Here is a 119,644-nt window from a genome sequence, read left to right as displayed (position 1 = left end):
ATTAAACATCAGTTTTACCACCAATCACCTCCAACTAACGGATTCCGTCCAAAAATCCGTTAGTGGGGCCTACCTTGCACACGTGTCACCATATTATTGGGTAAGCTTTAGAAAAAAAATTAAAAAAAACAAAAAAAAAATTAAAAAACCTCATCCATCAATTGGTGGCTGCTGCCACCGTCGAGACCCCACCACCGGACCGACTACGACCAGCCCCACCACCTGACCGCTACGACCAGCCCCCACCACCTAACCGCTACCAGCCACCGTCGGGACCCACAGCCACCACACCGATTTCGACCTCAAAACCCTAGCCACCACCTAACAGCTACGACCAACCCCACCACCTAACCGCTACCACCGCACCGCAGACCACAGCCGCGCCGATTTCGACCCCCTTTCCACCAATTTCCGACCTCAAAACCCTAGTCAACACCTAATAGCTACGACCAACCCACCACCTAACCGCTACCACCGCACCGCACACCACAGCCGCGTCGATTTCGACCCCCTTTCCACCAATTTCCGACCTCAAAACCCTAGTCAACACCTAATAGCTACGACCAACCCACCACCTAATCGCTACCACCGCACCGCACACCACAGCCGCACCGATTTCTACCCCTTTCCACCAAATTCCGACCTCAAAACCCTAGCCACCACCTAACAGCTACGACCAACCCCACCACCATCCAAACCCAGACCAGAAACAACCGCCACCCAGACGCGAAACCACCCCGACTCAAAACCACCACCACCCACCAGAAACCACGCCAGCCAGACGCGAAACCATCGCGACTCGAAACCACCACCACCCAGACGCGAAACCCACACGAAATTCCGACCAACCGAGGTAGTTGATTTCGTTGCTGGTTGGTTGACATGGAAGATCGGGGAAGATGAAGAAGAAACGTCAAAAATGTGGGCCCTACTAACGGATTCATGGACGGAATCTGGTAGTTGGTGGTAAAATCGATTTTTTGGAAATTTTGGTGGTGGTAAAGTAAATCTTTTTTTTTTGGAGGTGGTAAATTCAATTATTTGGTTATTTGAAGGTGGTAAAAATCAAAATACCCTTAATTTTATAGATTGGTAAGCAGAGTACTTTTTCCCATTTTCCAGGCAATTACATATAAATGGAATGATTTAAATTGTTCATTTCAGTTTCCCACTTTGGGCATGAGAGAGTTTATTTAATAAATTACCCTTTTTTATGGCATATATTCAACAAGTTTTTTCCACAAGTTAAAATGTGAGTTTTTTTTTTTTACTCTCCTGTCCCATATGGCCATATTATGTTCTTATTTCTTAACAAGCTTTTTCCACGACTCCACAAGATATAAAATGATATACGTAGTTTTTAGGATTACATATAAGAAACTAAAAAAATACAACGTACATTATTCAAAACGTCTTTATACCTATTGATGTGTAATTTTGTCATAAACTTTTAAAGTTAAATTCACATACACTCAATTTTTTCTATCTATTTATATTTTTCCTAAAATTTATGTTAAACTGGTTTGTGCCTTTTGTGGCAAGTATACGAAAAAAAAAATGGAAGGAATATTTTTTATTAATGTCAGCCACTACTCCATAATTATTAACCATAATTGGCGCCTAGAAGTGTTGCTTGCATACCGGCAAGGTGGGGCGAAGGATAAAGATTATTGGATAGCGACTTGTTATAACTATTTTTGTTCACTCTTGAAGTGTTTTGTTATACAATAAGGTAGGCGAAATTATAATTTTTAATGATCACATATTTGTCAAGATTTGTGTTGAATTATAGTGTGAATTTATCTTTATTCCCTTGTTAAGTGGGATTTTTATTCTAAACATGCCATTCAGTAATTAGATAATCTCCGTAAAAAAAAAAAAAAAAAAAAAAAAAAAAAAAAAAGTAATTAGAAAATCAATTAATCATGACTTCATGAGCAAAAGGAGTAACCATCTTACTAATATTTTTATTTAAACAAAGATAGGGCAATTGCATTAGTATGAAGAATGTCCATCTTATAAACATTTGTAATATAACGCCCTGTCATGTTTTCATTTACATGGACTCTACGATGTGTAAATGACCATATTGAATGGAAATTGTGAGAGAATGTAAAATCATATCCAGAATAATTAACATGACAATATTGTTGAGACTCTTGAGAGTATTGAACACTCTAGTTTTTGTCAAGCTACTTAATAATTTAAACAATACTTGTTTCCGATATATATGTCATTGTTAAAATTTAACTGGGGTAATAACATAAACATAATCAATAATGGTATTTTCATACATGTGGAAAAGAACGACACCCAAGTGGGAAAACACCAACTAGAACCTCAAATACTTATAAAAAATGCAATCAATTGACAAGATTAAATGATTAATCAACTTTTGTTAGCATTAGTTCATACATTACGGACCTACCATCTCAAAAAGACACCATAACCGGATTTATACCTTTATTATTAACGAACATTAGTGCTTATAAACAGTTGATTAACATACCCAAGAATAATTTTTTTAATTGAAAAAAATATTAGGAAAAGCGAATCTTATTTCAGGGATCAATGAAAATTAAATAGATGACAATTTTGTCCACAAGTGGTTGGTTTTTTCTGGGATGGTCAACTTTTATCAACTGAATAAATTTATTAGTCTAATGTAAGACAGGTTTTTTTGCTTATCTTTGTTTTATGTTTTGTCTCTAAACTTGAAAAGTTGAAATTAGTGCAAAAAACACAAAATTCCACAACTTAAAATTTCTACAAAGAAGCTTCTGTTTCTTTTTCAGTTCCACCCTATTCTATATTTCTATGTTGTTGTCTTTCACATCTTCATTCTTAATCACCATAAATAATTCAAAATTTAGACATAATTTTGTTTTAATTACTTGTTCTCGAACATCATTATGGAAATTAATAGTGACCTTCAAGTAGATGTCAATGGCCAACACATTTTTTGGGCGAACAAGGTAATTTTTTTTTTTTTTTAATCATATTACATTATATTTGCATGTTATTACGTATATAAAATATAAGGTTTGCCTATATTATTATCCATTTACTACATAGTTGGTACATTGTCTTACAATTTTGTGGTGTATAAACTTTTTTTTTTTTTTTTTTTTTTTTTTTTTTGGCAGGAAATTTATGCTCAATTTTCTAGTAAGTTGAGCAATATATTTGAGAAAAGGTGCAAAAATGGTGGTAAGGAGATGAAAGTAATATTCCAAGACTTTCCGGGTGGACCGGCCGGATTTGAGCTTATCACAAGGTTCTTCTACAACAATGGTGCCATTGACATAACTCATTCGAACGTATTGTTTCTACACCATGTAGCTAGATACTTGGAAATGAACAAGGTTGTGTTTGGAAGGCCTAGTTTGATGGATCGAACCGAGAAATTTCTCGAGGGAGTCGATTTATGGGATTGGTCCGAGCTCTTACTAGCATTGACTGACGGTCAACGTTTATTGATCGATATCAATCCAGTTTCTTCGGTCCGAATGTTAGTAGGTGAGGTTGTGGAGAGGCTTGCATCGCGTTGTTTAACAACACCTTCCTCTCTTTCTTCTAAGTGCTCGAGTTTTCGATCCTCATGTGATTCTAAGAGCACCCTAAGTAATAAAAGTGGCTATTTTCGTATGTTTTGGTGGTTTGAGGATCTTTCAACGACTCTCAATATCGATTTGATTGAGTTATTGGTAAAGAAAATGGTCCTAGAGAAATTCGATCATCTTACAATAAGCAAGTTCATTTTCTACTATCAAAGGGTGAGAGTTCTTCGTGTTACAAATATAGTTGTAAGGGCTAAAATCGTCGAAAAATTAATCAACCTACTTTCTCTCCTTGATAAGAGGATTATTTCAATCAAAGGATTGTTTGAGACCTTGAGGATTGCTTCAAATTTGAAGCTAACACAACCCCACAAGAGTAAACTCGAGATTTTAATTGGTTTGCAGCTTGATCAAGCGACATTAGATGATTTACTTCTTCCATTTCCACTAAGAAAAACCAAGAAATGTACTATGTACAATGTGAATATTGTACTAAGGTTTTTGAAGAATTTTCTTTTGGATGGAAACATTAGTCATCATAAGCTTTGCTCATATCGATTGAAAAGAGTAGCGCGGTTGGTGGATTCATATGCTAGCGAAATTGCACCGGATCATCGATTGAAGCCCTCCATGTTTGTTGCACTTACCATGGTGATCCCAGATTCTGCTCGCGACTCTTGTGACAAGATATATCAAGCTATTGAAATCTTTCTTGAGGTAACCATGCATTTTATGTCATAAAAATATTATTAATTTTGTTATTAGTACTTGGTCTTTTACTTTGTCATAAAAATATATATGATCTCAATATTTTTTTATTTTTTTTATTTTTATATTAGTACTTAGTCTTTTACTTTGATTATTTTTTGTAGGTTCATCCAAAACTCAATGAAGAACAAAAGACTCAAATATGTGCAGCATTGAACTACAACAAGCTTTCGCCACAAGTACTAAACCGGTTGTCTAGAAACAATAGTTTTCCGTTGTTAGCGATTGTACAAGCCGTAATACATCAAAATCCTACACTAAAACGCTCGGTCAAGGACACCAATCACCTCAAAGTATTTAGGAATTTGAGTTGTAGGGGTCATGAAGCGAAATCGTTCGCAACTAGGGATGAAGTTCTTGTCAAAGAGTTAGCCAATAACGAGAAGTTTAGAGTGCATCTACAAGAAATGGGATGGACAGTTGTAGAATTAGAAAATATTTTTGGTAAGTTACAAAGTCATTATGTCACAAATGCCATGACAACACCAAAAGTGTGTTGTGTACATAATGTTAAACATCTTCCAAAGCTTTGTTCATAATGGTAAGTGTTAGGATTATTTAGGACCTTAGTTATTGTACTACTTCATGCTTCATCATTGTGGTAAACTTTTGGGGCTTAGACATCAGTAAATGAAAATTATGGATAGGAAAACTCTTTTTTTTTTTTTTTTTTTTCCCAATTTCTTTATGTGTTTTTTTTTTTACAAGAAATTTCTTTATGTGTTGGATAAACTAATAATGTTCCTTAATTTTTTTTTATTTTTTTTTTGCATGTCAAGCCTCAAAGCAAGCCCAAAATTTTCTCTAGTTGAAGTTAATTGATTGCCCTTCTTCATTGGGCTAAGAAAACTACACTTTTTGAAATGCAAATAAGTAAAAAGTATTATGGTACAGTAACAATACACATTGATGTGTGTTTTATTTCTTTTGGTGCGTATATAATACGTTTAACTATTTTTAGTTATTATTTTTGAACTATGTAGCACTAAAGTGACTTGAGTTTTGGTAAAATTATAAAAAAAAAAAAAAAAAATAACCATGTCGGAAATGAGAAAACATTAAGTTTTAGTCATTTTTAAGCTTCATTAACATATAATATCATTTCTAAGCTTCATTAACGCAGAAACACCGGGTAGCGAAATACTAGAAATAAATTTCAAGCCTTTTTTTAGCCTAGATTATGAACTTTGTGCGTTACATTAGGTGATGTATGTGTTTGTATTCGTCAATTGACGATGATGGTTAGACAAAGTTGACTATTAGCTAGGGTTGACAACTAATGGAAAACTTTAGGGGGGGGGGGGGGGGTGACAAATTCGTAAGGCTGATTTGGAAGAAAACTTTACCTTTTGGTCAAAAAGTTGGCAAGCTAGCTTAACTCCAAATAGGGTGGTTCAGTTTGTTGAACGAATTATTTGGAGTTCCAAGATTGATAAAATATTGTACTTTGTATATTATATTGTGTCATTATTTAGAAGGTTTTTGAACCAATTAATTAGGATATCTATGTTCATATTGGAAAATGCAAATAATTTGAATTTATAAAGTTACAAGTGGGCACCAAACCTATTTATTTTCCTTTTCTTTTAGTAAAGTACTCCGTAATACTTCCTTCATTTTAATTATAATATTGCAATAACTAGAATTTTACACTATTTATCAAGCTTGTTTGACCACATATTATGATTTATACGTTAAGTAAAATATAGTCATTTGAGATCTTGTTAGATTCATCTTGTAAAATACTTTCACAATATCATCTTTTTATAATTTTTACTCTTATATAATTATAGATATTTAACATATAAAATGTGATTTCAGATGCGTTATTTCATCTTTGTTGTAATATTTGTGGAACAGAGAAGGTAAGTAATTTCTTCTGAAGAACTATGGTTCATGTTGAGTAAATTTTGCATTGGATGCGGCTTTGAATACGCTTATTGTGGACCTAAGTAGACCACAAACACCACATTAACAGTCTGTCTAAAGTTTTAATTCTATATTTAAAGTTGTAGCTAGGATGCATGTAATTACGAGTATTAAGTTTTCATACCATCGAATTACATGAGTTCTAAACAAGTTACATATGTTTCTAAATTTTTTTGTTTTGACTTTTTTTTTTTTTTAAAAAAAAATTTACACAATAATTATAGTTTATACAATAAATAACTTTTAAAGAAGGAGGGAGTAGTATGTATAGTATGTATGAGTTGGAGACTTACTGTTTAGTAAATTCTTTCTTGCATTCTCTACTTGTTTTTTGGGAACTTATATTTGTACTACCTCCATTTCATATTTTTTTGCAACTTTGGAATATTTTATGTCTCACAAATAATACCTCAAAGTTATAAAAAATATGAACGGAGGTAGTAATTATTTTGAACAAAGTTAAATCTAAAAGAAAAAGAAATAAGTGCATTTTACATAGATCAAAATATGAACAAATAATTCTGTTACAACTAGCCATAGCTAATTTACTCAGTAGATTAATTTCAACCCAAATAAGTTTATCTTTTAAAAATAAAATTAAGTTACACGAGGAATAAGCTACTTTAAGCAAGGATTAAACCAAAAAAAATTTATGTTCAATAGAATAAGATGACAAAGCTTCCATTGTCTCTGTTCTTCTCTTCGCGTAACTCTAGATTATGACAGGCAATGGGGAAGATAACCCAAATTATATATACAAATACATAAAAAAATAAAATAAAAAATGATGCATGTTTGTTTGATTAGAATGTCTGCAAGTTTAAGAATAGTTTGAATGAACAAACATCTAAAATTTCACTACGCAATTAATGACACTCTATTCAATACAAACAGACAAACCTTGATTGTAGTAATTGAGAACTTGCTTTTTAGAAATTCCGATTTCTTTTGGGAGTAAGAGACCTCATTAATAATCTCCACTTAAGTCAATTTAGTATTAATGTACAATGCTTTCTTTAAATAAATAAATAAATAAATAAATACAATGCTTTATCTAATGTGTTTTTTTTTTTTTCACCAAAAATTAGTTCTTGGCTAGCCAATAGCCATGCATACATAAGTTTCCTTGCACATCACAGTTAATATTTCCCCTCGACACTCTTTCCATTTTAATATATACCTTGTCTCCTATAACTAATTCCATTTTTGCAAAATAAATATACCATTACATGACTGATTGACTTATTGACCACGTGACTAGTAAGTAATCGAACTTTTGGTAATGAATGGAGGGAGCAATATTTATTGCGTGACAATTGATATACTCAACTAATCAAAAGTCTGTGGGCTACTTCATCACCAATTGGTAATAAAATGGTCCTCGATGGCTTGGATTTTATGCTCAAGAAGCTAATTTAATTTACGTTAAATCTCGGTTCCTTGGTCGATCTTTAGCTAATGTACTTCCTTTTTTCAGTCTTACACTTTTTTTTTTGTTAAACTGCTTCATTTTAATATAATACACCTTTATGATTCTTAGATCACTCAAAACTTCAACTCCATAATATACAAAGTATAATATATCTCTCCTTTAAAGGAAATTTATTTATATAGGATATGAGTCACATGATAGAAGAAAAACCCAGTTCATTCATAGCTGAGTTTATATGACTGAAACATCAACATAAAAACCAACAAACAGACTGAAAAAAAAGGCCTTATTTAATCCCAAAGCCTCAAAGATGCATTGAAAGCGCATCTATCAGCAGAGGGTTTACAAACGAATAGGCCCAAAACTAGTTTCGTACAAGATAATACGCCATAGTGTCACACCCGCAATTTACTTGGCTTCAGGCAGAGTCATAATCGCCTCGAATTTGGGTTTATAAGCGTTGCCAATGGAGCCAGTCAAGTATCCCCCTTCTTCCTTGACCTGGTTCACCAATTTCCCTTTACTCAGCTTGTTGTCGAGAATTTGCCAAGTTCCTACACTCAGTGCCTGTTCGTAGTGCCCTGGTTCGCGAATTTCAGTATACTCCTATAATCAAATTTATGAACGTTACAAGAGGATTGATATAGATCATTGTAAAATCACTAGCCAAATAGGTCATTTGGTGTTTATATAATCCATTAAACAGGCCACAAAATGAGGGGAAAAACCGCGGAAACGATGATGATTTCCACTTGCGATTATTAGCCGCTTAAATAGTGTATGATATAGAGTTTAAAATGAGGCTCAAAAGATTTAAAATTTTGCGCATATACTTATCTATTTACTTTTCCTTGCCTCTGAATAATTAACATTTTTGATTTTTTTCACTATCCACATAATAACTTTAACTATAGATTTTTAATAACATACGGACTAATAAAAAACAAATTTTACCATGAAATTTATTGTAAAATAGACACAAATACAAAGTTTCATTATATTACCTTTATATTTTTTAATAAAATTTTCATATTTATATAATGTTTAAATAGTGTATTGACATGTATGTCAAGTTTAACTGTGTCAATTGTTCTACAACGGAGGGATTAACAAACTAACTGGTACTCCTCCATACGTTGCGTATAACTAAATGTTTGCCCGAGTTAATTGTTCACGAATGTACACGCGTACTAATACGGAGGATGAAATTAAAGTAAGATGCCTAGGGGAATAAGTGACAAATACAATAATTAAGTAGTACTCCGTACTAAGTTACCTGGTTGGTGGGGCCTGAAGAAGTGTTAGAAAACCCCATAAACCAGTGTTGTTCCTTGCCTTGATTGTTGAGGGCAGAGTATACAATGCCGGCTCTTGAACTCTTTTCCCGGTTAGAGTATTGACCGTGCAAGAACGCACCCCATTGCCCGTTCACAACGGTCACCGGGTATGCAGCCTGGCCAAGACGTCCCTTCCAGTCACGAGCAATCACGAAAGTCATAGTATCACCCGTTGCATTGTAAATCAGACACATTGTGCTCACAGCGTCATCCCCAAATCGACACTGCAGCTTCTCCACGTAGTTTCGAGCATCCATGGACCATGGCCTTGCCATCGGCGTTCACCTTCTCTAGTGCAACCTTTGCTCGGTCTTGCTAGGTGATCGAGTTCTTGCCTTGATATTCAAGCATCACTCTCAAGGTTGCTGACATCAATAATCCTCAAACTATCTTATGTGTTATTCTCACATTAAAAATTTCCCTCCAATTCTATATGTGATGTTATTAATTATTAATGATTTTTTTTAGTTTTATTTTTTATTTACACTTTTGACTTCAATGCATAAGTGTATGTGTCTATATGAAATTCAATTAACCAACCTTCTCTCCTAAATTATAGTTTTACATACCTAATTTGTTTGATGTTTAATGGTGGTTTCAATTTTTTTTTTTTTTACTTTTCTTAAATGTAAATTATTTTTATATCTAATTCTAATCTTCATATACCGAGTACAATGTAATGCAACTGAACATAAATTACAAGAAAGACTAATTATAATCGTGTATCGCACAGGGATAACCTAATTCGCCATTAAAGAATGTTGTTTTAACTTTCATTTGGTGTAGTACTATGTCATAAATTGTTGTTAAAGCAATTTCCTATTGTAATAGTGACAGTTCTTGCCACCGGAGCATGTGTATCAAATAATTGTTACTACGGGTGCTTGCCTATAAAGCCATAGACCAGGCCACCAATAACCGAGCCTTATATGCTTTATCAAGATTCCCTGTATCTTCTTTTCCATCCATTTACAATATAAAGGTTTGCAATCGGAGGGTAAATCTGATAAAATCTAAGTAGTGTATTACCCATTATTGAATCCATTTCATCATTTATTGCTTCTTTCGGATAGAGGGAGACATATTTTTGCTTGATTTAGCTGTGCACAAATGAAATTATAAGAAAAGTGCGTGAAAGGGTGACTTCCTCAACTAACAGACTAGCAAGCTAAGCTACTTCATCACCAATTGGTGTGGGTCGTCTAAGTGGCATTACTGCCACTAACGTCTTGTGCCTTGATCTACAATTACACACTTGTATATAATGTTAAATTGCAAGTTTGACTGTCTAATCTTTTATTGATTATGTTATTTCATGTTGGTATGATAATTTAACTCTACAATTACACACTTGTATATAATGTTAAATTGCAAATTTGACTGTCTAGTCTTTTATTGATTTTTTTTTTTATTGATTATGTTATTTACCTTTTTGTAAAAACATAAATTACTCCTATCTCATTTTCACTAATTAACCTAACGATAAAAATTGGGTGAGTCGGACTCACGATGAGTTCAATATATCTGACAATAATAATCTAATGTATGACAATAATATTCTAATATATGGCATTAATATTCTAATATATGACATTAATAGTCTAATATCTGACGTTAATAATCTAATATTTGACATTAATAATTAATGTCAGATATTAGACTTCTCATGTTAGATATATATTAGATTATTAATGTCAGATATAAGATTATTAATGTCAAATATTACGTCAGATATTAGAATATTAATGTCATATATTAGAATATTATTGTCAGATATATTAGACTCACAGTGAGTCCGGTCTCACGCAAAAAACTTCTCTTAAATTTTCGTTTATCTAAATTTTATAAATTATAACTTTTAGCACAGTTCGCTATAACTAATTTTACTAAATAAAATTGGAATTTTATTTTAATAAATTATAACTTACTTTGTACTTTTTAGGAATGTAATTTTTTTTTTTTTTGACAGGTTTTAGGAATGTAATTTAAAGAGATAGAAGTATAGAACACACTCTGTAAAATAAAAAATAAAAAAACCAGCTCGTTTGTGTGCGGCTAGCCACACCGTATGGCCGCTTGTAAAATAATAAAATAACCCTTGTTATACTAATCGGGTAATCTTTTTAACATTGATCTGGTAACCCCTATAACACTAAAGAAGTAAACCCCATGATCATTGACCACACCGTGTAACCAGCCACATATAAGAATTTGCGTAAAAAAAGATACGGGAGGTTGTACAATGTAGTGATGTACTAGCTAGTACAACTAGGTTGTATTATTATTTTTTAAAAAAAGGAAAAAGAAAAAGGAAGTTTGGGCTAGTTGGGGCTGTTGTATTGTCAAAGACTCAAAGTATACCCCATGAATCCACGATAAAGCCCACTAATAGCTTTTGTTTCAAATTTTGTGAAACGAGCTGAGTTACCATTGAATACTGTCACCACAATTAGGAAAGTAAACTCTCCATTGACAAAAATTCTCACATTCAACAAAGTGAACATTAGCAGCTCATGAAAAGAGAATTAAATTTTTCTTTCACTAAAAAATAAAAATAAAAAAATAAAAATAAAGGGTAGAGATTAAAATTTGGGAAATCTATATCGATCATGATTATAAATGTTTGCTCAATTTTTTTTGTGACATTTTAGATATAAATTGTTAAATTTCAACTGTTTAATGGACCTAGGCCGCATCCTTTGAGTAATAAAAAGGAGATTATATAGTGCGATAATTTACTAGCTCACGGGAGATTTCATCCTAAAATCATTTGATTATAGGAGAAGTAATTTGTAGCCTTATTTATGTGACATGCGGCAAATTATATGTGGGTTGTTCGTTTAATTTCATTTGATCACGTACTAAGACGACCGGTCATTAGTTTTTACTTTATAGAGCGACGATGAAAGGCGAGGATTGAGGATCACGATTTTATTTTTTTGCATAAACTGTTACATATTGTTGAAAGGTCTAGTCTGTTTACGCTGATGAGCAATCGAACACTGAGGAGGACACTTAGTACAATTCAATAGTTCATTCCTACAAAACGTCAATTCAAGGTGGCGTTGTCAATCGAGCTTTTATTCAACAAAAAACGTTTTTCGGCTGTTTATCAAACAATATTCGACCTTTTTTTTTGGTGCGTTCATATCCACTAAAAATGATACGAGTAATCAGTCACGGATTTTTAAACATTTTCTATTGGGGGTCGAAATTTTTAACAAGCTCTAATATGCATCATAGCATTTCACAAACAATAATTGTTTCGTACACCTGGGTATATCATGCGCATGGTACACCCGGAAGAACATCACTCTATGAATAAAAGAACATTACCTATAAATAGAAGAACATTACATATAAATAAAAGAACATTGCCTATAAATAAAAGAACATTACATATAAATAAAAAAATCGTAGTTATAATAATTTATTATACATTACAAACGAACATAGAGTACATCAAAAAGAACGTTACTTATAAAATAAAGCACATTACATACAATAAAAGAACATAACTTAAAAATAAAAGAACATTACATATAAATATAAAAGAACATTATTTTTCTGAAAAAGAACGTTACATATTAATAATGGAAAAATGCTACTATCCAAACCCATGGAAGAAGATAATGAACAACAATGATAGTGCCAAAAATTCAAACAGTCAAGTAATTTCATGATAATAAAGCTTTATATGAACAACAAACATTATTACAAAACACAAAATATAGGTAAAAATAACGAGCAAAGAGAGAATTCACTATTGAAGCACAACCTAGGGTTTCATATTTATGAAGATGAACAAAGATGAACAAAGAAAGAGAAGTCATACCTCAAATGAGTAGAAAACCCTTGTAAAGTGAATTAATAGTGGAAATCAAGCAAGTTTGAACACTCAATGGCAAGTTTTTTTAGCCAAAATCAAAAATACCCAAAATTCTCAAATCATGCAAATTCGAAAATTTGGTTGTGAAATTCGGATTTTGCATTGGAGTGTAAAATCTAGTATAAATGTGTTTGTGAGTGATGAATTAAGCACGTAAAAGCTATAAAAATCAAGAAATAAAATAGAAGAATTGAAGTTAGAGGGAGAGGAGAGAGAGTATCGAAGAGAGAGAAAATGAATGGGTGAAATGAACATTACATATAAAATAAAGAACATTACATATAAATGAGGCTTCATAAAAAAAGAGCATTACATATAAATAAAAGAACATTAAAATTGTACCAATGTTTTTTTTATATGTAATGTACTTCCGGGTGTACCATGCACATGGTACACCCCCCTCTACCATACTATTATCACTTCACAAATATTAAATAAATTGAATTTAATATTTCGTATCAAGCAATTATCTGATAAACAAGAAAAAAAAATGATAAATTGACTCAATTGCACAATTAATTTATGCGTTTATAATCATTTATGATTTGTAGTGTCTGACCTTATATATGGTATACATAGTTTTCCATACAAAGTTTGATTTAAGTGTTAAAAGGATGGAAAAAATCTTTTTTTTTTACATAACTAAAGAATTTCAATACCATATGTTGAGTTAATTTTGATAACATGAATTGACAATCATTCGCAATTTTTTTTAATCGTATGGAGACATGAAGTAAGCACCTGCAATAGTGTTGCATGCTCATAGGGATATAGAGAGGAGAGTCAGTAATAATAAAACGGTAAAAATGGTTCACTTTATCATTATTAGTTGTCAGATTGTTAAAAAAAACTCTACTTTTAATAATACCTACACTTCTTATTTTATATTAGTATTTAAAGCTTATGTGGTAGTTGGGTTAATTTTCTTGTTTTGGGCTTCTTTGTCATAGGGCCCAATATTTTTTTTCAAAGTGAGAGAAATTAGTGGTTTAATATAGAGAGAGAAACAATGGAAAATTTTAAATTTTGAAGTGATTCAATGTTATTACGAAGTTGTTACGATGAATCTTTTAATAAAATATGTAATTGGCGAATCTGTTTTTGAGAGAAAAAGTATTTTCCTTTTTTGTGTTATTTTTTGAGGTTGAAAAAGATGTTCTTTAAATTACTATAAATGTTCTTTTATCATTTACAGGATCCATATTCATTTTTTTTTAAAATTGGAATAAAATACGTTTTTTGAGTCTAATCAATATGTTCTTTGGCTCTGAATTATATGTTGTTTACATAACAAATTAATTATGTTCTTTAAGGTATGTAGATTAAAAATGTTCTTTGAATAATATGTTCTATATGTTTATTTGAAAATTGAAGTTTTGAAAATAAAGTTTTAAATTTTGATATTTCAAAAAAAAAATATGTTTTAAATTTTGAAAATTGAAATGAAACCTTGAATTATTTTTTGGAAAAAAAAAAAAATTAGAAGAGAAATTCTATAAACTGAATATTTTTTAATGATTTAACTTTTAATAAGTGATAAAAATCAATAGTAATTATCTTTACCTTTTTTGAAAATTCAATCTCAGAAATTATCTTCTTCTTTATATTTCAATGTTGTGTTCTTTTATATACTTGTGATGTTCTTTGTTATAATAAGCGATGTTTTTTTCCGCTTTTATCTGGGTGTACCGGGTGTACAAACCACCGATTATAAATTTAGTACTCCGTAACGATTTTAGCCCCAAGACCCAATAGACCCAGTAGATATGGACACATGCGTACTCATTTATTAAACCGAGTACAAAATCACATTTTAAACCTGGGACCTTTCGTAGAAGCAAAAATCTGGGACCTTAAGTGGTCAACGCTTCAGACTAACGCGGATCAATCAAGGACTGAAGGTCATTTCACGACTCAAATCATTGTAAAAGTATTATTGATGGGAAAAATAGTTATTTTCATTATTTGAATTTAATTTTACTATTTATTATTCCGTACTTCATCAGTTTTTTCATTTTACATGTGATAAAATGAAAAATCACATTTTACATTGTGTCAGACACCGATATTCGTGATACACACGACGATACGTTTCGGATCGTATCTTATTATGATATGGATTGTTTTTAGTGAGAAAATTCAAGTAAAGTAAGATAAATAAGGTAATTGTTAAATAATATGGGTGCCTTCATATATAGCTTATTGTTAATATGATACAATATGATCTAATGAGAGGACGGAATGACAAATATATGGTCAAATTTTACAAAAAAAATATATTATATGAATTTTAGCATCCCGTACCCGTATCCCTTATTTTGAGATAGACGTTTTTCCGTATCCATTTTATACTCGTATCCGTGTTAATACCCGTTCTTGTGCAACCTAGGATAAAACAACCATTTAACAGTCGGACTAGTGAAAGACTAGGATTGTGATAATATCTGCTTCATTACTATAAATAAGGCTGTCTTCTCCTCGTATTTTACAAACTAAAACAGCAAGTGAAAAAAAAAAAAAATTATAATTCCCCTTTAAATAAAAATTTCTATTACTCTTAAAATTCCCAAATTAATTAGCCACTTAATTTTCATAATGACGACCCAAATACAAGAAATTACATCAATTAAGGGAAATTCAGCCCTTGTAAAGCAGAGCTTTTTCGACCAGTCCCATAATATTTCCTTCCCAGTTGAGTAATCTAATCTTATTTAATCTTTATTATTGCATTTTTATTTTTGGTCGAATAAACGGCAATATAAACTACAAATGGGGTTGATTATCTCATCTTTGAAAAACTATGGTTGTACTCCGTAGTTTATTAAGCTTGTATAGCTCTAATTCCGACAAGTTTATTAGATTTAGCTTATTATCATATAAAAGAATACAAGTTATGTAACTGTTATTTTATTATTTCCATTATTTACAGCAAGAGTATCAGTTTCAGCAGCTGGTCAAGAAGATAAAGGAAACAATGGCGAGCAAATCGATTGAAGGCGGTGTTGATCACGTAGAAGAGTTGGTTATGATTGATGCCATACAAAGGTTAGGACTCGAATGTTACTTTCGAGACGATATCCATGGTGTACTGAGAAAATGTAGCGAAACCGGTAGTGAAGGGGGTGGTGATAACCTTCATGTTGTTGCTCTTCGCTTTCGGCTACTGAGACAAGCAGGATACAATGTACAAGCAGGTTAATTGCCTAAAGTTTTATGCTATCTTTTTTTGTGTTTGCAACTTTGATTTGATGATTATACACTAATTAAACATTTTATTTTCATTGACATATTACTAACCATAAAAAATTCAAACCTGCAATACACATATAATAAAAAAGGCAAAAAATGTAACGTATAGTAAAGTTCTTCGTAATTGATTAAAGGGTTACAACTTTCATATTTTCTTATGGGAGACTTAGTGACTCATACTAATGTTTAATTTTTCTTACTTTTTCAAAATAAAAAAAAATGTACTTAAGATTTGATAGTGGGTAGGACAGTGATGGATTATTTATGACTATATTTAAGAATGGACCTTATCACATACAACTAGCTTAGTAAATTATGGAATAGAGAGCATTATAAAACAATTATACAACCAATTTCTTTGCAATAAAGTTGTCATATGTTTTGGTGATTATTTGATTAGTATATAAATCAATTATGGGTTTCAATCACCAGTTTAAATTTTTGGTTGAATTAGTCTATTAAGATGGTATCAGAGCCAACATGATACAAAGGTCATGGATTCAAATCTCATTCACCCCTACTTTGAAGTGGAATATTTCACGTTAGGTGTGAGGGGGCCAATGCCGCATCCAGGGGGCGTAATAGTGTATATAAATCCATCCCGGGGTTTAGCCATGCTCTTAAATTTTTTGTTGATTGGTCCGTTAACAATATTATCTCTTCATTTAGAAATTATGACACCACTGATATGTAAAATTTTGGTATTGTTTTACACAGACACTTTCAAAAAGTTCAAGGACAACAATGGGAGATTCAAACAAGAGCTTGTGAAAGACACGAACGGGCTAATGAGTCTTTTTGAGGCATCGGAGCTGGGCATCCCAGGAGATCAAATACTTGATGAAGCTAGTGAATTTACATGGAATCTCCTAAAGACGTCTGTGGAGCATGTCAAAAGATCTGATGAGACCGTGATAATAAGAAACACGCTTAACAATCCATTTCATAAAAGCCTTCCTAGACTTACTGCAAAGAAACAAATACACAATTTTAAAACTTTGCTAAATTCTTTACATGATGACTGTTATGTTATGAATGAGTGGATCGAAGATATACAAGAACTAGCAAAAATTGATGTCAACATGTCTCAAACCACCCTTAAAAATGAAATGAATCAAGTATCTAGGTACGTAATATAATTTCAAAAAAAATCCCCTAAATAAATAATCATTCATGTAACTTTTTATGTTCATTCTACTTAGGTGGTGGAACAAACTTCACGTGGCTGAGGTGTTAGAGCATGCAAGAAACCAACCAGTAAAATGGCATATGTGGTCCTCGGTCGCCCTCCCTGGCCCGGATAAGGCAGATCTAAGAACAGAACTCACAAAATCGATATCTTTTGTTTATATCATCGACGATATTTTTGATGTGTATGGAAAACTCGAGGAGCTCACTCTCTTTACTGAAGCTGTCAATAGATGGGAATATGCCAACATCAAAGGCTTACCGGACTACATGAAAAATTGCCTTAATGCACTTTTTGACACTACAACGGAGATGAGCCACAAAATTTACATTAAACATGGATGGAACCCTAAAGATTATTTACAAAACGCGGTAAGTTCATGAATCTCTTACTAATCTTCCAATTTGTTAATGGCGGAGTCATTATAAGTCGTACCTCCTTTCAAAATCCTACGTGCATTATTGTTATATAAGGAATGATATTTATGTGTTGTATTTGTTGATATTCAGTGGGCAGAGTTATGCAATGCTTTCTTAGTAGAAGCAAGATGGTTTGCTTCCGAGCATTTGCCAACAATTAAGGAGTATTTGAAGAACGGAGTGGTTAGTTCTGGTGTTTATGTTGTTTTTGCAACCCTTTTCTCACTCTTGGGTGAAGCAAGAAATGTTAAAGACACAAATACTTGGAACAACCATCCTAGAATTGCTTCTATGACGGGTACACTTCTTCGTCTTTGGGATGACCTAGGGAGTGCCAAGGTATGTCATGTATTGCTTTAGTTTTGTAGTACATTATTTGTTAAACTGTCTCATACAAGATTTTGTTTTTCGAACCTTACTAAAATATGTTACTTTAAATTTTAGGATGAGGATCAAGATGGTTATGATGGATCAATTGTAGCGTGTTACATGAATGAGTACCAAGAAAGCACAGAAGAATGTGCGCGTGAACAAGTTCTAGGGATGATTTCGGAAGCATGGAAGTACCTCAATGAAGAGTGCCTATCTCAGTCTCCATTTTCAACAGATATAAAAAACGCTTTGCTTAATTTAGCAAGGATGATTCCGATTATGTACAAATATGATGACAACCATCGTCTGCCAAGCCTTGAGAAACATATGAACTCATTGCTTAATGAGTAAACCAATTAAGATAAAAAAATCTAGTCATCTAATCAATCTTAAACGATTGATCTTTGTAAGTAATTACACCAAATTAATAAGGGTCATTTTCTTTTATTTATTATGGAGCAAATATATATACTACGAAGTACTATGTAAGTGTTATGTTTAGCGATCTATTCTTCGTTAAAAAAAAAACAAAAAAAAAAAAAAAAAGAAAAGTTGGATGAATTGAAGTTTACTTATCTTACCCAGATTCTTGATTCAACATGGTAAGGTTTAGCCCTTTTTGGATTGACAATAAGTAGTGCTCGATCAAATTAAAACTAATTTCATACAGAATCACAAGGTCATATACCCTTATCTGCTTTAGGTTAAATACAACTATTTAAATTGTACGGATAACTTAGCTTAGGTGCATAAGCAGTACGGCACGATCTGGTATGGTGGCATATGACCTTGGACTATGCATATATGTATTGAACAATGAAATTTTCAACACGACGAGATATGTACATCATGAACCGGGCCTAGCTAATCCCATTGTTCATAGCTTTGTTAAGAGACATGATCCATATTTATCTTAAGCATAACCATTAAAACACAAAAATATTACGAAGTAAATTATAAAAAATGACAGGTCAAAAATAATAATATATCACATAATTAATAATATTGATACATGATTTCATTTACACTTCAAAGAAATATCTTTTGAATTTGATAAAATGAATATACTTGTATCTATTAACTGTATACAACATATTTAAATAAATTAATAATAACAACACAAATTACTTATATGTAGTATTAAAAAAAAAGAGAACAATAATAATAATAATAACACAAATTCTAATTTGTGATAAAAAGAATTTATCAATCAATCAATAATCAATAACTATATACTAAAAGACACACCAGCAATGACACGTGTCATTTTTTAGTGAATATACGCAATATATTTTCTTCCAAAATTTAGGAAAAAAATCGTACAAAAATATATTTACCAATTTAGATATCTTATCACATATTTATATAAATTCCTATATAAGTAATTGCTTTTTAATGTATAATGATTATTTATAGAAAAAAATCATGAATATATATCTTTCAACCTAACATAATTGGTGAATGAAAAATTATCAAATGTGAATAAAAAAAATATATACAGTCAGGGTTCAAAATAGAAGAAAGCTCGCAATAAAAAAAATATATTTTAAGTTGCTTGATTTGGGATAAAACAAGAAATAGATTTTGGACCAGAGAAATTATTTTTTATATTTAAATACAGTTTTAAATTAATACTCCATAACAAAGAGTGAAAAACTGTGCATGATACGAGATCTAACCTAGTACATTCATATTAGGAACATTCATAATAATCAATTTATACAACACATTTAAGAAAATAAATTCCCTGGCCTACATACAAGATAAAATTAAACTTTGAATTAAAGGTGTAACTGCCTAAAATAGAAAAACTTCCAAACAATCCAATATGGTAATAATGTATGCCCCATGAAAGTGATATGACCTTATGTCCTGATTGTATATCCGCCCCAGAAGTTTCATTTTCACCATAAAGACCAAACTTGAGAATTTGACAATTATTGGTTGTTTTTTCAGTCCAATTCATTCTCTAAAATAACGTTTTCCTCAACAACAACAACAATAACAACAACAACAACAACAATAATAATAATAATAATAATAATATGGATTTTTTTTTGTGAAAAACTACCTAATAAAGTCCAAAATTTGCGAAAAACTACCTAATAAAAAAAATGTTGTAATTAACTACCTATTAAAGTGTAAAATATTGTAATTGATTACCTCCCACCGAATTCTCAGCCTTGACTTTTTTCCTCCGGCATTGACTCATCATTTCCTCCCCTTTTTATCCCCAAATTTTACCACGACAACCAAAATCAACCGCCATTACCAATCACCAATTCACGCCCCTGCTCCACCGCATACACCAAGCAGCACCCGCAACAAAACCGCAGCCTAGCTATCTCTCTTGTCTCGCCCACAACACGACAACAATAGCTATTGCTGCCACCACTCACCACCATCAATCAACTTCAGCTCACATCACAGCCACAACTCCCACTCATCCGGCCGCAATAATCACACCTCCATTGCAGCAGCCCCATCTCCACCTCTCGCTACCATATGCCACTGTTCACCACCCGCACCACAACTCTCAACACTAACAACCCCAATGGCCACAAAACCACCATTGCCGCCCAACATTAGGCCAAAAATTAGAGCAAAGCAAGAAGTCTAGTGCCGAATTCAGCCCTTATAACCCCCAAAATCCCTAATTGTACTTTTTATCTCCAACCTTTGAGGCAAATTCTTCTTTTCTAGATTCTAATTTAGGTTTATTTTCTCTAACATTACTAGAAATCAGTCGATTTTCAACAGATAGGTTCTGACAGACTTGAAAATCCATCGAAAAATACAAAATTTCTGATGGATTTAATTTTCGTCGAACATCTGTCTGAAATTTTCGAAGGAATTGAAATCCATTGGTAGAAACTTCGGAAATGATGTATTTACCGGCCTTAAATAACATCGAAAATTTCCAACGGAATTTAAACCCCTTTCTGACGAATTTATAGTTAAAAAAAAAACCAAAACCCTAATTTAATTTGTTCGACGCCCCTCCCCCTCTCATTTCCCATTTCTCCTTTCTCTGATCTCATCCCCTCTTCTCTCCCTCTTCTCTTTCTCTCTCCTCTCCTTTTCTTTTCCCTTCTCTTATCTCTTTCTCATGCATGCCCCTTTCCTCTCCTCTCCTCTCATCTCTCTTCCCTTCTATGATCTCACTACTAAAAATGAAGGTTTTTGCGACCGTCGAAATGGTCGGTGATAATAGCAAAAACGGACGTTGAAAATAGTTACGACCGTCAACGGTTGTAACATGACGTTCGTTATACACTTGGTCGCAAAAAAACATTATTACGACTGATTAACGGTCGCAAATTTATTGCGATCGTTTCCTTTATTCTTAACAAACGATTGAAAACGATCGCAAATAATATTAATTGCGACCATTTTTGTGGTGTTCGCAAAATTTCAGATTTGCGGTCGCTAAAAGTTTTAAAAAAATTTAAACGAATGCACCTTACTGTCTGTCGTGCCAGCCCAACCCCACAGCCACTTCTCACCATAAACCACCATCACCAACACCACCGCCCTCTACCTACCACCCTAATAAACTTCTACCCACCACCACCCATACAACCCTTGACCCATAACACCCACAAATTACCAACACACAATGAAACCCATAATAAACAAAATCATGAAAATAAAAATTCAAACAAAAAGCAAGAAAATTCAAACAAAAAATCTTGAAAATTAGAACAAAAAATCAACAAAATTCAAACAAAAAATCAACAAAATTTGAACACAACATCAACAAAATTCAAACAAAAAATCGAAAAAAATTTGTATAAATATAAACATGCATATTCGAACAAAAAACAAAATAAAACCACAAAAATCGAAAATAAAGAAAAACAAACAAAATTTTCAGAAAATTCAACATACCTTTCCCAATAATTATTCCTTTTTGTGTTTATATGGTCACTTTCGACCATGAAACTCCATATTTGGAATTTTTATGGTCGAATTTGACCATGAACACCAAATTCACTTGTTGCTCAAACCCTTAGACCAAAAGATGAAAAGAAAGAGTGAGGAAAATAAGGAGAGAGGAAGCGTGAAGAAGGCAAGCGCCGAGCTCGGCCTTCATAGAACAGAGGGAGAAGGAGAGGCCTAAAAAAGAGAAGAGAAAGGAAAGAGAAGAAGTAAAATTGCTCAAATCTAGAATTTCCTCCATTCCATTTGTTGCAGATCTGAAAGGATTGGAGAGAGAAATTTTGACTTCTTTTGCTTCTCTTGTGTTCACTGGATGAAAATACAATGTAAAATTAGGGTTAGAGAAAGGAAAGATAAAGGAGAGAGAAAAAGAGAAGCGTGAAAAAAGAGAGAAAGGAAAAGAGAGAAAGGGAAAGGAAGAAAGGAAAAGAGAGAAAGGATAGAGGAGCGGTGGATCATGAAAATTAGGGTTTGGGTGAGTTGGGCTCCGTATTGCGACGGCTAAAAGCGGTCGCAAAACTGCGACCGTTTCAAAAATCGGTCACAATTTATACAATTTGCGACCGCTTTTAACAGACGTAATAGGATTATAATTTATTTCAAATTATTTTACACAACTATATTATTAAAAAAATGTTTAAATACCTTTACGACTGTTTAATAGCCCAAAAACGGTCGCAAATCTGCGATCGCTCTAAAAACGGTCGTAATATTGCTACCGCATAAAAATCGATCGCATATTTCATATTTTGCGACCGTTTCCTTGAATGTTATAGAAAAACGGACGCAATTTAACCGAATTTTAGTAGTGTCTCTTTCTCACCCCTCTTTTTCTTGCTCAAGCAAATAATGGTGGTGGTTTAAAACAAATTAATGGTTTTTAAGGTCAAATTCGACCATGATGAAAATTCTAGATCTACAGTTTTCATGGTCGAATTTGGCCTTATTAAACCAAGTTCGAGATGAAATTTGAAGCTAATGATTTTTACGGTATGTTTTCATGTTTTTAATTTTTGTTTTTGAGTTTTTTATTAATTTTTTGGCTGTGGTGGTGGTTTTGGTCGTTTGTGGTCATGGTTTTAGGTGGGTGGGTTTAATTAGATGTGGGTTCGATCAGGGTTAATTAGGGTTTGGGTGTGGGTTCGGTCAAGGTTAGGGTTTGGGTGTAGGAACGGTTAGGGTTAGGGTGGGTTGGGCTTAAGGTTTGGTCAGAGTTAGTTAGGGTTTGGATATGGGTTCGGTCAGGGTTAGGGTGGGTTTGAGTTTGGGTGTGAGTGTAGGTCAAGGTTAGTTAGGGTTTGGGTGTGGGTTCGGTCAGGGTTAGGCTTTGGGTGTAGGTGTGGGTTCGATCAGGGTTAGGGTGAGTTTGGGTAATGGTTTTAGGTGGGTGGATCTGGGTGGCTGGTGGCGTGGCGTATGGGGGTTGGTGGCTGTGAGTTAGTGGGTATGGGGATTGGTGGTGGGTTTTGTGAATGTGTAGCAGTAGGGAGTGAGTGCTTGGTTGTGTGATGAGTGAGGGTTTGAAGGTGCTGGCGTGGGCAGTGGGTATGGTGTGGTGGAGTTTAGGCCTTGAGGTGGTGAAGGATTAGGTGTGTAGGTGAGGTGAAAGGGGGGGCGGCAGAGGATGCAATATGCGTGGGTGGGTGTGGGGTGGTGCGGTGGTTTTTTTTCGGTTGACTTTTCCGACAAAATTGTGTCCATCGTAAATTTTCGTCGGACTTTTTTAGGCCGGAGAAATATGTTCTGACGTCTAAAAAGGTCGTTTTTTCCGACAGATACATTTACGACGACAAGTATTCGATGAAATTCCATCGAAAACACGTGTTCCGACGGAAAACAAGGTGTTTCCGACGGAATAATTCCGTCGAAAATTGCCTGTTTTCTAGCAGTGTAATTAATGTTTTTGCAATGGTTTTTGATTGAAACCCTTTTACAATTGATGATTTTTATCCCAAAAATTAATGATTGAAACCTTTTTTTTTTTTAATGCGTTTACCAAAGCCATTAACCATTTTACTCGAAGAAAATGGCTAATTTTGTCACTTAATGAAAGAGATGAATAGTGCCAATTTTGTACTTGAAAATGAAAGAAAAAAGTCCAAACTTACCAAATCATGTTATTTGATATGCTAAAGTTTTAATGCCTGTTCATCATACTTCTACAATTTTTGTCAAATTAGTGTGGTTGAGGGAGCGATAATGAGGAAAGAGAGGAGTAAATGATGAACAATGGTTTGCAGGAGTTCTTGTGGGAAAATTTGGGGAAAAAAGGGGAATTGAGGCATTAAAGGTCACGTGACACCCACGTGTGAGTACATGAGACACTATAAGAAATAGCTCAAATTCTGACGGACCCGAAAATCCGTCAGAAATTACGGATTTAAACTCCGTCGGAAAATTCCGAAAACTTCAAAAAAAATTCGACGGATTTAAAATCCATCGGAAATTTTTGACGGATTTAAAATCCATCAGAAATTTCCGACGGAATTTAATTCCGTCCGGAAACTATTTAAAAAAAAAACAAAAACCCTAATTAAACTAGTCGCTTCTCTATCACCCTTATTTTCCCCCTCTCTTCTTCTCTTCCCTTTCCCTCTCCTCTTCTCAGTTCTCACTCTACCTCCTATTCTCTTCTAGCTCGAAATCTCCGCCCTTTCTATCTCTCCTCCTCTTCTCTTCTCTTCTCCGCCCTTTCTTTCTCCTCTTTTCCTCTTTCTCTCTTCTTCTCCTCTTTCTCGTGATTCTCCTCGCCACCATCCCGAATCACCATCAACGAATGCCAAATTTGAGGTTTTCATGTCAAACAGCATCAGCTAAAAGTTTTTCATGTCAAATTTTACCATGAAAACTCTAGATCTAGAGTTTTCATGTCGACTTTGACCTTTAAAACCCAAATTCGAGGTTTTTTGTTAGAATTTGAGGTATGTCCTCTTTTTAATTTCTTGCTTTTAATTTGGTCTGAGTTTTTTTTTTTTTTTTTAGTGTTAGATGGAATTGCAATGGTGGTTTTGGGTCGATGTAGGGTTAGGGTTTGGGTGGTGGTGGGTGCACATCTGGGTTAGGGGTTTCAATGGTTTGTGGGTCATTGTGGGTTAGAGTTTGGGTGGTTTGGGGGTCGTTGTGGGTTTGGGTTAGGGTTAGGGTTTGGATGGTTTGTGGGTGTTAGTGGCTGCGGATCTGGGTTTGGAGTTTCGGTGTGGTGGGTTATTTTGTGGGTTGTGGGTGGTTGTGGGTTAGGGCCTTAGGGGTTTCGATGGTGGATTTGGGTTGTGGATGGGGGTTTTGGTGGTGAATTTAGGTGGTGGTGGGGTGAATTTAGAAGGTGGCTTAGGAGGGGAGCTGATGGGTTATGAGTGGTGGTGGGGCTGGTTTTTTTTTTTTTTTTTTTTTTTTATTTATTGACTTTTCCGACGGACTTTTTGGGCCGGAGAAATCTCTTCCGACGCCTCAAATTCCGTTGGAAAACGATTTCTGACCGAAATTCCGTCAGAATATTTTGTTTTCCGACAACCAGTTCCGACGGAATTTCCGTCGGAAACGGGTTTTCTGACGGAAAATGGGGACTTTTTGACGGAATAATTCCGTCAAAAATCAGCTGTTTTTTTGTAGAGACATGGTCAACGCCAGGAAAAAAAGTCAAATATGAGATTCCGATGGGAGATAGTCAATTACAACATTTTATACTTTAAAAGGCCTAATGACAACATTTTTTTATTAGGTTGTTTTTTCGCAAAAATCTGGAGTTTAAAAGGTTGTTTTTCACAAAAAATCCTAATAATAATAATAACACATATTCATATATGTAGTTAGACACACTATGTGGCCAACCATCATGGGGTTACTTCGTTAGTGTTATAGACGTTACTCAGTCAGTGTTACAAAGGTTACTTCGTCAGTGTTATTATAGGGGTTACTTGGTTAGTGTTATAAGGGCTAGTCGATCAGCATTACAAGGGTTACTCGGTCAGTGTTATATGGATTACTTTATTCTTTTACAAGCTATCAAATGGTGTAGTCAGTCGTACACAAAACGCGCTATAATAACAGATATATTCAAAAAAAATTAATAACAGATCGAGCATTTTCTGTGTGACTGGCCACACCAGGCCATGTGGCCGGATGACATACACCAAAACACTAATCAGGTTACCCCTGACTGAACGAGTAACCCCTAAACCTAGTCAATGGCCACACGGTGAGGTCAGGCACATATGAAACTTTGTAATAATAATAATAATAATAATAATAATAATAATAATAATAATAATAATAAATAAACAAATAAAAAAAAATTAACAATAATGACCTACATGTTCCCTCTATTACATTTTTTATAAATAATTTTCTTAAAAAACTAATTTTATTTATTTTTACATCTTCCTTTTCGATGAAGCATAAGAATTGAAGGAAATGGAAGATTTAGAGGAAAATATTGCTTCCATTGTAGTCTGAACTCACACAATATTTTCTCAATATTTTTTATAATAATACATCAAAAAAGCAATATGTGCATATGAAGTGTCCAATTCAATGTTTGGTAGGGGATGTGGATGAATGAATGCCTATTGAATGGTTCTTCTTTTGTAAAATTGACATTTGACAATCCATCTTTTTGTTGCGCAATTTTTAGCCATAAATTATGATATTCCTTGAAATTACATTAGAAATATAGCATAACACTTCTATTACGATGTAGTTTGTAATGTATGAAGTATCCAATTAAATGTTTGGTGGAGATGGGATAATTGTACACAGATTGTGCGGATAACCTTTATATTTAACCATAAAATATAAGATTTTAATTTATACATAGCCCTTAGGGCTACATATAAGTATTAAATTTACACTAAAAAATCGTATAAATTTAGAAAATCATAAAACTATAAACAATAATTACACTGATTTGCTCGTGTTTTTGTCATGAATTCCTAATTCTATACAATTTTTCAGAATGTATTTAATGCTTATATGTATCCCTAAGGGCTACATATAGCATTACCCATTTATTTTTCAATGTGATATAATTACACTCATTTACTTGTTTTCAATAAGGAATGAAATCGATTTTCAAGATAGTTTATTAAGACAAATTGGCGAGATGGGAACAATTGGTTCCCTTACTAAGTTACAAGCTTAGAATTATATATTCACTCATTATCCCTTAGTTTCTGGCAAATTATTCACTCATTATCCCTTAATAATTAGTCCTATGATATCACAAAGTCTTATATGTGGCTGGTCACACACCGTGTGGCCAACCAGTATAAGAGTTATTTCGTTAGTGTAATAGGGGTTACTCGATCAGTATTATAAGGGTAATCAGTATTACAGGGGTTACTCGGTCGGAGTTATAGGGGTTACTTTATTTTTTATGAGTGGCCACACTGTTTGCTAGCCACACACAAGACAGACTACTTTGATATAACATGCTTTGATGGTCATAGAGAAGTCCCTAAATATTCTAATCTTATCCTCTTTACACCTTTGAATCCATTTCGTTCACAAGTAACAACTGCATGATCCCAGTTAATTGCAATAATACCGGTCGTCCCCTTGAACCCTTTATACTCCGTACTTTATAGTGATGAGTAGAGGTGGGCATGGGCCGTGCCGCCCGTGGGCGGCACGGGCCCAGGACGAGATTGGCTTGGCCCGGCAGGAGCCTACCAGCAACATGGCACGGCACGGTGACTGAGGAGTGGGCCGTGGGCTGTGCCGTGAACACAATTTCAAAAATCCGGCACGAACCCACGGCGACACGGTAGTTTGGCCTGCCAGCACGACACGCCAGGCACGGCCATAAAATAACATAAATAATAATAAAGAACTTAATAATAATAATAATAATAATAATAATAATAATAATAATAATAAGAACAATAATAATATAATAATATAAAAAACATAAACATAAATTAATAAAATTATTTAAATAGTATATTAACTTTAAAAGTTGTTCATAAAAAAATTTAAAAAATTATGGGTGGTCTGGTGCCCGACACGACACGACACGTCAGGTACGTGAGCCGTGCCGTGCCGTGGAATGGGGTGTGCTAAATGATGGCCCAGGCACGACACGACACGGCACGGCACGAGCTATCATCAGGCACGGTCTGCGGCAGCCCAGCACGGCTCACTCTTATGACGGAGTTTTGTTTTTTGTCTCAAATATCTTCTACGGGTAAAAGATAACAATAATAAAGAAAGATAGATTGAGAATAACTAAGCAATATTTACATTCATCTATACGTGTGTTTTTGTCATCTACTCATAATTAATTGAAGAACTTGTTAAAATAGGAAATTTATACTTCATGCAGGTGTATATATATAGAGTACATAGTAAGCTATGAAAGCTGACATTGTACTAAATTGAGCATAATCACATGCAAGAAATTAATATACTTGTACTATGTAGTTAGTGAGGTATGACTCAAGTGGCGTTCAAAACGATCGAGGTGGAATAAGATTGTCCCTAAATTGCACTTATTCAGTCCAAAACCAAAGAGAAGTAAGTATATAAGAGGAATTATAATTACATAGAAATGAAAAATTACTGATTATAGTTGTTAAAATCCCAATTTAAATATTAAAATCTTACGATTTTATAATTTATATATAGTTATACGATTCGATTTTTGATTTCACCCGATTTTACATATTTCTCTTAATTAGCGAAAACCTTTCAAGTTTAAATAATGTCTACAAAGTTAATTGTAAATACATATTGTCAATTATTGGTTACTTAGTTGGTAAACAACTATTTTTTGTTAATAATTAGGTTTTTAACTTATATTTTACATATATTCAATGAAATTTGGATATGAAATCCTAATTTATTCAATGATTATGAGAGCCCATTCTGATTCAAAATAGAATGATTACTTTGGTATGGCTTTTCCACCTAGCTCTCATATAAATTTTGATGCATTCCTCTTAAAAAAAAACCGGTAAACATGCATTGTGATTTGGCAATGAGCTTCCATTATTTATTTTCTAACAAAATTAAGTAATGGTATATAGGCAATGTCCACAATAGATGTAGGTCAATGACTCAATGCCATACACATAAACAGATTCACTAAAATTACACTTTAGTTTTACTGATCAAACAAGATCTGCAGAAGGGAAAAAAAAAAAAAAAAAAAACCTCGAGCATTTGGCTTCTTTGATTTGTCCATCATTATCTTCCATAATTCCGACTCATTTTCCATAAATGCCAGCAGCCGCGACCTTGCCCTTCACACTTATGTGAGTTATTCATCAAAACATGGTTGAATTTATGAAGAACAAACCAAGATTTCGAACCCAATTTTTGATAAAATGACCAAAATCAAGAAGAAATTGCACCAAACTAATAGATGATCGAATAGATGAACGATGGTGATCAATTCTGTAAACAAATTACGAATTATGGGGCGTTTATTTTAATTTTATGGTTGAACAATGAAGAACATGGAAGAACAGACTTTTAATTTTGATTTTCTGATTTTAGTTTTTAATTTCAATAATAATCAAATAAATTAATTAGTAAAATAAAAAATGATTTTTGAAAATTATGATTTTTAATGTTCGGAAATTAAAAATGATTTTTTAAAATAAATAAACATTTTTTAAAAATTAATTTAAGCATTTAAAATTAATTAAAAAAAAAAAGCACACTTGAAAATTTCGCCAATCTGAATCTTCCATAGTGCCATGTAGTAAGAGTTATGATTGTCATTTTTCGAAAGACTATGGTAAAATTTTCGGTGTTGAAAACTATACGAATAACAAATGACACAAATTTAAAGAAACTAAAGAAAAACAGTACTAAACAATACGAATACTTTGTATTATTCTATATTTTAAGAGAATACTCAACTGTAGAAGAGATTTGATCATATAGTGCCGGTTAAACTAGGACATTTATTTTAAAACGAAGGGAGTATTCTGTTACTTTTCATAGACATAGCCTAAATTACAATAAAGTGATTGTCAAAACAAAGAAGTTACAATAAAGTCATTATATACTCTCTCATGTGTTTCTTGTTTATATTTCTGTTGTTCGGATTTTTACAATTATTCCCAATTTAAAAGAATCTTCTAACAAATTATTTTCAGTACATAAGAAAAGGTATAGTTAACTAAAGTCTTGTTTGATTAATTTTAATGAGTGTTGTAAGATTATTAATTATTTTAGTAAACATTTCTAATAAATTATTAGAGATAAATAATCAAAATGTGCATTAAAAAATGTGCATAATCAAAACATAAACATCAAAGAGTACATTTTATTAGATAGGCTTACCATCTTACTCTCTTTTACAATTACAACCATCCTGAAAACCCCTAAACGGCTAAACCTAATTTGCATTATTGTTGTTATTGTAAGTGCCAATATTGGATTAGATTATTAGATACGTAAATACATATAGGTCGTTGTTAAGTCCATATTTCAATTAATCTTTAAAGAGTTTGCGTTTAGTTTTATGTTAATGAAAATTGCCTTTCCATTTATGGGAAATTTTCAAGTACATTCGTTAGTAGATTTTTTAGGAGTCTATTAATCAAGTATCTGCTCATCCTATAAGTAGGTCACCCTTGGCCAAGGAATGGAGCAATTTTACTATCACCCTCTAATTCTACTATCATAAAAGAATCATACTAAAACACCATGGCCGCCTCGACTGTCCTTACAGCTGCCATTTTTACCACCAAATCATGCATAAGCAATAAGGCTACGACAAGAGAAACTCGATTGATGGCTAAAACTGCTGCAACCATTTCCGTTGGAGGTAAAAATCATATTGCTGAGAAAAACATTCAGAACGCAGCTCCTTTAAAGCAGAGCTTGGTACTTGTGCATATCCCTTAGTTGAGTTCTAGCTTATACAAGTATAACCTTCCACTATGTTATTTGCATCATTTAACATGTATTCTGTATAAGGTTTACTATTCTTCCATTCGCAGCAGGAATATCAGGCTCAGTACGTGGTGAAAAAGATTAAGAAGATAATAAGAAGCAAATCAAGCAGTTATAGTCAGGTAGAAGAGTTGATCATGATTGATGCCGTCCAGCGACTTGGCCTTGAATATTACTTTCACGACAATATACATGATGTGCTAGAAAGGCATCATGTGCAGTGTAGCACCATGGTTGAAGATGGTTCTAATCTTCATGATGTTGCACTTCGCTTTCGACTGCTGAGACAAGCAGGATACAATGTGTCTGCAGGTAAGCAGATTAATTACATACAGCCAATATACGAAGTATGCATTTCTTAAGTTGATTACCTGTGCTGTAGCAAATCCCCTCTAAGGTTATTTGGCCTCTGATATAGTTATAATTTTGAAATCTCTCTATCATCAATAGAAAGATTATTTTTGTCTCTGTTGTTTTTTGACTCTTGTGAAATACTGTAAGCTTAATTGAATCAATCTCAATTCTCTAAAACAGAAATTTTCAATAGATTCAAAAACAAAGACGGGAAGTTCAGCAAAGAACTTGGCAGGGACATGAAGGGAATGATGAGTCTCTTTGAAGCTTCTCAGCTGAGCACTCCAGGGGAGCATATATTGGATGATGCAGGTGAATTTTGTGAGTGTCTCCTGAAATCCACCTTGATGAATGGAAGTGGACAATCTGATGAGGCAAGAGTAATACGAACAACATTGCACAATCCATATCACAAAAGCCTGTCAGGACTTCTAACACAGAATGAAGTTAACAATTTTGAAATTTTGATGAAAAATCGTCACGATTGCTGTGGTATGATTGACTGGATAAAGGAGGTACAATATCTAGCAAAAATTAATGTCAACGAGGCTCAAACAATTCACAGAGAAGAAATAATTCAGGTTACAAGGTAATATTGAAAAGAAATTTTGCAACATAATCATCCAATTCAGACACTAACTTTCTGCTGTATTCTACATAATCAGATGGTGGAAAGAGCTTTGCTTGGCTGAGAGGCTGAAATTTGCAAGAAACCAACCAGTCAAATGGCATATGTGGTCCTTGGTTATTCTCCCAGGCCCCAATATGACGGAGTTAAGGACAGAACTCACAAAAGCAATATCATTCATTTATATCATTGATGATATCTTTGATGTGTATGGAACACTTGAGGAACTCACTCTCTTCACAGAAGCCGTCAGCACATGGGACCATACAAATACCAAGGGGTTACCAGACTACATGACAATGTGCCTCAAGGCACTCTATGACACTACGGATAACATAAGTGGCAAAGTATACAATAAACATGGATGGAACCCCAGAGATTGTCTTAGAAAAGCGGTATGTCAGCAGAATCTGTTAACGAGTTAGAACTAATTTGTTGACAGCAAGTATGGATAAGAAAATCAATTAATCTATAACTGGATGGTTTATATGTTGTTTCAGTGGGCCGAGTTATGTAATGCTTTCCTACTGGAGGTGAGATGGTTTTCTTTGGGACACTTGCCTACCACTGAGGAGTATTTGGAGAATGGAAAAATTAGTTCAGGAGTCTATGTTGTTTATGCAAACGTCTTCTCTCTCTTAGGTGAAGCTGTAAACCATGGAAGCACAAATCTATTCAACAGCCATCACAACATTGCATCTTCAGTGGCTGAAATTCTTCGACTCTGGGACGATCTAGGGACTTCTAAGGTACGCACTCTGGTTGATGGATTCCTTTTCTGGTTTAGGTGATGAGAATATTTCAAACTGCCTATATAACTAAATAGCAATTTCTACAATTGACACCCTACGTACCATATATCTAGCTCGAATCCTAACTGAACCATAAAACTCAAACGGGAAAAGATAGTGGCAGAAGTCATCATAGTATATGGAATCAAAAGGCTAATTTTCATTACTTCTAATTTTGATCTTATTCTGTAGGACGAGAACCAAGATGGGTATGATGGGTCATTTATAGATTGCTACATGAACCAATATAAAGGCAGCTCAGCTGAAAGTGCACACAAATGTGTTCATTGGATGATTTCAGATGCATGGAAGTGCCTCAATAAGGAATGTCTGTCTCATTCTCCAATTTCAGCAGATTTCAAGGCTGCTTTCCTTAATTTAGCAAGAATGATTCCAATAATGTACAACTATGATGAGAATCAACGTCTTTCAAGCCTAGATAAACACATGAAGTCAGTGCTTCATGTGCAATAGAGCATATATATCCTAATATGACAATGTTGCATAGTGCCACCTCGTTCATTTTCGTGGCCCAGAGCGAAAACTAAATAAGGGCCCCTAAACTATGGAGTCGTATTTCATAAATAATACATCTATCGACGAAAATTTTCATGAATTTTATATTAAAAAGCACATCAAAATAATAAATGCATGATAGTCATTTGAAATTTGACCAACTCTCCTTTCTATTTTCTTATTTTTTTTTCATTTTAATCTTTTCACAACCCGACTTGGCAACTAACCCTTTACCATTATGGTTCATGATTTTAAAAGAAGAACAGAACTTACAAAAGAAAAGTGAAGAAATTTAAGAGACATCATTATAAAATTGGGAGGTGAGAAATTGGAAAGTAAATAAAAAATTGGGATGTGATAATCATTCAAATAAGATACCCAAAAAGTTCTCCAAGGTTGGCAAATAATTCTGGTCTACACGATCAATTCAAATGCTAAACTTCATAGAGAAATGATTATAAAACTACAAAGACTAATAAACTAGAACGTTATGAAGCAATAGAAAATCAAACATTCTAAGCATTATACTACTAGTTCAAGTAAAATATATGGTCACCAAAAGGAAAACTGTAGCACATCAAGCACTGTAAAGAAGATGCAGAATCAGTTTCAGTACTCACAAGATAGCCACGGCAAGGTGCCAACTTCACAGCGAGTTGTTCTGTTCTTGCTTCTCTGTGTTATCTGAAGGTATCACCAAACCATATTGAACAAAGCTATTAGACTTCCCTAGCTCTACAAGTTCCTCGGCTTCTTGAATCTTCGATTCCTTCACCAATCCATTGATAACAAGCTGCAACAGAGCCTCATCAACCACAAACTGCCGCTTGAACATCTTCTTGCACAATTCGAATGCCAATTCATATTCTCCATCATCACAGAACTTCGGAACAAGGTAAGAAAATGTAATGCTATTCGGGGGAACACAACTTTCAAGCAACACATAGTACCACCTTTTAGCTTCTTCTATATCTCCTTCATCACAATATTTCTTTATGAACACATTAAAAGTACCCACATCCGGTTTACACCCTTCACTCTCCAATGATTCAAACAAAGCAACCGCCTTTTCAAGCTCGCCTTCATCAACCAAACCCTGCAACTTCAAATTATAACTTCGAACATCCCGAACCACATCATATTCATCCATTATACCCCAAATCAATTCACCTCCCTCGAAACCCCTCTCCCTATAAAACGCGCCAAGAAGCGTATTAAACGTAACCACACTTGGGCTCACTCCCTTCGCCCTCATCTCATCAATCATCAACAACCCTTCATCAAGCTTCCCCACTTCACAAAGAGCATGAATCAAAGTATTATACGAAACAACATCACAACTAATCCCCAAATCAGCCGGAACCTCTTGAAAAAGAGTGAAAACCTCATCAAATCTCTTAGATTCCACCGCAGCCTTCAAAAGGGCATTAAAAGATTTAACAGTTCTAGGACAACCTAGTTCAGGCAATTCGTCGAACAGCTTAAGTGCATGATCAAACATCCCAGCTTTGGCATACAGCGAAACGAGACGAAGCGCATAGCCTTCGCGGGAAATATCCTGAAAATGTTTATGTGTGTCAAGTATATCTTCGATCAGATTATATCGCTTGGCATTGGCGAGACGAGCAATCGTAAAGTCGTAAATGTTGTGGCGACTACGAAACTTTGAGGATAAAGTTGCATTATGGTTAATCTTTTTCGCAAGCTCGTCGAGGTCGAGTTCCTCGGCGAGAGCCTTGATTGAAATGGGTAGTGCGGAACCTAACTTAGGAGTATTTTGAGGTGAGAGTTTAGCAGTTTTCTGGGTTTTGAGTATCTTGCGAAGGCGAGATGCGGAGTTTGACATTTTTTGGGAGATTTGATTTGCTTTTTTGGCGCTAATGTGTGAAAGAAAAGATAAAATGTGGGGATTGAAATGGGTTATTTATACTTGACCAATTAATTGTTGGGCTGGGCCTATGTAGTCTAACTACTTTTTTACTTCACTTGTTTTGTGGAAATACTTTTTTTTTTTTTTTTCAAAGGTTTAAACTAATTTATACTCCGTAGTCCCTATGTGTTTATTTTTTTATTTATTTTTTTAATAAGTTATTAAGTATTACATCTTCAACGGCACATAATTTTAAACAGTTTAATTAACTTAAATAAATTAAGAGGTAAATGGGGTAGTTTGAATATTAAAAATTGTAAAAGAAATATAAGGGATTAATACTTAATAGTTTAATGAAAAGTAGTGAGCGTGAGAGGAAAGAAATTGCAAAAAAAAAAAAAAAAAAAAATTATTAGTGGGTTTGAGTGGGAAACTGGAACCATGAGAGCTAGCACTGTCAAAACGGTTTAACAGTTCGGTTTCGGTTCGGTTTGAAATCGGGTCGGTTTGGAATCGGTTCAAATGTCTTACGGGTCGGTTTCAGTTTATTCTTGAACGGTTTAAATTCGGTTCAGGTTGTAAACGGTCCGGGTAGTAAACGGTCCGGTGCAGACGGGTTGCGGTTTGTTAATGGTTCGGTGTAAACGGTTTTTATCCCGGTTTAAATTTGGTTCGAGTTGTAAACAGCCCGGGTAGTAAACGGTTCGGTGCAGACGGGTTGTGGTTTGTTAACGGTTCGGTGTAAACGGTTTTTATCCCGGCTTAAATACGGTTCGGGTTGTAAACAATCCGGGTAGTAAACGGTTCGGTGCAGACGGGTTGCGGTTTGTTAACGGTTCGGTGTAAACGGTTTTATCTCGGTTTCAATTCGGTTCGGGTTGTAAACGGTCCAGGTTGTAAACAGTCCGGGTAGTAAACGGTTCGGTGTAGACGGGTTGCGGTTTGTTAACGGTTCAGTGTAAACGGTTTTTATCCCGGTTCAAACAGTTTCGGGTTAGAAACGGTTCGGTTCTTTTTTAGTTCAGTTTAATTTTAGTTCGGTTTATAACTGGTTCGGTTTGTTAATGGGTTCGATTCTTCTACGATTTAACATTATTTGGATCGGTTTTATTTCAGGTTTACTAAATTACGGTTCGGGTCTGTTTCTGATTTCAAAAAATCGGTTTTTTATCGAGTCATTTGGATTCAGCCAATCAAACAATTTTGGTTTGAAATTTTATACTACTTTCTAACTTTTTGCTAGTTAATAAGTTTTATATCAAGCCGAGACTTCATCACTTCATATTGAGGCATCATATTATATGCAAATTCTCATTAATTTTATAAATACATATCATGTTATGTTTCAAGTTTAGCCATACTGATCTTACTAGTTTATTACGAAGTAGATTATAAAAGTTTAGTGCATTAATGTATTATTGTTTTACTATTAGATTATTATCTGCTTCTTATTTGATCATTTAGTTAATAGAGTCATAATCATGATTTGATTAGTTGGGTATTCGATACTTAATTAGTCAAGAAGACTGATAATTAAGACTCGTTTATCATTATATATTTGCATAAAGTTATATATGAAGATATTATAGAGTAGTTTGATTTGTATAATGAAAGAAAACATTAATGAAAAAGAAGGTAATATTGGTTCTTTCAATCGATTATACAGATACATAACATATAACCATCTCATATTCTCATACTTAAATATTATTAGTATAAAGGGATGAGAATCATAAGATTATTATATTTTTGTATATCCTTTACTGGTTTACCTCTAAGGCTTAAGTCACTAATTAGTAATTAGTAATTACTTAGTTAGACTAACAAGTTAATAAGAAAGAGTAACTTTTAACTTGAGTCTAATAGATCAAATACTGAAATGGTATTAGTATATTACCGAGTAGGATAGTCTAGTACACTGCTAATCTGTTATGCAGCTATGCTAAATTGACAATTGTTCATATAGTCATATTAGTCAATCACTCATGTAGTCATAACTCATATCTAATTAAGTAATTTGTATTTATGTACTAATCTACTAGTTAATTATATCACTTATAAGTTTACACAATTACAAGTGTATTGCTTATAGGTACAGCTAAACTGATATAAATATAACCATATAACAAATCCGTAGTACTTCTAACTCTCTAAGATATGACATCATTATATTATTAAACGGTCTTTGATTTTTTATTAATCGCAACGCTAGACATTTACACGCTAACCGATTCACATTTTATAATTTAAAAAACTTAATATTTTAACGTGTGTGTTAAAAAAAATTATAAAGCTGATATTATGAAGGTGTATATCGTTTTATCAGGATCCGAGAAATGTAATTAGTTTTTTTTTAAGCCATGTAATTAATTAATTGTATAAAAGTTTGTTTAATGTTATTAAAATAAAATTCATCTTGACCCGCAACCGACCCGCCCCGCTAATGACCCGCATCGACCCGCCCAATAACCACTCCTAGTAGTAAGTGGTTTGTTAACGGTTCGATTTATAAGCGGTTCGGTTTATAAACGGTTCGATTTATAAGCGGTTCGGTTTATAAACGGTTCGGTTTATAAACGGTTCGGTGTTAACGGTTTTTATGCCAGTTCAAACGGTTTCGGGTTAGAAACGGTTCGGTTTGATTTCCTTTCAGTTTAGATTTGGTTTGGTTCTTAAACGGTTTAAAGTTACTCGGATCGGTTCGGTTTCGGGTTTACTAAAATGCGGTTCGGGTCGGTTTTCGTTTCAAAAAAGCGATTTTTAATTGGTTCGGATCTCATTCAGATCGGTTTGAATTGTTTCGATTTCCCCGGTTTGGTTCGGTTTTTGACAGTACTAATGAGAGCAGATAGATATAATATTAACATATAAGTTTTTCGCAAATAAAAAAATAATAACACTTGAAAAAACACGGCTGCATTTGGTAAGTGTACGTAACACTTAAAAAAACAGAGAAGGAGAGTAATAACTTTAACATTTTTTTTTCCATTTTTCAATCACAAGCTTTGAAACTTAAGAAATTCAAAATCTAAGCACACTTATCATACTGACCGAGTAACCCCTGGAAGACTGTAACACTAACAAATCAACCCTCAACCACATATAAAAGTTGATGTTTCAAAAATTAATTAGGAAAAATTGATTCTAATAATCCCAAGTTTAGCCGATTTGCTGTTAATAATCCCACATTTTGATTATTATTTGATATTCCCACCTTTATAAGGGATCAACTTCTATTGGTGCTTAACCTCTTGGTAACCAGTTTTGATAAGTTAAGATGTCATGTGTCGTTTTGTAATTGATTGAATAAAAAAAAAATTAATTAAAAACTAAAAAAAAAACAAAAAACCATCAGCCACCCCTCCTCCCACCGTGAAACCCTAACCCTTAACCTAGCCCCACCGTAAACCGGTCGGCCGCCACCCTAAACCCCCAAAAAGGCCGGCCAGAAGCAAAGACCACCTCGTCGATCAAATCCACCGTTGAAATCACCCCCTGACCTAAATCCCACCCTCGAAACCACCATAAACCACCAAAACTCCACCGAAATCCGCCATTAACCCTCGAAACTCCGTCGAAAAAACCGCCATAAACCCACGAAACTCCATCGAAAACCCCCTCTAACCGCTCTTGAAGGTTTTTTTTTTTTAACTTTTTTTAATTGAAAATCGGGGTGGTTTTAGGGGGAGCTGGCCGGTTTTTGCTGGGTGGGGATGAAAATGGATATTTCGGCGATAGGTATGGGGGTTCCAGCGATGGGGATGGGGAGGACGGGCTGCCGGAGGTTGGAGGTTAGGGTGGTCGTTGGGGGAAAAAAAATTAGGTTTTCTTTGTAATTTTTTGACCAAATTTTTTTTTTTAGTTTTTTTCTTTAATTTTTTTTGACCAATTATTTAGTGCCACATGTCAATTAAATTATATAAAAAAAATTTACCAAATGTACAGGTTATCGGTCATAAGGGACCCATAGAAGAAGATCCCTATAAAAGCGGAATTATTAAATAATAATCTAAAGGTGGGATTATTAACAGTAAACTAGCTAAAGGTGGAATTATTAAAATCAATATTTTCAATTAATTATTATAATTTTCGATTTTTTTTTTTTTGACTTTACACTGACGTAAGTCAAATAATTTTATTCCATGACGTATATAAGTCAAATTGTTTTTTACTTTACTTAACGTGTACTAGGATCAATCCATTTGCTATCTCTAGGAAGTCTTATTAATTACTTCGTATTATTTTCTCGGCCTTAATTTACTTTTCCCATCTATTATTTTTTCGAGAACTTTTTGAATCAAGTGGGCATCAGGGCACGCATGTAGGGTAATTTTTATCATGCGACACTAATTTTTGGGTTCCACAATGAATTAATGAAGATGATGACTCTCATCCTGGCTATACATAATGGTAACCATCCTTGCTAAATTAAGGCAGGCTGCCTTGAAGTCATTTGAGAACGGAGATGTAGACGACATGTACTCCTTATTGAGACACTTCCATGCATCTGAAATCTTTCGACTAACATGCTGCCTCGCGATATCATATGAGCTTATTTTATGTTCTTTCATGTACCAATCTACATAGGAACTGTCTTCTCCATTTGGAGTCCTATCCTGCAAAAATCATATTTCAATTAAATTTGCATTTGATCTCAAATAAATGGGGACATAATTTTGAATGTAAGAGAATGTATGTAATCAAATTAAGTTGTTACGTAGTAATAATTGGAAGTATGCTATGATATACGTCAATTAAAAGACAAACAAGGGACAAAAAAACAACGTAAGAATTTTATCGTGTTAAAAAAGGGCAAAGCAAGAAGCTAGTGTGCATACCGTATGATCCCATGCATCATTCCATAGGCGAAGAATGGTAGACGTGGAAGATATAATTGAAGGAAGGCTATTCAACTCCTCAAAACTCTTCTTGTTGATTTCTTTGCCCAGAAGAAAAAATGCGTGTGCCAAAACTACATGAGCTCCACAAGTAACTATCCCGTTGTTTAGATACTCTTCAGGGTTAGGTGAGTACTTGTCAACTCTCCATTTCAAGTCAATAAAGCGCGCGTTGCATTGCTCTGCCCACTGCATCATCAATAATATCGACTTAATAGTGTAGTTTGAACTAATAAATTGGCAATTAAATATGTATGACAATTGTCCTATTAATCTGTTCAAAAATATGCATGTGTAATTAAAGCCTAGGTACAAAATAAATAGTATGGGGCACTTTGTCATGTTGATAATTTAATGAACTAATAAGGTGACAATACGCTATGGGGATTATTGCTCAACTGTACCATCCATTGATAATGTTAGCCAAGCTAATATAGCCGATAGAAGAGTGATATATAAGATGAATGAATATATGAATGATAGAGAGTTATATATGTATGTAGTTGTACCAATTTTTGTAAGCATCGTTTTGGGTTCCATCCATGCTTTGTTTCAATTTTGGAGCTAAATTCATTCGTGGCCTCCTTGAGAGCCTTGAAGCATACTTTCATGCAATTGGGTAATTGTGTAACATCAGCGGATTCCCATCTGTATGCAATGCTAACCCATCATAAATAGTATGATCTCAACAACGACAACAATAATAATAATGCCTTAAATGTTGAATTATATCAAATAATAAGTTCATCATGATGCAAAATTGGATCACCTTGCTTAAGGTAAAGTTTGAAACTGAATTAGAATATTCAAGTCGGGTTAATTTTACATTCATGCATATAGAGTACCTGTTAATGGCGTCTGTGAATAGACAGAGCTCATCGTACGTTCCATAAGCATCAAATATGTCATCAATCATGTAGCTAAATGATACTGCTTTTGCAAGCTCTAATCTCTCTTCGAACATATCTAGCACAGGAAGAATTCCCATTGACCACATACACCACTTAAATGGCTCAATTCTTGCAAAGTGCAATTCCTCGTCCAAATTAAGCTCGTTTACCCATCTAGCAAAATCCACAATTTGTTCTGTAATTAGATAAACATGGTAATCACTAAAAAAGTAATCTACTTTCTTGAATTGGGGCAATTAATAAAAATCTTGCTCGTAATTTATTACTCCACTACACATACCCTCTTCTCTTATCTATCTAAAGTTTTTCTTGTTTAGACATTGATCGTCTCCCAAAAAAAAAAAAAAAAAAAAAAAAAAGGATAAAGTTGCACAAAAATATCATATGATATACTCCCAAATCCCAATATAATCTCCAAAGTCTAAATTAAATTATCGCTTCAACTATTGCACAAAATTTGATTTAAATTTTTTTACCAAATATGATTTTATCTTTATATTTTAAATTTTAAAAATTTGGACATGCACTTGTATTTGTATGATACGTACCTTATAAATATTAGACATACATGTAATGTACATTATGATATGTATCATACTGTATGGTTTAAGAAAAATGATATATATCATCATATACCTCGAAATTTGAGTATTTCCAATTGTTGTGAGATTTGTGCCAAGTTGATGTCGATTCTTGCTAGATCATGTACCTTGATTATCCAATCGTTGATATGATTGGAATCGTGGAGAAACATTATGGACGATTTGAAATAAGGAAGAAACTTTTTGGCCATTACTCTTGGCAAGCTTTTATGATATGGATAACGAAGTGTGTTTCCTATTACCATACCCTCGTATTGTTCAACATTCTTCAACGAGGCCTTCAATAGTTTGCGACTAAATTTATTTGCGTCATCAAGGATGTAGTCACTTATTGTGCTAAATTGAGATGCTTCAAATAGACTCATCAACCCTTTTATGTCTTTTGCAAGTTCTTGATTGAAATTCCCATTTTCGTCCTTGAACTTTGCCAAACCATCTGCATTGGGGATTAAAAAAATGGATAAGACAAGCTAGCGATACAATTTGGTTACGTAGTATATATGTTTGATTTGTACGCAACATATATAAAGAACAAAATATAGGAATAAATATAAGAAATAAAAGTAAAGAAATTAACGTATGTACATGGGCCAAAATTTCATGCCCATGGCCTACTCAAAATCGGGTTGGGCCTGGCCTATGTTGATCAGATCTAATGCATAGGTGCCGCTACATGCCCACCTAATTTAAGGCATAAGGCAAAAACATGGGTGTTAACGCACAATTAAGGTAGGCAGTCATGATTATGAGGGGTGCAAAGTAAGGGCTAGTACTCAGAACATGAATTGAACTCAATGGTTTTGGCCCTTACGCAGCTTTGCTCGCTGTACTAAGTTGACCTATGCGACATGGAAGGATCTTCATTAAGGTTTATAAGGACCTGGCACCCGTAAATTTTTACAAAATTAGTAGACATAGAGATGTAAATCTAGCATACAAAAGGTTGTCACAGTAGTTTAGTCAATACACTTTTAACTAAAGGTTGAAAGTTTAAACCTTGATCCTCTGTACTTTTTGGTCTAAAATCTGTCATTACATATGACTATATGAGGTTTCAACTCGTTATAACCTTCTTTCACCTTATCTTAAATAAAAATTAAAAATTAAATACCTGAAGATACATAGTATCCTTGTTGTCTCAACAGGCGAAAGCGAAGAGCTAGATCATGAAGATTATCAGTACCTTCTCCGATTGTACTATAATATAAATCATAATGCTTTTCTAAAGCAGCACCGATTTCATCTCGAAAATAATGTTCAAGACCTATTCGTTGTATAGCATCAATTATAACCAATTCTTCTATATCACCGTATCTTTTGCTTGCCATTATTTTCATCTTAATCTTTTTCACCAACTCTTCAAGCTGATTTTCATCCTGAAAAAAAAGAAAAGAATTGAATATTTGACTACATCCATTATAAACACTAGGCTAAAATAAATCTATTTTATGTAGAATGTATTCCCCTAATTGATAAGAAAAAACAAAAATGTTGCAAATGTATTACTCCACAGTACATTACATAGCTAGAAATTGAAGAAAAAAATCGTCCATTTGTTCTTTTTTATTTGAAATATTCAGTTTGAGAAAAGAGAAACTTTAATGAGAGTAGGTTTTTTTCAATAGAAAAAACATATTCATGTAAGATTTTCGATATTCAATTTTTTTTTTTCTTTTTTTTAAAATGTAGCATACCAATTATGTCTTGATGAAGTATAAAATGTGCAATATGTGTGTATAAAATTGTGTAAAAACACAAATGAAACAAACAAACAAAGGAAGTACTAAACATGCGTTAAATATGTACTGTATTAAGTGAAAACTCAACTGTAAAAGAGATTTGATCATTGACGAAGCTGTCCTTTGAAATGGCATGCACAAAACATTGAAAATCTTTGAACCCCTTATTTTTTATATTACTAATATTTCTCTTTGAATTATTGGTAGAGATGACAACAGAAGTATCCATGGCAATTCGAGTTTCCTTATTCGTGAGGAACGACACAGGTAACACGTTGAGCGGAAGGGCACCATAACCAACCATAGTGTGGAGTTTTGGTTCTTTGTACTTCCTACTAATATTGGTACGGTATTTAAAGCTAATTGATAAGGTTGGCCTAGTTCCTCTTTTGTGGTTAGAAAGCTACTTGATCGTACTTATAATTAGCAAAATAAAGACTTTCATGTGGAAAATGCTTAACTGACGAATCTTAACTGGCGTACAACTATATACCCCACCCGCGATTAGATATATAATAGTGAATCAATTAAAATGAGTTTTATGTCATATTCTATATATAAAATATTATGTTAATTTTATTAAAATAAGTATTAAAATCATCAATGAATAGTAGAGGATGAGTAAAAATTAAATAATTTAATTTTGGCAAAAAAAAAAAAAAAAAAATTAGTTTAGCAGTAATTTGTATTAAACCCAAAAAAAAATTGAAGTGATGAAGTGAGCATTAATCAGTATGATAAATTTACTACTTTATGGTACTAATTAAAATTTTACATTTGAATTACTAGTAGAGATGATAGAAGAAGTACCCATGGCTAATTTGTTGTAAAGCTAGGCAAATAACTCAAGTATTTTGTAGAGAGAATTGAAGTGTTCTACATAATTTTTGTGATATTTCTCATCAATGCAACTAGCAATTAAATACAATTACAATACAAACTACTTCTAACTACTAAATAGTCCAAATTATTAGGAAAATAATATATGCCATTAAGGCACTTAACAACTAACCACTTCAGTCTATTTATTTTGAGCAAAATTTTTTGTTTTACACCCGATTTACAATAATTTAGTGTATATCAAATAGTCCCTGGATCATTTTTAGGCGTTTTAGCTAATTTTGAGTAATCTTTAAATTGTTTGGGCTAACATCAAGGTTGTTAGGATCGCGATCCTACTTTGAATCGATGAAGGGGGGAGGGGGGTGGGGATCGAATCAATAGAATCGGATCGTAGGATCGTAAAATCCTACTTAATAACGAATAATATTATATATTATGCTATAAATTGACTTACAAACATTTCTTCTAAGGGGTTTCAATGCTAAAAGACATTGGTTTGCTTAAGAAAGGTCGATCTTCATTTAGCTCTGTCTGTATGTTAGTTAGAAGATTAATAACACAAGTTTAAATTAATAAATTATGTGCAAATTTGTCAAGAATGAGACCTTAACTATGACAATTGCAAGTTGTCAATTGATAAAATCATATTAATGTCTCGGATTCGCTAATTTATTAGCGATAATTATTGAATACATTAAATTTAGGTGCATATAACCTAATGAGTAATAAACAAATGTGTCAAAATAAATCAAAGTCTCATATTATAGTAAATTGTTGGATCAGATCGTAGGATCATAATAAAATCGTAGGATCGTGTTGAGATCCTACCACTCATAATTAATGTCGGAGTAGGATCGTAAGATCCTACAAACTTTAAGATCCTACCAAAGATCCAGATTGATCACGCAATTTTGGATCGTAAAATCGTAGGATTGTAATATTCAGATCGGAATTTTAACGACTATGGTTAACATAAAATTAAACCTGGCCTGGTGTGATTTTAGTATAAATTATGGGATAAGTTTTACAATAATATATATAGTGCTTTCACACATTAAATTGGATAGGACTATTTTAGTATCCAAACAGCTATATATATAATATGCTCCCTCAGCTCTACATGTTTCTATATGTTAGTTTGTCCCATTTGATATCTACACATATTCTAATTGAAATTTGATTTTAATTTAAATACAATTCTTGATCTGCATGTGCACTTGAGTGCACCATGCGTATAGTACACCCGGTCAAAAAAAAATTGCAAAAAGAACATTGTTATAAATTGTAAAGAACATGATATATATATATAGAAAAGAACATGTCATTGTTTATAAATAAAGAACGTGCATAATACTGGGTTCTCATAATAATTTTCTCTCTAAAAATAATTCAAGATTTCATTTTCAAATATCAAAATTTACAATTTCATTTACAAAATTTCAGTTTTCAAAATATTTTATTTCTACCATATTTTTTCACCAATTTTTTTTTTATATTTTATACTTAAATATTCATCTTAATAATGGTCTTGTATATTTCTTGTGATGTTCTTTATATGATTTAATAATGTTATTTACCTAAAAACATGATATACTTTATATTTGTTTGTAATGTACAAAAAATTACTTACAATGTGTTCTTTCCATATGTTCTTTAGATCTCAAAATAATCAGTCACCAATAGAGGAGGTCCTAAAAGAATAACATCATCATCAACTTTCATGATTGATAGAGTAAAAAACATATTCCTGGGCTTCAACCATCAGCTTAAGCTTTTGGTTGACTTGGTCCATGCACTAACATGGTATCAAGAGCCAGCGTGACACAAAGGTCACGGGTTCGAATCTCATCCACCCCTCTTTTCAAAGTGGAATATTAAGGGTCGTGGTCATAGGGAGGAGAAAGACGGTGGTGGGATGGAAGGTGGTCGTGAAGGAGGAGAGAGAATGGTGGTGGAAGGGACGATGGTCGTGACTCGTGAGGGAGGAGGGATAAAGAGGTTGAAAGAGATGAAGAGGGTGAAGGTGAAAGAGATGAAGATGGTGACAGAGATGAAGAGAGGTTGAAGAAAGAGATGAATGGGTGGTGGGTAGACTAGGAGATGAGTAAATGGGGTGGGTAGAAATTGGGACTTGTTATTCATCGCCCACGTTTTTATACTTAAAGCCCACATTTTCTAAAAATTTTGACATTCTTGCCTTTGTTTAAATTTTTACCGAAAACGAAATTTTCACTCACCAAAAACGTGGAGCAGCACTGGATCGTCGAGGGACACCGAATAACCCTCATCGTCGGCTAGATGCACCAGAGAGCCGCCGTCGACGCCGGAAAACGAGGTACGAAGCCGTTTAAAATCACGAAGTGGCGGCTGGCGTCCTGCCAGGAAGCCACTGCCGTGGGTGGGGCGCCTGGCCAGGACGCCGCCACCATGGCGGTGGTGCCTGGCAGGGAAGCCAGTACCATGGCAATGGCGCCTGGCCAGGACGCCGCCACTGCCACGTTTAAATTTTTTTTTTTTTTTTAATTTTTTTTTTATTTATTTAAACTTTGTTTATGTTTTTGATTTTTGCGTTTTACAATTTTTTTTCTTTTTTTTTTGTTTTTTTTTTTAATTTAATGTAAACTTTTGTTTATGTTTTTTATTTTTGTGTTTTTTTTTTTTGTTTTTTTTGGTTTTTTTTTTATAATTTAATTTAAAGTTTTGTTTATGTTTTTGATTTTTGTGTTTTTTTTTTGTTTTTTTTTTGTGAATACTTTTTGTTTATGTTTTTTATTTCTTTGTTTGTTGTTTATATTTTATTATTGTTTTTGGTTATATTTTTTGCACTTTACATATTGTTTTGTTTATGTATATATTTTTTTGTCAAATTGGTTATTTTTTTTTATGTTTATATTTTTTATTTCCGTTATTAGTATATTCTTTTATTTATTTATTTTGTATTTACTTTTTTGAAGTTCATATTGCACGTTTTAATAAACAAATGTATGTTTTAATTTGTATGTGTGTGAATACTTTTGTATATAATTACGTGTTAGTTTTGTGTTAACTATGTGTAAATTTGGACGTTAAATGTATTATGCGTTAAGAGTGGAAATGATATTTAGAAATTTAAAGTTTAGAAATTACTTTTGTGCTAATTTTGTGTCAAATGTAATAATTTAATCTAATCTTATGTGATTATATTTATATATTATTGTTGCAGGATTATGGTGGAGACGGAAATGATTATAGTGGGATTTTTGTACATGATGGTCTGTTCGAAGATGCTCAACAAGCGGTTGATTGGGCGAAACAGGTTGCAATTAGATCAGGTTTTTGTTTAGTAGTAGCAACTCATAAATCTCAATGGGATGGTAGAATGGATCGCATTTTGAGATGCGACCGTTATCGCAAAAGGGAGGAACGAGATTTCAGTCACGCGATTCGGTTTGATACAAAGGGGAAAGGTTGTGGGTGTCAATTCAGAGTAAAGGTTCGACAACAGCAAAGGCGTGACGGTCGGGAAGTGAAGGGTTACGGTAAATAGGGGTATCACAACCATGAGATGATAGTATATGAAGTGGGTCATCGACAGTTAAGCGGCCTAAGTCCTGCTGCAAAACTAGTTGTAAAAGAAATGAGTGATGCTCAAGTGAAGCCTGCTAAAATATTAGCATCTGTGTTGGAGAAATTTCCTAAAGCCCAGCCAAACCGAAGACACATCTACAACTTTAGACAGAAATTGAGGTTTGAACGGTCAGAGGGAAGAAACCCTATACAGCAGCTTCTACACCAGGCACAAGCACGTGGTTACATGTACTGGTTTGAATCTGATGAAGACACATCGAAGGTGACTCATTTGTTCCTTGTGCATCCTGATTGTGCTGATATGATTTCGTCTTGGCCATCTGTGATTCTGATCGATTCAACGTACAAGACAAACAAGTACAAGTTCCCACGGGTTGAGATGGTTGGGATGACTCCAACGAACCAGAACTTTTTGATTGGTTATGCAGTCATGAAAGATGAGACGGCTGCGAGTTACCGTTGGGTGTTGGAGAAGTTGAGAAATTACATCGGCCCAAATGTTCAACCATCGGCCATCGTCAGCGATTGTGAGGGAGGTCTCTTTGCCCCTATAGCGGAGCTGTTTCCGGAGTCGAGCCATTTACTGTGCACATGGCACATCAACAACTGCGTGAAAGTCAAAGCCTACAACCTTTTCAACAAGAACTTAGATTCAACAAGAATTTACAAGTGTGCAGTCATGCATTTCGGCCTTGGTTTGCATAGTCGAGCTTACTATCCATGTACCACGGTTCTCCCTTGGTGTTCACGTGAGACCGTCATCAGACCGGTAAGAGAGGTTGCTGTTGGATTTCTGGGGCCGTCATACAGACATTTTATCCGATTGGACCTGTCACCCGATTTTCCAGTCCCATCGATCATACCGAAGTGGTACACCATTCGTACAGCAAGCGTAGAGGGCTGGGATGCTATATGACCTTCTATTGTTATTGCTATGTTTTTCCCATTTATTTAATTTTCGTATTTAGTTTTCCCATTTATATGTGACCTTGTATTTAATTTTCGTATGCACACTAATTACAACTTAAAATAATAATTATAAAAACTAAAAATATAATGTCAAATTCTAAAAACTTAAAATAAGAATTTCAAATATTACAAACTAAAAAGATAATGTCAACTTTTACAAACAACTATGAAAATGTTATATAAATGCACTGCCGACAGATCAATAATCCCTCTGTGACGCCCATTGTCACTGCTCAAGGGCCCGTTCCAGATCATCAATCGCCGCTCTGCCTGCTGCATCCGTCATGCTGTCTCTCTTTTCAAAAATTCGTAGTGCCACCTGCGTCATCTTTCCCATCCACTACACACAACAAAACACATAAAATTCAATTACGACGTAATATATGAAAAAAAACACAACAAATGTTTTTTGAGACATACCGCATCGACGACAGTGGGCGATGGGACATCATCATCATCGGCGCCGGCGCCGTACTGGAGGTCTTTGATCAACTTCGGGTGCGAGTGTCGGTTGTACCCTTCCATGTAGTGCTGGTCACACATGGAAGTCACCCCAGTAGGCGGCCTCTGCAGCTGCTCAATCCATATGCGGCCAACCATCGGAAACTGCTCCCACGTGGCAATCATGCTTGTTGGCCATTGGACAACGTACTTCTTCGACGACGCAGATCGGACCGCCTTACTAGGCCATGCTGGTGGAGGAGGAACAACTTGGACAAATCCAAGCTGGCGAAGACAGCGCTGCGGCATGTATGCCTCTACGATCTCACGATACTGAATCAGTCCCGTGTAGAGGGTCCTGGGTACCCTATTACTAGGGTTTTGGCCGAAAGGCATCCAGTTCACCTGCACTTTTTTTTAAAATTAGTAAGATTCATACGATAAACGCATCAAACTATAAAAGTAGAAATAATTTAAACACTTTACCTCTAATGGGGACATCCTGTCAAGCGATAACCGTATCGATCGCAGGCGGTCAATGGACTTCTTCTCGATACACGGACTCTACGCACAGGCACGTGGCTGGCCATCCCCAATAGGAATCGGGTCATGGTGTGGTCGAAACGCCGGGAAATACTCGTATATCCACGTCTGTAACAACGTCATACATCCAGTGATACCTGCAGTGCCGCATCAGCCCGACTCGAGAATCCTAACTAGCGATACATGTACGCCAATGTAGCCGACCCCCAAGAAAACTGGCCTACTCTGTCGGGCTCACAAGCGTCAACTATGTCGCGCGGCCTGAGCTTGTTTCCGCTCTTATCCGGAAACAAGGTACACCCGAGAAGAAGAAAAACATATGCAGCCAGCTAGGTGTCCTCCGTCCTACGTGAAGTGGGGTGCAAACATCGCTGCAAAACGGCTGCGATCTTAACACCGTCGTGATCCCACACACCAAGTGCCGCTGTGTACAGCGCAGCCCTATCCACCGCCAACAGCTCCGCTAGTAAGTCTGCCTGATCCGCATCTGTGACAACAGATGCCCGGTTTCCCTCTACGGGAATCCCAAGGATGGCCTTGACGTCATGCAACATGATCGTCATCTCACCGAACGGAAGGTGGAAGGAGTTCGTGTCCGGCTGCCATTGCTCAACGAAAGCCGTGATCAGCGTCGAGTCAATCCTTTCATGCATGGTGGCAGGAAAGTGACTCACTCCAGCGGCCCTGAATCAGCCGACCATCTCGCTCTCCTCCGGCCAACCATTTACCCAACTACTCAAAAAGTTACAAGTCTTTTCCCGGGTTTGGCATTTCAAAATGCCGCTATCCAAAGCCCTCTCCTAGTCCTCCTAGATACGGGTAACCATGTGTTGTAGAAAGCTAGGAATCACACTCCCGTCTATAGGTCCCCCAACCACCTCACCCCTCACCACCCAAGAATCATTAACAGTCCTCGACCGTTTTCTGCTAATCGCAGACACAGTGGACGTAGATGATGTGCCAGATTTACTAACAAATCTACCATCTCTACCCTTACGCACATTTACCCTATGCGTCTCATACATATCATCAAGCCTCTGACTGAATGGACCGTAATCATCATATGGTCCACTCTGATCGTCCACATCCCCAACCGCATCCTCCTTCTCCTCCTCCTCCTCCTCCTCCTCCTCCTCCTCCTCCTCATCCTCATCATCATCATCATCATCATCCTTAGAATAGTGCACCCGTTCTCTACGAGCCGAGGCCGAAATACCACGGGAACTAACGTGTCTGGGCCCCGAGCTCTCCATTGAGTTGATCGTACTTCTCATAATGTCCATACTCTTCCCAGCCCCAGAACGAAAATACGATGCCTAACACAATTTAAATAACGAGAAATAATAGCAATTGTTATTATTATTATTTATGTTAATAATCTATTTTCAAAAGTATCAACAACAAAAAGAAAAGTACACAATATCGAAAAACAAAATTAAAACAATTGAAAATACACACAAAAACAAAAATAAATAACAAAACATACAATATAAACATAAAAAAAGTAATTAAAAATAAATAAATAAATAAAACAATATACAAATGATGGAAAAAAAATTAAAAACATTACAAAAAATTAACAACCTAATAAATAAAAAAAAAAAAAAAATTTGACAAAAAGAAAATGAAAAATACCCAAAAAAAAAATACTAACAAATTGACATTAAAAAGAAAAGAACACAATATCGAAAAAAAATTTAAAAGAATTGAAAATACACACAAAAACAAAAAAAAAAAAACATGCAATATAAACATACAAATGATGCAATATAAACATGCAAAAAGTAATTAAAAATAAATAACAAAACATGCAATATGCAATATAAACATCCAAAAAAATAACAAATCATGTAATATAAACATGCAATATAAACATATAATATAAACATAAAAAAAGTAATTAAAAATAAATAAATAAAACAACATACAAATGATGGAAAATAAATTAAAAACATTACAAAAAATTAACAACCTAAAAGTAAAAAAATTAATAACCTAATAAATAAAAAAAACAAAAAAAATGAAAAATACCCAAAAAAAAAATTGGAAAAAAAAAACTAAAAAAAAAACCGGAAAAACAAAAACAAAAAAAATCAAAAAAAAAATTTGGAAAAAAAAATTCAAAAAAACAATAAAAAAACCGGAAAAAAATAAATAAATAAATAAAGGGAGGGTGGCGCCTGTCCCAGACGCCAGTGCCACGGCAGTGGCGCCTGGGCAGGACGCCGGTACGACGGTGGTGGCGTCTTACGTGGACGCCGCCGCCGTGGCACCGACGTCCTGCCCAGGCGCCGCCACCGTGGCACTGGCGTCTGGAACAGGCGCCGCCACCGTGGTGGTGGCGTCTGGGCTAGGCGCCGCAGCCTTGTCGCTGCCGTCCAGCCACCTTTTCCGGTTTTTTTTTAATTTTTTTTTAAATTAACAAAAAAATAAAAAACATACCTTTCCACCTCGAAACTCCTTGCTCCGGCCACCGGTGCCGCCACTTCCTTGCCTTGCCGCCTCGACATTTTTAAAAAATATTTTAGAGAGAGAAAGTGAGACTACAAAGTTCAGAGAAGATGAGAGTGTGTTTTTTACTAGAGTAGAGAATAGAGAGAAGATAAAGGTGTGTTTTTTAGTTTGAGGGCAAAAGGGTCATTTCACTTTTAATTTGTGGGCTTTATGTGGAGATTTGCGGGCGATATTTAGCAGTTCACTAGAAATTAGGTTAATGATTTTAGATTGGATTAAAAAGGTTATTGTGATTAAGATAAGATAAGGGTAAAATTAAGAAAATCAGAATTTTTAAGTAAGGGTAAATATGTAATTTTTAGGGTTTTTGTTTACTAAAAATAGAAAGAAAACAGGTAGTTGTATATAACCTTGATCATCTCGAAATGGCAAAAGTTGCAGATAATATTTAACGGATAATAAAATTAAATTATGAAGAATAATGAAACTTAACTGTATTAGAAGTGTGATGTCCAGTGAAAGAATTGTCGCTCAAGGAAGTAGGAATGTAATGTGGAATACTTTTATATATCTTGTGAGAAAGATTTTGCATAAATCTAGCATTTGAAACAATAGCAACAACATTTTTATTCATCAATATTTTAGTTCTTGTTTTTGGTATGGCTCTGAGCATAAACATGGCTAATTAGAGCTGTAAAGATGGCAGTTGGATGTCTTATATGTTTTGGGTTTATTCTATGAGATATTTATATTTTGAGGTGATTATGTTGTTGACAACGAGCAAAGGAAAATGCTAAGCCAGATACATTTATAGACACATACAAAGTCATCAACATTCACAATTTTTCACAAACTAATAATCACCACACAACAAGAATTTACGTTATTTACCACAACAAATTAATAAAAATCTGTATAGTACTCCCTATATATGTTCCATAATAATTAATACACTTTAATTTTTTCACTATTTATATACTTCTAACCTTGATTATTGCTTTTCAGTAATATCATCAAACGCAATTAGTATCATGTAAAAATGTTTATAACGGATAATAATGTAAAGTTTAACAAAATTAAGTTTATAAGAATTTATTAATGTTTAATTATATACTTGTATAAATATGGTTAAACTCATGTATTAACATATGTGTTAAATTTGACGGTATTAATTATTATGAAACGGAGAGAGTATTAAATAAGTAGAGTCCATAAAACACAAATAATGACCAATAGAATGTTTGTTGATCGGTGAATGTTCAGTGAAGGTCCATCGACATACTAAGATCTGTGCTTTCTTCAAAAAAGAATTGACTACAACTAAATTGTTGTTACCAATTTTTTAAACAATCGATCGAGGATTGACGGGTAATTAGTAGGTTATTACTTAGCCATTAATGGTGGGCGATCTTACTAAGCTTTTGAATTATATTATTCTCTCTATTTCGTATTAATCGCAATATATTTCTTTTTCATCTGTTTTTAATAAATTAATTACAACATTTTTTTTGTACTAACATATTAAAAAATAAAAGTTGTCATATAAAATGTTGTTAAATATTTGGTATATATTAATATAAAATTTCATTATTTCAATTTTTCATGATGTATAATATTAATTATTTATATATAATAATAAACTAGTCAATTGAAAAACATTTTAAATATAATCGTGTTAATTATTATAAATCAGAGTTATTACAGTATATATTTTGAAAAATTCACATAAAAAAGATTGGAGTAAATCGTTTCAATATCGCTTAACTCCAAGGAGACATGGAGTAATCTAATAAATCATACTCTTTATCAACTAAACTATAATTTCGAACTATTGGTTATGGCGTAATCTTGAATCCACCAATAGAAATGCTTTACCAACTCAAAGTTTTATCAACAAAACTGTACTCCGTACTTAATAATGCAAAAAAACGTGTGCATATGCATTTACATGTTCACTATTCCGTACCCTACAAGATGTGACACACTCAAATTATTTTTCATCCCTTCCATATTAATATTGCATAATAACTAATGAGGTGCTCGTACGAATTCTGTTTTCTATTAGAATAAATTAATTTTTTTAATAGTAATATCTTTATTATATGAAGTATAAGCAAAAGAGTGAGGTGATGGTGTTTTTCTAATATATGGAATATATAAATAAATTTAAAAAAATAAAAATAAATAAAAAAACTTAATCAATCCATTCATACACATAAATTTCTATCAATAAAATAATTTATATAGTGTACAATCAAAATCATTTCTAAACTGAATTTAATAGCTAATAACAAGAGAGATAAAAAAGAGAGATAATTTCTTCAATTAAATACTACCCATGAAATACGGAAAAAACATGAAGGTAAATCAGAATATTTGGTGGGACAATTTTGTATTGGATTTACACAATTGATTGATCATAAAGTAGCATTGAAAAGATGTCACAATTCTCACAATACTACAATAGTCACAAATACAGTACTTCGTACTTTATGATAGAGTGATACTTTCCTCAAAAAAATTAAAAAAATAAAACAATTGAGTGAGATTGATGCAAAGTAGCCTCCCCCCACACATTACCACAATTTAAAGGAGAAAATTTGCATGTTGGAAGACTTTCTATCCAAGCTACACAGATCAGTAGACCACGGTTAAAGAAACTCCACCATTTTAGAATAATTAACACATTGGACTTTTTTAAGCCCTATTTCTAAATAATGTTGGAAAAAACTCCAATTCCCTAAATAAGGCCACTCTTTTATTCTTGTAGTGGATGTGTTGATGAGATTGGGTACGTGATTTGGTAGCTTTGTAGGTTCAAATTTAAGGTTATATATATATATATATATATATATATATATATATATATATATATATATATATATATATATATATATATATATATATATATATATATATGTGTGTGTGTGTGTGTGTGTGTGGGGTAATTTACAAAATGCAAAATTTTAAAAAAAAGTTCTACAATGAAAACTATGTAACAAGTTCACACATGCACCAATTGTACTTTATGTACTTCTAATCATTAATTCATTAAGTCCTATGAAAACATAAGAAATAGACACATTAATAAGGGATGGAGGGGAGAATGAGGAATAGCTCAAATGGTTAGAGCTTCCCTTCCGACTACAGGATATCCTAAACACTAAAAAAAAGAGGGTGGTTGGGGGGGGGGGGGGGGAGGGATGGATGGATGGACTACAAATATTTTTTCTTTATTAAATAATGTGTGAGTGAACCACAAAGGCAATACTAATTACAAATGAAGGTGTAAGGATGTGAAATCTGTGACTTATTACTTATTATATTATCAAGTGGGGTGAGCAAAAATTTTGGGTACCCGGAATTGGAACCAAAATTGGAGTAGAAAGGTTACAAATAACCCGGCAAACGGGTCGGGTCATTTCGGGTCGGCAAATATTCGTGTCGAGTCGGGTCAATTACGGGTGAAAGTTCGATTTGCGGTTTGGATTATAGCCAAAACCGAATCCAAATTCGATTTTGGATTTCTCAATCCAAATCCAAACCGAATTAAGATTCGGTCCAATCCAAACCAAATCGGTTTTTCTAATTAAACTCCTATCCAAACCGAAATTTTTACCTTTCTTTCGCAACATTCAAACCCAAAATCTGACTTTACTGAGAAAATTCCTGCAATCATTCAACCTTTTCTTGTCAAATACCTTCTTTGTTAGAGAGTGAGATGTTGAGAAAGGAAAAAAGAGACTTAGGTTTATTTTTTTTATTTATTTTTTTTGGTTTATACTACGTAAATGAAAGGGGAAAGGGATTGAGATACTTTGTAAAAAAAAAAATTGGGCTTAATGTAATGGGTTGAAATTTTGGTTTTAAATTTTTTAAAACCTCAAACCGACTCTGAATCAAAATCCATATTTTTTAATATTTCCAAACGGATCCAATTCGAATTAAAAAAAAATTCAAACTGAATTACTAATTTGGTTTGGTTTTCGGTTCGGTCTTAATCTGAATTACTTTCACCCCTAGGTTCAATTTGGATTTCGGGTCAACACTTTGGGTTGAGTTCTCGGGTCAAGTTTGGGTTGAGTCAATTTGGGTCGGGTCAGTTCAAATTTGGTGTCGAGTTAACTTTCAATACCATTTGTCGGGTTAATTTCGGGTAAGGTCAAGTTTGGGTCGAGTCAAATTCGTGTCGGGTCAGTTCGAGTCAGGTCAAGTTCGGGTTGAGTCACTAAAAGTAAATTCAATTAAAAAAAATAGTGGGAAAGCTCCTTATTATTTCAAAAATAAAGTTTATAATAATGGAAAATTTAACAACAAACCAACCTTTGCCCCATTCTCCCAAAATGGACCAACCTTTAAATCTTCTCAAAGTAAACCTAAATTTGCATTTATTCTCCCAAAATGAACCCAATAGGTCACCTTACCTGTTATATCAGCTAAAAATCCATGTGTCATTAAATCATTGGTCAAGGTTTTTGTTTTTAATTTTTTAATTTTGATAGTTTTTTTTAAAAAAAAAGAAGAAAAAAAAAAAACCAAAACCACCCTTTCCCACCACTGCCAGCCACCCCTTCCCTTACCGGCGGCCGGCGGCCGGCGCCCACCAATTCCCCCGGCGCCGGCGACCTCAACCATTTGATTGTTTCACCATCAGATTTATGTCTGAGTTCCTGGGCAGCTGGAAGATCTGAGCGGTGCAAGCTGCGGGCATTCGGATCCTTCGACCTCGACCTTTAACCTTCGTATGACGGTCCTTTGATGGCCGTTTACGCACCAAAGGAGGAGGAGAAGCGAGTGTAAGTACGTTAGAGGGTTCCACCTTCAACTAACGCCGTCAGAATTATCGCCATTGGTCCACTGGCGGCCCAACCCTCCTCTTCATTCAAATCCATCTTCTTCTTCTTCTTCCTAATTCTCTCTCTTCGATCTCAATTTTCTGACTAATTTTACGGAATTTAATTCGTTCTTTTTCAATACAAAACAAAATTAATAAAACCCTTAACTTCTCAATCTTCCAATTCTTCTTTCTTTCTACATCAATTTCTCACTTTTTTCGGTTTAAGGATTGTCAGTTTGGGGGTTTCATAGGGAGCGGGGTGTAGTCGGAAAATGCAGTGGAAAGGGAGGGGATGGTCGAAAATGGGAGGTGAAGGAGGATGGAGAGTGGTGGCTGGAAAGGGAGGAGAGGTGGAGGAAGGGGTGGCTGGCAGTAGGGTGAGGGGAGATTGGTCTTTTTTTTTATAGTTATTTTTAATTATTTTGTTAATTCGAAAAAGATAATTAAAGGTTTTTTATTTAAAAAAAAAGATAATTAAAGGAAAATTTAAAAAATGACCGGTTGTACAGGTCATCGGTCATTTGGGTTCATTTTGGAAGAATAAATGCAAACTTAGGTTTAATTTGAGAAGATTTAAAGATTGCTCCATTTTGGAAGAACGGGACAAAGATTGATTTATTGTTTTTAAATTTCCTATAATAATTAGGGGAAGAAAAAAGTAAATTTTTGTTAAAAATAAATAAATAAAACGTGGTAGTTCACCATTTCACCCTATTTTCTTTGAATATCAGGTCATTTCGGGTCGGGCCAATCAATTCGGGTTTAAACGGGGTGGGTCACTTCGGGTAGGGTCAACTTTAAGTTTCGGGTCCATTTTAGGTCGGATCATTTGGACATCGGGTCACATTCGGGTCAACTCCACGTTGGGTTGGGTACGGGTCAGGTTAGGTTAGTTTAGGTTCCTGTCATTTTCGGGTTGCGGCTCTGGTCAGAATTGTCAAGTCTAGTTACCAATGAAGGCAAGCTATTAAACATTGTTTCGATTGAGAGAATTGGAGGGAAAGGAAGAGAAGAGAAAAGAAGGGATTCATCCTCCCTTATTTGAATAACTTTTAATAAGAGATAAGGGAGAGGGAAGGGAAGGGAATTGGAAAGATTCATTTTCCCTCCTTTTTTAATAAACCAAATCCTTCTAGTGTTGGAAAAATTTAAAGTTAAAATGTAACCTCACCTTCTCCCACCCCTTCCATTCCTACCCCTTCTTCCCTCCCTTCCCTTTCTCTTCTACATTGCTAACCAAACAAACTATTAGATTGGTCACTATATCCAAGTTTGGAAATTTCAATTCCTCTTGTTTGTGATACTTGGGCTTCAGCTTTGTTCAGAGTTACAGAGTACATGGCATCATCTGTAGTTGATCAGATTTCTCTTCCACTTTGCTATACAAACAAACCGTTAGATTATGCTGCTTTAGCCAATCAATGTACCTTATGGTTCTGTAAATATATGGAGTAGCTGTCAACATATTCATATTAATCTTGAATAAGATACTCAGGTGAAGAAGGAAGAAGACTAGTATATTGCAAATATTGTAACAAACTACCACCCAGGATGCATAGATTACAACTATATGCAAATGTGTCACACTAGTATACAAGATGTGCTAACAAGTAACAGTCATAATGTTTTTGCAGTTGCTTGCCATTCCTTCTTCACAAGATCATACAAAACATATAAGATCAATAAAAAGATTTTTTGCTACTAGTTTGGGCCATAAGGAGTCACAAAAGGCAATGATACAACCGCAAACGTGCCTTAAGTCTACATCTTATACTCTTAATTATTGCCTGATTAAAACCTTAGTTTTATCCGAACTGGTTTAACACAAAGACATGAAAAAATTTATACTCTGAAGCTTCAAAGGAAATAGCGCATAATACCTGTAGGCAATACAAGATCATAAGGAAAATAAGTATTAGACTTTCCAAGTCCGACAAGGACCTTCGCTTCCTCCATCATCGACTTCTTTGTCAATCCATCAACTACCTTCTGCAACAAAGACTCATCAACTGAGCACTGATGTCTAAACATCCTCTTGGACGCTTGATACGCTAAGCCATAATCGCCCTTGTCGCATAGAAAAGGAACAACGGTGTTGAATGTAACCCTGTTTGGAGAACAACCGCTGTTCAAGAGCTCATAATACCATAGTCGAACTTCATCCAAATCATCATTCTTACATGCTCCTAGAATCAAAGCATTGTAAGTACCCACATCAGGTTTCAGTCCTTTACTTTCTAACTCTGTGACAAACCCCATCGCCTCGAAAACCCTGCCATCATTAACAAGTCTTTGCACCTTGAAGTTATAGCTTAGTACTTCAGGAACAACACCCTTTTCAATCATCCTTTTCCAAATCTTTTCACCTTCCTCAAACCCCTTATTCTCATAAAACGCACTAAGAAGCGTATTATACGACACAACACTCGGGTTTAAGCCATTTTTCTCCATCTCATCAAGCAATGATAATGCATCATCAAACAACCCAAGTTTACACAGAGCATGAGCAGCTGTATTATAACAATGTACACTCGGTTTAATTGTCAACTTAGAGGGCAACACACGAAAGAGCTCGTAAACCTTATCATATTTCCCTGAATTAGAAGCAGCTCCTAAAAGGGCATTGAAAGATTTGAAATTTTGAACACAACCTCGTTGAGGCAATTCGTCGAAAACCTTGCGTGCATGATCAAACAAACCAGCTTTCCCATACAAGTAAATAAGGCGAGCAGCAAATGGTTCTCCAACAATGTAAATTTTCTGGGATTCTAATGCTTCTTCAATTAATGTATTCTGTTTTGCAAGAGAAAGACGATGAATTGTGTTTTCGTAAATTTTATGCTTTTGCCTGAAATATTTTTCTTGAGACAAAAAATTGAACTTTTGTACCAATTTTGTAGGGTCTTTCTCATCTAAGAGATCTTTAATACCCAAATTAATGGCTTGATATTTGGAAGAATGTGGTAATTCAGTGGGTTTTGGGGTCTTTGATTTAATGGAGTTTGCTGCGTTTCGAGTTGAAGAAAACAGGCCATGAAGACGAGTGCATACGTTGGATTTTGACATTGTGTTTTATAAAAGTGTGTTTTTCAATTGGAAGTTGGATACAAGTATAATTAGAGCTTAAAACTAACTGAAAACTGGAGTTTAAGTGTTTAAATGAAAATGTAACTGTGTCTTTAACTTTTTTTTCACATCAACTCTGTTAAGACTTAAGTGTAAATCCCTAGGCCATTAATGGTTATCGATGGAACGGGATGGCATCAATTCGATTTAGTTTGTTTGTCATGTTGATTTATTTTCAATTTGTCTAAATTTGGGCAGTGTTCAAATTTGGTTAGATGCACTCGTGTTTGAGTTCAATTCAAATTATAGTGTTCAAATCAATGACAAGCGCCATACAGAAGCACTTGACTGATATCCAAGACAAGCGCCATGCTTGTATGTGCAACAAGGTTTACTAAATCAACAAGGTAAATTGTTCCGCTATTTGTTTTGATCATATGAAATCACAAAGAGTTAATGACACAAATGAGATTCAAAACCCAGGTTTGAAACTTGCAACTAATGCCAAAAAAAGAACCTTACATAAGCTAAAACAGTTAACATATGAATTTAGTCACCAAGCTTGAACTGAAATAGCCCATAATACCAGTAGGGGGCAATACAAGATTATAAGGATGATAACTGTTAGACTTTCCTAGTCCCACAAGGATCTCAGCTTCCTTCATCATCGAGTTCTTTGCCAATGCATCAACCACCTTCTGCAACAAAGACTCATCAACTGTGCACTGACGCCTAAACATCCTCTTGCACACCTGAAATACCAAGCCATAATCAACCTTATCACACAGAAACGGAATAATGGTGTTCAAAGTAGCCTTGTTTGGAGCACAACCATCATTCAAGAGCTCGTTATACCATCTTCGTACCTCATCCAGATCATCGTTCTTACACGCTCCTAGAATCAAAGCATTGTAAGAACCCGCATTGGGTTTTATTCCACTAGTTTCCAACTCCATGAACAGCTCCCTTGCTTCAGAAATCTTTCCATCTTTGACAAGTCTATGCAGCTTGAAATCATAGCTGATTACACTAGGAACCACCCCACTTTTTATCATCCTTTCCCACAATTTCTCACCCTCATCAAACTCCCCCTTCTCATATATCACACCAAGCAGCGTATTGTACGTTATCACACACGGTTTCACCCCATTGTGCTCCATCTTGTCAAGCAACGACACCGCCTCATCGATCAACCCGAGCTTGCACAGCGCCTGAGCAGCCACATTATAACACCCAGTCGACGGTTTGATCGACAACTTCGATGGCAGCTCACGAAACAGCTCATAAACCTTATCAAAATCCTCACAATGATAAGCAGCCACTAAAAGGGCATTAAAAGTTTTGGCATTCTGTTCTAAACCTCGTTGAGGCAATTCGTCGAACAGCTTGCGTGCATGATCAAACAACCCAGCTTTCCCATACAAATACATAATCCGAGCAGCAAATCCTTCCCCATTAATGTATTCTTTCTGGGATTCAAGCGTATCTTCAACTAAAGAAATCTGATTAGCAAGAACAAGTCGATGAATTATATAATCATAAATTTTATACTTTTGCCTGAAATACTTATTTGGAGACAAAAAATTGAATTTTTCAACTAGTTTTTGTGTGTCTCTCTCATCTAAAAGCTCTCTAACACCCTTATTAATTACTTGATTATTAGCTAAGGCAATCAATGGCTGTTGTTTTGGGAAAATTGGGATTTGGATTTCTGATATTTTTGTTGGTTTTGGTACTTTTGGTACTTCTCGTGTTTTTGGTACTTTAGGAAATTTGGGTTTAATGGTGTTTGCTGCAGTTTTAGTGAAAAAGCTATGGAGGCGAGCGCATGGTTTGGACATTTCTGTTGATTGTTACTGTTGCAGGTTTAAGCTACTACAGGAGGGTTTAGGAAGAATGGAGGTTTTGAATGGAAAATATGGGACAAGAGGGAGTAAAAAAAATAAGGTACTCCCGTATTTTAATAAACCTAAATTTGCATTTATTCTCCCAAAAAAAGAAAATGTTTATAAATTACTACTAAGATTCGGGTTGGTGGAAAATTATGAAACTTGGATTTCCTTTGATTATGGGTCGGCTAGTTGGACACTTAGACTTGTGTCACTAAGCTCGGTCTCTATCTTTTGCTTTAGTAGGTCTTTGATACAAACAACGATCGTATATTGGTTCATTTAGCCAGAAAAATCGAAATTTCACCAAACTGTGAAATTTGCTACTGTAGTTTGTGAGGATTGTTAAACTTGTTATTTACAATACTTGATTTGAACTTGAATTGAACCACAATTGGCACAAATGTATCCCTAGCCAAAACAACAAAATGACTTAACTTAAGTTGGCGTGATTATAATAAAACTCTAATCAATCTGAATGGATACATACTCAATATATATGGAGTAACATAATAGTCTAATAGATTTGTTAATTACATTCTTCATAGATGTACTTTGTCATCCAAAATCCCATATTTGTCATCCAAAATCCCATATTTGTCATCCACATCTCATAGTTGTCCTTAAAGCTGGATATGGGTCGTGCCAGCCTGCGGGCAGCCCAGCACGGCACGCTGGTCGGCGTGGCACGACACGGCCCGCCAGCTAGCCCAACACGACACGCTGGTCGCCAGGCGTGCCATGGGCCGCATACAAGCCAGCCAGAAAACAAGCACCGCACGGCACGAGCCCGCCGTGCTGGCCCGTTTTTTGGCACGTGAGCGGCCCGCTAGGCACAGCCCGCGTGCCAGCACGGCCTAGCCCGCTGTTTATAGCCGTTTTACATCATCTATAAACGGCTATTAGAGTCGTTGCTCTTCTTCCCCTCTACCGACTATTTCTCCATTTTTTTCTATAAATAGCAATTTCACTTCACTTCTAAATCATAATTCAACTCATCTCTTCTCTTAATCTCTTATATTCTCTAATTATTATTTATTAATATCGAAAAAAATTAAAAGTTTGTAATCGTAATTAGTGGAAAGCGTTGAAGCACAGTTGTAAGATCTAACTAATTTTTATTATTGTTGTTATTATTATTGTTATTAATTTTATTATTGTTATTGTTATTGTTATAATTGTTGTTATTAATTATTATTATTGTTATTGTTATTGTTATAATTGTTGTTATTAATTATTATTATTGTTATTATTAAAATTGTTAATTTGTTAATTATGGCATCACCAAACATGAACAACTCATCATCCTCTAGGAAAGCTCAATTTGTTCGTGGTAATAGTTCTAGGGAATCACCTAATGCAATGACCCCCCCCCCCCAATTTCGAGTTCGACCAATGACCCTGGAACCGCCCCCCTAGGGTTTGAGCAATTTAGGCATGGTGGTACTTCCGGCTTTCAATCCTATAACATAAATATGCCTGGATTTCCACAAACCCAATTTCTACAAAACCAATTTCCACCACAAAACCAATTTCCACAATTCGGTCAATTCCCACCTAATTTCTTTGACTCACAAAATTTTTATACTAGCCAAGGTAGCGAACAAAATAGCCTTGCCTCCGAGTCTACTACTCAACAACAAACCCCTGAATCTACAAACACGATCCGTAACACACAAGAGCAATGGTTAACAGAACAAGACATGGTAAATATTAAAAGTTGCAAAAGTGATGTATGGAGTTATTTTTTGCTAAATAAAGAACAAACAAGAGCAAAATGTAAAAACATGTAGTAAAATATACTCGGCCACATCCAAGGCCGAGATGGGACACTTAAGTAGACACTTTAAAACATGTGCACAACCATCTAGTGATCCAACCCAGCCAAAAATTTCTCAATTCCATCCACACGGCTTTACCTACAACTATGAGAGGGATAGGGATGAATTAGGGAAAATGATAGTACACGCCGAACAACCTTTTCTTTTCTCCGAAAGTGACCCATTTAACACGTACTTACATTCATAAAGCATTACAACCCCAACATAAAAGAATCTCTAGGAAAACCGTTCGTTCGCCGCCATGAAAACTTCCTAGAGTACAAAATGCGGTTACAAGACGAATTGAGTAAACTTAATTGTAGAGTGTCTTTGACTATTGATTCTTGGGATAGTGGTTATAAATATCAATATTTATGTGTGACTTTCCATTGGGTAGATGATCAATGGTTGTTACAAAAACGAATAATCCATTTCAAAATGCTAGAATACCCCCACACCGATATTAACATTGCTCACCATTTAATGGAAGCTATAAATGAATACAACCTTTGAGAAAAAAATCATGTCTATAACATTTGACAATGCAACCTCAATGACATATACTGCTAATTTAGTGAAACAAAATTTAACCGATGTAATATTAGATGGTGTTTCGGGGTTTCTCCTGTGTCCTGCGGGAGAGTTACAATTTCGAGACTGGCTTGCTGACCGACTGTACCTGCAAAACAACGAAACTTTGGTTGGGTGGAGTTCCGCCTCCGACGATCAAATTAGAATTCGTTCGAAGTGAATAGTGCGGGAATTAAATGGTTTTCTCTCTGATGCAGAGAGAATAAATGCTTGTTTGCTTTTTGTGTTTTTGTGTTTAATTTTCTGAATACCCAATAAAAGAGGTATTTTCCTCTATTTATAGGGTTGTGGAACAGTGTCCCTGTCAAATGAGGATTAGCCACATGTCAGCTTGGGATTGGCTCCCATTGACCCTTTCTAGGACTAACACGTGTCAGCATCTGATTGGGCCACGTGGCTTGGGTAATATTACCCTAAACATTTTCCCCTCACAGATGACACGTGGCGTGCCACGTGGCATCTGTGACATGGCATGCCACGTAGCTTAATAGTGACATTTGTCACGATCTGGGAAGGGGACGCTTGGTCTCCTTCCCTCCTTTTTTTTAAAATGGGGGGGGGGTGACGGTTCGTCTTTTCCCTCCAATTTTTTGAATTCGAGACAGGGGAAGTGACGCTTCGTCTCCCCTTACTTCTATAAAAGAAGTCCTCCCCCCATCATTCGCTCCATTTGCAAATTCCAAAAATCCTTAGAAAAAAGAGCTTTGATACCGGCTGCTTTTATTCACAACCGTCAACCTTCTTTCTAATCAACCGACATTACGCCTGGGTTACATTTGATTCAAGCTTCTCTACGAACGCCTGAGTCAACCGTCAAAGTACTGAACAGCCGCTCATCACCGCTTGAGGTACTTAGACGTCACTTAGCTATTTATTCTTATTTTGGCCTACTCACCCGGTTTTTGGGTTTTTGCTTTTGAACCACCCCCATCCGATTAGTAACCGCCTGGGGTACTTGTGTTTCATTTTTCACAAAATTGCCTGATCAACCGGTTTTCTTTCTTTGCTTTCAAACGACCCCCATCCGGTATAAACCGGTTGGAGTATCTCTGGTTAATCTTCCAATTTTTCTCAAAAGCTCTCAATCGATCCCCATCCAGGCTTATCCGTCTGGGGTGCTTTTGGGCAAATTTTTAATTTGCTGCTTTCTTTTCAATAGACCCCCATCCGGACGTTTCCGTCTGGGGTGCTTTTGGGCAAATTTTTAATTTGCCGCTTGCTATTCAATAGACCCCCATCCGGACGTTTCCGTCTGGGGTGCTTTTGGGCAAATTTTTAATTTGCCGCTTGCTATTCAATAGACCCCCATCCGGACGTATCCGTCTGGGGTGCTTTTGGGCAAAATTTTATTTTGCCACTTGCTATTCAATAGACCCCCATCTGGACGTATCCGTCTGGGGTGCTTTTGGGCAAATTTTTATTTTGCCGCTTGCTATTCAATAGACCCCCATCCGGACGTATCCGGTTGGGGTGCTTTTGGGGCAAATTTCATTCATTTCGGGTGCTTATTTGCAGGGAGATCATCCGGGTAACCGTCTGGACCATCTTTAGGCAGCACCCTTGAAAGATCTTCCTCAATTTTAAACAAAAAGGTACCGTCCCTACCCCTTGTACATTCTTTCTTCTTTTACCGGTTGCATAGTCTTTGGGTAGTGAATGGACTCACCAAACACACACACGGCACGGTTTAGAGCCGAAGCCAACCGGTCGCCGGACACGGCAGAGTCTAGGACTGGGGGTGCCGTCTGGGGGTCGTTGGACCACCCTAGATCTTCTGAGATTCCAACCGTCTCTGTTAATGTGCAGGACCGGATGGCTCGGACTAGATGGACGACCATTCACCTAGAGTACCAGTCTGGGGACTCAGCCGATGCTCCGGTTGAGGACATGCCATACGACCGACCGGGTACCCCTAGTACACCCGGGGACCACATATTAGAGGAGCCAGAGAGCTCCGGGGCAGAAGGACCTGCCCAGTCATCCGGCTCAGAATCAGCCGGGGTACCGGATGTCCCAATTGAAGACAAAGAGGCCTACATATGGCCATCATTAAATAACCCCCAGGAGGCGTCCGTCAGCGCCCGGGACCTGGTCACCCTAAACGCCACCTTCCCGGCATTTTTGGCGAAGCATCCGGTAGGGGACGGATGGGAAGTGATTGTTCCGCCAGCAAACGCAACTGTCGTTTGGGACGACTCGATCCCCCATGCGGACAACTACTTCGGCTACTACGAGGCAGCATTTAAAGCAGGCCTCCGGTTTCCCTTACACCGGGCCATCCGGGCTATCTTGAGGGGATATGACCTGGGAGTATGGCAGTTGACGCCCAACTCCTGGGTCAACATTCTTGGGTACATCGCCGCCTGCGAGATGCAGGAGGTTACGCCTAGCTGGGAGGCGTTTGCCCACATGCATTATCTCAGCCGGGCTCCTAGCGGATGGAATGCGTGGTACACTCTCACCACGCATCCGGAGTTCCTAATGACGCTTGACAAGCCGTCAAAATGGAGCAATTGGAAGAGCAAGTTCTACTTGGTCTCGTCTCCCTCTCTTCCAATGAATCGCCGGCTGAGATTCTACAATAAGAATCCGGCACTTCTGGGGAGGAAGTGCGCCTTACCAAGGGTCCCGGCAGATGCCTGGGACCAAATAATGGAGCCGGGTCTTTTTAAGAAGACTACGGTGCCCCTGGCTGATGGGACCGAAGCCATTGTACCCAACCGGTGGGTACCGCATCCGGAATGGCTGAAGGATGACGCCTTCTTGTCCGCCTGCGGCCTGAGTACCATGTTTAGCAGACGTAGGTTTATTTACAACCGGCATCTTTTTAACCGTCTGTATCACTCCTGCATATTAACTTGTTTTCTTCTTTTTTGCAGAGAAAAGTCTAGACATGGTGCCTCCGGAAAAGACACCGGTTAAACCAGCATAGGAAGTCCGCAAGGAATTCCTGGAGAAAAAGAAGGCCGAGCTGGCGGCCAAAAATGATGGGGTAAGCACCGGCTAAGTATTTCCGTCTGCATGCATTTTTTAACAAATACCGGATGTATATCCTTTTAGCAAATGCCGGATGTATATCCTTTTAGCAAATGCCGGATGTATATCCTTTTAGCAAATGCCGGATGTATATCCTTTTAGCAAATGCGGATGTATATCCTTTAAGCATATGCCGGATGTATATCCTTTAAGCATATGCCGGATGTATATCCTTTAAGCAAATGCCGGATGTATGTCCTTTAAGCAAATGCCGGATGTATATCCTTTAAGCAAATGCCGGATGTATATCCTTTTAGCAAATGCTGGATGTATGTCCTTTAAGCAGTTGCAATTTCATCTTTTGCTGGCTTAATACTAACTGTATATTTTATTTTTGCAGTCGAGGAGTCAGACTGTTCCCCGTTCTCTAAGGGCTCTAATGAAAAGGCCGGCTGAGGTCTCAATGCCACCGCCTCCGAAAACAGACGGGTTGAGACCCCCGCCTTGCCTCCTGCCCAAACCTCAGCCGGGAGGCAAACAATAGGTGGAAAATCCCTGTCTGCCACTCCCGGTTCAAACACCGGGTCTTCTGGCCGGATGGTTGCTGTGGCATCCGGTTCTGGTGCGGCTGGGGGGGGGGTTTCAGCCCCTCCACCTGAAAATCAAGGTATGGACTTTGCCTTTGAACCCCCCTAGCCGCTTGGACCTGCTAGAGTCAAGTCCCAAGCTACCCAGTCCGGGGACTCTCATGCCAGCCGGCAGAACGTAGGAGGCGCTTATGCTCAATACTTAACCCATACGTCTCTTAATGCAGATGTCTCCCGTTGGCCGGATCTTCAAGGATACGCCAAACGGATGGTGAGGACCATTACCCGGTCCGAGAAGGAGGCGGTACCGGGTATAAACCAGGTCAACATTGACAGGATCAATGCCCTGGTTGCTGAGGTAAATACCGGATGGGGTATTTTCTTGCAATTGTTGCTTCTGTCTGATTTGATTATGCAAATAGTCTAACATTTTTGTCGGGTGCATTGTAGGTCCTACTAAGGGTTGATGGACTCCGAACCCTTCTTCGAAAGAAGCAGGACGAGGTAAGGGATGCCCAGAAGAGGGCAGCCGACCTTATTGATGTCCATCAATACAATACACTTATGTTTGACCTTGAGATTAAACGCCGGGAGTTGAAACAGGAGGAGATTGTAACCCAACTGACGGCTGCTGCTGACGCCGCGAACAAAAGAGTTGATGAGGCCGCCCTCAAGATAACTGAGCTGGAAACAGCTGTTAATGACTTGAAGGAGGCTGCCAAGGAGCGGGATCACCTCAAGGCTGAGGTTGACCGGGTGAAGGAGGAGGCGGCTAGAGCCTAGGCTCAAGCCCAGACGGAGTTCAGCCATCAGCTGACGGCTGATCAGGTATGGCTGATCGCTGAGAATGAGCATGACAACGAAGAGCGCTTAAAGAACGCATGGTCGCTGGTCCATCCGGAGCTCGACTTTGCTTATTTTGATCTGAGGTACAAGTATGCCTCAGAACTCTTCGATGCTCAAGCTCATGGCTTGGAGAAGCCGACTCCTTTCGAGGAGTGGGCCGACTTGGGGGATGATCAAGTAGAATACCTGACAACGGACGAGGCTGAAGTCCAAGTCCTTGAGGAACAAGTGCCTCCCCCAACCGTACCAGATCAACCGGATGCCTCTCAACCGGCCCCAGCCCAGCAACAGCAGCAGCAACATTAACCATAGTTTTCTCCTCTTTTTCTCTACACTCTTTGAACAACCGGCCTGTGTGCCGTGTAGCAATTGTATCTTTCCCGGACAAGGGTCCGGTTAACAATTTTTTACAATTCTTGACTTTTGTCAAGTTAATTTGATGGTTAATATATTTACCGGCTGTGCCGGATTTCTGTGATATCTTTGTTTTTAATTTGCATTTTAATTTAATTTTGCAAGTATAACAAGTAGTTTGCCGGATGCATAGGGTCTGCTGCCCCTGGACGGGTGCTTGGATGAAGTAAATCCAACTTCAAACATGCAGCCGTCCATACAACCATCCGTCTTTGGCTGAACCGGATGCAATAACATCCGCGTTTTTGCAAAATACCGTCTGTAGAGCCTTTAGATAAAGACCGGCTACATAGGATCTCAAAAATAACATAGTATTGCCTTTGGGCAATGACCGGGTGTGATAAGAGCCGCCTGTATGGCCTGTCTGTGAAAGCCGGCTACATGGGCCTTTTAAGATATTGACACCGTCTGTGTTACCTTTAGGTAATAGACGTCTGGGTCCAAAGTTCACGTGATCATTCCACTGGCGTGGTCATGAGCACTGGGTGTCTGCCATCTCGGACAGACGGTTTAAAAGAAGTTGGGCAACTTATGCGCATGCCCCTGTAGGGCTTTCTTTGAAAGCCGACTACTTATGGGGCTTCAGGATTTTAGATGCCGTATGTATTACCTTTAGGTAATAGGCGCCTGTATCTTGAATTCAGGGGATCATTCAACTGGACGTTGAGTTATGATCCTAGAACAATGTACCACCCGGATGGGAGATGTTCTCTACGACGATTGAAGCCAAATTCAGATCGCCGGATGCCTGCCTTCTTGGACAGACGGGTTAATTTTATAAATGCCCGGATGCGTATTACGCATGGGACTTGGTTGAACATAATGAATGGATGAGTATCCGGCTGTGCTTTGCACAATTACAAACGAATATATACAAGTATTGAAACAAATAAGTGCCGGCTGTGCATTGCACAGCTGGGACATGATAAAAATTGAAAATAAAGCTTTTTATTAATACTTAATTACAAATCATCAGAAGTAGTACTTTTTTAAGTTATCTACATTCCAAGTTCTGGGTAGCTGTCTACCGTGTGGAGTTTCCAGACGGTAGGTGCCACCTCTAACTTCTTCGGTAATCCGGTAGGGCCCTTCCCAATTTGGGGTTAGTTTTCCTTGCTCATTTGCCCTACCGGTTGCCTCCATTTTTCTTAGAACAAAGTCGCCCACTTTAAGAGGCCGCTTGTGCACCCGTTTGTTGTAGGCTCTCGTCATTCTCAGACGGTATATCTCATGACGCAAGGCCGCATTGCCCCTGCGCTCCGGGAGAGAATCCAATGCTAGCCGCATGGCCTCCCAATTAGCCTCTTCGTCATAAAGCATGACTCGAAGTGTTGGCTCATATAGTTCAATTGGCAGGACGGCTTCAGAGCCGTATGTCATGAGGAACGGGGTTTCACCGGTTGCCCCTTTCTCAGTTGTTCTGATGGCCCATAGAACATATGGTAATTCGTCTACCATAGACCACCAGCCTTTTCTATCTTCTTTTTTATGTCGTCTGAGATGAGTTTGTTGAAGGCTTCAACTTGGCCGTTTGCTTGAGGACGACCTACTGACGCAAAACAGTGGGTGATTCCTTGATCTTCTAGCCAGCTCTTGAGCATAGAAGTTTCAAACTGAGGACCGTTGTCAAAGACCATGGACAGAGGCACCCCAAACCGGGTCATGACGTTTCTCCAGATGAAGGAGATGATGTCCTTTGTCTTAATGCCCTTGACCGCCTCTGCTTCCACCCAGTTGGTGAAGTAATCTACAGCCACCAAGATGTACCTACGCCCGCCTGAGGCTGGCGTGTATGGTCCTAAAATGTCCATGCCCCACTTTGCAAATGGGACCGGGCTGTAGATGGCCGTCAGGTCTGTCACCGGACGGTAGATGAGCCGGCCAAATTTCAGGCACTTGTCACACCTTTTCACCAAATCCATGGCATCTGATTCAAGAGTTGGCCAAAAATATCCCTTCCGCCTGGCTTTCTTGGCTAGGGATCTGCCGCCTATGTGCGATGCACAAAAGCCTGAGTGCAGATCTTCCAAGACCTCTTTAATTTCTGAAATGCCCCCATTCAAATTTGGTCTTCTTCTTGATAGCTTGGAAGAAGTAAAGGCATTTGTCACTTGACCGGCTCAGGAATCTTCCCAAGGCAGCCAGGCAACCGGTAAGTTTCTGGACCTCTTTGCGGTACGGGGTGACTTCATGTCAATCACCGCCTGTACCTTGTCCGGATTTGCCTCTATTCCCCTCTGATCAATCAAGAAACCAAGAAACTTTCTAGAATCAACACCAAAGACGCATTTTTTGGGATTTAACATCACTTTATGCCGTCTGAGGGTTGAGAATGTCTCCCGGAGGTCAGCAAGGTGATCAGCCTGCTGCTTGGATTTGACTATCATGTCATCAATGTACGCCCCACATTCCTCCCGATTTGATTAATGAAGACCATATTAATCATCCGTTGGAAGGTGGCAGGCGCATTCTTCAACCCAAACGGCATCACCGTATAACAGAACAACCCTTGATCAGTGACGAAGGCCGTCTTTTCTTGATCTTTTTTCCACAAGGGTATCTGATGGAAGCCGGAGTAGGCATCCATGAAGCTCATCAAGGCATGACCGGCTGTTGAGTCAACCAGACTGTCAATCTTAGGAAGCGGATAGCTATCCTTTGGACATGCCTTGTTCAGATCTGTGTAATCTACACACATCCGCCAAGTACCATTCGACTTCTTGACAAGGACAACGTTTGCTACCCAATCCGGGTAGTAGCATTGCCGAATGAACCGGGCATCTAGGAGCTTCTTGACCTCGGCGGCTGCCGCCTGAGATCTTTCCTCGCCGTGGTTCCTTTTCTTTTGCATAACCGGCTTTTTCTTTGGATCCACAATGAGCTTGTGAACAGCAAGATCCGGATGTATACCCGGCATCTCGTCCACTTCAAAGGCAAAGATGTCTTTGAATTCTTTGAGAAGTTGGTGCAACGCTACGCCCAACTCCCCTAAGGCAACCGTCCCCACCTTGACGGTTCTCTCTGGACGGTTGTCATCCAGGATGAGGTCAGTGTTTTCACCATCCGGTTGGGGACGGAATTCATCTAATCGCTCCCCAATCAGTGATTGCTATTTTTTGCCTTTTTTGGCGGCCAAAGGATGGTCCGCCTTTCTTTTCTGGCCGGTTGTCATAGGAGCAGGCCCGGCTTCCAGGCTGACGAGGGTAGGTTCCTTATTGATGTCGGCTGTGTGTACAGTCGGCTTGACGGCTGTGAGGTAGCACTCCCTCGCCGTCTTTTGATCACCGCTCATGGAACCCACCGTCTCATCATCCCTATCAAATTTGAACAACATGAGAGAGGGAATGATGACTGCCTTGGACTCATTGAGGGTTGGACGTCCCAGGATCATGTTGTAGGCGGTCAGTTCCTCGACAACCAGGAACTTGACCACCATATGTCGTCCTTTCCCCTTCTCACCCATCCGGATGGGTAGGTCAATCCTTCCCACCGGATGCACAACTCCTCCCCCAAAGCCGACCAAGGGGTGAGGAGCCGGCTGCATGCTACCAGGCTTGTATTTCAGCTTTGCGAGGCACTGGTAGCTGATGAGATCAGACGAGCTCCCGGTATCTATAAGGATGCGGCCCACTTGCTGATTGGCAACCTTGTATTCTACGACCAGAGGATCGTCATGAGGCCGCCTGACCTTGCCCCGGTCCCTCTCAGAAACGAGGACTTCGGGGAAGGTATCCGGCGACGCCTGGTCCTCATCCACTGAGTTGACCAGACGCTGGATGTTGTCTTTAGCCCCCCGGATGGTTGGACCCCCTCCGGCGAATCCGCCTGCTATGGTGAAGATTTGTTCTTCATCCGTATCAGAGCTGGCAGCCGGCTTCTTGGACGGATGCCCTTTGCTTTGTTTAGCTCCGCCCTTGGGCTTTACTACATAGGACCTCAGGGCTCCCTCATCAGCCAAACGGTCCAATTGCCGCCTGAGGGTATAACAGTCACTGGTGTCATGGCCAATGTCCTCGTGGAATTGGCAATACTTGCTCTTGTCCCGGCTGCTGACGGGACTTTTCATGGGAGCCAGCTTCTCAATGGTCATCCGATTCCTAACCTCCACGAGGATGGAGGATAGGTCTTTGTTGAACTCGTACTTTAGGACGTACGGTTTCAACTCTCTCGCTTTCTTCTGGGACGGCTGACTAGTACGGTCGGCAGCCTAGACTTCCTTTCTCTTACCCTTATCTTTGGCAGCCGGCTGGGCAGGCCGGCTGTCTTTTCTGTCGAACTTTTTAGAGTCCGTCAGCTACCTGATGGAGCACAGCTCTGTCGCCTGTATATAGGCTTCAGCCTCCATCAGTGCTTCTTGAAGGGTAACAACCCTCTTCCGGACGAGGTCAAACTTGAAAACTGACCCGTCCTTCAGAACCTTGAAGAAGTCTGTGTAGGCAACCTCGTCCGTCAGGCCAGCTATCTGAATTCGTGTCAGATTGAACCGCCTGACGTAGGACCGGAGTCCTTCCTTTCCCCCCTGCTGTACTGCCCCTAGATCGAGGCTAGTTTTCTTGGCGGGAATGTTCATGGAGAAGTTGGACGTAAAGAGATACGCCAACGTTCTGAAGTTGTTGATGCACCCTGCTGGGAGGTTGCCAAACCACCTCTGGGTTATGCCCTTGAGGGTAGCCGGGAAGCACTTGCACCAGACAGCATCGTCCAACCCCTGCAAGTACATGAGGTTGGTATATGCCATAAGATGGTCTTCCGGGTTGGTGGTACCGTCAAAGGTACCAACCAACACATTCTTAACCTTGGTCGGCTGAGCTGCCTCGGCTATTTCTCAAGAGAAGGCTGACGGTTGCTCACCCAGGTTGAGTAGCCGGAGCTGCCAGTCGGCTGACTGGATTGGTGCCGCCTGACCTCCAAAGAGACCCGGCTGCATGTATGGGGATCCATAGGGCATGTATGGCGGCTGGGGCGCATACAGTGCCGGCTGGATCATTTGAGGGCCAGAGCGCGCGGAAACTCCGAGCGACTGACTTCCTCGATTTGTCTCCGAATGCTTCATTGAAGTATTACGGAAGCTGTCAGGGAAGGTCGACGTGGAAGCCGACCCAGACAACTGCTGACTTCTCCTTTCCTGGATTAAAATCCGGGCGTCGGAGTAAGTCTTCTTGGACCCATCCGGCTGTACTTGCCGGATGGCTTTCCGTTGCCCTGATTCAGGGAAACGGAGTCTTGAAAGATCGATTTGGGGCCCGTCCGCCCCCTTCGGCTTAGGGTGCGGAGTAGGCACCCGGTCTTTTACTTGCTTCTTCCCGGAGGGAGAAGCTTTCTTTGCCGCCTGCCCCCTCTTTGAGGGAGAAGGCTTCTTGGCCGCCTGACCCCTGTTGGAGCCAGTAGACCTTTTGATGATGTCCGTGATCTCCCCCTTGAAACTAGTCATGAATTTCAGGAGCTCGTCTCGGGTGATGGGGGCTGAGCCCTCCGCCGCCTGGGGTACCCCAGCAGGCTGGCCGGCTGAGGGGTCATGGACTGCATCCAATCCTCGTTCCCTTATTTCTCGAGAACGGGTGTGTCGCGACCTGAATGACCCTTCTGGGGCTATATAGGTGTCGACATCATTATCGTCACCACTGCTTGGGTCCGTGTGGACCTCGGCTTCGACCATAGGCCGTTTGCCATCAGCAGGCGGTACATAGTCGGAAGTCATCTTGGAAGTACTCTCCCCACAGACGGCGCCAGATGTTTCGGGATTTTTTCTGTGTACTGCGGGAGAGTTATAATTCCGAGACTGGCTTGCTGACCGACTGTACCTGCAAAGCAACGAAACTCCGGTTGGGTGGAGTTCCGCCTCCGACGATCAAATTAGAATTCGTTCGAAGTGAATAGTGCGGGAATTAAATGGTTTTCTCTCTGATTCAGAGAGAATAAATGCTTGTTTGCTTTTTGTGTTTTTGTGTTTAATTTTCTTAATACCCAATAAATGAGGTATTTTCCTCTATTTATAGGGTTGTGGAACAGTGTCCCTGTCAAATGAGGATTAGCCACGTGTCAGCTTGGGATTGGCTCCCATTGACCCTTTCTGGGACTGACACGTGTCAGCATCTGATTGGGCCACGTGGCTTGGGTAATATTACCCTAAACAGATGGTGACACACTTCATACTAGATGTGTTTACCATGTTCTTAACTTATGTGTACAAGATGGAATTAAAGCAATTGGTCCATACTATAACAAAGTTAGAGAAGCTATTATGTCTATTAATAGCTCAAACATGAGATACCAAGAATGGAAAGGTTTTCTAAGACAACAAAAGATAAGAGCAATAAAAATCAAAACCGATTGTCCAACTAGGTGGAATTCCACCTATGACATGTTAACCAAGGCAATTGAATATAAGAATCCTTTAACAATTTTTTTACAACCAAAAATTTTCACAAAATGCTTTATATGAGGATGATTGGGAAAAATGTGAAAGATATATGTAATTTTTACAATTATTATATAACATGACATTTTGTTTTTCTTCTGTTTATAATCCTTGTCACTACTAGAAAAAGGCCATTTTCCGACGGACTGTTTCCAACGGACACAAATTTCCGTCGGAAAAGTCAGAAATTCCGACGGAATTTTCTTTCGTCGGACATTTACGACGGAATTGTGACGGGAAAAAATCCGTCGGAATATATGGGTATTCCGACGGAATATTCCGTCGGAAAGACTATTTTCCGACGGAATTAAAATTCGTCAAAAATTTTCGACGGAATATTCCGCCGGAAAGTAAACTTTCCGGCGGAATAATTTTCCGTCGTAAGCGACGGAATATTCCGTCGGAAAGTTAATTTTCCGATGGAATTAGAGTCCGTCGGAAAGTTAATTTTCCGATGGAATTAGAGTCCGTCGGAAAATTCTGACGGAATAATCCGTCGGAAATACCATATATTCCGTCGGAATCAAATTTAAAAAAAAGAAAAGAAAAAGGAGAACCCTAATCCTCCTTCAATTCGTCCGCCTCTTTATTTCCCTTTTCTCCCTCTCTTTCTCTCTCCTCTCCTATTCTCTTCTCCTTCCTCTCTTCGTCCTCTATTCTCTCTCCTCTATTCTCTTTCCTCCTTCTCCCTCTTCTATGTCCTTCTCCCTCCTTCGCTTTCCTTTCCTTCTCCTTCTATCATCTTCTCCTTCTCCTTCTCTGCGCAACACCACGCACCGCAACTAACACCACGCACCGTCGTCGCTGCGCAACCAACACAACACCGGCCACCTCCTTCTCAAGGTTTTTGTAAGAACCATACGGTTTTTCATGTCAAATTCGACTTTGAAAACCCTAGATCTAGAGTTTTCATAGTCGAATTTGACCTTTAAAACCCAAATTCGAGTGGAATTGAAGGTATGTCTTCCTTTGTTTTCTATTAATTCGGTTTGAATTTTTTTTATTTCTGTTTTTAAATATAATTTTGGTGGCTGTGGGTTTGGGTGGTGGTGGTGCTTGTGGGTGGTTACGGTTTTGGTTGGTTTCGGGTTTAGGGTTTTAATTTTGGTGGTTGTGGGTTTGGGTGGTGGTGGTGCTTGTGGGTGGTTACGATTTTGGTGGTGGTAGTGGTAATGGGGAGGGGATACGGGTTAGGGTTAGGGTGATGGGTGGGTTTTTCGGGTTATAATTAGGATGGTGGTGGGTTTTTCTGGGTTACGGTGGTGGGGTGGGGTGGGGTTACAGTGGTGGGGTGGGTTGTGGGTCGTTGTGGGTTAGGGGTAGGGATGTCACTGGGGCGGGTCTAGTAGGAGACCCGCCCCATCCCCGCCCCGATGGGGCGGGGATGGGTCTAGCTTTGGCGGGTCGCGGGGCGGGGATGGGTCTAAAATCCATACCCGCCATGGGTGATGGGGCGGGGATGGTTGTTATGTAATACCCGCCCCGCCCAGACCTGCCCCATACCCGCCCCGCCTGACCCACCCCGTACCCGCCCCGCCCCGCCTGACCCACTCCATACCCGACCCATACCCGCTTTATACCCACCCCATACCCGCTTTATACCCGCCTGACCCACGCCAATCTTTATTTTCCTAAAATTTGTGCTTTGAGAATTGCTATTTCTGGTTGGCTTTTATCTCCTCATGATTATGTAAGGAAAATGGCCGACATTATGTTACAAAAATATAACAAGTATTGGGCTAGTGTGAATGGCTTAATGGGAGTGGCAACAATACTAGATCCTAGATACAAAATGGCTCTTATTCGCTTTTATTTTGCAAAATTTTTTGATGAGCATGACTTTGAAATTGAGGTTAGTAGAATTAGTGATCTTCTACGAAGATTGGTTGATGAATATGGGTCTAAGATGGGTAAAACTCAAGGTAGTAGCAACCAACAAGCTTTTGATTGGGTAGTAGTAGCAAATCCAATGAAGAGACGTTTATGCAAGAATTTGCTGAATTTTTACAACAAGATAAGGACTCAAGTCATGATATATCAGATTTGGATAAGTATTTAGATGCTGCTAATGTGCCTCTAGTCCAAGATTTTGATATTCTTAACTGGTGGAAGACAAATGGAGGCACATATCCCATTCTTCAGCAAATAGCACGAGATATATTGAGCATTCCTGTTTCTACTGTTGCATCAGAGTCCGCATTTAGCACAAGTGGTCGGGTTCTTAATCCTTATCGTAGTCGGCTTTTACCGGAAGCTGTAGAAGCTTTGATGTGTACTCAAAATTGGATATGGGCTGCTTCTAAAAGTAAATAGCTAAAATAAAATTTTATTTAATTAATAATATTATTTATTTATTTATTTTAATTAATTCACATTGTATTTGCAGATTGTGGAGAATTTAAGGATGATGAATATGCTAAATTAGTGGGAGAATTAGAGGAAGGATTTGAAACATGTGATATCGATTCTGGAACAAGTGGACTTTGCACCGAATAATTCAAGGCCTAATGAATTTCTTGTTATGTATTTGAATATTTGTAGACTTGTAGTTATTTTTAATATTTGGACTTTGGACAATTTGGAGTTAGTGTTTTTTTTTTTTTCTCTTATGTACTACTAATTTTAAGTTTTTTAATATGTAGTAATGTAGTATGTATGCCTAAGGTGTTGCAATTTATGAAAATGGTTGATCTTGCAGTGGTTTTTGTTGGATTTGAGTTAATGGGATTTGTATGCACTGCTACTTTTTCATTAGTCTACTATGAAGTCTGCAGGGTTTCAGTTGACACTTGAAACTTGAAAGACAATTGCTTTTCTCAATACTAAGTTGGCGGGTATGGGGCGGGGAATTGGCGGGGATGGGGCGGGGGTTTGGCGGGTATGGGGCGGGGACGGGGATGGGGCGGGGGTGGTTTTAGAGTTGGACCCGCCGGGGCGGGGACGGGGATTATTTTCAGACCCGACATGGGGATGGGGATGGGGATGGGGATGAAAATGTGAGGCGGGGATGGGGATGGGAATGCCAAAATCCGCCCCGCCCCGCCCCGTTGACACCCCTAGTTAGGGGTTGTAGTGGTGGTGGGTTGTGGGTAGTTGTGGGTTAAGGGGGTTTCGTGGGTGGGGATATGGGTTAGGGGGGTTTCGCTGGTGGATATGGGTGGGTTACGGTGGTGGGGTGGGTATGAGTGGGCTGGTGGGGGGTTTCGCTGGGTGGGTGGGTGTGGGCTGGTGGTGGGGGTGGGGGCTTTTTGGTGGTTTCAGTGGGGTGGGTTTTTGGTAGGGGTGGTTTCGGGGGTTGTGTTTTTGGTAGGGGTGGTTTCGGGGGGGATGGGTTTTTGGTAGGGGTGGTTTCAGTGGTGGTGGGGTGTGGTGGGGTGGGTGTGGTGTGGGTGGGGTTTTGGTAGGGGTGGCTAATGGGGTTACGGTGGTGGGGTGGGGCTGGTTTTTTTTTTATTGACTTTTCCGTCGGAAAATTCCTGTTCCGACGGAATTTTCCTTCGAAGGTTAACTGTTCCGACGAATTATTCCGAGGAAAAATCCGTCGGAAATTTGCGACGGACTGACATTGAAAGTCAAATCCTCCTACGACCGCAATAAGTCCGTCGGAAAAGTGTTTTCGACGGAATTTCCCTCGGAAAACCCTAATTTTCCGACGAAGGGTTTTCCGGCGGTACCTTTCCGACGGATTTTTCGCTAATTCTGACGGAAAAATCCCGTCGGAAATCAGCTGTTTTCTTGTAGTGTGTGCTCAAAACTTTCTTTCAAATGCATGTTTACTCGCCCAGCTTTTCTCTGATCATCGCAACCAAAGTGATTATGATCAATATCTTCCAGCAATGGAAATAAAGTGGTGTAAATATTATATTGAAATTCCTTTAATTTATATTTTTGCTTCCATATTAGATCCTAAGCAAAAGTATGAAAACACATTTATGTTAGTTGACATTTATTTTCAATGCATGCTTATTGACGATAGTGTAGAAACCTATAAGAGTAATATGAAGGATCAATTTTTTGCTTTATATAGAGTTTATGAAACCAAATATGGCACCGTTCCTTGCTCTGGCCCTTCCCAACCATCCAAAAACATAAGTAAAAAGGCCAAGCATTTATTTCCACAAGCAACTAACTTGATTTCAAGGTTTTCAGGTGATTCATCAATAAGGAGAACGCAAAGCGATGTCTCGGAGTTGCAAATGTGTCTGAGTTACTACTTCACCAAGGGCATGGACGACGATGAGATAAACAGCCTCGACCTCCTTGTATGGTGGAAACAACAAAGCTCGAAGCATCCAACTTTGGCGGCAATGGCACGAGATATTCTTGTTATCCAAGTCTCCTCCGTTGCCTCCGAACGAGCTTTCAGCGCATCCGGGAGGGTTTTAGACGATAGAAGAACAAGTCTAAAACCCGAAACACTTGAAATGTGCGTGTGTTTCAAAGATTGGTTGGATGCTGAAAATCACTCACAAGACCGTACTTACGCCGACAACGACAACGATGACGGAACCTCCGCTTTCGACCGTTCGGGTTCGGCTAGTTCCCAATCTATTTAACTAGCCGATGACCTTGAACGCGAAGACGAAGAAGAAGAAGAAGATGATGAAGAAGAATAGATGAAGAACTATAAATAGATTACATACTTCTAATTATAGATAATTTTTGTATAATATCCTTGTACGAAATCATTATCATTGTACGATTTTTATCATTATTACTTATTAGGTTAATATCAAACATTTATACTTGTTTTTTTTTTTTGAAATTTATATCTTCCAACATTAAGAAGTATGTATTTATTTGTAATATTTCAAGTAATAATAATATGAAGTATGCATTAATCACATTCAAAGAATCAAAGTCCAATTTCTTCTTTTTTTTAGCCGTTAAGATTTGAAATTTTTTTCTTCGCCGTTAAGAAAATTAAAAGTAATATAAACAAAATAAGTTAATAACTAATTAACTATAATAAACAAAAAGTATAATACATTATAACTATAATTAACTATAATAAATATAAATTATAATAATAACAAGTATAATAATAAAATAATAAATTATAATAACAAGTATAATAAATAAATAAATTATAATATTAATAAGTAATAACAAGTATAATAATTAACTTAATTATAAATTATAATAATAACAAGTAATATTAATAAGTAATAACAAGTATAAAAATAATAAATTATAATAACAAGTATAATAATTAAATAAATATATTATAATAATAACAAGTATAATAATAAAACAATAATAAACTTAATTAATTAATTTATAATAATAAGAAGTAAACTTAATTAGTTAATTATAAAAAAATAATATATTGGTTTTAAAAAAAAAAAAAAACTGAAGAACGCGCCAGGTACGTGGGCTGGCCCGACATGGCACACCTGGTACGTAGGTCGTGCTGTGCCGTGGGCTGGCCTGGTGGAAATGGAGGCACGGCACACCGACACCATGCTGACGTGTCGGCACTGCACGGCCCGACCTGCTGCCCACCTTTAGTATTTGTCCTTGTCCTTTATAAATAAAAATTATATATGTGCTTTGTAGTAATTTAAATGACATTTAATTAAGCAAGTTCATGACATAACAAATCACATAAATATAAACGAAATTTGGTCCCTATACATAAGCTTGAAGCTGCTTTCTTTAAAATCGTGGCATGGTACATACTATATCTAGTAGGTCAAAACAGGCTTAATTAACCCAAATTACGTGAGTTTAGCACAAGGCCCGATTGAGTGCCAACTTAATGTATGACGAATGATCTCTTACTGCAAGTAGAGCTGGAATTCGAGCCGTAGGAAGGGCCGTACCTTGCCGTGTCGGGCCTTCAAATTACACACCCTAACCCACGCCCCACGTGCTTGGCAGGCCGGACCGTGCCGGGTCGCGGCCATTAATAAATTAATTTTAATATTTATATAATTTATATTTATATTATTTATAATTCTTTATATTATTTTTATTATTAATTTATTATATTTCTTTTTATTATTTACAGTTATTTTTTTTATTATTTTTATTATTATGGGTCGTGCTTGCGGACCGTGTCGCGGGCCAAAAGTTCGTGCCGCCTGTGGGCTCGTGCCGATTTTTTTTTTCACAACACGGCCCACGACCCACCCCTCGTTCCTCGTGTCGTGCCGAGCTGCTATCATGTCGTGCCGTGTCGCCCGCGGGGCGGCCCGGCCCATGCCTAGCTCTAACTACAAGGTGATAATCAATATCTTAGCTAGGGGTGTGCTAAAAATAGCCCTGACTTGAAACCAGATTGAAATTGGACCTAATAGGACCAGACTAGTGACTTTAGGTACGGTCTCCAGTGAAATAAGGCATTTAACACCGCAAATTCTTACTTACACTCTTGAGTAGCTAAGCTAGCTACACCACCTACATATAAATGAACATGTAGTAGTTCAAAAATGAACATACATTTTTTTTTCTTTCCTTATTTCTTAACTCCTTCTCTCTTCTCTTTTCTTACCTCTATTAATTTTCACTCTCCTTTGTTTTCTTCTCATTTTGAAACTTTCTCTCTCTTTTATTACCTCTATAAAAGATGAACATGTAAATACCCAACTTTCCTTCAATCATTATTCTTCTTTGTCCTTCTACTTCGAGCATTCTCCAATTCGTCACCATTGTAGCATCCTCCATCGTCATCATCTTCATCGCGATCGTGAATCGTGAGGTAATTTTGAATTTTATTTTTTTTGGTTTATAAATAAGTGAATGTTATAAAATTGTTGATTTCTATCAATTTTTGCATTTGTGATTCATAATCTATCATTTTATAGATTAATAATTATTTTCTCCATGATTAACCAATATAAGATTTAGGGTGGATATTTAAATTTTTAGATTTAAAATAATTACAATCAAATTTATGTATAATTCCGTAAAAAAAAATGAACACGTAGTACTTTAAAAATAAACATGTAATACAAAATGAACATTTAGTAAAATAAAAATGAACATTTAGTACAGAAAATATGAACATATTTTAACGATTTATTTTATCTTTATTTTCGGAAATTTGAACCTGTATGAATATATGAAAATCATGTTCATTTTTAATATACTAAATGTTCATAATTTTTATTTACATGTTCATTTTTTTACGTGTTCATTTTTTTAAAGTTCATATAATGGAATGTTCATTTTATTATGTATATGGTCTAGCTATTCTATGATTGTATGATAAATGTTCATTTTTTTTTACTTGTTCATTTTTTGTTACTAAATGTTCGTTTTTTTAACGTGTTCATAATATTTCTTTTACTTAATGTTCATATTTAAGATCGTGGTCTAGTAATTCTATGATTATATGATAATCATGCTCATTTTTAATATACTATATGATCATTTTTTTAAACGTATTCACTTTTTAATACTAAATTTTTATTTTTTTCTTGTTTATTTTTTATTACTAAATATACATTTTTTTTTTACGTGTTCATATTTTTTTAGTATATATTCATTTTATACGCCGTGGTGCATCTATCCTAGGACTTATTGACTTAACACGAGTGCAATAATGTTTACAGACCTCCAGATTCATATATGTTGAAGCTAATTTTAAGAGAGCCCATTTGAGCTCAATTGGGCCTAAATTGGATCAGTTTATCCAATATGACTATGAGCATATAAATAAAATAATAAAATATTGACATGAGTAATATGTGAGGGGTAAAAAGACTAATAACTACTCGTAATTACTAATGTAATCTTCTCTTTACGTTCATAAATAAATAAATAAATAAACACATTAGTACAAATTTTTGACAATCTAATTAACCTTTTTCTAAGTATTCTTATAAGTTGTGGGCGAGACGATCTCACACAAACTTATTGTGAGACATCAAAATTTTTTAGCAAAGAGAGTAATAATGTTACCTTAATTGTCTCACAATAAGTTTTGAGAGATCGTCTCAAACAAAGCATTAATAACAACCTCTTGCATTTTGGTGATTACTATAAAAACTAGGTGAAATAGTCAAAATTTACCAAAAAGAAAGATAAAGTCACCTCAATCTCACAATAAATTTTTGTGAGACCGTCTCATACAAGACTTTATCACCTTTCTACTTTGGTAAAGTACGACATAAACGGATCTATGCTATCTTTTTTGCATGCTCCAAGTTCTACACAATTTTCTCTCAACATTTAAACTACAATTTTTAACATTTATGTCTTCTGTATGGAGTATACCACTGTAAACTAACCATTACCTAGGGTCCATCTCTGTTGTGCTGGATGTTGCTGTAAACGCTGAGGCAGAGAGATCTATCCCAGAGTAATCATCAATTTCCGAATAAGCACCTGCTGCGAAGAAATGAGGCGCCGTAGGTCGTGGTAGAATGACAGAATCACCATTAAACGCAGCTACTATTGTAGCCATTCTTGGTCTTCTAGAGGCATCTTCTTGGATGCACAATAACCCAATGTGGATGCATTTTTCTGCTTCTTCCAATGATATATCATCTCCCATTCTCGAGTCTACCAATTTCATTGCAGACCCCTCATCCCAAAGCTTCCATGCCTGTAGTTATGATAATAGTAGCACGTTCAATACATAATACTCCATCAGTCCCAACATAATAGATCACTTCCAAAATATAGTAAGTTAAAAAACTAGCCAATACTACACTTATTTATAATACAAGCTACATTGGTGAGGTTGAGATAAACTTTAATGATAATGGATAATTATGATTTAGTAACGGAAGGAGTAGTTGCGAAAAGAAGTACTTACACGATCAAGTAGAGACTCTTCATTTCCGTTAAGTCTGAAGAAATTGTTCAACTGACCACTAACTATCTCCAAAACTAAGATCCCGAAACTGTATACATCTGATTTTGCTGAATAGTGACCAGCAATTACATATTCTGGTGCCATATATCCGCTGCATCACATTGTTAACTCTGTCAGACTTTCAGCTAATTGATTGCTTCTCGTGTTACAGCTACTGAAATATCAAGGATAATATGGAAACAAAGTTCCAGAAATTATATGGAAAAAGAGAACAAGCTACTTACAAAGTTCCTGCAATTCTACTAGTGTTTCTCTGGGTTTCATCTGCCTTAAAAAGTCTTGCCATACCAAAGTCTGAAATTTTTGGATTCATATCTTCGTCTAATAGTACATTACTAGCTTTAAGGTCCCGATGTATGATCTTGAGCCGGGAATCTTCATGAAGATAGAGTAACCCCCTTGCAATGCCTGATATAATCTTAAACCTTGTTTTCCAATCCAAAGATGCAGATTTTTTTGGGTCTGACAAGCAATATATATTAGCAGAAGGTAGATGGTGGTAAGAGAGGAAAAGCATATGACATTAGCTTTGATAAATACAGATCATTAGTGGAAATCATACCAGTTAAGAATCGGTCAAGACTTGAATTTGGCAAGTACTCGTACACAAGTAATGTCTCCTCTGTAGCAAGGCTATATCCAAGGAGTTTCACGAGATTTCGGTGTTGGAGCTCTGCAACTAGAAGCAGTTCTGTCTTAAACTCCGAAATGCCTTGTCTGGAGAACTTTGACAGCCGCTTTACTGCCACTTCTTCTCCATTGTCAAGCTTACCCTGGCAGAACATGGATATAAATGAATTTTTTCACATGTAATATGAACTACTGCAATATATCCAGACAGCCTATGATTCCATGAAATCTATGAACTTATGCCAAGAACAAGAGAGCATAATACAAGAACAATATAGGCAAAACATTGGCTAGTGAACATGCATAACAATCATTACCCTGAACACTTCACCAAATCCACCTTCTCCAAGTTTTCTATCATCTGAAAAACTATTGGTTGCAGTTCTTATTGTGCTCAAGTCGAATTTCAAGGATTCCACTTCAATATCATTGAACCCTGCAAAAACAATATTACATCAGTTGAATTTGCTATTAATGTTTGCTTCTAAGCAAAGGCATGACACAATATCTACAACGCAAAATCACAAACATGCTCATAATTCGATACCCTATTGTGACACAGGTCACTGATCAGTTACAAATACCAAATTAGTCATGCATGAACCTATGAATCTATGACTCAATGAGTTGTTGGATCTGAATTCATACCAACCCAAGCAACCAAAACGTAAGCATGCAACTGATTTTAGTAACCAATATGTTAAACCCAAGCTACATATAGTATTAGATGCTTTACATTTCCATCTCTCTAACTAGGGTGATTCCTTTACCAGCACCCTTTAGCTCTGCCTACGATGATCAATATAACAGCATGACACTTCTAGCAATATAGTCAGGCATAGTATCGTATCAGCAATAATATGAAGGAATTTGATTGAAGTTTTTTCACTCATTATTTTTTGCTCGAATAAGGATTTAGGTTGTCTCACCTGCAAGTTCCTTCTTGGACTTCCTCCTGCATACATAAAACAGAACTCCAAAGAAAATTATCAATGCTAAAACTGCTGCTGTGATAGTGCTTATCAGTATTGCCTTCTGCTTTCTTGTAGCTTTTGCAGGCTTTCCTGTTTCAAACCATATACAGATTGAGTTGATTAATCTAAAGACCAATACACTATCAAAGCTCAGCTCTACAACAGCAAAACAACTAAAACACATCATTTAACAAATTTCTGTAGAAAAGGTAACATTCAACTGATTGTCGGAGTAAAGGCAAATATACAGTAACAGCAATCTTTCAAAGCAGTCCAATTCTGCCGTAGAAAAAGGGCAAGTAAAGGCTCAAAAAGGGGCGAGAGATAACAAAATCCCCAATAAGTGATGCCCCCCCCCCCCCCCCCACTCTCAAATGCCCCATTAAAAAAAGGCTGACAAGTTAAATCTACTTTACAATCAAGTTTAACCCCTGGGCTCATAGAAACAAAAGTGAACGCTATTAAAACATATTTATGGCACTCAATTAATTCAGGTCGAAAACAAATAAGCACAAGAAGATGATTTGGATCTAGGGAGACTAAAACTTAGAATACTTCAATACCAAAATGGAAAGTTGACTTCAAAAAATTGTATCTAAAACCAGCTTAGCCTAAGAAGAAGATGTTGACTCACCATCATCACATTCTTTTCTGTTCGTAGGAGGTTCAGAGACCAAACCCAACAGAATATATAAGACAAGGTCACAAGGGATTCATATTCAGCACTTATTAATTCAGAACCTTATTCTTAACCACTATGATAATACACAATTAATCATCATCCATATAATAAATAAACAACTTTATTCAAAGTTTCTTACCTTTGATGGGAGCAAATAAAGGCTCTGTTGAATTTGCATCATCTCCATAAAAAGGGTATATGTCATATCTCATATTACAATTTGGACACATCAAAGTGCAACCAGCCTTAACGTTGCAGAGCTCTGAAGTATTTCCAATAACCATTTGAAGACAACGTCGACAATCTTTCAGAGATATATCAGGTGTGCATTCAACCAGTGTATAAAGAGTGTTCAAATTTGACAGGTTACCAACAAATCTAGCTTCTTTTGTTGCAAACTTTCTGTCTATTCGACCATCCGTTGCATTGATCGTAGCTTTCCACATAGTATCAAGCAAAACTTTCGTAAAAGCATCCATATTATTCGTAACATTCCAAATATCATGAGAATTCTGTCTGTTCCACATAGGAATCATAGGAGCATCACGCATAGTACCAAGAAAAGACTTATCAGAGTAATGAACCACACATTGATCATAATACCATACTGTTGACTCTTTCTTTCCTGGACACCGAACACCTATTGCATCCCTAGCCAAGGAAACACACTTCTTACAGGCGGCATCATTAACATCAAGACGACAGAAAAACAGGCCATAAACCTTATCGCGTCCACTACCAACACTCGTGTTGTAAAACCGGTTGGCACGGCTAGTGTTCGTAGCAAGGTAAGAAAGAACTCTATCAGTGTTGTTATGATATCTGCTATTAGAACCAACTGTGGTCATGTCAGGGCAAAGAGCATAAACATATGCTTGGGTTGCATCAGAAGCAGCCGCCGAGCAGCAACAGATAATCCACCCATTAAACAAAGTCACAATAATAAACAAGGATGACCAACGTAATCTAATGATATGTTCCATGTCTAAGATATGAAAGATATCTATGCAATAATACTATGATCTGAAACTATGAACAACATACATAGGGTGTGTGAATGTAGATGAGATAAGGGGTGTTAAACAATAAGAAACTCACTTACATACGTCAGAGTGAGCAGATATAGTAGTCCCTTGTGGGGCAAAGCCACATGTGACACTTAAATTGAGACCTTAGCTCCCTCCAACTTTGATTATTTCATCTACTTTGATTTTAAGAGTAAGTGAAAATTAGAAAATACCAGTTTATCAATATGATAAATAAAATTTGTTTATCAAATGGTAAAATTGTAAATAAATAGACAACTTTTTATTATATATGGGTCCCACTGTTGTTGATATATTTACGAAAATGACATGCTAACTGGACATTTATGTTGTTTTATTTACCATTTTGCCATTTGATAACGAAATTTTATTTATTAAATTGATTAACTGGGGCTTCTTCAGTGAAAACTGTATTTTTTTTTTCAATCAACTTGTTTTGCTCACCAAGAACCTTGTATACTTTCTAAGTTTCTTTTCCAACAATAACCTAAGAAGTATTGTTATTGTTAGCTACTCTGTATAATTTTAATATTGGCCGGTGTTTAAAACTAACAAGTAATATCGCTTTCATTCATTAAAAAAAAAAGTAATAGTACCATATTATTTCAACTTACAAATTAATATAGCTGATAGATAGTACTATCTTCATTTCAAAAAGTTATTAACAAATTATGTTTTTATTTTGTTTCACAAAAGTTATTACAAATTTACAACTCTCTATCCTATTTCTGGCAAAGTCATTACTTACTCCTCTTACCATAGTACCTCATAATATTTACACATTTTCATTCACACCCTCATACTTTCATGGTTTCACCCCATTAACCCTCTTTCCAATTGCCTTAATTTGTATGTACAAAGTAAATGTAAAAAACTTTCAGAACCGAATGCAGTATATTCGTGACGAAAAAAATTACTTCCTCCGTTCTATTAATATTGTAACAATAGACTTTTTACACTATTTATTACTATTGTTTGACCATATAATATGATTTATACGTTAAACAAAATATAGTCATGTGGGATCTTGTTAGTTTCGTCTTTCACAATATCAACTTCTTATAATTTTTACTCTTACACAATTATAGAAATTTAACATATACAATGTGCGTTAGAATGCGTAATTTCATTCTTGTTGCAATATTATTGAAACGAAAAAAGTATTAAATAAGAATAAAAAAAAAATTGTCCAAGTATATATGAACGCCGGAATATTTATAAAGAAACTAAACTATATATATTAAGAAAATTAATATGGCCAACAAAAGGACACCATGTGGTATGCATCCTGATCCACAAGTGAATTGGATATGCAACAACATAAAGTCAGACTCAATAAATCCTCTCTAGCAGCTTTTAAGGCCTAAAAGGCAGAGAAAAACGAATCTATAAATTTAGAGAGTGGGTGCATTAAATCCTCATATGGTTGGGCATATAGTAATATGTTTGATACATAACTAACACAAGTTCAATCGGTGGGATCATGTATTAGTTTTCAGCACCTAAATGTGAAGGGTGAATTCTACTGTTATGTGGCAACTTTTTCAATCTACTATAAAAGACAAACTCTTTCTTTCTTTCATGTGCAGTTGTTTTCAGAATTACTTGTAGTTGTACCTTCGTTTTTTTTTCATCTAAGACAAAAAACAGGCGTGTGCCGAAAGTCCATACCAACTAAAAGCAAAATCATACTCAATCCTGATTTCAAAAGTTAAAATTTGTAAACTTTGACTAATAATAATTGTATAAAAAAGTACATTGATCAAAGCTAGTGCGTTTTTTTACCGTCCAACTTAGTTTTAGGGTTATCCAAAATAAGATTGTTTCGATCAATCTTACGTATATTAAGTTGATCAATAATGAAATTCATTTTGACCCATACATAACAATGCTAGACAGCATAGATTTGATATTCCAACAAAAATTAAGTATGCCACACACACAAAAAAAATTATATATCCTTAACATTTAAACAGTCTCATTCATACATCTTATAGACTCACTGGAAACACGGATTATAAGCTGGCCATATTATAAATTGTACAGGACACGGATTATAATAAAGTAAACGCGTAAGCAATAAAGGTTGAGGAAAATCATACCAGATTCAACTTTCATTAAGACTTGATGAGCATCTCCATCAGCCAGCTTAAGGCTTTAATCATATAGGTTGTATGATTAAGCATTTAGTTGATTTTTGGAAGCACTTAGCCACTTCTTCTACTCGAAAGCGACATCTAAAAGTTAAATCAGGCAGCCAACTTATTAGGCTTATTTAGACCTGGCTCCACCATACAACAACATCAAGGGTGGTCACGGCTCATGAATATCAGCATTATATCCTACTTTTAACCAACTCCCTTGCCATCCTCTTAATTAGGCTCATCAAATTTGATGAGTACAATGCCACTACATAGATGTGTTTGATCCGATCTTCCTAAGTTAGCTTCACTTAGACTTTTTTCACAAGGCGGCCCCATAAAATCTTCTAAAGATAGTAACAATACTTGGGATTTCAACCTTACTAATCTGATCTTGTCCATCCCTTAAAGCACCAACAACTCATTAAATTGGTCTCGAGTTCAAACCTTGTCAATGTAACCGTATTGTCATCAAGGAAGAAATAGTTTGAATCCAAATTAGTCAGAATCTAATAGCACTGTCACCGGCAAGGTACACTTCAAATCTACATTAGTCGGAGTCTATATATACCCTTAAAAATAGCAAGAAGCACATTTCTAAACAAATGACATAAACCCATTTTAGATTTCTGCTAAAACATTATTCTCCAAGTAGGTACAGCCGTATAGCATCATGTATCCCATACATGGGCGGAGCTAGAAGGGGACATGTGGGGACACTTGTCCCCCCAATTTCAAAAAAAAAAATTTAAAAAAAAAAAAAAAATTTAAAAAAAAAAAAAATTTAAAAAAAAAAAATGCAATTACAGATTTACAGTGCTGAGTGCTCTGTTGCGACATTTGCCAGCCAAACCCTAAGTTTTTCAATTTTCAATTTCTCTCTCTTCGATTCGCCCTCGCCTGTCGCCTAGCCGGCTCGCCGTGACGCCGTCCACCGTTCGCCGGCAGTTCGCAGCAGTGACGAGGTTCAACAGCCGCCCTTGAGCCTTTGTCCTTCGTGACTTCGTGTCTTCGTGACTTCGTCATATGCATAAGCATAACACATTTGCTGTAAATCTGGATTTCAATGGAGGTATGAATCAATGAATGTATGATTAATTGAATAATTGATTACTTGTTTTGTTGTTTAAATGTTTAATTGTTTAAATTTACAGTAAATCTGAAATTCTGAATTTCATATTTTTATTACTTGTTTAAATGTTTAATTGTTTATATTTTTATTGTGAATTTGTCATTTGTGGCCTTGTGGGTATTGATTATTGAATAATTTGAATTGATAAATGATTATTGATTTATATTTGTTTGATTGTTTCCCCTGTTAGAGTTTTTGGTTGTTTTTGTGAAATGTGAATTTAAATTATTAATTATTGTAAATTATTGAAATGTGTAGTTGAATTAGAAATTTAAAATCTTAGCCTCTTAGGTTTTGTTATTATGTAATGATGTGGATTGTGGTCTTGTGGAAATTGATATATAATTTTCAATTTAACTAGGAAATATCAAAAGATTCACCAAATTCAAACAAATCAAAGGCAACTAAACAACCCGATCTTCGACAATTCTTGTTTAAAAGAACGAGACTCAATGAAAATGAGTCCAATAACTCACCTTCAGTTAGCTCCCCTCAAAGTCAAGAAAATAGTATGGAAATGGGTGGTTCAAGTAATAGTAATGTACCATTAGAGGAAGATTTGGTGTATGATGTTGAACTTCTTCCTCATGATCCGGGAAAAAGAATAAACATTATGGATTACCCCGCAAATGAACGAAATGCTGTTAGGAGGGGTTATATTCTTAAAAAACCTTGCCAACCAAAAACTCATGTCTTCCCTACAAGACAAGTGTCTGGTTTGCGTCGCTTTAGTGTTCATTGGTTCAACAAATGGGATTGGCTTGAATATAGTATTGAAAAAGGTGCTGCATTTTGTTTTGTATGTTACTTGTTCAAGAATGAAGTTGGTATTAAACCGGGGGGTGATGCATTTGTTGATGGAGGGTTTAGGGCATGGAATAAACCGGAAAGATTTGAGAAGCATGTTGGTGGAATTAAAAGTGCTCATAATCTTGCTTATGAGAAATATGTGAATTTAAGAGATGAAAAAAAGAAATCAATCTTGAATGTGATTGACAATGCAAGTGATGTGATTAAAAGTGAATATTTTATCCGCTTGAAAGCATCTTTATCTTGTTTAAGATTTCTTTTGGGGCAAGGTTTGGCATTTCGTGGACATGATGAAAGTGGGGAGTCATATAATAGGGGTAATTTCCTTGAGCTTTTGAAGTGGTTAGGAGAAAAGGTTGAGGAAGTAAGGATACATACTCTTGAAAATGCACCTAAAAATTGTCAAATGACTTCCCCTCCTATTCAAAAGGACATTATTAACTGTTGTGCCAAAGAAACAACTAGGTGCATAATAGAAGAAGTTGGTGATGATTACTTTGCTATATTGGCCGATGAGTCAAGTGATGTGTCCCAAAAAGAACAACTAGCTCTTGTTTTGCGTTTTGTTGATAGAGATAGTGGAAAGGTAATGGAGCGATTTTTAGGCATTGTTCATGTTGCTAATACTACCGCTTTAACTCTTAAAGATGCAATCATGTCTTTACTTGTTGAACATTCATTGAGCCCATCTATGATAAGAGGGCAAGGGTATGATGGAGCTAGCAACATGAAGGGTGAAATAAATGGCCTTAAGACTTTGATTATGAATGATACTCCAAGTGCCTACTATATACATTGTTTTGCTCATCAACTTCAACTAACATTAGTTGCCGTTGCTAAAAAGAATGATAGTTGTGGTTGGCTTTTCGAGATACTTGGAAATTTGTTGAATGTGGTTGGAGTTTCTTGCAAGAGAAGAGAAATGATTCGTCAAGATCAAGCTCAAGAAGTTGCTCGAGCCTTGGATGTTGGGGATATTGTGAGTGGATCGGGTTTAAATCAAGAACTTGGTTTGAGTAGGCCCGGGGATACTCGTTGGAGTTCTCATTACAAGTCACTTTTAAATGCCATCCTCTTATTTCCTACAATTATTAAGGTGCTTGTACAAATTGGGAAGCATGGTGCATCGGAAGATAAGTTCAAAGCTCAAATTGTTTTAGGACAATTAGAGTCATTTGACTTTATTTTTGTTGATCACTTGATGTTGACTATTTTTGGATACACTAATGATTTGTGTGTTGCTTTGCAAAGAAAGGAGCAAGATATTGTAAATGCCATGGAACTTGTCACTTATACAAAAACGGTGTTGCAAAAAATGAGGGAGCGAGGATGGGATACTCTCTTAAACAAGGTAACTTCATTTTGCACTAAACTTGGTGTTGTTATTCCCACTATGGATTCTCTTTATGTTCCTCATGGAAGATCAAGACGTTTTGTTGAAGAAGCAACAAATGAACATCATTTTCGGGTTGGAATTTTCTTAAGACTAATTGATTTGCATCTTCAAGAACTTGATGAACGATTTAATGAGAGGAATATGGAGTTACTATTATGTATGGCTTGTTTAAGTCCTAAAGATAACTTCTCATCCTTTGATAAAGATAAGGTACTTAAACTTGCCTCTTTTTATCCCGAAGAATTTTCAAGCTTTGATTTGATGGCTCTTGAATATCAACTTGATGTATTCATGGAGAATATGCTAAATGATGAAAGATTTCAAGGTTTAAATGACCTTAATTCTCTTTCTATGATGCTTGTTAAAACCAATAAGCATAAGACTTTTCCTCTTATTCATTTGCTTATCAAGTTGATGTTGATTCTTCCCGTTGCCACGGCAAGTGTTGAAAGAGTGTTTTCTGCAATGACATGTGTCAAAAACAAGTTGCGAAATAGCATGGGTGATCAACTTATGAATGATTGTTTGGTCACTTTTATTGAGAAGGATGTCTTCTTACGAGTTTCCGACGAAAAGATTATTGATCGATTTCAAAGTATGAAGACTCGAAGAATGAACTTGTAATTTTAATGTAATGTTTATGTAATTTTTTTCATCATTTTGAATTGTATGACTAAGTATATATTTGTATTTTGAAATTTTAATATTAAGTATTAACCAATTTGTGTGTGAGTTTTTTTTTTGTTTTTATTTTTTGTTAAGCTTTTCGTAAGTTAAGCATTTTGTCCCCCCAAGTTGAAAATCCTGGCTCCGCCACTGATCCCATACGTTTGGATTGCTCAGGTTTTTTTGGTTCAGGCATTTAATCGAACACCTGGTGGGCACGGTTGAAGATGGTCATATTTGTCAACACTTAGCAGTATGGATTGTTGTTGATGTTTCTGCAACCTGATAACAACGTGGGAATTGATCTTTCTCTTTCAACGAATGAAATCGGACTTTCGGATTGGTGAAAGTTTTGTCTTTACATGGTTTGCACATAATTGACCGTGCACCAAAAGTCAAAATTGATATACTCTTTGATTGTTAAATTGTTTTCACTGTCGACTTGTCGGGGATGTAAAAGATTGATGTATTTGTACGCCAAGTATTGCTACATACCCGTACAATATGATCCAATATATACAATTGCAATTTTGTAAATAACTAGAGTGGCTAATTCGCACAATGCGTGCGTTATAGCTAAGCCATTTTCGGAGAGCTTTTTAATTATTGGCATTTGGTAATATAATGAGGGAAAATTTGTAAACAAATATTATAGGGGTATACACGTCTGCACACATTGTCAAATTTTTTAAAGATTAAAGGCATACAGATAAATAAATATTTTAGAGAATAAAATTGTCCAAACACTATTCAGATAAATCATTATATCACAAAAAAAAAAAAAAAAAAAAGCTTAGAGGCAATTAACATCATATTAATATGGCTATTTAGGTAAACATTTTAAGGATATAATTGTCCTCACACTATTCATAAGTGTAATCTTATACTAATTAAAAGGTAGGGATAAACTTTGTATGACAGAGTAAAGATACAATTATGGGTCGTTTGGTTGGGGTTAATAATAAAAGGGAAAGGGAATGAACAGATCCCATTCCTTTTGTTGCTGCTTATTTGTCATTTTTTCTCATTCCTTTTAACCTTTTTTGTTTTTGAGTTCACCCTAATTTGCTCTATATTCATTCCCCACCCCCCCATCCTAGACTTTTCCATTCCCTTTCCTTAGCCACCCCTCCACCACAATACACACACACTAGCCAGCACCCTTTTACCTTACCCCCCACCACTCGATTGCCACCCAGTCGCACCTCCACCGCCATTGCCGCCCCTTCCCCAACCATCGCCGCCCACCGATAAGCCCTCCCCTCCCCAAAAAACCTTCCCCCACTGCACAAATAACTCGTTTCTTTAACTTTTCAGCCACCACCCGACCATCCCACCGCCCAGCTACCTTCGCCGCACCTCACTTTCCTCAAACGCCCTTCTTCGCCGCCCAAAAACCCTTCCCTTACCCTCGAAAAACCCTAGAAATCTCTCCTCCTCCCTGTAAAAACCGTCGGCCACCCTCGAAACCCTAGCCGTCGGATTTTTACAAGGAGGAGGAGGGATTTCTAGGGTTTTTCAAGGGTAGGGGAAGGTCTTCCGGGGAAGGGTGGGGTTTTTGGGCGGCGAGGAACGACGGTGATGGGTGGGGGAGGTGCGACTAGGGGCAGCAAGTGTGACTAGGTGGTGGCTGGGTGGTGGGCTGGCTGGGTGATGGCTGGAAATTTGAAGGAATGAGTTGTTTATGTGGCTGTGTGGTGGTGGTGTGGTGGTGGATTGGTGGTTCCATTCCTTTTATTTTATTTTAAAACAAACAAAATACCACTTGGAAAGGTTTTTCATTCCATTCTCTTTTATTCCCTTTAATCAGTCCATTTCGTTTATCCCATGCGAACCAAACGGCCCCTTAATTGCATAAATAGTTTTATTAGATTGTGTAATGATATTAGAATATCATCTTATGCTATTAAAAATGTCATGATATTTTTCTAGTAGTACAAGTGTACAAATAGAATTTAATTGACTAGGTAAATTTCAATGATACTAATGTGGTATCTGATAGCACCATTAAGACTCCAATGGTATTATATATATGTTTGTATGGTACATTAAATACAATTATTGAAATTTAAAATTTCACATAAAATGACCAAAATACTTGTGTTGAATGATGCTCATATACAATACGGGTATGTATCATGATCGACTCATATTTATAGCCTTGTGTCAATTCGAGTGTGTGTGTTAAGTTTAGTGAGGTTGAGTCGTGTCACATTTATTTTAAACTTTAGTCATGTTAAATTTTCCAGATCGAATTAGTTTTTAACACCTCTAGCAATTATAAATTCATAAGCATATTACACATTTTACATAGGGTATAAGGAATTGTTAAACAGCTGGTTAGAGTTTTCAATACTCCCTTATTTTTAAACAGTACCTTATATAACTGTACAATGTTGAATTTTTAGTTTATTGTAGACAACTTTATTTAATCATCTGGTTGCCCTTGACCTTGTGTTTTCAAGTTTCAACTTTTCACTTATTTTCTCTCTTATAGTATTCAAATTTTTTTCCCGTAATTATTAAATTTCTTAAAAGCTTTTGTAAAAATAAAAAAAATTCTACATTTATAATGGTACTTAATACTTATTGGTGCACGTGGACTTTGTGTTGGACCAATGACCAATCATCCAAGGTTTTTAGTCCAACCAATTCAATAGCCCGCATAACCATATCCATGGTTCCATGCCCAAACCTAATACACATAATATATGTGACTTCTTTGCCTACAAGTCTACAACTACAAGCTATATATATATATATATTTAAAACAAGTATATGTGGCGAAGTCACAATAATTTTGGAATATATTGGCAAAATCACCATAATTATAGAATTTTTATAAGTAGAAAATTTTGTACACGGCAAATTAAAAGAAATCACATGCTAAAGGCTGAGTTACATAAGAGAATAGAGATGCTAATGTGTTCTAACGTTAAGAAGGTCATTCAAGAAATCAAGATATGTAATAGAGCATGTGACACATTAAATTCAGCTATAAAGTTAGGGACTGCAATTATTGCTATTTCGATTTTGGCCATCCATTTGTATTTGTAATGATGATCATACGTTTATTCGCTTAATTTTTGAAGAATTGAACTTACCTAGTCATGTTCTATTATCACCAATCCCACCATATACCCGGCATTGCTCAAATGCTAACTTGCTACACCGTATGCTATCACATGGAGTTACTTTATCATTAGTGGACTCAGTAAAATTCCAACACCGCACAAGAGACTGACTAATGAGCCATAGACCGTGCGTGGACATTATTTAGAAACACAACAAGTCGACCGTTATTTCGGCTTGCTTATATTTTACAATTACAATAAATATACTACCTCCGTTTATTATAAAATGCATTATTTTCGAAATTACGGACTCCTAGATAATTTTTGGAGTAGAGAGAGAATCTATCTATCTATAACTACACTAAAATAGAGGGCACTACAAAAAATAGCTCCACGTGTCACCTTCACAAGCAAAATTTTCCTACTCTTTATCGCTATCCTAATTAAAGCAAATATTCACTAAATAATCTAAGACCTTCTATTTTCTATAAATATTACGTATAATATAAAAATAAAATAAAATATCATCTATATATATATTCAAATATTATTGATTGATCTTATGTAATATTTTTTGCCAAAAACAATATAAATTTTATTGATCCTATGTAGAAAATATTTTTATTAACCTTAAAAGTAGAAATTTCACAATATATTTCTACTATATATTAGTAAAGAATGAAATATACCTGATAAAATAATATCTTTGACAATATATTGAAAAGAGATAGTATACAATAACAGAAGATAACAAAATATTTGCATGATCAAAAGACATAATATGCATGCATTACGGCTGTAATATGCAAGGAAGATAATATCAAGATACTTCCTTGATACTCCAATATTTAATACTTAATTTTGCCAAATTTTGATACTCGATTATAAATTTTGTACGGGTTCTATACTTGGCAAATTCCACTATCATACAAAACTTACGTATATATCTTATTATATAAATGTATGACGGATTGTTAAATTAGTAGAATATAATATACATAGTGTCACCTTGTAATAAAAAAAATTCCCGCTCTTTTCCACTATCATTAATTAAGCAATTAGTTTACTAACTATTTAAGTCCTTTTACTTCCTATAAATCATACACATAAATATTTTATATTCAAACAATAGCTATAGATTTATCTCAAAAATATTGATAATGGATACTAATTTGTATGAGTAATATATAAATACCAAATCAAGCTAATTATTTCTTAACATTTAACATATTTTCCTTCTCCACATTTTTGCTTCTAAGGTAATTGTTTCGGGGTTTTCTGATGTCCTGCGGGAGAGTTACAATTCCGAGACTGGAACCGGACGCCTGTACCTGCAAAACAAACGGATGCTCCGGATGATTGGAGATCCGCCTCCGACGGTCAAGTTAGTACTTGATTAAGGAGTAATTAATGCGGAAATTAAAGTGATTGGGTCTCTCTAGGTGAGAGAGTTTAATGTGTGTAATCTGCGTCATCTCCCTTAATGAGGATTAAGGGAGGTATTTATAACCTCGGGAAACGTGCCAATCTAGGTTTAGGTTAACCTTGGGCTGATTGGGCTTCCCACGGAAGTTGGGCCTAGGTGACCGGTTATCCCAGGTGTCATGGGAAGGACACGTGTCGTGTCGTAATTGGTCCATAGTGGACGGATCATTGCTTGACACGTGGTAGGCTCCTATTGGCCCATGTGACGGACACATGGCGGAACCTGATTGGTCCACTTGTCAGATGGTGATTGGTGGGGAAAAATCCCCTAATCATTTGCCCCTCACAGGTGGCACGTGACTGGTCACGTGTTACCTGTGACAGGTATCGCCCTGTAATAGGCAACGGCCTGCTACAGGTGTCACTCGGCGAGAGGCCGAGAGATTCTCCCGCCAAAATTTTGAATTCTGGAAGTGACCCTTCGCCTTCTCACTTCGCCTATATAAAGGAGTGTTGACTTCGGTCATTTTCACACTTGAAAACTTTGTGAGAGAACATTCGGACCCCTGAACTTGCTCTGACATTTTGGACCCTTTCTGCCTACCGCCTGCTCTGACAAGCCGACTGCAAAGGATTTTCAGAACTTCATCAATCGTCACTCGTTCAGGTAACCGTCGGTTCTCTTACTCTTAATTTTCTCTTTACTTTATTCTTTTTTGAAATGACACCACGAAAGCACACGACACGACCTAGGTTAGTGATCAGCCGGTCACCGGGGACGGCTGAATCTAGGACTAGGAGTGTCGCCTGCCCTTTTCTGGACCCATCTTTGCCCTTTATACAAAGTCCGACTGTATCTGTGTCTATGCAGAGCATGATGGCCAGAACAAAAAAGACTGCCAGGATCTCAAACTCAGACGGCTCCTCCCACAAGGTGCCGATTAGTGAAACATCTGACCGGGCGCCAAATGTGGAAGTGAAACAAAGCGGCTTGAAAGCCGACAATTCTGAGGGAGGAGTCAAAGTGACCCCTTCCCATTTTACAGTTGACAATTCTACATTCTCTCCTGCTCCTTTTAAAGGAGAGGAGGCGGGCCCCTCCGGGAGAGGGGAGGAGTCGTCCTCTTCGGACTCGTCAGAGGACGATTCCGAGTCTAGCTCTTCTGGCCATGCTTCTCTGGACACAGAAGAGAAAAACAGTCGCCTGCAAGAGGCGAGGCTTTCTCACGCAGTTGAGAAGGGGGACGATTGGGCGGAGCCATCCGCCTCACACCGAGAGCAAAATACCCCCTACTACTGCACGGTACCTCGGGGCCGGATCACAGCCATGCAAGAGAAAGTGGAGAGCTTTATCGCAAACCACACAATGGGCCCCGACTTTTTAGTGTTCGTGCCGGATCCAGAAGACACATTCGTCTGGCCGGCTGGTACCAGTTATGATGGCGCCTGCTTTGGCTGCTACGAGGCGGCCATCAAGGCTGGGCTGCGCTTACCACTACATCCGGCTGTTCAGCGGATCTTGGATGGGTATGAGTTGGGGTTATGGCAGTTAGCCCCGAAAACCTGGGTCAACGTACTCGGCTATGTGGCCGGGTGCGAACTGCACGGGGTGGAGCCGAACTTCGAGGCTTTCGCCCACATGAACTACCTCAGCCGGACCCCTAAGGCAGGCGGTACCGGCTGGTATCAATTGACGAGCCACAGGGGCTACCTCATGACGAGAGGTAAAGCAAACAAATGGAAGGACTGGCGGAGCACCTTCCTTATCATTGAGAGTTCAGACACAGAGTTGAACAAGCGCTTCAACAGGTGGAACAGGAATCCGCCCCTTCTTGCAGGCGGCCGCAGCATGCCGCCTGTTCCCCCCAAGGCTAGGAAAGAGATCCTAGATAAAGGACTCTTCGAAGTAGAGTCGAAGGTGAACTCTACTTCAGGGGTACGAGAGCAAGTACCCCTGCACTGTGTCCCGAGCTTCCAATGGCTCTACGACGAGTACTTTTTGGCCGCCTGTGGCCTCAACAGTCGGTGCTCAAGAGGTAGCCGGCCTGTCGAATACTCTGTTGTTCCATGCATTTCTTGTTATGACTTTTATTAACTTTGCTATTTGTTTTTGTAGCGGACGCCATGAGCAAAATTACCGCCTCCAAGACTGCGGCGGCCATGTTGCGAGCCTCCATCATGCAACAGTCTTCAACCGACTCCCCCAACAAGGGGGAACCCTTGGTGGGCTTCGAACCTTTCACCCTCTTTGTGGAGTTGTGTTTATGCATATACTGACTCTTTTCTTCTTTTTTAGACGGGCGCTCCAAGAGCTTCTTCTTCCCAACAGCCGGACCCCAAGGCCCGGAGGACGACTGTTGCGAGCTCTCCTGGTTCTTCCAGGAAACATGTGGCGGCTGAGAAACAGCCGACCACTTCTTCTAAAACTCCAGATGGGCCACCTAGAAGTATGAAATTATCCTTGTAAATTTTAGACTTGCTCCCTTCTTTACTAGGTCTAATCCGTTTGTTTATGCTTGATGCAGCCGGCCCTTAGGAGCCTGACTTGGTCGAGGTGGCCAAGTCTATGATCAAGGCCGTTCCTCCAGCTGAAAGGGAGGCGGTCAGGGGTGTCGGCACCCTTGACCTAGACGGGATTGCAGGGGTCCTTGCTGAGGTATACTTAGCATATTTTTGAGTATTTGAATTCCAGGACGCCTGTTTTCTTTTTTGTTTGGAAACTGACGCCTGTTCCCCTTTTTACTTAGGCCCTGCTCCGAGTGAACGACCTTCGTAAGCCGCTTGACCGGAAGAACAAAGAGGTAAAGGCTGCAAAAGCTATGGCCGCCTCTGACTGTGATAAGGCAATGTTTCAAATTGCCCAAAATGAAGTTCTGACCATTGATATTCTTTATTATCAGGCGCAGGCTACCGCCGCTATCCGGGCTCAGTTAGAGGCGGCCTAGAAGAGGAATAGCGAGCTGGAGGCGACCATCAACAACCTCAAGGCCGAGCTGAGACCTCTTCGCCAAAAGATGTCCTCATACGAAACCTTGGAGAAATCCTTGGCGAGCGTAAAGGTACGCCTGGTGACCCAGGAGAAGAGTCTTACTCAGGAGCTCTCGGAAAAGGCCGAGCAAGAAAAGAAAGAGCTGGTCCGGGAGATGATGGAAGACTCTGCTCAAATCCAGCGCATGACTTGGGGCCGCCTCTTCCCCAATGTCGACTTTGCCTCATGGGAAAAAACGTACCGCCAGTGTTCTGATAGATATAATGAAGAGATCCTGGCGGCTGCTGAGGAAGAGGCGTTGGAGGAGGAGGAGCAGCCGGTAGTGGCGCTTGTGCCGCTTGGGGGTAATGCATCAAAGAAGGATGCAGCTGAAGCCGAGTCCAGCAAGAAGAGTGCTGACCAGGCGGCAACTGCTAATATTGAAGATTTGCCCCCTTAAGCTTTATGTCTTCTTTCCACGGCTTGCGTGCCGTTTGTTTGTATTTACCCGGCCAGGGGGCCGGGGCTCTGAATATTTTGCCGGTCTATAATGACCGGCTTCTTTTTAATGAATTTTTTTGTTTTGCTTCAAATTTGTTTAAGTATTGAATATTCTGATATCCAATTGTACACTATACCGACTGTTTTACATGGCCGATAGTTGCAAACAGGTACGAATAGTTAGTCACGCCGCCTATGCCCCTGGACGACTGGTTGTCTGTTTCCAGGCTAGACGATCAGTCGGCCATTTATCCAATCGGTATTCGAACCATTTTAAAGACTGGATCCCCTTTAGGCAGGCGGTCCTGTCATGTGTAAAATTAACCAAGTAGGAAAGTTGTTTCCTACTTGTCATGCTTTTAGGCTAGAGACTTTAGGCCGTCTAGGCCGACTGTTTTCCGCCATATTTAATCTAGTGTGAACAGGTGCTGTTTGAACACCTTTTTAGTTTCATACTAAATTTTTAAGAAGTGACCAAGTAAACATGATTGTTACCTAGTCGCCAAGTAACTGAGTAGTAGAGGTATCAAGCTGTGGGTACCGGTTGTTCCCCTTTATTCGCCAATGTTTGTTGGCTTTTAACTCATAGGTTGTTAACCTAGCAGGAGTAGTGGTTGAGAGCCCCTGTTTGCTAAAAACAGGCGGACGACTCATACCTTTTAGGCTCCATACTAAGTTTGAGAGAGTGACTATGAGTTAACTTTGGTGTTACTCAGTCGCCGTCACTCCTGCTTGAGTAGTAAAGGTACCAGGCGGCGGAGGTCGGCTGAACCTTTTGATTCGCCAATGTTTGTTGGCTATTAACTCAAGAGGTACCCCCTGCATTTATCCCAAGTAATACAGGCGGTCATCTGACTCAGATGCCAACTGCTACCACTGGTTTGGTTAGTGATAGAGTTATCCTTGTCTCAAAAACGGCTACGTGGTTGCCCTTGGGGACAGTCGTATAGGTGCCGTGTAATTAGTTTATAGAGCAATGTTCCACCCAAAAGGGAGCTGCTCTCTGCGACGAATTTCATCCGGAGGGATGCCGCCGGACGCCTGCTATGATGTTGGGACAGGTCGAATTAGTTTAAAGATTGGATCAGTTGGCTTGGCGCCTGGACTGATCATTCGGCTTGTGGAATTGGTTAGTTCTTGCTGAACGTAGGGGCTAAGTAAGAGGAGGGTAGCCGCCTGTTTTGGCACAGGTTCGGCCAGGCCCTGATCATTTTTAGCTAAGTATAAGGGGGGTGGCTGTGTGCTTTGGAACCAGTCGACCCTCTTCTATGGAGAGTAGCCGGCTATATATCCAGACGGCATGCCCCTATAGTGATAAGAGTAAAATATTCAATGGAGAGTAGCCGACTGTAAAGGTACAGGCGGCATGCCCCTCTGAAGATAGAGTAAAATACTCAATGGAGAGTAGCCAACTGTAAATGTATAGGTGGCCTGCCCCTCTTAAGTAAGAATAAAAATTAAACATGGAGAGTAGCCGACTGTTTGTCAGTAGGAATGCCCCTCTTAAGTAAAAATGAAAACTGAATATGGAGAGTAGCCGACTGTTTGTTAGTAGGCGTGCCCCTCTTAGTACAAAATTGAATATTAAGTATGCAAACTTTTATTAAGTAGCCCTTGACTATTTATATCATTCAAAAGAAATATTTCTTAAGATTATCTGCATTCCAAGTTCGAGGCAACGGTTGGCCGTCTGGTGTTTCCAGGCGGTAGGTACCGTCCCTGATCTCTTCACAGATTCGGTAGGGTCCTTCCCAGTTGGGAGTTAGTTTGCCAGACTCATTAGCCCTTCCAACTGCTTCCATTTTTCTAAGTACAAAGTCCCCCACCTTGAGTGGACGCCTGTGTACTTTTTTGTTGTATGATCTAGTCATTCCCAGACGGTAAATTTCATGGCGCAAGACAGCATTGCCCCTCCTTTCAGGAAGTGAGTGTAATGCCAGGCGCATGGCTTCCCAGTTTGCCTCTTCGTCATATAGCATTACTCGAAGAGTCGGCTCGTAGTGTTCTATTGGAAGAACAGCTTCCGCACCATAAGTTAGGAGGAATGAAGTTTCTCCAGTTGCCCCTTTTTCAGTCGTCCTAATGGCCCAGAGAACATGTGGTAATTCATCCGCCCATAGGCCGCCTGGTCGTTCAATCTTTTTCTTGAGACCATCTGAGATGATTTTATTGAAAGCTTCTACCTGGCCGTTTGCTTGTGGACGGCCGACTGATGCAAAGTAGTGTGCAATTCCTTGGTCACCCAACCAGCTTTTGAGAACAGGCGTCTCAAATTAGGGACCATTATCAAAAACCATAGACATGGGAACCCCGAACCGAGTGATGACATTTTTCCAAATGAATGAAATTACATCCTTCGTCTTGATTCCCTTTACAGCCTCCGCCTCTACCCATTTAGTGAAGTAGTCGACGGCAACAAGTATGTACCTCCTTCCGCCTGTAGCAGACGTATATGGACCCAGAATATCCATGCCCCACTTAGCAAACGGTAGTGGGCTATGAATGGTAGTGAGGTCAGTAGCCGGACGGTGAATTAGTTTGCCAAACCTTTGGCACTTGTCACATTTTTTCACCATCTCCATCGCATCTGTTTCTAAAGTAGGCCAAAAGTAGCCCTGCCGCCTTGCCCGTTGAGCAAGCGTCCTACCGCCTATATGGAAGCACAGTAACCAGAGTGAAGATCATCTAGTATCTCTCGCCCCTTTTCTGGAGTAACACACTTTAAGAAGGGTTGAAGGTACCCCCTTTTGTGAAGTTCTCCCTTTATTATTTCAAAACTGGTTGCTCGTTTTTTCAGTGCTGCTGCCTGTTGATGATCATCCGGCAGAGTACCATTTGTCAGATATGCCCTGATTGGATCCATCCAGGTTGAGCTTCTGTCTAAGATTCCAATAGGGTCTTCCTCAATGCTTCTCCTCTCCATTACTTCCCAAAAAACAGTTCGAGGAGTATCACAGGAGGCGGATGATGCTAATTTTGAAAGTGCATCCGCCTGGTTGTTTTCTGATCTCGGCACTTGGGTCAGATGGAAATCCTCAAGGGAGCCGACTGCTTGTCGGACCGCCTGTAAATACTTGATCATGGCCGGATGGGTTGCTTCGTATTCGCCATTGTACTGACTCACTATCAATTGTGAATCGGAACATGCGTCTATTTTTCTTGCCCCTGCCGCCTTGCATATGCGGATTCCGGCTAGTAAAGCTTCATATTCTGCCTCATTGTTTGAGGCCTGAAAACTGAAGCGTAGAGCATACTCGTACATGTCGCCCTCTGGCGACTGACATATGACGCCTGCTCCACAACCACTTGAAGTAGAGCTTCCATCCACATATACCTTCCAGACTTGGTCTGGAACTTATGAGTCAGGAGGACGAGTCATCTCAACAATAAAGTCAGCAAAGGCTTGCCCCTTCACTGCTTTTCTAGGCTCGAAGGTAACTTCGAGGCTCTGTATTTTTATGGACCATTTGATCATTCGGCTTGACGACTCCATGATGGTCAGTGGCCGCTTGATAGGTTGGTCTGTATACACGACGACTGAATGTGCCAAAAAGTAGGGCTTCAATTTTTTAACAGCCATGAAGAGTGCAAGACCAAATTTCTCCACTAAGGGATACCTCAACTCGGTATTTTTCAGTACGTGACTGACAAAGTAGACCGGGAGCTGACAGCCGTCTCTTTCAGCAAGGAGAACAGCGCTTAACGCATGATCAGAGACGGCCAGGTACATGTAGAGTACTTCTTTGGGCAAAGGGCTGACCAGCCTCGGCAAGGAATGCAAGTGAACTTTCAATTTCTGGAAGGCCGCCTCAGCATCCGGCCCCCATTCAAACCTTTCCTTTTTCTTAATTGCCTGGAAAAAGTATAGGCATTTGTCGCTTGATCGGCTTAGAAATCTTCCCAAGGCCGCCAGACAACCTGTTAACTTCTGAACCTCTCGGATGGTACGAGGCGACTGCATGTCGATGACCGCCTGCACCTTCTCAGGGTTCGCCTCTATTCCTCTCTGATTGATAAGGAATCCGAGAAATTTCCCAGACTCAACTCCAAAGACACATTTCTTGGGATTGAGCATGACATGGTGCCGCCTGAGTGTGGCGAAAGTTTCTCGGAGGTCCGACAGATGATCTTTCTGAAGTTTAGACTTGACAATCATATCATCAATATATGCCTCGACATTTCTCCCAATCTGATCAAAGAACACAGTGTTTATCATTCGCTGGAAAGTGGCCGGGGCATTCTTAAGACCAAACGGCATGACAGTGTAACAGTATAACCCCTGATCAGTGACGAAGGCCGTCTTCTCCTGATCTTTCTCCCATAAAGGAATTTGATGGAAACCAGAGTAGGCGTCCATAAAGCTCATCAAAGCATGGCCGACTGTTGAGTCGACCAGGTTATCAATTTTAGGCAGAGGGTAACTGTCTTTGGGGCACGCCTTGTTTAAGTCTGTGTAGTCTACACACATTCGCCAGGTGCCATTCGGCTTTTTAACAAGCACCACATTTGCAACCCAGTCTGGGAAGAAACATTGTCGAATGAACCCTGCATCAAGTAATTTTTTAACTTCGGCGGCTGCCGCCTGACTTCTTTCTTCGCCATGGTTCCGCTTCTTCTGCCGTACCGACTTCTTTTTCGGATCCACGGCCAGTTTATGTACCGCCAGATCAGGACTAATGCCTGGAATTTCATGGACTTCGAATGCAAAGATGTTCGTGTATTCTTTTAATAGTTTGTGAAAGTCGTCACCCAGGTCCCTTAGAGCAGTCGTCCCAACCTTGATTGTTCTGTCAGGACGCGAGTCATCTAAGATCAGGTCCGTATGCTCACCAGCTGGCTGAGGGCGGAATTCATCCGACCGCTCCTCTGCCAATGATTGCTATTTTCTGTCTTTTCTTGCGGCCCCTGTCTGGGATGCCTTTCTCTTCTTGCCGCCTGCTTCTTGAACAGGCGCACTCTCCTTGACATTGTCAAGGTCTATTTTTCCACCGCTCGACCCAGTGGCCATAACAGTGGGCTTGACATCCGAGAGATAGCACTCACGGGCCATCCTCTGATCTCCCCTTAGGGACCCGACTGTTCCATTATCCTTCTCAAACTTGAGCAACATAAGAGATGGGATTATAACAGCCTTGGAATTATTCAGGGTTGGTCGTCCCAGAATCATGTTGTAGGCGGAGAGTTCTTCTACTACCAGGAACCGGACTACCATGTGTCGTCCTTCCCCTTTTTCGCCCAGGCGGATGGGTAAATCCACTCGTCCCACTGGGTGGACTCCTCCTCCTCCAAACCCTACTAAAGGGTGGGATGCCGGATGTATGCAATCAGTCTGATATTTTAGTTTCGACAGACATTTGCTACTGATGAGATCTGAGGAGCTTCCGGTATCTATGAGGATTCGGCCAACTCTCTGGTTGGCCACTTTACATTCAATAACGATAGGGTCGTCATGCGGCCCTCTTACCCCTCCTAGATCTTCTTCAGTGATGACAATCTCAGGAAATGAATATTTGGAGGGCCGTTCTTGGTGAACGGAATTTACATCTAACCGTCTGATATTGTCTTTATTGCCCCTAATAGTGGGGCCGCCTCCTGAGAAGCCGCCTGCAATGGTGTAGACGACTGCATCATCTGTATCGGAACTGTCGGCCTGTTGATTCTTTTTGGCCGACTGCTTTTTCGAGGAAGTGTTCCCCGTAGATTTCTTGACATAAGTGTCAAGATCACCTTGCTCAGCCAGGCGGTCCAGATACCGCATGAGACTGATGCATTCATTGGTGTGATGACCAACATCTTCATGATAATCATAGAATTTTTCTTGGTTCCGGTTGTTTGCAGAACCCTTCATTGGGACCGGCTTATCAATTGAGATCCGTCCCTTGATTTCCTTTAGGATAAATTGGCTATCCTTGTTAAACGCATACTTTGGGGAGTATGGTTTGAATTCTTTTTTCTTTTTCTGGGCCGGCTGTTTAGAGGAATTAGCCGCCCAGACCTCTTTTCTCTTCTCGTCTTTGTTTGACGACTGTTTCTGTCGTCCTTCTCTTTTGTCGGTCCTTCTCCCGTTTGACTGCTTTACCGTACTACAAAGATCAGTCGCCTGTATATAAGCTTCCGCTTCAATCAAGGCCTCTTGAAGAGTCGCCACCCTCTTTCGGACCAAATCAAATTTGAAGGTCGACCCGTCTTTGAGACCTCTGAAAAATTCAGTATAGGCTACTTCATCCGGTAACCCTTGAATCTGTATTCTCATCAGGTTAAACCGCCTGATGTAAGAACGAAGCCCCTCCTTCTCGCCCTGCTGAATTGTTCCTAAATCAAGGGTCGTCTTCTTCGCAGGGATGTTCATGGCGAAGTTGGAGGTGAATAAGTAAGCAAGCGTCTTGAAGTTATTTACACAACCAGTCGGCAGGTTGCCGAACCATTGTTGTGCGATTCCTTTGAGAGTCGCTGGGAAACACTTGCACCAAGTGGGATCATCCAACCCTTGAAGGTACATCAGGTTGGTGAATGCCATCAGATGGTCTTCTGGGTTAGTAGTGCCGTCATAGGCGCCTACTAATACATTTTTCACTTTGACCGGCTGAGCGGCTTCAGTAATTTCCTTGGAGAAGGCCGACGGCTGTTCACCAAGTCTAAGCAACCGTAGCTGCCAGTCCATAGGTTGGACATTTTTTGCTGCATGTCCACCAAACGGAGGTGGCTGTAAAAAATACTGTTATTGCGGTACAAACGGTAAGTTTGGTACCGCCTGGTCGCTATGAAAGCCGGACTGACGGGAGGTGCCGCCTGACTGATTCTCATGATACGACTGAGTATGCCTCATCGAGTTATTTCGCAGACTGTCTTGGAAGTTTGAAGTAGAGGCCGACTCTGACAATCGGTCACTCTTCTTCTGCTCTAGCAGTAGCCGAGCGTCTGTGTATGTTTTCCTCGACCCGTCCGCCTGAATATGACGAACAGGTTTCCTATTTCCTGGAGTAGGAAAACGGTATTTTGTGAAATCAAGGGCAGGTGGCTCCCACTTCCTAGATTTAGGATGAGGGGTCGCCTCTCGCCCTTGAACTGGCTTCCTCTTCCGTGAAGTGGAGGGTTTCTTAGCCGACTGCTCCTTGTCCAGAGCAGGCGGCTTCTTGTTGATCAACTCTTGAATTTCTCCCTTGAAGTCCCTCATGAAGGTCATGAGTTCGTTCCTTGTGATGGGAGCAGACCCATCAGTCGGCTGCTGCCAAACAGGCGGTGCGCCTGCTGGTTCGCTTCCAGTTTGAAGATGTTCCCGTTCCCTCCTTTCGGTATGACGGGTACGTCGGGCCCTTAGGGTCCCGTCTGAAGCTGTGTGAGCTTCAACTTCAAATTCATTCTCAGTATCGTGGTCCGTCTGAACTAGAGGGTCGTCCAGGAGACGTCTCTCTTCAGGAGCCGGTACAAACGTGGATGCCATCTCAGAAGTACTCTCCCCACAGACGGCGCCAAGATGTTTCGGGGTTTTCTGATGTCCTGCGGGAGAGTTACAATTCCGAGACTGGAACCGGACGCCTGTACCTGCAAAACAAACGGATGCTCCGGATGATTGGAGATCCGCCTCCGACGGTCAAGTTAGTACTTGATTAAGGAGTAATTAATGCGGAAATTAAAGTGATTGGGTCTCTCTAGGTGAGAGAGTTTAATGTGTGTAATCTGCGTCATCTCCCTTAATGAGGATTAAGGGAGGTATTTATAACCTCGGGAAACGTGCCAATCTAGGTTTAGGTTAACCTTGGGCTGATTGGGCTTCCCACGGAAGTTGGGCCTAGGTGACCGGTTATCCCAGGTGTCATGGGAAGGACACGTGTCGTGTCGTAATTGGTCCATAGTGGACGGATCATTGCTTGACACGTGGTAGGCTCCTATTGGCCCATGTGACGGACACATGGCGGAACCTGATTGGTCCACTTGTCAGATGGTGATTGGTGGGGAAAAATCCCCTAATCAGTAATGGTCTAAAGTCAACAATACACACGACAATATTATACATTTCAATTGATCTTTTATATATATATATATATATATATATATATATATATATATATATATATATATATATATATATATATATATATATATATTATTTTTCTCTAAAATATCACAGTTAATTTGTATATATTAGGATTGAGATAATTAATCTCATATAATATTATTTGATTGATCTTATGTGATAAAATTATTTAATATTAATATTATTCTTATCCAAAAAAAAAAAATTATTAAAGTTTTTAACCTTTTCTTATTTTATCTTGATATATACTTCCCTCTTTTCCTATTTTTTTTGCCCATTTGACTGTTCACGGTCTTCAAGACGAGTCTTAGAACACACATAACTTCATTTCCATACACGTAAAAATTATAAAAACGTGATATTAATAAAATATGTAATGACCGAATCTAACAAGATCACTCATAATTATATTATCTCTTATATATTAACAATAATTTACGGTTAAAATTTCCATAATTTGACCCAAAAAATGATAGTGGGGAAAAAAATAAAAGGACAAATGGAGTAGATTTTTTTGACGTTTAGTTAGGCACTTAGGCTAAGTATGTGGGGTCAATCCACTCACTTGGGGAAAATTATAAATTTTGTATCAATACTTTCCTAATTTTCACTAATAATTTTAAGAACTCAAGTGGGTTTATTTGCACCCCTCACTGCACAATGGCTTGCTTATAATAAAAACATACTCCCTCCGTTCTCGAAACTTCTACTCACTTTGCATTTACGCGGTCTCTAATGGACATCTTTGACCTTGAATACCATTGGCTATGTATGAGTAAAAATTACAAAAAGTTGATATTTGAAGAATTTATAATAAGATGAACTTAATAAGATCTCACACGCTAATTTATTATATTTATTGTAAAGTCATAAACTATGGTTAAACTTATTTTATTTTGACTACATGAATAGTAAGTGAGTCAAACTTTCTGAAATGGAGGTAGTATAAAAATTTGATATTGATAAAATACATAATGAATTTATAACCAACTATATATTAACAAGAATTATGGTTAAAGTTTTGAAAGTTTGATCTAAATGTATGTAATTGGACAAAAACTAGGAATAGAAAGAGTATATGAATTACTTTGGACATGTCTAGCAAAATTCATGTTTGGAAATTTAACCAATTTTGGTAGCAATTTTTAAGGCAATCAGTTAAGTACCCAAAAATATAGCATTAAGATTAATAAAAGCTTAATAATTAATTTTATAATGTAAATTATAAGGTCACCACTAGATACGAAGCATAAGAACTTCATTAAATGGATTACTTTTATTTATATCAGGATAACTTTTATTTATCTGATCTTGTGGGTGACTTAAGTACGTGATTTAAATTCTGTAACAATATTATGGGATATTGAGAGACTTTTATTATGTTAATATAAACCTAAAGTACACATTATAAAGGTAATAATTAAGATATATGAATGGACATGAGTCATCTATATTATCTATCTATTCTATCTTTTATCTATCTATCTATCTATCTATTTATATACTAAAACAAAGGGCGCCTAGATGCAAAAATGACATATGTCACTCTGTCAATTAATATTTTTCCGCCCATTTACAAACTCTTAAATAATGAAATTTTTAGAATATCTTTAATTGTTATTGCAATATTCCATATTATTATTGGTTTTTATCTTAAAATAATATCTTTCACATCTTTTTACTCATTTTGGTAAGTACAATTATATATAATTAAAAAAAATCTACGCCTTTTTATTCTTTTTTTTTTTATAATTTAATTTTTTTTAATTAATCATTTTTATCAAATCTTCAAATATTATAATATACAAAGTAATTTGTAAAATACTTTCCTTAAGTACAAAATATTATAATATACAAAGTACTTTGTAAAAAATCTACACCATTTTGAAAATTACGTTTAATAATCTCCTACTTAGTATGAATCATCACTACACGAAACAAGCAAATTGGCAACGGTTCAAACCCCCCCAAAGGCAACGGTTTTGAACCGTTGAGTATTTGGGGGTTGCCAAATCCCAACAAAATTGGCAATGGTTCAAAACCGTTGCCAACTAAATTAATTTAACCGTTGCCAATTAATTTAGTTGGCAACGGTTAACCGTTGCCAATTAATTTAGTTGGCAACGGTTAACCGTTGCCAATTGCTTGTTCGAGCCTTTTTTTTTTTTTTTTTATTTAAGCATTGGCAACGGTTAACCATTGCCAATTATGCATAATGTGTTTTAGACTTTTAGTATCTTCAAACACACATCGTGTATAATATAATTTGGTCACTTAAAAATAATCTTCTACTTAGTCCTACTGGTCACTTTAATATAGCTGTTTAAAAGCCTTTGTCTACTGAAAAATGTTCAGAAACCAATCTTTTAGAATGCCCAAAAATTAACTTTTAAGAGTGATTATAAAAGTATATATCCTACGTAAATAAGTATTATACTTGTTGGATGTTAGTCTTCGATCTTACCCCATAAGTTAATAATTAATGGCGGATTTTGATGAGAATAATCAGTTGGTGGAGTTGGAATGATTTTAATTGGAATATTTAACTATTAAAATCACACAAATTTTTATATGTGACTGGCCACATTGTGTGGCCGGGGTTACTTGACTTAATTGGTCAAGGGTTACTTGAGTTACTCGATCAGGGTTTCGGTCAAAGTTACTCGGTCAGGAGTTACTTAAGGGGATCAGTCAGCGGTTACTTAAGGGGTTCGGTCATGGGTTACTCGGTTAAGGGTTACTCGAGTTACTCGGTCATGAGTTACTTGAGGGATTCGGTCAGAGGTTTACTCATTCAGGGGTGAGGGTTCGGTCAGGGGTTACTCGGTCAGGGGTTACTTGAGGGTTCGGTTAGGGGTTATTCAGTTAGGGGTTACTCAAGGGGTTACTTTGTCATGAGGTTACTTCTCGATCATGAGTAACTTGAGTAACCCCGGCCACACGGTGTGGCGAGCCATATAGAAAAATCCCCCCTTAAATGATAGCTAATAGAATATTACAAAAAGATTAGTGGCAATAAAAGATTATCAAAAGATTGCAAAATATTTCATTAAATTATTACTAAGTTTGATATATATAGATTCTCATAAATATTGGGTAGGGGTAGATAATTTGGCCTTGGATGTGGATTTTATGTCTTGGCAATATCAACATAATTATTTATACACCTACATATATGCTTACCACATATTTAGAATAAATTATACATATATATTTGGACTAGTGTATTCTCCATATATACTTTGAAAATTCTAGAATTATTACTATGAGTATTATTATGAAAGATCATGCATATAAAGTTTTAGAATATTACATTTGTTTGATAATTTCCTATAGCATATGTCATTATGCTATCTAAATTGTTGTAAATAGATAATCTAATAATATATTATACAAGTAATAAGTAGTCAATTTATTTGTATAAAAAGTAGTCCTTCATCATTACAAATACAAAAAGAATTACATAAGAAAATTAGTGACAGTAATAAGTTGGCAGGTAATTGAGCGGGTAGGCGGGTTATAGACGGGTATGTATGACATCAAATCCACCGCTTACCCGTTACCTACAGTGGGTATGACTTATGTACTCAAATCTGCTTACTTGCCCACCAAAGTTGGACCCATATCCACTCCATTTAGGATAGGTGCGCTGCGAGACTAACATTTTTATACCCACTTGCCATCCCTAATTTTAAGTCTATAAATAAATTTAATAGATAAAATAATAGTATAATTTAATAATATATTATACAAGTAAAGTAGTCAATTACTTGTATAAAAAGTAGCCCTTCGCCATTACAAATACAAAAAGAATTACATAATAAAATTAGTGATAGTAGTAAGTTAGCTGGTAATTGAGCGGGTAGGCGGGTATGTAATAGACGGGTATGACATCAAATCCAGCGCTTACCCGTTACCCACGGTGGGTATGATTTATGTACTCATACCTGCCTACTTACCCGCCAAAGTTGAACCTATATCTGCTTCATCTAGGGCGGGTGCGGTGTGGGACTAACATTTTTATACCCACTTGTCATCCTTTTAAGTCTATAAATAATTTAATAGATAAAATAATAGTAAATAATTATGTAAATATCAACGTTAAATCATGCTATGATATTTCTAACTAGGAGCTATATATGTTAGAGCGTAACTTTTGATTTCTAATTGACAATTATTATTTAAATTTATTTTGGTAGGTATATTATACATATGAACTTATTATATCGTGCAATTGTAAAGGTACTATACTAGTTTATTGACTAAAACAGAAAATAATACATCTAAATTAAATCTTTCATATATAAAAAATTAAAATGTGATACATCTAATAAAAAAACGAAGGTAGTAAACTAATTAATTGGGCTTGAGATGGCATGACTGTGAATTGGACACATACTCAAAGCTCGACAAGACATGCAATTTTTTTGCAACTTTTTTTTTTTTTTTTGTTTTCATTCCATGCACCATTAGTTTGAGCACAAAGCCCACTAACATGCCACGTGGGCTTGCACAATCAGACTCCAGAAACACCCTTGAGCCTAGGTGGAACCGAGAAAGTACTAATGCAGTATTGTTATGCATTTGCAAATGTATAACAAATACTAAAATATTAAAAATCACATATAGAAAAGAGAGAAAAGAGGAGAGAGAAGGTGAATGAGACCACTTTTAATTGTACCACTGAAAACTTATATAGTACCATTGGTTATTTAGTGATACTATATATGCACGTAGTTAATATCACTGAATGCATATATAGTACCACTACATACATATATAATGCCACTAAATATTCAGTGGTATATTTGATCACCCAATAGTACTATTGATCACTCAATGGTATTACTCTAAAGTCAGAATATACATTACATGTAATTACATCCTTATCCCTCGTTATGCAATAATTTATGCATAACAATACTCCCTTTAAACTCCCTCCGGTGGAACCTATTATGTGTCTTTATAAATAGTGACATGGCATTGACTGTGGGGTCCTACTCTGCCATATCAGTTAGAGGTAAAGCAAGTATATGTAACTGGTACAACAATGAGGGGATGATACGTGACCCGGCCCATTATGTATAGGTAGTCCGGCCCAAATGGCATCTTTTGCATCTTTTCTAGCTACCTTTTTCCAATTTTATTTGATATTTGAATCATTTCTACTTTCATTTGTTGACTAACATATCATACGAAAGCCTATATTCATTATCAAATTGACAATTGTAATAAATACAATTATAGTTCTTATTTTCAAATATGCTCTTTTCAGGAGGGACATTACTACATTTGGTCATAAATATAAATCAGAGAATAGCGAGGACATATTCCTACAAGAATAATATGAGCCTATCAAAAATATGATTAAATGTTTTTTTTTTTCCTTTTGATAAATGTTAACATGTTAGTTTAACCAAATACAGTCCATAAAAAATTTGTCACTAATTACTAAACATGCAGTAAAAGTTACCGAGGATCCACAATAGTAATGTTTCTTGAACCAGAAAATGTTGAGCCAGATTGATCTACCCCAGAGTCTTCCAATCCATAAGAACCGGCTGTGAAAAAATGAGGCGGTGTAGGCGTAGGCAGAACTATAGCATCACCACTAAGTGCAGCAACCACTGATGCCATTCTTGGCCTTCTCGCGGCTTCTTCTTGGATGCACAACAACGCAATGTGGATGCACTTTGCTGCCTCTTCGGATAAGAAAGCATTTCCGATGGCTTTATCAACCAACTCCATTGCAATCTCTTCATTCCATAGCCTCCATGCCTGTAACAATTACATAATATACCACTATTTTAGAATGTCCGTAAATGAACCAGACCAACCAATATTTCAAAGTATCAGCTGTTTGGTTAAAGAAACATTATACTGTATGTTATTAATTATGACATGTTAGAAAATGTGACGACTAATTCTGGACAAAGGTATCGTGTAGCATATTCAAGATATAGGGCCAAAGTTACAAAACTTACACGATGAAGTAGTGATTCTCCATGTTCACTATCTAGTCTGCTGAACTTGTTCCTTTGACCACTAATGATCTCCAAGACTATTATACCGAAACTGTACACATCTGATTTGACAGAGTAGTGGCCAGTTAAAACATACTCCGGAGCCATATATCCACTGCATCATAATGTTAACTACATGAGGCTTTTCTACTTACTGAAGCTTAAATTTGGAAAAGCAGAAACTAACTACTCACAATGTTCCAGCAATTTTGTTAGTATTTCCCTGGGTTTCATCTGCTCCAAAAAGCCTTGCCATGCCAAAATCAGAGATTTTTGGATTCATATCTTTGTCTAACAACACATTACTTGGTTTAAGATCCCGGTGTATGATCTTCAGCCGAGAATCTTCATGAAGATAGAGTAGTCCTCTTGCAATTCCGCATATGATCTTGAACCTCGTCTCCCAATCCAATGCTGCACACTTAGTAGGATCTGCAGCAGTAAAATATAACAGAATGTTTGTAACAAAAAAAAAGTTTTGTTTCAGAGTTCATATGGAAAACAGGTTATTTCTGATGATCTTACCGTGCAGAAACTGGTCAAGACTTAAATTTGGCAAGTACTCGTAAACAAGTAACTTCTCCTTTTTTGAGATGCAAAATCCCAAGAGTTTCACCAGATTCCTGTGCTGAAGCCTTGCAACTAAAAGAACTTCTGTCTTAAACTCAGTAACACCTTGTCTCGAGTTCTTTGATAGCCTCTTTACAGCTATCTCTTGTCCACATTCAAGCTTTCCCTGTCAGAATATGCCCAACCAATTCATGAACACCAACAACACAAACGACGGTTTATATGCTGAGGAATGTACATGACACGAAATCTTTACCTTGAAAACTTCACCAAATCCACCTTCTCCCAGCTTTTTATCTTCTGAGAAATTATTAGTCGCGTATTTTATTTTTTTGAAGTTATATTTTAGGGACTCTGTGGTATCATCAATGTCACTTGAATCTGCAGGAGCAATTTACATGGTTAACTTAAACCCTTACATTTTGCATAGAATCTCTTATTGTTGGTAGAGTAGGTTCAGGGGACCTAATGCTAATCTAGAGTAGATCATAATCCTCATTATATGCAGTTAAAAGATAATTGTGATGATCAAACGGAAGCATTCTTTTCGACGTTAATCAAAACATTACTTAGCAACACATAAAATGTAGTCTGTAGTCAACTGTCAAGTGATCAGTAATTAGTATGAAGGGGTTGAACAAGAATAGAAAAACTTAGAGCAAGACGGATAATCCAGTATCCTCACCATCATATTTATGTGCTTTCTTGGACTTTCTCCTGCATACAAATAATATAACCGTGAAAACAAGAGTCACTACTAAAGCTGCACCAGCGATGGCACCTATACGTACTGCGTCTTTCTTCCTTATAGATTGTGAATGAGTTCCTGCTACAATGAATACAATACAGATCAATTAATGTACAAACCTTATCCTAGATATATCTTCAAAATAACGCGACTTTGCTGTCTACTTGTAAAAATAGAGAAAGTAGCATGCCACTATGCCAACATGGTAATGATCAACAAGAAGCTAAGTTGACAAAACTAAACAACATATTAAAACATAGGGAAACATAGCTTATAGTCATTTAGTCAATGGCGGAACTAGCAGGCTAAAGAAAACATTAGCTCTATGGTTCAAACATATTTGTTTATGTTTTTAGCTTCGTCACTACTCATAATTGCAACTCTTGTAAGATCAATCTTTCAAGCTCATTGAATTCTTCTGCGACAAAGCGCGAGGAAAGGCTCAAATGTATAAAATTCTGTCAATAGTTAGAATCCTTTTAATGTCATTAGTCAAATAATACAGCAGGTTTGACGCATTCTAAAGGCTTGTTATTAGAATAATCTAAATAATTTTGATTATATGCTTTAATGTAAGAAAATTAGAGATGCTTAATCTTGAAACAGCCTAATACAAACAAGAAAGAGGTTAGAATAAACTTAGAAATCCCAAGTTTGAAAATTAATGATTCGATGAAATCATGAAAAGTTGACTTTTAGAAATCCAATCTGGCAGAAAATGAACTTGGCCTAAAACACAAGATGTTGACTCAACAAAATAGAACTTTAATCAAACTTGTTACCTGATCGATTCGAAGAATTATCCATTGCATCTCCATAGAAAGGATAAGTATCATACCGTATATTACAATTTGGACACATAAGAGTACAACCTGCCTTAACATTGCACAGTTCTGTGATGTTATTAATTGTAACACGAAGACAGCTTTTGCAGTCCCTCAAGGTTATATCAGGTGTACACTCTGCAAGCGTGTAGATGGTGTTTAAGCTCGTCAAGTTATCAGCAAAAGTTATTTCTTGTGTCGCGAATTTCTTGTCTGGTGATCCACTTGAGGCATTATCTGCTGCATCATTCAGACTTTCTATTAGCACATCCATAAACCCTGTCATATTACTCGTAACATTCCAAATGTCTAGCGAGTTCTGCCTGTTCCACATCGGTATCATAGGAGCATCATGCATAGTGCCAAGAAACGGCTTCTCTGAATACCGGGTCACACATTGGTCAAAGTACCAAACAATGGATTCTTTCTTCCCAGGACAACGCGTTTTCAGCGCAGAAATAGCCAAGGAGACGCACTTCTGACAGGCAGCATTAGTAACATCAAGACGACAGAAGAAGAGACCATATATCTTACTGTCTCCGCTCCCTACAGTCGTGTTGTAGAATCGAGTTTTGCCTGTAGAATTCGATGATAAGTACGACAAAGTAGTGTCTATATTGATCTGGTAAGCACTCGTAGGAGCAACCGTCTTCATATCAGGACAAAGAGCATACACATAACCTTTGGAGTCTTCTGAATCATCAGCTGCTGCATATGAATTATGAGTAATAATAACAGTAATTAGCAGAACTAAAGACAGAAACAAATTTAGTTGTGAAAGAACAAAGAAAGCCATGTTTTAGAAACAAATGCTACTTTATGATTGTTTAACATGGTAGTGTTTAATATAGACCAAGTTTATAAGCCTGGGGTGATAAATGTCAAACTAATCTGTAATTAGTCCATTCTAATCCATATATTAGTATAATATAAAAATGTGTCTAAGTGGAACAAACTGTAATCATGGTTGGCCTGAACTAATAAAAATATTATGAATAATTGTATTTGGTATTTCGTTACGCTAGTATAAAATGACTAATTTAACCAATCAATCATCTTATTGCAAAGTGGAGCACCAAAGTGATAACAAAAAGAATGCTACCGGTATATACACCATCACAATCAAATGGTGTGATGCTTGAAAGTCAATGTTTTAGCAATAGTGTTATCAAGTATTCTAGTCTACCATAGCAATATTCATAGTTCACAAGTTTGAACCCTATACCAAGTAGTTTAGCTATATCAAGTACCATAAAATACCTCAAAAACAAAAACAAAAAAAAAAAAAAAAAAAAAGTATTCTACCATAATAATTACACTACTTCTGTTCGAAATAATTGAAAAGTTCGTTTCAAAAATTGTTAAATTTTCCATTATTTTCAATTTTGAAGTCTTAAATAGATTCTTTGATTTATATGAATGAATTTATTTTTCAATCTGCTTGATCTTCGTGTCAGATCACTTACTTATTTACAGAGTAATGAGACAAAGGAAATATAGTGCATACTAGTTTATGATGAGTTTTTCTTAAATTCAATAAATTAAATTATACTTTATACTACACAAAAGATGATATAATTGGCCTAATTATATCAATCAAATAAAGGTTTTT

General features: G+C 37.2%; 12 protein-coding genes and 1 pseudogene across 13 annotated transcripts; 4 read left to right on the top strand and 9 right to left on the bottom strand.

The window, feature by feature from the left end:
* The first annotated feature begins 2,912 nt into the window (after positions 1 to 2,912).
* Positions 2,913 to 4,867, top strand: LOC110687151 (BTB/POZ domain-containing protein At3g22104-like). The gene is made up of 3 exons (XM_021863768.1): positions 2,913 to 2,975; positions 3,147 to 4,277; positions 4,433 to 4,867. Exons 1-3 carry the CDS (start codon positions 2,913 to 2,915, stop codon positions 4,865 to 4,867), a joined length of 1,629 nt encoding a protein of 542 aa, XP_021719460.1.
* Positions 4,868 to 8,081: 3,214 nt separating this feature from the next.
* On the bottom strand, positions 8,082 to 9,398 carry LOC110687150 (annotated as a pseudogene).
* A 5,737-nt stretch (positions 9,399 to 15,135) lies between these two features.
* Positions 15,136 to 18,595, top strand: LOC110687263 ((3S,6E)-nerolidol synthase 1-like). The gene is made up of 6 exons (XM_021863892.1): positions 15,136 to 15,606; positions 15,845 to 16,109; positions 16,882 to 17,290; positions 17,367 to 17,724; positions 17,863 to 18,111; positions 18,217 to 18,595. The coding sequence occupies exons 1-6, from the start codon at positions 15,511 to 15,513 to the stop codon at positions 18,493 to 18,495; spliced, it is 1,656 nt and encodes a 551-aa protein (XP_021719584.1). The 5' UTR covers positions 15,136 to 15,510; the 3' UTR covers positions 18,496 to 18,595.
* Positions 18,596 to 30,714: 12,119 nt separating this feature from the next.
* LOC110687149 ((3S,6E)-nerolidol synthase 1-like) lies at positions 30,715 to 33,388 on the top strand. The gene is made up of 5 exons (XM_021863767.1): positions 30,715 to 31,337; positions 31,620 to 31,933; positions 32,010 to 32,314; positions 32,429 to 32,721; positions 32,956 to 33,388. Exons 1-5 carry the CDS (start codon positions 31,128 to 31,130, stop codon positions 33,235 to 33,237), a joined length of 1,404 nt encoding a protein of 467 aa, XP_021719459.1. The 5' UTR covers positions 30,715 to 31,127; the 3' UTR covers positions 33,238 to 33,388.
* A 537-nt stretch (positions 33,389 to 33,925) lies between these two features.
* Positions 33,926 to 35,125, bottom strand: LOC110687148 (pentatricopeptide repeat-containing protein At1g55890, mitochondrial-like). Its single transcript, XM_021863766.1, has one exon. The coding sequence runs from the start codon at positions 35,123 to 35,125 to the stop codon at positions 33,926 to 33,928; it is 1,200 nt and encodes a 399-aa protein (XP_021719458.1).
* Positions 35,126 to 38,016: 2,891 nt separating this feature from the next.
* On the bottom strand, positions 38,017 to 41,035 carry LOC110687147 ((3S,6E)-nerolidol synthase 1-like). The gene is made up of 4 exons (XM_021863765.1): positions 40,893 to 41,035; positions 40,557 to 40,695; positions 39,988 to 40,236; positions 38,017 to 39,765 (listed from the first exon to the last, which is right to left on the bottom strand). Exons 1-4 carry the CDS (start codon positions 41,033 to 41,035, stop codon positions 39,520 to 39,522), a joined length of 777 nt encoding a protein of 258 aa, XP_021719457.1. The 3' UTR covers positions 38,017 to 39,519.
* On the bottom strand, positions 40,875 to 42,593 carry LOC110687146 ((3S,6E)-nerolidol synthase 2, chloroplastic/mitochondrial-like). The gene is made up of 3 exons (XM_021863763.1): positions 42,557 to 42,593; positions 41,595 to 41,996; positions 40,875 to 41,111 (listed from the first exon to the last, which is right to left on the bottom strand). The coding sequence occupies exons 1-3, from the start codon at positions 42,591 to 42,593 to the stop codon at positions 41,104 to 41,106; spliced, it is 447 nt and encodes a 148-aa protein (XP_021719455.1). The 3' UTR covers positions 40,875 to 41,103.
* Positions 42,594 to 42,597: 4 nt separating this feature from the next.
* On the bottom strand, positions 42,598 to 43,758 carry LOC110687262 (probable terpene synthase 13). Its single transcript, XM_021863891.1, has 2 exons — positions 43,388 to 43,758; positions 42,598 to 42,936 (listed from the first exon to the last, which is right to left on the bottom strand). Exons 1-2 carry the CDS (start codon positions 43,601 to 43,603, stop codon positions 42,664 to 42,666), a joined length of 489 nt encoding a protein of 162 aa, XP_021719583.1. The 5' UTR covers positions 43,604 to 43,758; the 3' UTR covers positions 42,598 to 42,663.
* Positions 43,759 to 58,810: 15,052 nt separating this feature from the next.
* On the bottom strand, positions 58,811 to 60,019 carry LOC110687145 (pentatricopeptide repeat-containing protein At3g13160, mitochondrial-like). Its single transcript, XM_021863762.1, has one exon. The coding sequence runs from the start codon at positions 60,017 to 60,019 to the stop codon at positions 58,811 to 58,813; it is 1,209 nt and encodes a 402-aa protein (XP_021719454.1).
* Positions 60,020 to 60,555: 536 nt separating this feature from the next.
* LOC110687144 (pentatricopeptide repeat-containing protein At1g55890, mitochondrial-like) lies at positions 60,556 to 61,860 on the bottom strand. The gene has a single exon (XM_021863761.1). It carries the CDS (start codon positions 61,858 to 61,860, stop codon positions 60,556 to 60,558), a length of 1,305 nt encoding a protein of 434 aa, XP_021719453.1.
* A 21,395-nt stretch (positions 61,861 to 83,255) lies between these two features.
* On the bottom strand, positions 83,256 to 87,851 carry LOC110687261 (putative receptor-like protein kinase At4g00960). The gene is made up of 7 exons (XM_021863890.1): positions 86,813 to 87,851; positions 85,947 to 86,081; positions 85,335 to 85,453; positions 84,950 to 85,160; positions 84,612 to 84,849; positions 84,328 to 84,478; positions 83,256 to 84,114 (listed from the first exon to the last, which is right to left on the bottom strand). Exons 1-7 carry the CDS (start codon positions 87,654 to 87,656, stop codon positions 83,800 to 83,802), a joined length of 2,013 nt encoding a protein of 670 aa, XP_021719582.1. The 5' UTR covers positions 87,657 to 87,851; the 3' UTR covers positions 83,256 to 83,799.
* A 3,658-nt stretch (positions 87,852 to 91,509) lies between these two features.
* LOC110687142 (zinc finger MYM-type protein 1-like) lies at positions 91,510 to 93,822 on the top strand. Its single transcript, XM_021863760.1, has one exon. The coding sequence runs from the start codon at positions 91,510 to 91,512 to the stop codon at positions 93,820 to 93,822; it is 2,313 nt and encodes a 770-aa protein (XP_021719452.1).
* A 21,049-nt stretch (positions 93,823 to 114,871) lies between these two features.
* Positions 114,872 to 118,908, bottom strand: LOC110687260 (putative receptor-like protein kinase At4g00960). 2 transcript variants are annotated; one of them, XM_021863888.1, is made up of 7 exons: positions 117,991 to 118,908; positions 117,146 to 117,289; positions 116,717 to 116,841; positions 116,416 to 116,626; positions 116,085 to 116,322; positions 115,852 to 116,005; positions 114,872 to 115,645 (listed from the first exon to the last, which is right to left on the bottom strand). In XM_021863888.1, the coding sequence occupies exons 1-7, from the start codon at positions 118,826 to 118,828 to the stop codon at positions 115,337 to 115,339; spliced, it is 2,019 nt and encodes a 672-aa protein (XP_021719580.1). In that variant the 5' UTR covers positions 118,829 to 118,908; the 3' UTR covers positions 114,872 to 115,336. The 2 variants fall into 2 exon arrangements, with proteins under 2 accessions (XP_021719580.1, XP_021719581.1); XM_021863889.1 differs by having other exon boundaries at positions 117,146 to 117,286.
* Positions 118,909 to 119,644: the final 736 nt, after the last annotated feature.

Source organism: Chenopodium quinoa, unplaced genomic scaffold (genome assembly GCF_001683475.1).
Source record: "Chenopodium quinoa cultivar QQ74 unplaced genomic scaffold, ASM168347v1, whole genome shotgun sequence".
Taxonomy (NCBI): Eukaryota; Viridiplantae; Streptophyta; class Magnoliopsida; order Caryophyllales; family Amaranthaceae; genus Chenopodium; species Chenopodium quinoa.
This window is presented reverse-complemented; position numbering and strand designations above follow the sequence as displayed.

Bases quoted from the DNA above. Each gene is read 5' to 3' on its own strand.
- LOC110687142 (XM_021863760.1), top strand. From the start codon at position 91,510: ATGGGTGGTTCAAGTAATAGTAATGTACCATTAGAGGAAGATTTGGTG.
- LOC110687263 (XM_021863892.1), top strand. From the start codon at position 15,511: ATGACGACCCAAATACAAGAAATTACATCAATTAAGGGAAATTCAGCC. The intron at 16,110-16,881 runs GTTAATTGCCTA...TGTTTTACACAG, and splicing joins AGGATACAATGTACAAGCAG to ACACTTTCAAAAAGTTCAAG. The intron at 18,112-18,216 runs GTATGTCATGTA...TTTAAATTTTAG, and splicing joins ATGACCTAGGGAGTGCCAAG to GATGAGGATCAAGATGGTTA.
- LOC110687151 (XM_021863768.1), top strand. From the start codon at position 2,913: ATGGAAATTAATAGTGACCTTCAAGTAGATGTCAATGGCCAACACATT. The intron at 2,976-3,146 runs GTAATTTTTTTT...TTTTTTTGGCAG, and splicing joins ACATTTTTTGGGCGAACAAG to GAAATTTATGCTCAATTTTC. The intron at 4,278-4,432 runs GTAACCATGCAT...TATTTTTTGTAG, and splicing joins CTATTGAAATCTTTCTTGAG to GTTCATCCAAAACTCAATGA.
- LOC110687146 (XM_021863763.1), bottom strand. From the start codon at position 42,593: ATGACAGATTTTAGACCAAAAAGTACAGAGGATCAAG. The intron at 41,997-42,556 runs GTTTAAACTTTC...TCCCCAATGCAG, and splicing joins AAAAAGTACAGAGGATCAAG to ATGGTTTGGCAAAGTTCAAG.
- LOC110687147 (XM_021863765.1), bottom strand. From the start codon at position 41,035: ATGGGAATTCTTCCTGTGCTAGATATGTTCGAAGAGAGATTAGAGCTT. The intron at 40,696-40,892 runs GTACTCTATATG...CATTGCATACAG, and splicing joins TTCACAGACGCCATTAACAG to ATGGGAATCCGCTGATGTTA. The intron at 39,766-39,987 runs GTATGCACACTA...TGATTTTTGCAG, and splicing joins ATGATGCATGGGATCATACG to GATAGGACTCCAAATGGAGA.
- LOC110687260 (XM_021863888.1), bottom strand. From the start codon at position 118,828: ATGGCTTTCTTTGTTCTTTCACAACTAAATTTGTTTCTGTCTTTAGTT. The intron at 116,323-116,415 runs GTAAGATCATCA...TTACTGCTGCAG, and splicing joins TCTTGACCAGTTTCTGCACG to ATCCTACTAAGTGTGCAGCA. The intron at 116,006-116,084 runs GTGAGTAGTTAG...ATTATGATGCAG, and splicing joins AACAAAATTGCTGGAACATT to TGGATATATGGCTCCGGAGT.
- LOC110687148 (XM_021863766.1), bottom strand. From the start codon at position 35,125: ATGTCAAACTCCGCATCTCGCCTTCGCAAGATACTCAAAACCCAGAAA.
- LOC110687145 (XM_021863762.1), bottom strand. From the start codon at position 60,019: ATGTCAAAATCCAACGTATGCACTCGTCTTCATGGCCTGTTTTCTTCA.
- LOC110687262 (XM_021863891.1), bottom strand. From the start codon at position 43,603: ATGGTTGGTTATGGTGCCCTTCCGCTCAACGTGTTACCTGTGTCGTTC. The intron at 42,937-43,387 runs GTTGAGTTTTCA...CTTTTTTTTCAG, and splicing joins ATGATCAAATCTCTTTTACA to GATGAAAATCAGCTTGAAGA.
- LOC110687144 (XM_021863761.1), bottom strand. From the start codon at position 61,860: ATGTCCAAACCATGCGCTCGCCTCCATAGCTTTTTCACTAAAACTGCA.
- LOC110687261 (XM_021863890.1), bottom strand. From the start codon at position 87,656: ATGGAACATATCATTAGATTACGTTGGTCATCCTTGTTTATTATTGTG. The intron at 85,161-85,334 runs GTAATGATTGTT...ATGTTCTGCCAG, and splicing joins GATTTGGTGAAGTGTTCAGG to GGTAAGCTTGACAATGGAGA. The intron at 84,479-84,611 runs GTAAGTAGCTTG...AATGTGATGCAG, and splicing joins AGTAGAATTGCAGGAACTTT to CGGATATATGGCACCAGAAT.
- LOC110687149 (XM_021863767.1), top strand. From the start codon at position 31,128: ATGATTGATGCCGTCCAGCGACTTGGCCTTGAATATTACTTTCACGAC. The intron at 31,934-32,009 runs GTAATATTGAAA...CTACATAATCAG, and splicing joins GAAATAATTCAGGTTACAAG to ATGGTGGAAAGAGCTTTGCT. The intron at 32,722-32,955 runs GTACGCACTCTG...CTTATTCTGTAG, and splicing joins ACGATCTAGGGACTTCTAAG to GACGAGAACCAAGATGGGTA.